We start from the raw sequence: 144,179 nt of genomic DNA, 5'->3' as shown, positions 1-144,179 counted from the left end.
TTGACAAAGAACAGTCACAGCAACAGTGTTGGCCATCTCAACACAAAGAAAGTTGGAGCTGTTTGAAAAGGGCTGCTCTAGTACATGCTCCACTAATCTATCTAAGGTGGCATCTACCTCTCCAAAGCATAGGTCTGTCTCTTCAAAACGTATGAGCCTTTCTATCCAAGCCGGAACACATGCTTGAACTCGTAATTTGCACAGCAGCTGTTTGAGCTTTCACCAAGGCTGAAAAACATTTATTGCACATCCCTAATTGTCCTTGAGAAGGTGATGGTGAACTGTCTTCTTGAGCTGCTGCAGTCCATGTGGTGTAGGTACACCCAAAGTGCTGTTAGGGAGGGAGTTCCAGGATTTTGAGCCAGCGACAGTGAAAGAAGGGTAATATAGTTCCAAGTCAGGCTTGGAGGTGAACTTCCAAGTGGTGGTGTTCCCATGTGTCTGCTGCTCTTGTTCTTCTAGAGGGAAGTGGTCATGGCATTGGAAGGTGTTGCCTAAGGACCGTTGGTGAGTTTTTGCATTGCGTCTTGTAGATGGTGCACACTGTTTGTCAGTGATGGAGGGGTTGAATGTTTGTTGATGGGGTGCCAATCAAGCTGGCTGCTTTGTCTTGGATGTTGTCAAGCTTCTTGAATGTTTTTGGGATCTATATTCTTCCAGGCAAGTGGGGAGTATTCCATCACACTCCTGATTGTGCCTTGTAGATAGTGGACAGAGTTTGGGGAGTCAGGAGGTGGGTTACACACTGCAGGATTCATAGCCTTTGACCTACTCTTATAAGCACAGTATTGATAGAAATACAAAGTTCATAAGATTGTTATGTTTTGGGACTGTCTCTTTAATGTGAGATAAAATAGAGGTATCAAAGGGCTATGTGACATGCTCTGAATTCTGCTTGACAACAAGCCTGGGTGTTTGGTTGCTGTTGTAGAGTGGCTGAGTTGCATTATTAGTGATAGAATTGAATGGCAGACACTTCTTAAGTGAAAACATTAAGTTTATTTACAACATACTCATCAGCAACTACACATGTGCTTTCAACTCCAACTCTATCTCTAAAGTGTCTGCTGAGGTAGCCCAAGCTACTCCCCTGTTGGTTACTACAGATCATGTAATCTTTCCTAACAGATATTATTCTCAAAGGTACAATACACGCTAATTAAATTCATAATTACTACATTCCTCCCACTTTAACTCAGCTATACATATATTTACAAGTCCATATTTTTCAAGACAACAAAATATTTACACTGGGTAAGGACTTTACAAGTTCAGTCTTTCAGGTGGTTTCCTGGTTTCTGTGGAATGTCGCAGCTCCACAACTTCAGATTCTTTGTCAGGAGCCTCCTTTTCCAGAGATGCCTGAACATCAGGTGCTTCAGTGGGCATTTGCTGTTCTATATCCTCAACCCTTACAAGAACATCAGACATGTCAGTCCTGAGTTGAGTATCGTCAACAGGAAACGCAGATCCAGTCATGGTCACTGGTGAAACCATATATTGGTGATCTGTCTCTCTCTTCATTAAATAGTCCACATGTTTACAGATGATTTAGCCTTCCACCTCCACATGGTAAGATAGAGATCCAGTCACCGCACTTATTTCACCGGATAACCACTTTGGTCTTTCCTCGAAGTTTTTCATGCATACCGGCTCTCCCACGGTAAATTTCCTCTTGTGACTATGCCAGTCATGTCTAGTTTTCTAGCTTTCCTGACTCCTTTCCATCTACTCCTCTAAATTTGGCATTATTAAGCTCAATCTCGCCATTAGACAGCTTTTCAGCAATAACTCTGCAGGTGTGACACCTGTTGTTATTTGAGGGGTAGTCCTGCAATGAAAAAGAAAGTGTGCTAGCATGGCTGCCAAAAAAATCACTGGTTAGCTTTTTCATGCCTGCCTTGAACATTTGAACCATCCTTTCAGCCAGCCCATTTGGGGAAGGGTGGCACTGTGCAGTTTTCACATGAGTGATGCCGTTTTGAGGCTGATAAACCATTGGAATTCAGTGCTTATAAATGCCATGCTATTATCAAAAATGACTACTTCTGGTCGCCCGTGAATGGCAAAACTTTGAAGTAGTTTCTCAATTGTAGAGTCTGACATTGTGACTTCACCTCATATATGTCTAACGATTTTGAATGGGCATTGACAATGAGCAGAAACATTGTTCCCAGGAAAGGTCCAATGTAGTCAATGTGTAACTACACCCAGGGTCTACCTGACCACTCCCATGGGTGTAATGGAGCTGTCACTGGCAACTGGTGCAGTTGTTGACATTGCCCACAATGCTTTTCTAAACTCTCAATTTCATCATCCATCCCAAGCCACCATAAGATAGCTGCGTGCTATGGCCTTCATTTGGGAAATTCCTGGATGGGCACTGTGGAGTTCAAGTAAAAGAGGCTCCCTTCCCTTTGGAGGAACTATCACTTGTGCTCCCCACAACAAGATGCCATCCTGGCTGGTTATTTCATGCATCTGTTGAAGTACGGTTTCATTTAATCAGATACGGGCTCCTGTGACCAACCATGTAGCACTTGTTCCCGTACTTGAGATAGGACTGGGCCCCGACTTGTCCAAACTCTGACATGTCGAGCATGTACCAGTGAGGAATCTAAGAAATTTAACAGTAAAACAAGTTCCTGTGGAACTGAGGCATTATCATCATTTTCTTGTAAAGGCAACCGACTAAGGGCATTGGCGTTTGCAATGTGATTGCCAGGCCTATGTACGAAAGTGTATTTGTATGCTGCCAGAATTAAAGCCCATTGTTGTATCCTTGCTGAGGCTATGGGTGGTATAGCCTTTTCCTAACCAAACAAACTTAGCCATGGTTTATTGTCTGAAACAATTGTAAAATGATGGACATGTGCGTACTGGTGAAATATCTTGACACCAAAAATGATGGACTGGCCTGCTTTATCTATCTGTGAGTATCCCTTTTCCACTGTGGTGAGCATCCTTGATACATAACCTATTGGCTGTTCCATGCCGACATCCATCCGAAGACGGAGCACTGCTCCCACTCCATAGGGAGATCCATCACATGTCAGCACCAATGCTTTCGTCTAGTCATAATGTACGAATAGTTTGGGCAAGTGCAACAATTGTTTCACCTTTATGAAAGCTTCTTACTGGAGTGCCTCCCAAAACCAATGTTGATTCTTTTTGAGTAGAAGTTTGTAGGGGGTGGGGGCAGCACTGTAGACAAATTGGATAAGAACCGCCCATAATAGTTGAACATTCCTAGAAATGTTTTGAGTTCTGAGGCATTCTTTGGTGCAGGTGCCTCTCTCATGGCTCTCACTTTCTCCTCAACAAGGTGGAGGCCCTGTGAATCTATCCGGTTACCCAAATAGATTACCTCTCTTGCTTGGGGCCCGCACTTTTTTTTTAGATGCACTCCGATTTGCAAGAAACGTTTTAAGACTTCTCCTAAGTTTGCCAAGTGCTCTCTTTCAGTGAACCCTGTCACCAATGCATCCTCTAAATAGGCTACGACTGGGGCAGTCCTAGCAATAAGTTTTCCATTGTTCTCTGAAAGATGGCACACCAAAAGGCAATCATGTATATTGGCACAACTCTTTATGGGTATTAATTGTGACAAATTCCCAGAAAACATTACTCAATTCTAGTTGTTGATAAGCATGACTGATGTCAAGCTTTGTGTATGTTGTCTCTCTTGCCAGCTTAGCATACAGGTCCTCAATTTTTGGAATGGAGTTCCTGTCCAGCTTGGTTACTTTGCTAATCATCCGTTTATAATCCCCAAAAATTTGGATACTTTGGTCGGGTTTAAGGCTGGGAACTATGGGTGCTCCCCATTCTGAGAACTGAACAGCTCATATAATGTTCAGTTTCTTGAACCTGTTCAGCTCAGTGTCAACTTTTTCTCGCAGGGCATATCGCAGTGGTCTCGCCTTCATGAAGTGAGGGGTTGCTTCAGGATCCGCATAAATCTTGGCCTGCAGGCCGTGGATTTTCCCCAATTCATCCTTGAAGATGGTGGCGTACTTTTTAAGTAGCTCTGCTAGCCTACATGCTCTCAACTGGAATATTTTAGCCCGTTCTAACTTAACCCCCTTTAACCAATTTCGCTCCATGGGCTTGGTCCTTCACCTGCTATCACCATCGCCATTTGCCGATTGGCTTTCATAATGGACAGTTACTTCGCTAATGCCTTTTACTTGAATGTTTTCACTCGTATATGTTTTTAGCTTGGCAGTCATTTGCTCTCAACTTAATTAATGTTCACCATTATTCAATATCTGAAGGTATGTTCTCCAATTATAGTAGCGGAAGGTTCCATTTTAACATGTTTGCCATTTACTTCCACTGTGACAAATATTGGTTCTGTCTTTCCAACTTTCAGATTGGTGAGTACATGTCAGAATTTGTTGTTTCAGGCTATTCTACATTGTAAATTTCATTAGGCTTCTTCTTTTGTTTACAAGCCTGCTTGAAACTTTCCCTGCTCTGCTTCATGACACGCCCATTTCTATGACAATAGTAGCATTCATTTTTTTTTAAACTGCCAACTTCTAAAAGGCTGAATATTTCCACCTCTATTAAATTATACTTTTTATTTTGCTGCTAAGTTACTTTTCTTTGTTCTTCAGCTAGCGGGGGCTGTTTCCCACTTCTCAGCACATTCTCGCTTTTTCGTGCCCTTTTGGGCTGCAGTTTCCAGCCCAATGTGGAGGACAGTGCCATTTTGTGCACCCTGTATTTCTTGTGAATCTCTTACAGCACTTTCCATGGTTAACACTATGTCCAGTGCCTTCTTGAAATGCAGATTTACTTTGGACAATAATCTTTTCTGCATAGTGTCCTCTTTCACACCACAGATTAAACAATCTCTGAGCATGTCATTCAGAGTCATATTGAGCTCACAATGTTCCATTAGCTGCTTTAAATTTGCCTAGAATCGTGCAATTGTCTCACCCGAGGCTCTATTTCGCGAATGAAAACTGAAACTCTGCATTGTGACTGAGGGCTTGGGTTGAAAGTGACACTTTATGAGGTCTACCAATTCATTGGAATTCTTCATATCTGGGGCAACTGGTGCTGTCAAACTTCAAATCAAACCATAGGTTTTGCTCCCACAAGTACTGAAGAGGATCGCTTGCCTCTTCTCTTCCCCCATAATCTTGTTCACTTGCAAAAAGAACATGAGGCATCCTATGTATTGAGACCAATCGTCTGTGGCTGGTTCAAAAATATCAATTCTCCTAAATTGTGGCATTTTGGAAGGGGGTAACTTCTTCAGTTATAACAGAGCTTGCTATTTCCAATCACTGGGTGAGGTACAGTTGCTGATTTCTTTCTAACTTGATTTCTTCAATTCAATCCTGTTTTATCCTCATGACCAGTTTGCTGTAGGGTGGCCAAGTTGTACTATTAGTAATAAAGTTGAATGGCAGACATTTCCTAAGTGGAAACATTAAGCTTATTTACAATATGCTCAGCATCAACTACACTAGTGCTTTCAACTCCAACTATATTTCTACATTGTCTGCTGAAGTAGCCCGAGCCACTGCAGATCATGCAATCCTTCCTAAGAAGCATTCTTCTTAATGGTATATTACACAGTAAATAAAACCATAATTACTACAGTTGTTACAGGGACAAAGGGGCCCAAGTCGAGAGGTTTGCTCAGATGTTGTTAGATATTCACATTTGTGGATAATGGTAAGAGAATCTATGTTGACTGTGGGTAAACCATTACTCTCCAAGTCTCACAGAGACCTGTTAGGAATGCCAGGTTTTATGAATGGTTATACTTTAAACTGTCTATTTAACTCCAAGCTAGAATGGATAGCTAATAGAGATTAGTTAATTGACATTTCTACCTGGATACAAGGCCATGGTAATTTATGTGATCACAGAAATGGGCTTTGAGAAGGCAAGAGTCCACAGCAAGCCATTATAGCATTGGATTACAGGTCCATTGGAGTCTTCAAGAATCTGAGAGAGAGAAAGAAAATTGAGACAGCCAGTCCTGCACCCGAGCCAGAGAAAATGCTGCCCCTAATGTTCACCACAAAGACCTGAGTGGGAGCTTGCACTCAGATTGAAGAGACCATGTTTATAAGGATTTAAAGGAGATTGGAATATTTGCCAAGCTTAGACTAAAGAGAAGGAATCTCCAGTGACTCTCCATTTGAGAGTCAATTCTTGGATTAGAAGTTACCTGGCTGGGAAATGGAAAAGGAAACAGGCCACCGGGGCGAAGAATAGCTTTGGACTGGTTCTAGAAGAATAACGTGTCCACTTAAGGGAACTTAGCAAGTGGAATATATTGTGGGAAAATGTGAGGTTATGCACTTTAGCAGGAAGAATAGAGAAGCTGAATAATACTTAAATTGAGAAAGACTGCTGAAAGCTGCTGCACAGGGGGATTTGGAGGTCCCCATGCATGAATCCCAAAAAGCTAGCATATAGGTTCAGCAGGTAATAGGGAAGGCAAATAGAATGTTGGCCTTTATTTCAAAGGGAATGGAGTATGAAAATAGCTAAGTCTTGCTAAAACTATACAAGGCACTAGTTGTACAATACTGAGAATATTGTGAACAGTTTTGGTCCCCTTATCTAAGGAAAGATGTAGTGGCATTGGAGGCAGTGCAGAGAAGGCTCACTCAGTTGATCCCAGGTATGGAGGGATTTTCTTATGATGAGAGGTTGTGTAGGTTGGAGTTTAGAAGAATGAGAGGTGACCTTATTGAAACATATAAGACTCTTAGGGGTGCTTAAAAGTGTCGATGGTGAGAGGTTGTTTCCCCATCTGGAAGAGTCTAAGGCCAAAGGGCATAATCTCAGAGTAAGGAGTCACCCACTTAAGACAGAGATGAGAAGGAATTTCTTCTCTCAGAGGGTGCTAAATCTGTAGAATTCTTTACCGCAGACGGCTGTAGAGGCTGGGCCATTAAATATATTCATGGTTGAGATAAACAGATTTTTAATCAGTAAGGCAATCAAGGGGTATGGGGAAAAGGCAGCAAAGTAGTTGAGGATTATCAGATCAGCCATGATCTCATTGAATGCTGGAGCAAACTCAATGGGCCAAATGGCCTACTTCTGCTCCTATGGTCTTAAGGTCTTATAGTCTATCTTCGATCGTGCTAAAAGATAAACGGGGAATTTCTTTTCTGTAATTTAGAGTATAGTTTGCCTACAAGATAGTGTTTAGTCAATGTTGCTTTTAGTTTTTTTTTAACAGTTAAAGTTTCAAAACTTGAAACTTATCATGTGATCCTTCCAGTTAGCAACTGGAAATTCAAATATCTTTTTCAAAGTTATCATTCTAATGGGTTTCATAACATTATTCATATCTTTGGCTTTCTATATCTGTTGCACCAGAACATATGATGAAAATTTCCTTGGAGTTGCTCCTGCACTGTTGCTGTAGCTTTTCCAGAAGTGTGGCAGGCACTCTGTTAATGTGTGGAAACTGGGTTTCTGCTGTACTTTTGTGAAATTGCAGAGTGGGAGCAAGTACAGATTTAAGAAAGGTACTGGAAATAGATTCCAGCAGTGTGATGCTTTCCTGAGTAGAGAGTGAAAGAATCAGTTTCACTGCTTGTATATCCTGTATTGAACAAAATGTGAATCTCATTCTTAGCAGCAAGCAACATTGTTATCTTTGCATCTCTCTAGAATGGATATTTATGCTCTTTCCGTTATCTTCTTAAGCTGAACCTAGGTAATGTTGTAATAGGAAATCTCTTTGGTTGACTGATGGTATGACAGATATATGCTGTAATAAACTGTGTGTTATAGTAGGTTCCTTACTGTGGTAAAATAACAAACTCCTCTAGAAGAAAGGGCTAAATTTTACATCGATCGGGCGGGTGCACGCCCAATCCGATCAGGCTTGAAATCACCTGATATTTCACTTGGTGGGCATGCCCAAAAGTCGGAAGCGCGCCTGCTGACAATTAAAAGGGCATTAGGCCCATTAACAGCGCAATTGTCTGCTATTTTATGTTGCCTGATGATTGAATTGGCTAGGCTGCCTTTACATTTTTCATCAAACCTCATCTAGGGGCGGGATGATGTTTCTGTTATGAAATAAAATAAAAACAAAAATCTGTGGGCAGTATTTTTATCATCTATTTTTTCAGGTGCCTGATTTTGTTATGACAGGGCAGATAGTGTGTGCCAGGTGGATCAAATCCATGAGGGAAACTTGATCACGAGGTCACAATTGTTTTGCAATTTGTATTTTATGTCGAGACTTGTGTCCTGAATTTAGAAGTAATACCACAACTTCAGATGTTTTTAGAAAACTAAATTAAACGTTTATTAACAAATGAAAAGAATTCAAGCACGTACATAGGTCTATAAATTACTACTATAAAAACTCCTAAAGCCCCTAATTAATCTGGGTTCCAGTTACATCCCCGTTAAGGCACCAGTAAAAACAAATCGATTTAAACAGACCTAGGCAAAGCCACATAATACCCTGGAGAGTTGAATTCAAAGTGAGTTTTCTCAGCTTCACTTCCTGTGGACAGCAATTTGATGTACAGGGACTGGAGGCTTTTAACGCTTGTGTTAGATCTTAGAATGCTTTCTCCTCTTACTCAAAGCCTTCTTTCCTTTATATCTGTTTTTCTTTTTTAACACAATTTCCATTGTTCTGATATGTCTTTGGAACTTTACCCCTCTTATAATACAAATCTTTTCATGGTACTAATTTTATCAGTAACCTTCGGAAAAAATACACACTGTTTGATGCAGAATCTTCTGGCTAGGTGTAACAACCTGCCATCTCTTTGAAATTCAAATGACCCTAATTTATCTATAAATTCAAATTTCCCTCATACCTCACATTCTAAAACTTCAGCCATATTTATGTATTTAGCATTTCAATTCTAGCTCCTTGTTGATGACTCAAAGCCTCCAGACCAGCTGTCTCCAATCCAATTAAATCCCACACGCACACACATACACACAGAGAAACTATCCAAACCCCACTAATGACCTAAATATACAATAAATCACAACAGTATTATGGACATTATTATATTTTCATGACAGTTGTGATGGTTGGACATTTTTTTCCTGCTTTTTAAAAATTTATTGGAACATTTTTGGGTCTGCAGCTCCCTGAGGCAGCTCCCTGCCTTCAGGGAGCTCTCTCTCAGTACTAGCCTGCACCCGCATTGATGTCCTTGCTCACCGTCTTCCCACCCAGCAGCCCTGAGCTTTACAGTGTGTGCTTCACACTGGCTGGCTGTTAATTGGCCAGCCAGCGTGAAATCATGGTGAGGGGCTGATCGCAGTCAATGGTCCATTTCCTGGTCGATCCTGAGCCTGCTGATTGTGCCTGCCTGCCTGCCGAGCTAAAATTTCTGGCCAAAATGTTAGTTATTTCCTTCAGTAGAAAAATCTTCTGGCTGATAATTGTTCTGAGACCCACTAAACAAAGTTTAATGAAGCGATATAGTATAGACATAGTTAATGAAGAAATCCATCTGACACTCACATAATAGAATTCAAATAATGGACTGAATTTTTCAGTTGGCTTGTGGGGGTGGGCCTGACGCGCTGACACATAAAATGACACGTGATGATGTCAGGCGTGCGTCCCGACGTCATCGCATGCCATTTTGATATTTTGTTGGGAGGGCCCACACCAGAGGTGACTGTGGGCCCATCACAATGTCAACGACCTATTAAGGCCATTAAGAAAGTTGTTAAACTTGTTGAGAACGCTGCCCGTCCAACCTTAAGGTTGACAGGCAGCCGAAAAACACAAGTGGCCTTTATGTTTTTTAGGAAACCTCATCCACGGGTGGGATGAGGTTTGCTGAAACTTTTATATGATAAATAAATAAGTTTTCCCAACTTCACAAACGTGTCCCAACTCATGTGACACTGTCGCATGAGGGGACATGTTTAAATAAATTTTTACATCATTTATTAAAATGTTTTATTCTCTATTCAATCTCCCTGAAGCAGCTCCATGCCTCAGGGAGATTGCTGCGTTCTTTCACGCGCATGCACGAAAGAGCGCAGGCCCTGACTCTCCCTCCTCCTCCCGCCCGCACAGGTAGTGCTGAGCACCACTGGCTGCACATTATACTGGGTGGGCCCTAATTGGCCTGCCCGTGTAAAGTGGCAACGTGCAGCTGATCATGGGTGGCAGTCGACTCCGCATCCGCCCCTGCTCCAGCCCAGCTCGCCCACCATAGGAAAAATTTTCCTCAATATATTGAACAATTTTGATCCCATGTCATGTAAAGTTTAAATTTAGCAAACTAATGGAATTGCTGGAAATTTTGACACTACAGTTGCTGTGTTACCTGAATTGACAACTGAAAAGCAAATTCACTGGGCAGAATCTTACTAGTCGTTGTGCGGGGACGGGGCCCGCTTGCCGACACATAAGATAATGCATGGTGACATCGGGGGGACCTCCCGATATCACTGCACCCGATTTAAATTTTCAGGAAGGCGGGAGCGCAGCGAAATCAGCTGTGCACCCACCGACCTGTCAATGGCCATTTAAGTAATTCAAGGACCTGCCCGTCCAACCTTAAGGAGCCCTGGTGGCAACTAGAACAAACATGAAACCTCATCCACAGGCGGGATGAGGTTTCATGTGGGCTTTAAAAAATTTCAATAAAGATTTTGTAAAGATTATGGACATGTTCCAACTCATGTGACATTGTCACATGAGGGGACATGTAAGGGAAATTTTATTTTTCTATTTTTATCCTTTTTACATGTACAGCTGATCTCCCTGAGGCAGCACTTAGCCTCAGGAAGATGAGTGCACTCTTTCGTGCGCATGTGCGAAAGAGCGCACTCTCGATTTTGGGATTCCCCTCTGCCCGCACAGGGAGAGCATAGCACTTCTGTGTGGATGTCACACTGGGCGGGCCTTAATTGGCCTGCCCATGTAAAATGGTGGGGCGCTTCCGATCAGGGGTGCCAATCGGAAGCGTGTCCGTACGCGCCTGCCCATCAACATCCCCCCCCCCGACAGTGGAAAAATTCAGCCCACTGTGTTGAAAGACTTGTGTTACAGACCTCATTCCATGGGGATAAATTTATAGAAGCAGGCAAAAGCATTTTGTGCCAAAAAGGAAGGGTATAATTCTAAGTATGATTCTGGATAATGAAGCAGGATAATTGAGCAATTGTAGTCAAAGAGCATTTGAAAAGTAGTTATAGAACCATAGAAAAGCTACAGCACAGAAAGAGGCTATTCAGCCTATCGTAGCTGCGCTGGCCAAAAAGGGGAAAGAAAAGAAACTAGCCGCTCATTTTAATCCCATATCCCTGCACCTGGTCCGTAGCCTTGCAGGTTAGAGCACTTCAGATCCAGGTCCAGGTGCCTTTTAAATGAGTTGTATGTTTCAACCTCAACCACCAGTTCAGGCAGTTAATTCCAGACATCCACCACCCTGTGGGTTAAAAGATTTTTCCTCATGTCCTCTCTATTCCTTCTACCAATCACCTTAAATCTAAATGATCATATAGTGAAAATAAGTTAAGTTTGGAACCCATGATAAACAGGGATGGACTAAAAGTTAGCATCTGTAGTGAACGGAAAGCCTAGCTGAATTGGTTGTAATATAGATCTCATTCCTTTTTTATAGATCTTCTGAATTAAATCCACATCCTTGTAATACATTCCCTCTGCTGTTCTGCTCAAAGTCTTAATTAAATTAACAGATAGCATTTAAATTCATTTCAGAAAGAGGGACCATAAAAAGTTTAGTTTGCATTTTACAGGATTAAGACTGATGTGCTGCAGAATGCAAGGTAAGTTTTTTAAAAATGGAGATCAATCAAAGGTAATAATAAAATTATGTCTATCTCATCCCTACTGTTAGGATCACATTTGTTATAAGTTATGAACTTTTCATTTAAGATTTTAAGCAATATTACTGGATGTTCACTCTACGGTATTATATTTTTAATTATAACTTGCTTAACACAAATATGTTCCTGAAGGTCTTGCAATAATAAAAAGTGTCTTTATGAAAGTTTGGGCACAATCTTGTGCCCTCCCCCATGGCGAATCAGGCGGCCTTGCCGCTTCCACAAGATTCCGTCTTTTAAATTCTGTTCATTATCTTTTTAAATAGTGTGCTTATTTTCGATTAATACCCTATATCAAAAAAGAATTGGCGTTTAAGGAGTGACTTCCATGACTGCAGAATTTCCCATGGTGCTTGACAGCCAATTAAGTGCTTTTGAACTGTAGTCAATGTTGTAATGTCAGGAGAACTGCTCTGTTTTGAATAATGCTGTGAGGTTTTTTTATGTCGACCTGAGAGAACAGATGGACATCAGTGTGATTCAAAACAGTGATGCAGTATTACATTGATGTAGCATTGAAAAGCATTTCAGTTAAATAATCCTTTTTTTTAATTTGCTCATGGGATGCGGGCATCTCTGGGTAGGTCAGCATTTATTGCCAATCCCTAATTGCCTTTTTCAGGGCATTTAAGAGTTTTATATAGGTCAGGTAAGGACATTACTGAACCAGATGGGTTTTTAGGACAATCAGCAATGGTTTTGTAGTCATCATCAGGCTTTTAATTCTAGATTTCTTTTAAAAATTTGGATTTAAATTTCACCATCTGCCATGGTGGGATTCAAACCTAGGTCCCCAGAGGATTACTTGGGTCTCTGGAATATCAACCCAGTGACAATACCACTATGCCACCCTTCTGATCATTTCTTTGCTGCTCAGTTCTAAATAATAATTATTCCTTTCCCCCGAGTATGGATCTTCAAGGTGATTCTTGCCTATGGATTACCTTTGTACATTTTGTAGCCTGAGGTGGGAAATTGACTCTGAAATGCTTGTCTCCCAAACTTTGTGTCATTGCTAAGCACTGACCCAAGGCTCAATACTGTTTCAGTTGAAATATCTTTTGGTGATATATATGGGACAGGATTTTGCCCTTGGCGGGGGTGCTCGGCGGGAGCGCTGGGGAAGCCGACCACTGCCCGTGATTGGCTCCGCTCTGCATTTCATGTGGGTGGGCCAATTAAGGCCCACCCTGCATTGATCACAAGCGGCAGCACTGAGCACTGCCTGTGCGGGAAGGGGGGGGGGGGGGGGGGGGGGGGGGGGGGCGGGCCGGGTGTGCCGTTCACGCATGAGAGCAAAAAGATTGCTTCTATCTCCCTGAGGCACGGAACTGTCTCAGGGAGCTTGAAAAGCATTTTTAAAAAATTAACAAAGACAATATAAAATTAATAAAAGATGTCCCCTCATGTCACTGTGTGACATGAGATGGGAAATGTTTTTAATTTCAAAATGAAGTTTTTATTTAATGCGTATTAGCTTTAGGATGAGGTTTCCTAAAAAATGTAAAGGCTGCTTAGCCTTCCGCCTGCCCACCAACCATTAGGTTGGACGGGCAGCATAAATTACAAGTTAATGAGATTGTTAATGGCCTTAACAGGCCTTTTAATTATCGGCGGGCGCGCAGCATGCCTGCCGAATGAAATATCGTGTGAGTGCGTGATAACGCTGGGACGCAAGCCCGATGTCATCGCGCGTCACTTTACGCTCGGGTGTGTTGGGAGTGTGTCTGCACACCGAGTGTAATATTCTGCCCAAGAAGTTCAGATTCGATGGGCTGGAATTTCCCACTGGGGATGGGAAACTGAAGTTGGAACTGTTTCTGGGTCCAGAACCTGCCTGTGGTGGGAAACAGCCACTCATTTGGATTTTGATCGGACAGCCCCTTAATTGGCATGGAGACAGGTTCTCCATCCAATAAAGGGTGGTGGATGAGATCTTGAACCAGAGGGTCACTGAGAGGCCTTCCTGGCTTGAGAAGAGCAGCAGCCCATAATGTATGGTAACTGGGAGGGCTCTTCAACATGGAAGTGCCCTCGCACAAACATTTCTAAGAACTCAATTTAAAAATTGATACAGCAGCAACAATCACAATAATTCATACTATAGGAGAAAAGGGTGCTGATTGATTGGAAAGTCAACCCTTCCTAACAGTTCCTAACAGTCCTGTGGATGTACCTACACCAAATGAACTGCAGTGGTTCAAGAAGGCGACTCAGCACCATCTTCTCGAGGGCCATTAGGGGGCAATAAATGGTGGCCTAACCAGCGATGCCCACATCCGGTGAAAGACTAAAAAAAGTTGACTCCGATTAGCCAAGGTTTTGTCATGGAGAAAGCAGCAAGGGCCTATAGGCTCCTCAGGTTCCCAGGTGATTCAAAAAAAGTGCATGGCTTGAACATATTCCCTTAGTTTGCAGATAACGGGTCCTTGTGTGTGAATGTATGGTACTCTGGGAGTCTTGCACCTTTTCAAACTCTGAAAGGATGAGTTGCTGCCTAGACAGTGACCTTGGAGACCACCTCTGAGGAACAGGGAACCCAAACCTCAGAGGATGCAATGACACATCTTTCCCCTACAATGTCCACCAGTGCTGATATATTCACCTTGATGAGCATGTGGTCGTGAATTGGTTCAGGGTCTCAAGATGGTGAGAACTCACTGAAACGCAGGGTCAGCTGATGGAGGCTATGACAGCTGATGGTTTTGACCATCATAGGACTGTTGGAGGACACCCAATTCTGAGGCCCAGACCGATGATGGACTTCTGTCATTGGGCCACATTGAATCTGCTGGAGTTGTAGTGTAGAACAGGGGAACATCTGATGGAGCTGACAGAGATTGTGTATTGCCACACATGAACAATGGAGAAATCTATCCAGACCTTGGGTTCTGCCATGTCTCAGGTGCGTGAGTGTACGACATCCTCCATGAAGAAGATGGCAACTGTCAAAGAGAGCCAGGTCCAGCAGGCCACTCAGTGCCTTCTGGGTATGCATGCAGGCCTGCATACAGAATCACAGAATCACAGTGCAGAAAAGGCCCTTCAGTCCACCGAGTGTGCGCCGCCCTGTGAGAAACACTTGACTTACCTACCTAATCCCAGGTACTTTTTAAAGGATGTGAGGCAACCCGCCTCCACCACCCTCCCAGGCAGTGCATTCAAGACTGTCACCACTCTCTGGGTAATAAAGCTTTTCCTCACAACCCCCCTAAACCTCCTGCCCCTCACCTTGAACTTATGTCCCTTTGTGACTGACCCTTTAACTAAGGGGAACAGCTGCTCCCTATCCACCCTGTCCATGCCCCTCATAATCTTATACACCTCGATCAGGTCGCCCCTCAGTCTTCTCTGCTCCAACGAAAACAACCCAAGTCTATACAACCTCTCTTCACAACTTAAATGTACCATCCCTTTTGTCTGAGCTCTATAGGCTGCAGTGGCCAAGTGAGAGGGGGATAGGGCACCTGGAGTCCTCTTCAGGTGCCCCTCCATCTCCAGTGAATGAGGAGGTGCCAGTGTACACTGGGGGGTTGGAAGATCTGCAACCTGCCACATCTGGGGGCTCCTCTCCTGGCTCTCCAAAAGTGCCCCTCAGTTTCTCTGCCAGTGACCTGACTGCCTCCAGTGGATTCAGCCACAGAGGAAGTTTCTGCACTGGTGAAGAACCCCTCAGCATGCTGGGTCCTCCAGGCCTCGAGCACCCAAAAGACGGCCTCCAAGATCATCTCAGACCATGGAACATCATATCCTGTAGCCTGCTTCCACCTCAACTGCAAATGCCAGGGCCATATTTTGTCAGAGCTCTTGAAAACACTTTAGAAAGAATGCTTAGACATATCAGGGCATCATCGGTGTTTAGACATTTGATGTTAAATGTTGATTTTTGTGTTTGGTTAAAGAGCATTGGTGCTTTTATTGATTTGTCCCTTACTTAGGCCTTATGGAACCCTTTTGGAACTCTTGGATCCCCATCTACATGTTTGAATGCTGAAGGCAGAGGCTGGTCCTCTCCAGGGAATGGAGCTACATAATCCAGAGACTGGTTGCTGCTAAGTAATTTGTTGGGTGATATTTGGGGTAATGTTTGTGATGCAGCTGGCCCTCAAGAGAATGACGCCTGCTGGAATCGGCTGAGAATGAGGTTCTCTTGAGCTTCCCTAGCTGTGTTTCCATGCCTCTGACTTCTGTTGCAGGTGGCTGATGTATCAATCTTACCTCCTCTTCCACATCCTCCTTGTCCAAGGAGAATTGTGTCTCCTCCATGTCCTCTGGATGCAAAATCTCAGCCCTCTGCTGCAGCAGGTTGTGCAAGGCGCAAGAGACAACGATGATCCATGAGACCCTTGCTGGGTTATACTGAGGAGCTCCACTGAAATGGTTAAAGCACTGGATTTGCATCTTGATCAGTCCTACTGTCTGCTTGATTGAGGCCTGTTTCAATCTGTGACCAGCTTTATTTCATTCCTTGGCCTCACTTTGAGGATCCCTGACTTGCACTGTTAGCCAGGTCTGGAGAGGTTAGCACCTGTCCCAAGGATCCACCTTTGGAGCTGAGCATGTGGCTGAAAAAAAAATGGCACCTGGGAGTTCCAAAGAACATGTACAATCATAGCTGCTTCCTGGGAATTGGGCACAGAATTGCAGAATTCACTTCCTGTAGTCAGACACTATTTGACCTATGGAATGGAATCCCTTTCTGTTGATGAATGATTCAGGCTGGCCCAATGGAGCTTTGATAGCCTCATGTGTGCAATCAATGCACATGCGGAAAGCCAGCCATGGCCCCAAATCCAACACACCTCTCAGCCTGGCTTTCCAGGTCTGTGCAGTCTTAAACAAACTCTCCAACCCTCTTAAAACAGGCATTGGTCATTTCCTGTATGCAGTGGTGTGCACTTGCCTGGGGTATTCCAGAAAAGTCTCTGGTGGATCCTTGGAATGATCTGGAATGCTGTGGTTAGTTTGAGTGGCACTGGCATCCAGTCCCATCGGATGCAGGTCATCCTGCAACATTGTGCAGAGCTTAGTGACTGTCTCCCCGGAGACAACCAGCGTTCTCTGGCACTGGGGCTTAGAGGTCTTCAGGTAATTCATTCAAGATCTGAAGACACTAGGACATGTTGTCACTTGTCTTCTGCCTCTTCCCTGCTGCTGTTCCCCATGGTGTTCTGGTGCAACCTTCCATGCTGTGGCATGCACCTCTTGCTGCTCCTGCGGCGCTGCTAATGGTGGCTCTGGGCCCTGGTGCTCCCTTCCTCTGTGCCTCCAGCACTTGGTGGGTGCAGGAGGACTGGATGGATGATTCCCATCTTTGGAGTTCAACCCTTTTACTAGCTGCTGCCCTTGGGTGGAATGTCTTGCAGTTGCCCCTCAGCTCCTCAGGTTGACTCTATTACCAAAACACTTTCTTCTCTCCCTTTTTAAACAAAGACTGCACTGCAGTGGAAGACATGTCCACTTTGGCTGCTTTTCCACTCAAAGTCAGTGATTTCGTCTCAAAACCATCATGTTTTAATGGTCAGATTTTTGACAGCACATGACCCTCGTGTGCTGCTCATTTAATTCAAAAGGCTGCATGTAATCCAAATCAGTGGCATGTAAATATGAGTTAATCAGTTTTTCAACTACCTGAAATATCTTCCTGCCACCTCCAAGTGACAATGCCACCTTGCTGCCTTCCCGCCGGGCACTTGATTTACTTCTATTTTCCCATCGTCAGGGTTCTGTCTTGAATCTTCCCATTCATTTCCATGGCCTGCTCCAGTCGCCTACGTTCCATTCCATCCAGTTATATTATAGTTACATCGTAGTTATATTATAGCAAATCCAGGGAGGCTGTGCTCCCAGAATGGAGTGTAGTTAGACGGAGGAGGTCATTTTTATCTTTACCACCTGGGCAGTAGCCCAGGGAGCAATTTGTCTGCCCTATGTGGAACCCAGCTAATTTTCATCAAATCAATGGGATGAGAATTGGATGACTTCTATAACAGACTGGCGACCCACTCTGCTTAATTACCATGTCAGTGGCGAAGGTGCAGATGACCCAAGAATCCAAATCAGATATTGGGTCTGTAATGCTATTGTCCCAATACTTCAATCCACACTCTAGATCTAGGCTCCACTCCAAGATCATAACCTTTCTGAGTTTTCCCTTTTCTGCAAAAATGAGAAAATGCACATGCGACATAGTTGCTGAGTACATAAAGTAAATTGTGAGTACATATTCTTCACAGATATTCATATCATTATTTTACAGCAAACTGGTTTGGCTTGGCTTAGTTCAGTTCTGTATTTTGGTGTTTCACCAAGGCTGCCTCAAATACAAGATTTAAACCTTACAGAATTAATTTCCCCAGTGCATTCACATTGAATTTATGCCTGTACTATTTTAATACAGTTATTAACCTGTTTATTTTAAATGGGCTAAAAACTGCATTAAAATAGGGCAAGCACAGATTTAACACAAACAGGCTACCCATTGTGCTAAAAATAGAACAGTTAAGAAATTAAATTGTCCTAAGTCTCCATAACAAATGCAATTTCATTTTGGTGCGGTTTGGATGTAAGATCGCTTATCCTGAACATCTGACCATGGAACACTGCAGTTTCAGGTCAAATGTAAGTGAAAGCCTGCAGTTTTCACCTGAATGAATACAATATTTTCTGCAGCATTCCTTAAATAGAACTGACCTTTGAAAGGGTAATACATCTGAGAATAATAATCTGTTTTTATCTTTCCATGTTGACTGTGAATGACAAGGTCCACCTGTGTCCTTCTACAAGGTACTAATACACTTGAAAAAGTGGATCAAGTTCACCTTCAAAAGTGTAACAAACGAAGAAGATAGGGGAATGTATTCAGCAGCAGAATTCCTCTGGCTTTAACGTTATGATGTAACTGCACAGTGGCGATTTCCAGTTGAGGCGACATCAAAAAAAATCAGCATCTGGGGCAGACGCATCTTTTTTTCAAACTGAAGCTGCAGCGAGTACAAGAAACATAGGTAACATATTATTCTTTTGGTACTGACTACCCATTCCTGACAGGATTTCACTCCCATATCCTCTGAAGGCTTTTGCTTAGATTCACTTACATATTTAAGGTTGGTTAGTGCAAGGCCACTTCCATCTTCCAGTTCAGTTAGTTCAATGAAGAGGGAGAAATGATATGTGAAAATAAAGGGGGTAAAGTAGCACCAACCTGGTCGTGCGAATTGAGCATATAATTAACCCCTGTACAGGAATGGGTATGCCTGAGGCACTTTCAGTATTGGAGCTCAGGTGTCAGTTAAATTAGATCAGAGACGGTCTGGAGGCATGCTGCGAATCCCCAGGCAGCTGGGAAATTTTGTTCTGCTGCATCCCCTATAGCAGCCTGATAGGTCCTATGAGGGGAGTGATTGAGGATAGGCGGTGGGCAATTGTGAGGGACTATGAAAGGAGATGGAAGAGATCAGGAGGGGATAGGGAGGAGAGGTGATCAGGAGAGGGGAGGAGGTAATCACAAGGATGCTGAGCAGGAACTAGCAATGACCTTTATGATTGCTGCGGAGCTGCCGGAAGCAGGCGTGCTCATCTCAATGCCTCATTCTCGTAAGCATTCTTTTTTCAACGTCTTCTCAATGGTGGTTTCTGGCAGTCCCTTTAAGGATCACTAGGCCTGATGTCAATTGCATTGAGGGCAGCCCAAACTGGAGAAAGGATCTGGAAGCTGACCTTAGATCCCCTTTCTGCCTTTGCAAAGGGCCTAACACCTGTTTCAGACATTGGCCCTGGACGCCAGTGCTTCAGCTGTTACATTATGGGTTGGTGCACCTCCAGTACAGAATGCTTCCTCAGGCTGCTCGCTATAACGGTTGCTTAGGTGCCTGCTTTACACCTGCAACATTAACAAATTTCTCGGCCAGAAAATGAACTTTAATCAGAGAATTCAACTAACCAAAAATAAATTGAGAAAACCCAAGTGGCTTAGCGGGAGCTGGTAAATATAGTGCACGATTCCTTCATGATGCAGTGCATCAAGGCAGCTACTAGAGACAGTGCATCTTGACCTGGTAATCATTAATGCCTGTACCACACAGGAAATTGAAGTTTCAGCACCATGGGGAGGACAGTGAAAACAATGGGGGAGGTGAATTTCCTTAGAGATTCCCCCATTTTTTCCCCTATAACATTAGTAGGTGCTCAACAGAAACACCATTCATGTTTGTATGCCAAACTTAGTGTGAGAAGGCCAGAGGAAATTCAGCTCTGGAACATGTATCATGATGTTGAATTCAGAAATACCTAAGACCAGGCTAGCTATATAACTTCAGTCAAAGTATTGGTGGAATAATTGGAGTAATTGTAGAGACATATCCAAAGGCTGTTCTGCTGGACAAAGAGGGATCTAGAGATAAAGATAGCAGCAGTGACGAAACACAACAGTAAAATACAGAGGTCCATCAGAGTTAAACTGAAAGCTATTAAAGATGCAAGTCAGCTTCAAACTGAGGAAGAGCACAGAACAGTCAATATTCTGAATGATTACTTCTTCTGAGTGCTCAGAAAGGGAGACATGACCTATATGCCCAGTGGTAACCTAAATTAAATCGATGAATTAGATAGGTAAAAGCTAATAAAACTTCTAATTGGCCAGCACATCCTGGTGGGTGGGACTTCTACTCCCAGGGTTCCTTGATCCCAGGAAGGCCTACCACTGCCCAGTTAAGTGCCCAATTGGCACTAAATTAAGCAAGCCTTCCCAAAAATGTGTGATGCAGGGGTCTTGCCAGTTCTCCCGCTGGTGGGCGAAACCCCTGTTGCCTACATTAAATACCACCCGAGGACTGTCTGTACAGACTGAGAACATGGTGACTATTTAGTTGTTAAGGATCCTTCTGGAACTGGAATGAATCTGGCAGGGTATCAAAATCAACATCCTTGCTTTCAATCTCAGGCTCCCGATTTATTTGCTCTGACTGTAAGAAACAGTTTCAAAGTATAAGAAAATTCATGAATTCCCAAATGGCAAATAGTGACTAGCTTCTAATAAAATTTAGCAGAAGTTTCTTTTAAGATGAAAGCAAAATGGTCATGTTCATTGCATTTTCCAAAATACAGGGAATTGCACAAATATTGTATCAAAAAACAATAATATTTTCTGGGGCAAAATGCCGTCAAACTTTCATAGAAAAATAAATGTGCTTTCAACATTTAGATCATTGCTGCATGCGGACCCAATACTTGTGAAGGACTGTTGATATGCCGATAGCTTAAATTACAAGCCTGTGTAACTATTTGTTTTCACATGTCACAGGTATTATAAAACCCATTTTTATATCAAAAATGACTTTATTTATAGGGCTGAAACCATCAGATAAGTACAAAGACTGAACAGCAGCAATTTTAAAAAATGACAAACAACAGCTTCTGGGATGACCAGGCATTTGCATAACTTTACCTTACAAGTTCCAAAGCCATTAAAATGAAGTCAACCTGTCAAGATATAGCCCATCAGAGACAAACTTAGAGGAGTATGAATGAACCACCTCCTGAACCATAACAGAAAAACTGTGTGTACAACTGGGTGCGGAAGAAGGCATTAGACACAATGGCCGGACTTCTGCCATCTCACCCGCAGCGGGTTTCGTGGTGGGCGGGAGCGAGGATCCAGCGGCAGGCAAAAACTCGCAAATCTACCATCATAAAAACATGTCACAATTCTCCCGGCAGTGTGTTCATGGCAGGGTGGCGTGAATGCCATTTACATTCATTAGCATGTCATGAATGGTCATTAAAACAGCTGCTCGCTGGAATTTTGCCATGCCTTCCAATCTTCCGCCACATCAGCAGGAAATTACGTCGGCCTCAAAGCCGTTTGAAAAAGGGGTGATGTGCACAAGTCAGGCCTCAGTTCGAGGGTAACTTCGAGGTGAGTGGAACATACCTGCCATAGCGCTGTGCTGATCTTGTGATGAACGCCACTCTGCTGGGGCTGTAGGGTTGGATGGCCCTCCTCTTTGCTTTCATTGTCCCGAGGAACACCACTGTGCTGTATGCACACAGGCCTCATTTTCAGAGGCTAGCATTTCAACCAGGGGTGGATGTGAGGCAAGATGTCGGATGACAAACACTATGGTGGCAACGGGGAGGGAAGGCTGTGGGATGGCAGTGAGGGGGAAGGGCAAACGCTATGGGGGCTTTTCCAGGGTCACCCTCTGACCTCTTGTTGCTGCAGGAATGAGCAGGTGTCTGCTTAGAAAGAAAGGAGGAAGACCTCCTTGCAATTAAATCAACTTAAAGCCAATGGCTCCATTGTTAAAGGGCTGCTCAGAACTCAGAGGCTACACATCACAGGTGCTATATCTCAAGAGTAACAGATAGGAATGTAGAATTTGGGAATGCAGGCAATAGCGAGGGAAACACAGCTGATTCATATATGGCATTTTATCAATGAAGGGCTGTCATCTGGTTACTAGAATCGACACTCCAAATGGGCCAAAGAGCATCTACTCATTGGTCATGAGCAATAGTTGGTCTTTAATATACCACATCAGAGATTGGAGCACAGAGCTAAGTTGGGTCATTCATCTCAATGAAACTTTAGCATCCACGCAGGGCTCAAGATGCGATGCCATCTTGGTCACTTTGGTGTGTGTGCTAGTGTCGTAGGGACAAGGTGGCATTAGCTGCCATGCAAGTAGGCAGAAAAAGCTATGGACCCTTACAGTCACCAAACGTGTCACCTTCTGAGCTTTGCTTTCTTGCCCCTTGAATCATTAATGTCTTCAATGTTTCCTTTCAGAGAGAAGGCAAAAAGCAGATATGGATCCAGGGCTCAATGCTGCCTTTGTCAGGGTCCTAATGCAACAGAGGAGGTGAAGGAGGGAGAGAAGACTCCACATGCAGCTTCAGAAAGAGGGACATGGTCAAGCGGATCCACAGCATGAACGGAAGAGTGAGGAGGAGAGACCCAGACAATGGGGGTGACTCACCAGACCTAGGGTTTATCATCCAAGAATCTCCTATTTACAAATGAGTGAGAGGTAATGGCATGCATGTCTGCACTTGTTCTGAGATCTGATACATCACACATGCCACATATCTCATGAAGACCTGATGCCAGGTGGAGTTGGAGCATATCCCCTGCCTGTGTGGCATTTTTCAGTCTGCAACACATTGATGCATAAAAGAGGTCACAGATGCCCTTTATAGGAAGGCCCGTCATTCTGTCAGCTTTGCACCGGTCAAAGATAGCCAGGCCATGAGGTTCACCAGCTTTGCCAGCATTTCAGGCTTCCCAAGAGTGCAGGGTGCAAGAGACTGTACCCATGTGGTTGTACGGGCTCCATGGCATGTCAGGAAGATATAATAATTTTCATAATGTTATTGCAACTTATTGTAGAGTAATAGTTGGGTCTGTGTCTATGTCTGTGTGTGTGTGACTTAATTGAATTAAAGGCAGTTAGCCTGAAGGCTTTGATGCATCAGAAGATAAGCCAGGCTTGAAATGTTAAGTAGGTAAACATGGGGAAGTTTTAGAATGTGAGGTGTGAAGGGAACATTTGCATTTTTAAATGAACCAGTCTAGCTTGCATTCAGAAGAGGGAAATGGGGGGTGTTGGTGTGAGGGCAGGTGAAATGTTTCACCTAGCCAGAAGTTAAGCAACAGTGTGTTTATTTTTCCCCAAGATTACTGGTACAATTGGTACTATGATAGTTTTTTTTATTATTAGTGAGGTAAAGTCCTAAGACATAGGCTAGGATCTTTAGGTCGGCAAGTGCATAAAATGATGTGGGATGATGTCAGGTGGAACTCCTGATGTCACCTCGCGTCATTTCAATTTTCAGGTCGGCGGGGAGGCAGCCGAATCAGCTATGCGCCTGCCAACCTGTCAATGGTCTATTAAGGCCATTTAAAAACTAATTGAAATAATTAATGGACCTGCTCATCTAACCTTAAGGTTGGCAGGCAGGCCAGGAGCCCTGGCGGCAAATAGAAAAAGCATGAAACCTCATCCACAGGCAGGATGAAGTTTCATGGGGGATTTTAAAATTTTAATAAAGGTTTGATTAAAAGTGATGGACATAACCCAACTCATGTGACAGTGTCACATGAGGGGACATGTCAGGGAAATTTTATTCTTCCATCTGCACCATTTTTAAATTTGGCGCCGATCTCCCTGAGGCAGCACTTAGCCTCAGGGTAAGATGAGTTCCCTCTTTTGCGCGCATGCACAAAAGAGTGCACTGTCGGCTGAGGGATTCCCCCCCAGCTTGCACAGAGAGCACCTAGCGCTTCCTGACAATGTCACACAGGGTGGGCCTTAATTAGCCAGCCCATGTAAAATGGCGGCGTGCCCCCAATTGGGGGCGCCAATCAGAGAGGTGCCAGCATGCACCCGCTCCTGAACTTCCCCCCTTCCCATAGTGAAACAATGAGAATTTGCATTCCAGGGGGAAAATATATGTAAAGGAAAGAATGCTGTGTGTAAGGGCAGGCATTCTAAAATCTAACACAAGTGTGAAAAACCTCCAGCATCTAAGCCTCAAGCTGATGTCTACCTGGACCCAAAGCTGAGAAAACCCAATTTGAATTTGACTGTCCAGGATGTGTGCTTTGCCTGGGCCTGTTTAAAATCTAAGTGTCTTACTGTTGCCTTAATGAAAGCGTAACTGGGAGTTAGATTAACTAGGGGATTTAGAAGTTATCATAGCAGTAATTTGTAGATCCATGTATGTACATAAAATCACTTCTATTAATAAAGGTTTAATTTAGTTTTGTAAGAAACCTATAAAACTCTGTGGTCTTACTCCTGAATTCAAAGCATGCATTTTGAAATATATATAAATTGTAAAACAGTTGTGGCAATTGTTTCAAGTTTCAAGTAAAGGAGCACGAGGGGAGCCAGGAGTTGAAAAGAAGCTGGGAGAGCAGAGGTGACTGAAGGAATTCGGTGAGGAGGGAATGAGGTGATCCTTTGAATACTGAGTATGGCCAGATAAGTATTTACTACTTTTATCACTTAAAGTTTTTAAGGTCTTATTTTGTGATTCATCATTTTAAGGGCTATATTCTGTAACAACAAGGAGCAGGGAAGAACAGCCCTAGAGTAATTGATATTATTTGACATTAAGTATCTTTCAAAAGGTTTAATTTAATTTAAAGGGATAAGTCATGGTAGAAGAGCTCAATAATGCCGTGGTGCGCTCCTCCTGCTCTATGTGGGAAACCGGGAACATTTCCAATGCTTGGGGCCAGCATGTGTGCGGGAGGTGTCTCCAGCTGCAGCTCCTGGAAGCCCAGGTTTCGGTGCTGGAGCGGCAGCTGGGGACACTGTGGAGCATCCACGAGGCAGAGAGTATTGTGGATAGCATGTATAGAGAGGTGGTCACACCGCAGGCTAAGAGTCCACAGGCAGGAAGGGAATGGGTGACCACCAGGCAGGGCAAGAGGACTAGGCAGGCAGTGCAGGAATCTCCTGTGGCTATTCCCCTGCAAAACAGATATACCACTTTGCATACTGTTGAGGGGAATAGCCTTTCAGGCGAAAGCAGCAATGGCCAAATTTGTTGCACCACCCTGCTGCACAGGGGAGGAGTAAAAAGTGTGGGAATGCAATAGTTATAGGGGATTCAATTGTAAGGGGAATAGATAGGCATTTCTGTGCTGCAAACGAGAATCTGGGATGGTATGTGGCCTCCCTGGTGCTAGGTCCAAGGATGTCTCAGAGCGACTACAGGATATTCTGAAGGGGCAGGGTGAACAGCCAGTGGTTGTGGTACACATTTGTACAAACGACGTAGGTAAAAACAGGGTTGAGGTCTGCAAAACAGAATATAAGGAGTTAGTAAGTAAGTTGAAAAGTACGACCTCAAAGGTAGTGATCTCAGGATTACTACCAGTGCCACGTGCCAGTCAGAATAGAAATAGCAGGATATACCGGATGAATAGCTGAAGACACAGTGTGAGGGGTAGAGTTTCAGATTCCTGGGACATTGGGACTGGTTCTGGTGGAGGAGGGACCAATACAAACTGGATGGGTTACACCTGGGCAGGACCGGGACTGATGTCCTAGGGGGAACATTTGCTGGTGTGGTTGGGGGGGTTTAAACTAAAATGGCAGGGGGATGGGAACCTATGCAAGGAATCGGAGGAGGGGGAATCAAGGGCAAGAACAAAAGACAGAAAGGGGAAGAAGAAAAATGACAGGCAGAGAAATCAAGGGCAAAACTCAAACAGGGCCTCAGTGAAAAATAATGGGAATGGTACAAATAATGTTAAAAAGACAAGCCTTAAGGCTTTGAGCCTTAATGCGAGGAGCATTCGCAATAAATTGGATGAATTAACTGTGCAAATAGATGGAAACAGGTGTGATATAGTTGGGATTACGGAGACATGGCTGCAGGGTGACAAGGGATGGGAACTGAGCACTCAGGTGTATTCAGTATTTAGGAAGGAAGACAAAAAGGAAAAGTTGTTGGAGTTGCATTACTGGTTATAGAGGAAATTAATGCAATCATGAGGAAAGATATTAGCTCTGACAATGTGGGGTCTGTGTGGGTAGAGCTGAGAAACACTAAGGGGCAAAAAATGTTAGTGGGGGTTGTATATAGAGCCCCAAACTGTGGTGGTGATGTTGGGAATGACATTAAACAGGAAATTAGAGACGCATGCAATAAAAGAACATCTTTAATTATGGGTGACTTTAATATGCATATAGATTGGACAAATCAAATTAGTAACAATACCATAGAAGAGGAATTCCTGGAATGTATACAGGATGGTTTTCTGGACCAATATGTTGAGGAACCAACTAGAAAACAGGTCATCCTAGAATGGGATTGCACGTAATGAGAAAGGAATAATTGGCAATCTAGTTGTGCGAGGTCCCTTGGAGATGAGCGACCATAATATGATAGAATTCTTCATCATGGAGAGTGACGTAGTTGATTCTGAGACTTGGGTCCTGAATCTTAATAAAGGAAACTACAATGGTACAAGGTGCGAGTTGACTACGATAAATTGGGAAACCTTACTTAAAGGGATGACGGTGGATAGACAATGGCAAACATTCAAAGAGTGCAAGGGTGAACTGCAACAATTGTTTATTCCTGTCTGGCGCAAAAGTAAAACAGGAAAGGTGGCCAAACCATGGCTCACAAGGGAAATTAGAGATAGTATTAGCTCCAAGGAAGAGGCATATAAATTGGCCAGAAAAAAACAACAGACCTGAGGATTGGGAGCAGTTGAGAATTCAGCAAAGGAGGACCAAGGGATTGATTAAGAAGGGGAAAATAGAGTACATGAGTAAGCTTGCAGGGAACATAAAAACTGACTGTAAAAGTTTCTATAGGTATGTGAAGAGAAAAAGATTGGTGTAGACAAATGTAGGTCCCTTACAGCCAGAAACAGGAATTTATAATGGGGAACGAAGAAACGGATGACCAACTAAATATGTACTTTAGTTCTGTCTTCATAAAGGAGGACACAAATAACATACCAGAAATGTTAGGGAACACAGTGTTTAGTGAGAGGGAGGAACTGAAAGAAATCAGTATTAGTAGGGAAATGGCGTTGGGGAAATTGATGGGATTGAAGGCCAATAAATCCCTGGGGCCTGATAATCTACATCCCAGAGTACTTAAGGAGGTGGCCCTAGAAATAATGGATGCATTGGTGGTCATCTTCCGAGATTCTATAGACTCTGGAACAGATCCTACAGATTGGAGAGGAGCTAATGTAACCCCACTATTTAAAAAGGGAGGGAGAGAGAAAACAGGGAATTATAGACCAGTCAGCCTGACATCGGTTGTGTGGAAAATTCTAGAATCCATTATAAAAGATTTAATAGCTGAGCACATGGAAAACAATGGCAGAATTGGACAGAGTCAGCATGGATTTACAAAAAGGAAATCATGCTTGACAAATCTACTGGAATTTTTCAAGGATGTAACTAGTAGAGTTGATGAGGGGGAGCCAGTGGATGTGATTTATTTGGACTTTCAGAAGGCTTTTGACAAAGTCGGACATAAGAGAATGGCATGTAAAATTAAAGTGCATGGGATTGGGGGTAGTGTATTGAGATGGATAGAAAACTGGTTTGCAGACAGGAAACAAAGAGTAGGAATAAACAGGTCTCTTTCCAAATGGTAGGCAGTGACTAGTGGGGTACCGCAGGGATCGGTGTGGGGACCCCAGCTATTCACAATATATATTAGTGATTTAGATGAGGGAACTAAATGTGATATCTCCAAATTTGCAGTTGACACAAAGCTGGGTGGGAGGGTGCAGAGATGCTTCAGTGTGATTTGGGCAAGCTGAGTGAGTGGGCAAATGCATGGCAGATGCAGTATAATGTGGATAAGTGTGAGGTTATCCAATTTGGTAGCAAAATCAGGAAGGCAGGTTATTATCTATATGGCTATAAATTGAGAGAGGGGAATGTGCAACGAGACCTGGGTGTCCTCGTACACCAATCGCTGAAGGTAAGCATGCAGGTGCAGCAGGCGGTAAAGAAGGCAAATGGTATGTTGGCTTTCATTGTGAGATGATTCGAGTACAGAAGCAGGGATGTCTTGCTGCAATTATACAGGGCCTTGGTGTGACCACACCTGGAATATTGTATGCAGTTTTGCTCTCTTTATCTGAGGAAGGATGTTCTTGCTATAGAGGGAGTGCAGCGAAGACTGATTCCTGGGATGGCAGGACTGACATATGAGGAGAGATTGAGTCAGTTAGGATTATATTTGCTGAGTTCAGAAGAATGAGGGGGGACCTCATAGAAACCTATAAAATTCTAACAGGACTAGACAGTATAGATGTAGGAAGGATGTTCTCGATGGTGGGGGAGTCCAGAACCAGGGGTCACAGTCTGAGGATACGGGGTAGACCATTTAGGACTGAGATGAGGAGAAATTTCTTCACCCAGAGAGTGTTGAACTGTGGAATTCGCTACCAGAGAAAGTAGTTGAGGCCAAAATATTGTGTGTTTTCAAGAAGGAGCTGGATATAGCTCTTGGGGCAAAAGGAATGAAAGGATATGGGGAGAAAGTGGGAGCAAGCTATTGAGTTGGATGATCAGCCATGATCATATTGAATGGTGGAGCAGGCTCGAAGGGCCAAATGGCCTACTCCTGCTCCTATTTTCTATGTATGTTTCTATGTATGTTTCCTTTTGGGATTTGAGCAGCTCAGCATTTACCATCAGCTGCGCCATAGCAAAGTTGGAGGCTCGTCCAAGATATACTTGAAATTCCTTGATTGGTTTGGAGCTGGTGAATCTTAAGGTTATGAGTATGAGAAGCACATTGAATTCAGGAGTTGGTTTGAGGGATTTTTACTGTGGTGAGACTGCAATATTGCTTTGGCAGTTGCTAATACTTGTCTGGGAGTTGAAATTACAACTTTGGCTGGTTTTCAAAAGGTAAATAAAATTAATGGAATTGGTAGATAAGTTAGAATTGGGACTACATGCAGTGGTAATGAAAGCAGACATAATTGAAGGTAGAGCACTTAAAGTTGCAAGTGATACCTGACCCTCGTGAGTCATTGAAGTGAGACTTCAGTTAGAAATGAAGATGCTTGAACTTGAACAAGCAAAGGAACTGAAAAAAACTTGAGAGGCAGCAGAAAAAGAAAGGTATTGAAAACGAAAATGAAAGAGAAGGAGCATTTCAAAGGGAGCAAGCAGAAAATCAGGAGGAAGAAAGGAAGCTGGAACAGGAATTCAAGGGAAGAGAGAAGGATAAAGAAAGAGAGGCAAGGGAAAGAGAGAAGGAACAAGAAAACGAATACCAGTTTAAAAGGCTGGAAGTTAAAAAAGAGATCTCAGATGCTGAGGAAAGTTCTGATGATGAAAAAACCTTTAACCTAAAACCCAGTGGGGAGATGTTTAAATTTGTACAAGCTTTTCTGAAGTTTGAGGGAAGAGATGTTGAAACATTCTTTATTTCATTTGAGAAAATAGATAAACAGATGAAATGGCCACAGGAAAGCTGCACATTGGTGTTACAATCCAGGTTGTTGGGTGGAGCACATGGCATTTATGCTTCACTGCCAGAAGAAATGTTAGTGAAATGTGGTTAAAAAAAGGCTATTTTGAGTGCATATGAGTTGGTTCCTGAGGCATACAGGCAGAAATTTAGGAATATGAGAAAACAACCTGGGCAAACTTATATTGAGTTTGAAAGAGTAAAACAAAGTAATTTTGACCAGTGGATATGGACATCAAAGATAGAGATGACATATGCAGCTCTTAGAGAGGCTATTCTTTTGGAAGAATTTAATGATTCAATTCCTTTGGTAGTGAGAACTCATGTGGAGGAACAGAGGGCTCAAATGGTAAGACAAGCAGCAGAGATCACTGATAACTATGAGTTAGCTCATAGAGCTAAATCCTTTTTTCCATCACTCTTTTAAATCAAAAAAGGATAGAAAGTGGGAAGGTGAGAAGTCGGGGAAGAGAAGGAGTAAGTGGAAATTCCCAGGAAGATTTTTCTCAGAATAAAAAGGAAGGTGCTGAGGGTAGAAGTGGCACTTGAAAATTGAGGTATTTTCATTGTCATCAAGTTGGACACATTAAGTCAGTTTGCTGGAAATTACAGAGAAAAAACTGTTGGAATTATAAGGGTGCAGAAAAGCTCTGGGAGTAAAAGTACTGTGGGTTCTGAGGTTCAGGCATAGGAAAAACCAATGGCTTGTGTACAGGTAAAACAGGAGGAATCAGTGATGGGTTAATAAGTGGAATGTATTCACAATTTACCCAAGAGAATTCTGAGGAGCAGGTTGCAGAACTGTTTAAAGATTTGTATGTGAAGGGAATGTCTTTCCATGTGCACAGGGTGGAGTAGGTAAAGATATTAAAATTTTAAGAGACACAGTGGCCAGTCAATCCGTAATGTGGGAAAGTGACATTTGTTGTTCAGAGGGAGTTCTGCAGGAACAGGTGGGGTTCATAGAGGTGATAAGCTTATTCCATTGTAGAAGGTAAATTGAAAGAGTAAGTGGAAAACAGGTGAGGCGATTGTTGGAGTAGTGAAAAAATTTCCAATTGCAGGGGTTCAATTTAAATTTTAGGTAATGATGTAGCTGGGTGCCAAATGTGGGTGATACTGATTATAATTGAGCAGCCTGTAGAAATGTTTTCAACAAAAGTGTTGCAGAGAGAGCATCCTGGATTGTTTCCAGGTTATGTGATAACAAGGTCACAGGTTGAAGCAAGAAGAACATGAAGTTCAAAGGTAGTGAGAAGGTGTTGAAGTTTAATTAGCTGGCACTGAGTTTGATAAGGTTGTTCAGGAAGCAAGACAGGAAGACAATGAAGCTGAGGTGTTTAACTCAAGACTTTTAGTGGAGTGGCAGAAAAAGGATTCACAAATAAAACATTTATATCAGACAGCTTACTCAGAAACAGAAGCAAAATGCTATTACTTTAAGGATAATGTTTTAATGAGAAAATGGAGGCCTTATCATGTTTCAACAAATGAAAGCTGGAGGGAGGTGCACCAGATTGTAATGCCATTTGGATATAGAAATGAGATTCTGAGGATAGCTCATGAAATTCCAACGGGGGGCATTTAGGGATTAGAAAAACACAGGCGAAAATACAGGAGTATTTTAATTGACCTGGATTGCATAGGGATGTAGTCAAATTTTGTAGAACATGTCACATGAGCAGTGATTAAGTCGGCACCTTTAATTCCCATTCCAGCATTTGAAGAACATTTTACTAGGGTCAGGATTCATTGTGTAGGACCCCTCCCTGAGTCTAAAAGTGGAAATAAGTACTTGCTAACAACAATGGATGTGTCTACCAGGTTTCCTGAAGCAATACCTCTGAGAAGTATTACAACAAAGAATATTGTGGAAGAGTTAATAAAATGTTTTACAAAATATGATTTACCTAAAGAAATACAATCAGATCAGGGTTCAAATTTCATGTCACAGCTGCTTAAGGAAGTAATGAACAGTTTGGGGATAAAACAGTTAAAGTCAACAGCTTATCATCTGGAGTCACAGGGGGCTTTGGAAAGATGGCATCAAACTCTAAAAACTATGATGAGGGCATATAGTCAGGATTATCCACAGGATTGAGATGGGGAATTTCCATTCTTGTTTTTTGCTATTAGGGATGCTCCTAATGCATCAATTGGTTTTAGTCCTTTGAACTAGTTTATGATCATGAGGAAATTGATTCATGAGAAATTGGTGGGTGAAAATTCAGAAATGACTCTCCTAGCTGGATGGATGGCTGCTGGGTGACAAAGGCTATCCCCTCAGAAGGTGGCTCATGACGCCTCTCCACCATCCAAGAACAGAAGCTGAGCAGTGGTACAATAGGAACTATGCCTCCACAAGGGCTGTGGTGGAAAGAGCCATCGGTCTTCTCAAGATGCGTTTCTGATGCTTGGACAGTTATATGGGGCACACTCCAGTACCCTCCAGATTGTGTGTTGCTGATAGTGGCTGTATGCTGTGCTCTCCACAATTTTGCTCTGGAAAGGGGTGATACATTGGATGAAGAAGATGCAGGCTCAGTTGCTCGAGATGCACACAATGAGTCCAGCAGTGAGTCGGAGGATGAGCATGCGCAGGAGAATGCTGAGGGGGTAGACGCTGACCTGGGCATACTCCAGGGAGGCAGGGATACCCAGGAGGCTTTAATTCAAAGAACCTTCAGCTAGCCCACCACAGATGGACCTTCAACACACACCAGGGCTATAGGCTAATACCTGAGTGCTAAATCAGCCTGGTAAATAACATTATCTAAAGCCCTTGTCAATAAAACTCAATGTCAAACAGCTCACTCATAACATCATGGGTTCCTGTTTACTTGCGGAAGTAAGGAATCACCCTGAGGCATGACAACATGTCAAACCTAATTGAGTAAACAAATGTAATTTCTTAAACCAAAAAAAAAGGTGTTGGACATCACACTAAGCCTTCACTAAACTACTCTGGGCCAACATAAAAGCGCCAGTGAGAAACCCATGGGGTGCCTAAGGTGCCTTAAATTTACGCTTACGGGTGCTACGACTGGGTGCTGTCCCCTCGCTGGCACTGGCATCTGAGACGCCTGCTCACTCTGCTGTCCTGTTGGCCTTTGTGGCCGTCCTCTGGTCCGTGGAGCCTTTGATGGCCCCACCTGGGAGGGAGCGGTCAGTTCCACAGCTGGCATCTCCCCAGTTGCTGCAGCCTGATTGGATGCCACGGTCACAGGCAGAGGGGCAGAGGAGCAGCTGCCCTCATCTGGAGCACCCTGAGAGGAGCCCACAGAGACGACAGGCAGCTGCTATGGTGACGTGAGGTTACTTTGAACCTCCCTGCTCACAGTGAATGGATGGGCACTGAGCTGGGATACTTGGTGCCCAAACCATTTCCCACACTGGCACTGACCAGCTGAGATTACTGCCGCCGTGGGGGCTAGCAGGTCTGAGTGCAACCCCAGGAAGCCCTGATTGGTCTCCTGGAGGACCTTCTCCACAAGAGTTGCCACTCTCCCCATGGAGGAAGCATAGCGCTCGGCCATGAGGCTTATTGCATCCGTGATGCTCCACATGGACTCCTCAAGTACGGGCACCATGCCACGCAGTGCCTCATGTATCTCCGCCAGATCCTCCCGCACACCCGGCTACGCTTCCAGAATTTGCTGCCTCGTGGACGACTCCAAAGGTACATCATCAGCCACCGACTGAGCCTCTGCCCGGTCCCCAGCAGTCCTCTGACTGCTGACACCCCTGGTCACTCTTTGTCTCTGCCCTCCCCTTAAGAAAACCTTGCTGACTGTCCTTGATTAATCCCTGCCTCTCCAAGTGTAGATTGATTCTGTCCCTCAGAATTGCTTCCAATAGTTTCCCCACCACTGAGGTTAGGTTGACTGGCCTGTAGTTCCTTGGTTTATCCCTTCCTCCCTTCTTGAATAACGGTACCACATTGGTTGCACCCTTCACAACCTGCCCAAGCAAAGAGGTGATCCCCTACCAAAGGAGGACCTAGAGGAGGATAAGAGCTCATCAGAGAATGAAGATCCAGAGGTCCAGAACCTCAGGAGGCTGCTGAGGGTCAGCATGAGCGTGTATGCCATGGAGGAAGGAAGATGCGGGAGACATGCCCGTGAGACGTTATTTGCTGACAGGTTCCAGGAAGAGTAAAGTTAAGTGAAGGAATATGGCCACATGTCCACTAGCCCCCAATTCCATTTTCTTTGAACACAGGGGATGTCTACCCACTTGCAGCGAGAACAAGTCCCGCATTCACACTTGCCTCATGAATCGCCAGGCCATGATCTTTGCTTTGGTCCATGGGGCCCTGTGAGTGAGCTCAGTCTGGGAACTGAGAACCCATTTAGGAACAAGAACTATGTGAGAGAAGATGTGAAGCCTTCACCGCCATCTAATGATGCAAACACTGCTGTGACTGAGATGTGGACATGCCAAGGGATCTCCTCCTCCCGTGCATGTCTTTTCTTCTGACACTACCACTGAGCAGACACAAATACTGCTGGAATATCAATGCTGATGAGATGCCCTCACTCAGTGATGTTCCTTGAGGAAGAAGGGTTAGAAATGCTTACATCACACACTTCCAATAAAGATTTAAACTCATCTCCCTGGCTTCACACAAGGGGTGCAAATACTAGTTCAACTGATGTTGGCATCACAGGAATGTGATTCTTACAGCGGGAGACTATCACTGAGTGTGAGGAAGGCTAAACCACAAAATAAGAGCATTCAAAAATATAAAATCACAACCTCTTCAGTTGGCAGGAACATTCACATAACCATCAAATGTATTAACAAAAGTGCAATTTATTTACATGTCTAGCACATCCATAGGTGACATCAACTTTTTTAACTTTCCCAACTCTAGCCTGGGTGCAGCCTTGACATCCACTTCAGAGGTGGAGGCAGCCTGCTGACTGCTATATCCTGATGTCTGGGATGACCTTGCTGGATGTCCTCTGGTGGACCGAGGCCTGGAGGGCCCCGGCCTGATAAGGTCACCTCCTCAGAGGCATAAGCGCCCTCGGCAGCCTGAGAAACTGGAGTGGATGGGGTCACAGGCAGAGAGGGCTGTGAGCAATTGCACATCCTTTGGGTGTCCTGAGAGGAGGCCCCAGGAGTGGTGTCCAGATGATGCTCATCCCCTCTGTGGGTCCCCAAGGGTCCGGCCCTGACTCCTGCAGGAGATGGTGCCCCTGGAGGGAAGTCAAGATACCTCATCCCCATGTTGCCTACACCCTGATGGACCCCACCATGGCATATAGGGCCGAACACAAGTCTGGCAAGACCTGCTGGACCAAGGTCATCATGGTGGTTGCCAGCCTCCCCATAGTGACCTCGAGGCACTCGCATGTCTGAGCCACGGCATCAGACAAAATGTAAATGGACTTCTCTAGTCTGCTGAGTGACTTATGAATTTCTGCTGATGTTCCGCTGCCTGTTGTTGCATCTCCAGCATTGATTTGGCGGCTGTTTACAATGGCTCATCACCTGGCTTGAACTGGGCGAGTGGCTGGTCTCTGGCAACCCTCTGAGTGCCGGGCATCTGGGCTGTCCCTGCCTCCAGCTGCTGTGGGAGCATGTCAGTGAGGTGTTCCCCAGAAATTGAGCCCGAGCCTAGTCTACACCTGTGCCACACTGACATGTGTCTCTCTCTGAGCTAGTGGAGGGTGTGTGAAGTTTGTGGACTCATACTGATGGTGCTGGACTGGCTCGGGGGCCTCGTGTGTGCAGAAAATAGAAAATAATATTTCAGCAGATGAGCATGAGCTAGATAAGACAGCACGTGACTCATTGCGAATGTCAGGATTTGATGGAGTGATGGAGCTGTGATCCATACTGGGTTGGTTGGAGAGGTCAATCTCTCCTTCCCCACAGGAGCAATCCCTGTCCTCCCCAGCCAGTTCGGATTCACTGAGGACGATGATGTCGGACATCCCCCCAAGGTCTGCACTCTCTTGCACCTATTGTACACTAGCTTGGCCTGTATGAAGAAGAAAGAAACGCATGTGGTGAGAAGGGATGGAGCAGAAGTTGGGTGAGATGAATGTCCCATGTGTGTGGTGAGCCCTGCCCAGAAGGGCCAGAGGATGGAGTGTGAGCAACATGATAGACAGGATGGTGGTAATGTGAAAGTCTCAATGAGAGAATGAGTGTTGATATCTGTCCCCTGCTAATGGTTGCATGAGACCCCTGAAGAGAATAGCTGTTGGAGTGCAAGATGCCATGATGAGAGTTTGATATTGAAGGGTGTTGAAAGATGACTTACCCTGGCAGAGCGGATGAGACATTTCATCATTTTCCTACACTGGGTGGCACTTCGGGCGTGGGTGTCAGCCAGGCTGACCTGCTCTGTGATGGTCTCCAAAGCTGGAGAGGTAAGGCTGCTGTATTTCCTGCAGCCAACCGTGGGATAGAACACTTGCCTGTGTGCCTGATTAAGGCCTGGTTTGTGAAGTGGGGTGATGTCTTCCTTTTCAGGCTCTCAGCCTTCCTCTTCTGGTTCCCAGACATCTCTGGTGGGCTGGAGAGAGTGAGATTATGTGTTGGACTGGCTTTTAAATATGGCGCCAGGGCCTTTGAACCCTCCAGGTCCCGCTCCCAACTTGCCAGATCATTCAGACTGGTACGCGCCTCTGCGTAGCTAATGAGGATCCAAGTGCAGGGTTAGGCGCGAGTTGCTGACATTACAGACAGCGGGCTGGGTACTGCCAAAACATCCATCATAGCATTTAGTTTCATTATGGGAAAATCCCACCCAATGAATTTGGTCAACGGACCCTCGCTGAGAAGGGAATTTTTGCAGCCGTAATCTAATTATGGCATAACCATGGACCTGGAATCAACTTGCTGTGACCATGTTTGGGCAATTAGTCAGTTTGTGAGGTAAGATCATGTGATGAACCAACAAACCCTCTTCTGTATTTTAAGACGTTGCTTTTCTCAAGATCAGTGAACAGAAGAAGAAGAGATGTAAAAGGACAATGAGTGGTCTCTCTCTTCCTCCATTTATCCTACAAGTTTGAGCCCTGCCTATTGTTTGACCAGTTATATGCCGAGGGCAGTGTCTAAAATTCAACTCAGCAGCTGCTGACTCCAGGAGAACAAATCAAGATCATCCGTCAACATCTTTAAATCATCCCATCTCAGAATTCGCAAAGCCCATCCAGACCAGTTTGAAACCACCCAAGGCATCAATCTACCAGATTTGTATCCAACTGCGTTTTCTTTTGGTCTCTTAATCTACCTTCTCCTTTGTAACTTACTTGTGTATGTGTGTGTAACTTTTGAATGCATGTGTTTGTGAGAGTTGGAAAGTTTTTTATTATTTTTTATTTAGACCAGACGTTAAGTACAATAAGTACCATTTTATTTTTAAGAACTTAGAAGGAGACCTGTTTGTGTGTCTTTAATGTCAAAGCACATAATCAGTTGAACACTCAATGAATTGACATGAGTACTCTTTTAAAAAAAAACAGTTGTGGTCAAATGAGGAATGGAAACAGAGAAGAACCATTCTACCCCTCCTCACCTGATATATAATCGGGACTATTCTTGAGTTTTGAGTTTTTGGGGTGCAGCTCATTTGAGGCTGCTGGTCAACCATTACTAATTCTCCAGCTTTTGCCAATTTCCCTGTTCAGACAAAGGTAGCATGAACCTGTCTTTATTTTTTCCGCATGTGCCTGCTGTGCATTTCCAGCATTTTCTGGTTTTATTTCAGATTTGTTACATTATATAAAAAAATTATACTTTCACAAAGATTAGGGTTTACTATTTACTGATGATGCAACATTACATGTCCTCCCCTGCCAAAGTCTCCAGCAAGTGGCAGTTCTGTGTCCCAGTGCACAAAGCAGCAGATAGTGGGTTTTATCTTGCATACATTGCTGCCTGCCATGAGAAATGGAATCTGGGTCAATGACTGTGGTAATACAGTGCACAGAGGGATGTTATACAAATGTGTTAACCTGCATGGAGAAATTAAATCCCAGATAGTTTTTTTAAAACTATTAATTAACATGGAAGTATAATTTATCTTGTGTAATTGACAACATGATAGCTTGAAATTTATAGTCACAGGCTAGAATTTTCCAGCATCACTGTAGCGGGTTCCCCTGCAGCGGGGCCGGCGAGCCATTGAAATCTCCATTCACATCAACAGCACTGGAAGATCCTGCCGGCGTGAGGGGCTGGAGAATTCCAGGCATAGAGTTAGTTATAGCATGGAAGGAGGCTATTCAGCCCATCAAGTCCAGGGCAGCACCCTGCAGAGCAATCCAGACAGTCCCACACCTCCACACGGTCCCCCATAAACTGCAAGTTTATTTCCTTCCCAAGCTCATCCAATTTCCTTTCAAAATAATTGATTTGTTTCTAGGACATTACTGCTCGCTGTGTAAAAATGTTCTTCCTCACATTCCCCCTGCATCACTTGCCCAAAATTGTAAATCTGTGTCGGCTGGTTCTTGTGCAATAAACTAATAGGAGAGGTTTTTCCTTGTTTACTTTATCTAAACCTGTCATAATCTTGTACACCTCTATCAAATCTTCCCTCAATCTCCATTGCTCCAAGGGGAATACCCCCATCCTTTCCAACCTAACTTTGTAGGGGAATTCTATGGACCCCACAAGAACGGGAAATGCAGCATGCGGGCTGACCTAATTAGGCTGGATGAGATGCAAAGATAAATGGCTGGATTTTTAGGGAGTCAGGGAGACTCTGTGGAGATGTAAAAATGGTGGCTGGGACCTGATTCCGGGATTCCTGACCCCATTTCCGGCGCCCCGAGTTTTCACCAGTGTGGGTTAAGGGAGTGGGCTGGTGCGAGTCATGAGACCGCACACTGCATTCCTGAACTGGCCGGCTCCACTGCAGGGATAGGCATGTCCTTGTCCTCTGCAATCTTTGTGGAGTCAGGCCATCTTTTAAAGTACTCATGGTTCACGGCACCTCAGTAGTGTCAGGAACCAAAGTCTGGATCAAGGAAACTTTTGAAAGGTAAACTCAAACCATCTTACTCCAAGGGGAGGTGATGGTTTAGTGGTATTGTTGCTAGGCTAGTGACGCAGGGTAATGCTCTGAGGGCCTGGGTTCAAATCCTGCCATGGCAGAGTTTGAATTCAATAAAAATTCTATTGTGAAAGCCAATCTGGTTCATTATTGTCCTTCAGCGAAGGAAATCTGCTTACCTACATATGACTCCAGACCCACATGCCATGTGGTTGACTCTGAAATGGGCTTTGTAGTGGTTTGATGTTACGTTCAAAGAATCAAACCAGATGGACCACCTAGGCACTGCATATGACAATGGCAAACTCAGCCCAGTTGATCCTGTAAAGTCCCCTTACTAACATCTGGGGGCTAGTGCCAAAATTAGGAGAGCTATCTCACAGACATAGTCATCCTCATAGAATCATATCTTACAGATAATGATCCAGGCACCACTGTCACCATCACTACCCCTGGGTATGTCCTGTCCCATGGGACACCCAACAGAGGGTCTGGAGTCCAAGCACAATCAATCCTCCTGGTGTCACAGGTGTTCTGCATCATGGAAATGAAAGACCCAATGATTGAAGGTCTAGTGGCATGTCAGGAACTCACAGAGAACAATCCATGGAATCAGTCAGACATCACAAGGCAGGTAAACCTCAGAAATTACCCTATTTCTTTGATTCTATTTATTCCAGTGCTGGCATATGTCCTCATCCAAGTTAAACAGAGGATATTAAAGCCATGCCAACTCCTCAAGATAAAGACAATCTTCGAAGGTCTCTTTTATTTCTTGTCTCCATACATTCCCAATTTCACTGAAAAATCTTCATCACTAAGGGGATTGTTGAGAAAGGATGTGCTTTTCCTGTGGCATGACAAGAACCAATACCTCTTGGAAGCACTGAAACAGTTATTATCAGAAACATTGACATTGAAATTTTATGAGAGACAACTACCCTGGAGATAGACACCTCACAGAAAGATCTGGGGCATGCATAACTATTGCACTTGCTTCAAAATCTCTGTAACACAATCCAACTATTCCAACATCGAGTGGGAAGTTTTGGCTTTAGTGTTTGAAATCATGCACTTTCAAAGCTATCTATTGGGCAAAAGATTTGTGATAGAGACTGACCACAAGCCACTGGAGATGATTTGGTGAAAACCATTGACTAGTGCATCACCAAGAATCCAACATCTCTTGATAAAGATTCAAGGTTACAACTGTGAGATTTGGCACAAGCCAGGTAACTTGTCACATTGGATACACTTAGCAAATTGCCTAACCCTGCGAAAACAGAAGGTATATTCTTAGATCTACAATTGACTTCATTGATATTGAACTTGAAGATGTTCTCCAAATTGATCTGGTACATTTTGCACAACGCAAATGGCAGCAGCTACAAGAAAAAACAACGAAAGATTCTACACAACAGAAACTGTGGAAAACCACCAACAAAGGTGGGCTGATTCAAGTCAGCAGGTCCACGAGCACAAGAGCATTTTGGCCTTGTCTGAATGAGCTAGGCATCTCCCGGGGAGTAATTTTTAAAGGCAGGCATGATCATCATACCAAAATCTTTGTGACCTGACATTCTTCAACAACTTCATCACTCACACATGGGCATATATTGGGTGAGAAGACTCTCAAGAGAGACAGGCTATTGGCCTGGTATGAACAATGACATTGAAGTCATTGTCAAGAAATGCAAGGCATATCATGAGCATATGCCAAGTCAGTACAAAGCACCATTGATTCCATAGGAAGTTCCTACCCATCCTTGGTCCAAAATCACATCCAACCCCTTTTTTGTCCATGGCACTGACTGCATTTTCATCGTCGACTACTTTACCAAGTACTCCATTATTCAACAATTGCACAATACGTCGAGCACAACTGTCATGCATATTCTAAGTGTTATTTTCAGTTTATTCAGTGTGTCTAGAGAGGTCATTACAGATAATGGTTTGCAATTTATTAGCAAGCCACTTCAGGATATGTGAGAGCAGTGAAATATCAGTTACACTACTTCTTCTCCTCATTACCCGAAATCTAACAGTCTAGCTGAACAAATGATTTACATGGAGAAATCCATAATTCTCAAATGTAGACAGACCAAGAATTTTGCTCCTCCACTGAAATTCTTCACATATACTGCTTCTCCAACAGTAAATTGTCTTTCATGGCTATGTAAGTCATATGCAGCTTTTTGGTTTCCTTGACTCTTTTCCGCCTTCCCCTCCAAATTTGGAAATATTAGGCTCAGTCTTGACCTAAGACGGCGTCTCATCAACAATTCTGCAGGTGTTGCTCCTGTCGCCATTTGGGGGGTCATTCTGTAGTGAAAAAGAAAGCATGCAAGCTTGGTCTCCAACCAATCACCTGCTAACTTCTTCATGCCCATTTTAAAAGTTTGAACTGCCCTTTCCACCAGTCCATTTGCTGATGGATGGTACAGTGCACTCTTCACATGGATGATATCGTTGAGGCTGATAAATTATTGGAACTCAGCACCCGTGAATGCAATGCTGTTATCGGATACAACTACTTCTGGTATTTGTGGATGGCGAAGCTATGGCATAGTTTCTCTATTGTAGTGCCCAACATTGGTGACTTCACCTCATAAACATCTAACCACTTGGAATGGGCACCTATAATCAGTAGCAACATGGTTCCAAGGAAGAGTCTGACGTAGTCAATTGTAACCGCACCCAGGGTCTACCAAGCCAACGCATGGGTGCAATGGAGCTGCCACTGGCAATATTTACAGCTGCTGACATTGCACACACTACTTTACCACATTTTCAATACTGTCATCCATCCCTGGCCACCATCGGTAGCTGCGCACTATGGTCTTCATTCGAGAGATCCCTGGGTGGGAACTGTGTAGTTCAACTAAAAGTGACTCCCTTCCCTTTGGAGGAACTATTACCCGTGCACCACACAATGCCATCTTGACTGCTCACCACATGTCCTCTGTTAAAGAACGGTTTCATTTCATCAGAGATTGGCTCCTGGGACCAACCATGTAACACTTGGTCTCACATTCGAGACAGGACTGGGTCCCGACTCACCCAGTCCCTGATCTGTCTGGCACATACTGGCGAGAAATCTAGAAAATTTAACATTAAAATTAGTTCCTGTGGAACTGAGATGTGTTCGTCATTCTCTTGTAAGGGCAGGAGAGTCAGAGCATCGACATTTGGGATTATGAGTGCCACACTTATACACAAACGTATGTTCATAAGCTGCCAAAATTAGAGCTCATCGTTGTATTGTTGCTGAGGCTAATGGTGGTACAGCCTTTTCCTCACTAAACAAACCCAATAGTGGTTTGTGGTTTGATACAATCATGAAATGCTGGCCATCCATGTATTGGTGAAATATTTTTACACCAAAAATGATCGACAGATCTTTCTCTACAATCTGAGAATATATTTTTTCAGCTGTGGTAAGCATCCTGTATACATAGCCTATTGGGTGCTCTGTAACATCATCCATTCTATGAGAGAGTACCACTCCCACCCCATAGGGAGACGCATCACATGTTAGCACCAAGCTCTTCGTCTGGTCAGAATGCACTAACAGATTGGATGAGTGTAACAGCTGTTTCACTTTCATGAAAGCTTCTTTTTGGGGTGCCTCCCAAGGCCACATTGGTTATTCCTTAGCAGTGAATGCAAAGGGGCCAGAGCTATAGGTAAATTAGATAAAAATAGCCCATTATAATTTATCATTCTCATAGACGTTTACAGCACAGAAAGAGACCATTCAGCCTATTGTATCTGCACCAGTCAACAAAGACCTGATTACACTAGTCCCATTTTCCAGTGCTTGGCCCGTAACCTTGGGGGCTATGGCAAGGCAAGTGAATATCTAAATACTTCTTAAATGTTACAAGAGTTACTGACTCAACCACCCCTTCAGGCAGTGAGTTCCAGACTTCCTCTGGGTAACATTAGTGGGCCAATAAATGCCTTCTATCTAATTGAAGGTATGTTCCTTGTTATCATCTTTCCTTTCACAGAGGTGGCCTTAAACAATCAGAAGTAGGTTTATTAACTCCACTGTACGGGCAAAGTGCTCCCATACTGACAACAGCAAAACTGCTGACAGGTTCGAGTTGTTCATGTTAGCACTTTTGAGATGCTCATGGTTGACAACTTCTGCTTGTTGGAACCAGCAAGTACCCAACTTCAGGCTGTCACACCTCCGCTGCTGCTGGGACAGATTTCTCCAGCTAATGTCCTGGCACCATGGTGGGTGTTGGTTGAGGTGATGGCAAGAGTATTGATGTGCTGATTTCCTGGCACTATGGTGTGTTTTGGTTGAAGGGCTGTGGTGAGCTCCTGAGACACGCAACACCTGTCCTTCCCATAGTGCCACTGTTACTTCCATGAGTTTCCATCAAAGCTGCAAAGACTGATGACTCTGAATCTTGTTGTGAGATGCCAATTGCAATGTCCCTAATGTTGGATACATGTTTTATATCAGAATGCAAAGTGTTGATACCATGCGAGATAACAGCACCTAAACTGGAAGTGGACTTCTCCATACTTTCATCAATGATGTGGCAACTCCTTGGTTGATGTTTCAATTCCTCATACAATAGCTTGTTTGTCTCAAGTAGTATTCTTTCAATGCTGGACATCTGTTGGCTGCATCTCCATCCTATTTTGCAGAACCAAAGAGGACCTTATTCACCAGGGAACTATGACTGTGCTTGAAACCACTACCTGTTTGTGTTCAATTGTACTTGGTGCTTCATTATGTGCAGACACCTTTAACTAACCCACTCAGAGTGTCATTGTGTGCTGGTTTTTGGGTGGCTAGACCATGTCTTAGTGTATTATCAGGAAAATTGTCTTCCTCTGACATATCTTCTACAAGGCTGGGTGCTAAGAAGGACCTAGAGAAAAAGGCCAAGTGTTAATATGGCACTGACTTTTATAAGATCATTCAACCTTTTTCTACATTGAATCTGGGTCCTTGAGGTAATGCTACTGGCAAGGACCCTGTTAGCCACCTACAGCCAGGTCTGCTGGTGTTTGGTCCTACATAGCTTCACAATAGTTGGAAAAAGATTCCCCCCCTCATCCTGTCCTCCTCCAATGGGACCTCTAGGGAGGCACCAGAAGATCTGGAGCAGCCTAATTCTCATTCCTGGTGGCAGAATTCTGTTCAACAACGCAGGGCTTGACTATTCTTAAAAAAGACATGTCTAAGGTTTCTGAAGACAAAAAGTTTAGACATGTCTCTTTTTAAGCAATACTCAAAACGTGATAAGAGTTCAAGGTAGGAGCCACAACCTTTAAGAGGCTCATTCCTACTTTCAATAGGCCTTGGGTAGTCCGCTCAGAATTGTGCAGAATAAATGGGTTGGGATGCCCATTTCCTGATGTTACCAGATGGGATGCCCACTAAACATAGTTAAATGTGATAAAAACAAAAAACTGTGGATGCTGGAAATCCAAAACAAAAACAGAATTACCTGGAAAAACTCAGCAGGTCTGGCAGCATCGGTGGAGAAGAAAAAAGTTGACGTTTTGAGTCCTCATGACCCTTCAACAGAACTGTTCTGTTGAAAGGTCATGAGGCCTATAAACTTTTTTCTTCTCCACCGATGCTGCCAGACCTGCTGGGTTTTTCCAGGTAATTCTGTTTTTGTTATAGTTAAATGAGACCCTGGAGTTAAAATTACCCTGACTTCACAATGGCAGGCATCTTTGGTGCTCCCCCCACCCACCGGAATCTGGCTTCTGCATAAAACTCCCGCTGTGTTTTTGTTACAGAACAGATGTAATTTTGACTTTGGATGATGGTCTAAAATGAGCAACATGAGATCAGCTGCATTTATACATTTGCCTGGATTTTAAAATAGCGAGAAATGTGTAAAAGATGGCTGATCTCACAATATCCATTTTACACAACCGCCCAAAGTTAAAATAATTGCCAAAACATCTTAACTGTCGCAAGCTTTCCAAAAATCAACCAATAACTTCACTGTAACTCACCATATTTTTTATAAACCCTATTCCATTCCTGTTACCACATTCCAACTCCATTACTGCCCATGCCCCCTCACCCCTCCCCACCAACACACACACAACGTAACTTTGGCTTATATAAATGTTTTCAGTGTCAGTGATATACTAAACTAAAACCACAAATGAAAATGCCAAGAAATCTAATTACATGTGTTTTAGGATTTTAGACAGAGAGGTTATTAGATAAGAGGCAGATGCGGAAATCGGGTCCAGTCTAAAAAAATGTCGTAACAGTCACAATAATTACACTTTAATTGACCTCAAGACCTATGCAAATTAAATTCACGCAGGGTTTGTTTGACCCAAAGCCTTGAAAGGACTGGCCAGGATTTAGCTTGGAGAGTGTGGCATGATGCATTTGTGTGCAACACATTTTTAAACAACTTTACAGGCTCTCAGGCTGCCTAAGCCTTTTGCTGCTTGGAACAGTCCATTAACTATCTATAGGTGGAGTGCAACAGGTTGCAGCCCCCCTCTTCTTCTACTTGAAGGAGCTGATGCCTAAGATCAGGCTGTACTTCAGTCCCACGGTCCTGATCCTTGGCCACCTGATGCAGAGGAAGGAGTTGGTTAAATCTGAAGATGTCCTCATGGGTCTGTTCCTCAGTGGCTTTTACCACATCCAGGTGATATACAGTCAAGGGGACTGCCCATCCTGACTGCCTGTCTCTCATCAGCAGCTATGTCTGTAACCAAATGTTCTTGCAGAGGGAGCTTGTGGTATAGTTGAGAACTTCTGTGACCAGTGGGCACTGGAGGGACTGGAATGCATAAGACCTGGCCATCAACATAATTTAGTAAACATTTTTTCCAGTTTTAATTTATTGATCAAAATTGGATCTCTTTTTTGCGTGCATTTGTTCAGTTGATTCTGATTGGTCCATTGAGGTGACTGCCACTAATCAAAACAGAAAGGACAGGCCAGGTTAACAACTAAGGATTACAACCATGCTCCACAGCCAACCACCTAGGAGCATTGCAAGAGAGACTAGCTAGTCTATATAATATGTACATGGGAACCTGCTAGGTTGTAATTTTATGATGTCCTTCTTGAGCTGCAAAATTAAGATGCATTTTCTGTATGTACTTAAATTTTTTTTATGTGAATTCCAACTTCAGTTGACCTGAAGCTTTTCTACATTTGCAGAAAACGATCTTTTGCATTCTTAATTGCAGATAAGATAACAGGAGGTACAACATGTTAATTATTTTATTCAGACCAAGGAAAATCATATTCTGAAAGGTACAGATGTATTTCACAGCCAAGGTAACATTCCTTCATATGATTATTCAATGTGACAAATTTCAGAGCTTGTTTTCTTAACATAAGCTCCAACCTGCACAGAGAGTTTATTACATCTCGCAGTTTGATTTTAGATCATTTCTTTTTGATTTGCAGTATTTGGTCTAGGATTGTCACATGCACCCAGCAGTCACAGAAAAGAGATAGACAGCATATTAGATATTTGATATCTGTCCTGGTTTATAAAATCTAGTACAAAACTGCCTTCTATTAATAACTCATTCCTAAAAATAAAAGATATGAAGACTTCAAAGTAAAATGCTAACAATAGTTCAGTTAAAAATTCCAGTAAATAATGGATATATAATAAATAGTTCAGAAACATAATCTTGGATCCATTTAGATCAGTGTTTGTGCATCTCAGTTGTAGATGTTCATCCTCAGTAAAACTGCCCAGTTCTCTATAACTGAGCAATTTTAAATTTGAAAATACTTATGGGGTACTTTATGAGGACACTACCACTTCAGCAAGTAATTATTTACGGATATGTTGGGTTACAAAAGTCTTGCAAATACCAGAAACTGTTTGTAAACCTGTCAATAAAATCTAAGACCTTGTGACTGTGCGGAAACTGAATCCTCAGAAAGATATCATCACAAGTGGTAGCACTGAAATTTACAAACTCTTTTGGTGCTTTTATTAAGATTTAAATTGAAATTAGGGTCAAAAATATGTCATGTTTGTGGTTGAGATAAGTGTATTGAGCAATTATGTGCAGTTTTGAGACACTGCAGCTTGTAGTAAGGTTTATAAATAACTGCTAGCTTTAAACCGTACATTATATTAATTAACACCAGGTCACCACATGTCATCTGCAGTGCCACTTCTGGTACTTGCCCTTTCCCTATTTTTAATCCGTAACATTTCCATAATTCTGCGAGCATAAATATCTCGCAAATTAACATGGACAACAGAATCAAAAGCTGGATTCTTGGCGAGCCTCTTCAAAGCATCATGGTTTCGAAAGGCAGCATCTTTCATCTTTAGAGTAAAGTAACAAGAGGAAAACCGGTCGTTTATAATAGCTATGGGTAGTGATAAGACCAATATGCCAGTCAAAATACATAAAAAAGCAATTAACTTCCCAATAGTAGTTTCAGGCCAGATATCCCCATAACCCACAGTGGTCATGGATGTTGTTGCCCACCACCAGGCAGAGGGGACACTAGAAAATGTTGACTCTGGGACACTGTGCTCCACAGCGTACTCTACAGTTGAGAAGATAGAAATGCCCACGGACAGGAAAAGAAGGAGTAAGCCAACCTCTTCATAACACAGAGTGACAGTCATTCCTAGAGATTTCAGACCTGTAAAATGACAAAAAATAAACAATGGTCAAACAACACCCAAAATTATACCTGTTAATTCCACATTCTGGTCCAATGAGTATCCATTTGATGTAGAATGTGGCAGGATACTACTGCTATTGACAGTTTCCTGACTGGGAGTGAGAAGTGACATGTAAGTAAATTGCTGAGCTGTGATAGTTTCTTGCTGCATGCTGTAGAAGTGTTGTAGGTATGTATCGGTGGCTAGGGATTGATGTTATTGCGTGATTTGAGTATACATTGGATATACAAAGCAAACAAACTGATATAACTTCAGGTGACAAGCAATAAGGTGTTGAAACATGATTTTCATGGGTTGTAGCAGAGATCTCTTAACAGTACTTGGTAAACAGAAACAAAAAACACCATAAACAAAAATAATATTCCACTTCTGTGGGCCATGGGCCAGTTTCAATTGGAGATACGCCTTCAGAAATGAGTTGTATATGCCTTCCAACTTAACATATTAAAATATTGAATTTTCCTTTTATTTTACATAGTGGAGGCATTTGCGTTCCCTCTGACATCTTTATGACAAGCTGCTTTTTGTGAATATTACTGCATTGTTTTTCTCTACCACCCCAAATTTTCTCTCTCAGTTAATCACATCCACCTGCATTATCTTCAGTTAGAAGGAGCCACAGACTCTGGAGATATTATTAATATTGCTTCTCATATCGGGACATGTGCTTGTCGAGTGGGAAATATCTCTCCCTTGCCCATTATCAGACTAGAATAAATTTGGAGGCAGTCAAATTAAATTCTGGGCCTATGAGTCCAATACACTGGGGTGCAAGATATTTATTTCCTCCCTGTGAGGCAGAATATTTAAATCGCCACAGATATATCTCAAAATATCACAAAAGCAAGACATTACATGATGTTATTTATCACAGTTTTTTTCAGATTTTTAGAAGAAACTCATTTTGTAAGCTGAAAATGCAGTCAAAATGATCAGAAGGCATCAATTAGTCATTGCTGTATAGCAACTGCAAATAATGCAATTATTTTCCACAGGTGTGGAAAGAATAAATCAGCCCTTATACATCTTAAGGATTTTCCATACCACAGGTATTAATATGTACACTTGGCATATATATGTAATTATCCTGTTGGCTTTCTCTTGCCACACATTGCACTCAGCTGAGCAACAGCAGAACACTGCTTAATGTGGGCAAACACGCAGCACAACCTGTGGCCAATTAAATTTTCATGTTCGAAGTGCAGGAAAGCTCGCGTAGGCATTTAAAGGTACTAAAATAAAACTATAAAGTAAACAGCTAAGCTCACTTTAATCTTGGATTTGCAGTCGGATTATGCTGTGTCTGGTATGAAGTCCAATTGATGTGTTACTTTACCAGAGATAATCTCAAATCTTCAAGCTTTAGTAAGCTCAGAGCTCAAATCCTGATCTGATTGTTAAGTTGCAGGACCACTTATGCAGCAATATATATCAGAATCTAGTTTACATTGATATAAAAGGGGCAGTTTACAATTATACTTGAGCCAAGATCTTAAATAATTCCTGTGAAAGTAATCTTAAATTTATCTTGTCTCATTAACCAGAGAAAAATAATGGCCTGGATTTTACAGTGGGTGTGGCCGGCAGCGAGACCACCTCAGCAATCTTCCTGGAGATGGCCTCCTAATTGGCTGCCTCTGAGCTTGCCATCCAATTAAGGACGTCAAGTGGGCTCCCAATGCTGCCTGCACCAATGACAGATTTGGACTCTTGGCAGCAACAACCAGGAGAGGTGGAGCCCCAACATTGCTGAGGGTGGTTGGGGGCCGATAGGGCACCTCAACATGGACGTGCCATCAGAGGCAGGGAACTAAAATAAAAATTATTAGGAGTGAAGCCATGACGTCTCATGGAGCAGAGGGAAAACCCTTCCAGGTAAATTGTTTGGGCCGTGGGTGCGTCCCTTCCTGCCTGGGGCCCTGTCTTTGGAGTAAGAAGCCTCCTGCTCCGACAGACCTCCACTGAGCTGGTGGCCTTCACATGAGTGGGGTTGGGATGCAGGGGAGGAGCAAGTCTGCTGGCTGGAAACTGCCAGTGAGCTTTCAAAATTGCCCCTAACTGGGGACTGAAACATTTTAAATGACCACCCATCTCCGTGGAGCTGGCCCCTTATCCTACTTCCAGCCTCTCCCTGGGATAAGACTCCAGTGTCGGGAATGCAATGGGGATCCATCCCAGCACATCTGCCCCCTATTTTTCCAGCCCACTCTGCCACCATAGGGCTGGGAAAATGCAGCCCAATGTATCAATACCATATTAAAAAAGAGCAGGAAGAGGAATTTAAATTGGTTCCTTGTGAACCTCTATCTCACTGACAGAGTAACACTTTTAAACTCACAAAATTATTTCTTATATATTTGGGTTTGCAAGCACTTTGGGTTTTCCCACACTTGCTATTACACCATCAGCCATGCCTGCAGCCTCTAGCATGCCTATCTGATAATGACCTGTGTTTGGGTCAACACAGAAATAGATGATGATCTATATCGCCTGCTCAAGAAAATTTACTGTCAACCTGTGCGATGGCTCCAGTGTCAGTCAAAGTCAAGGTCACCTATTGTACCTTTTTACTGCGACCTCCTGCCAGGTATAGGATTGTCCTTTGGAAAAGATGTTCTGGAGCACAAAAAGAGACAATCTTCCTTGCACTCACCTCATTCTACAACATCTCCACTTTCCCAGCCATCAAACAGGATGTTCATGTGCTGTACAGTCATCTTACTTTTCCGCACACTTTGCTTCCTGCCTCCATATTTATTTTACATGTTTTGTGCCTCCAACAGTCTTTGTAAACATACATTGGACTCATTTATAGTATTATTAAAGCCTGAAATGCTTTTCGCCCCCATTAGCAACCAACTTGATTTTGCGGCTTGAATTTTTCGCCCATGAGCGTGCGCGATCGGTGGGCCCAGGAGCGGACGGGAAATGGGCCCCGAACAGCGATCAGCCCCTGACTGGGATTTCATGCTGGCTGGCCAATTAACAGGGGCGGGAAGAGGCCGGGTGCCGATGTCACCGCGAGTGCTGATAAGCACTTCAAGTGAGCTACCTAAAGGTAGACAGACCACCACAGAATAAACAAAACAACAAAAGTGCTGCAAAAAATATCCATGCAGCAAAATCAAGCACCTGAAAGCATACCTAATAAAGAAACAGTCCCCAGGAATCTCTTTTTATTTTATTTCCCCATGGAGATCTCATCCTGCCCTGGATCGAGGTTTGAGCAAAACTGTAAAGGCTACCTGGCCGATTGGCCCATCCAACAACTGTAAAAGTGGACGGGACACAAAAAATCACTTTTGACTGCCTCCTTAATAGGCTTAATCGCCCAAGTAATTGACGGCGGGCGCGCTTCCAACCCTTGCCCAATGTCATCTCGCACTATTTTGCTGCTGGGTGGGTTGTGCCCGCACCCTCCCATGGGACATAAAATTCTGGCCTAAGAGTTCGCATCCCACAAGTAACAACTCTGGATTTCATGGGATACTGGCACCAGTACTACGACATGAAATGATTTATCTGTGGGGAAGGGCTGGGGCTAGGGTCCTAGCGTAAAAGATAGTCATAGTGTCTTTAAACTAGTTAATGAAGGGGACGGCTTAGATGGAAAAGCCAGTGTAAATAATAATTTTAAAACAGTTGAAAAGGAAGATAGGGCTGCAATAGTCAGAAATTGTAACATTAAGCACTACAGATAAAGGGAAAACAAAATGATACAAGTTAATTAAAGGAGAGAAAATTATGAAACATGTGAGTAAAATAACATTACAGCAGAAGGACAAGTTAACATGTGTGGCCCAGATAAGTGTTTGTTACACAAGTGCTCCGAGCATAAGGAACAAATTGAATGTATTTCCTGCTGCAAATGCAACATTAAAGGTAGGACATGTGGTAACCATTACTGAGACATGGCTGGCAGATAATCAGGACTGAAAATTGAATATACCAGGTTATAAGCTCTGCAGGGGAGGTACAGCATTAGTGATTAAGAATGAAATCATTTCAATGATAAATGTTGAAACAAAGTAAAGTAATCAGGCAGTGGAGAGTTTATGTGTAGAATTAAGAAATTTCTTCTTCAGTTCTCTGCCCAAAGGCAAGTCTGAGCCATTGTGCCATGACCTCCACAATGGGTAGGGGGGCAGATCCCAAATCCCACACAGCCAGAATGGGGATTGAACCCTGTTTTGTTGGCACTAATATGGTCCACACCAGCTGTCCCGCCTACTGAGCCAACTGGCTCCACATAAAGCCTGAGCTGCTGTGGCAACATGTACTTTTACATTCATGCAATGACTCATGATAGTAAAGGCTCTAATTTTCTTAATTAATAAATAGAAAATGATTTAAAACTGTTGTTGAAGCTGTGTATCGGTCCCCTATAGCAGGTGTGATGTGGAAGGATGTATTAATATAGAGATTAGACAGTAATGTAGTAAAGACAGGGTAGTTTTATTGGGAGATTTTAATTTCTATATGGATTGGGAGAAACAGCTGAGCTCATGTTAGAAAGGTAGCAAATTTCTTGACAGTGTTGAGGTTTGTTTTCTGCAACAATGGGAGGATTTTAATTCTGGAAGCGTGGTCCTACTGGTGGACCTGGAAATTGGTGGGATTCCCGAGTGAATTGGTGGGGGTAACTGACCGCAAAAATGCGGCAGCTAGCCAATAAGGGGAAGTGACCCACAGGGCCCAACCAATTGTGTGAAGGGAGTTGGAGTCAGCACGGGAATGCCAGCATCAGGTGATAGAAGTGCAGGAACTGGCGTCATTTTTAAATGACAGCCAGCCCTTCCTTCAGACTTCCAAGGTTCCAACAGTAATTGACTGAAAGCAAGAGAATGAGAGGTGCAGCTCCCAGTAGCAACCTACAGGTATAAACTGAAGGGGGTACTCAGTGAGGAATTAAATGCTCCAGAGGTCAAAATCCATCCTTCACCTCTGAGAAGCCCGAGTGACAAACTAGAAAGAGAATAGCCCCTTGGTTCAGTGGTGCCTCACTGCATGGCCTCCTCCAGACAGTTGGGAACAGCAGTATTGTTCCTGGCTGAGGGAAGAAGAGACCCTCTGGCTAACCAAGGAAGCCTGCACAAAAGTTGCAGAGGAGGTGAGCAACTGTACGATACAGCAATGAGACTGGATCCAGTGCACCGTGCCCCCTCACCTGGGCAAGGAAGAGAATCATGGGCCCTGGTGCTTCTCTTGTTTCTGGGCCCCTAACTGCTCCCTGCGCACTACTCCACTGCTCCCCCCTCCACCACCCCACCCCCCCACCGCTCCTAACCATTGACAGTTTCTGTCAAGCACCCTTGCGATGCGATTTAGGTCCAATAGAATAGAATAGTGCAACACAGAAGGAGGCTATCAGTCCATCAAGGCTGTGCAAGTCCTTTTGAAGAGAAATCCAGTCAGTCCTACCAAGTACCCCCGTCACCTGCTCTTTCCCGATAATATATTTTCTCTAAGTATTTACCCAATTTCCTTTTAAACACTAATTTGAATCTGTATCTGCCACAATATCAAGGAGGGAGTGCATTCCAAATCCTAACCACTCTTTGTGTAAAATCTTTTTCTCATGCCGCCTCTGGTTCTTCTGCCAATCAAGCTAAATGAAATTTGGGCCATCTGATTATCAATCCTTACGCTTTTGGAAACAGTTTCTCTACAAAGCCTTCACATCCTTTGGCCGCCCAGGATTGGAAACAATTGTCACAGTGGAGTTGAACTGCTTTACATAGGTTCAGCAAAACTTCTTGTCTTTTATACTCTATGCCTCTATTTATAAAACTATTGAAATCTCAGGTTTCAGCAAGATACACTTTATAGCCACGGCTTGTCAGACAATTATACACAACTTAATCATTCATGTTATGAATGAGCTACTAGCTCCTCTTCTTTGAAGCTGCCCCTATGCAATATCCAGACAGCAACATCCAAAAGACTTGACCCTCGCAAGCACCACAAACAACAATCCTATGAATGACTCTCTATGTACAAATGAGAAAATTTTGAATTAATAGTGACATATTTGATTGGCGCATGGCTCCTGATTCACTTCCAAGTTTAAAAATGGCAAAACCTTCCAGTAAATAACACCAACCAATTCACCTGCAATAATGTGCTATTTCTATCCACATAAATGGGCTTTGTTAACAGAAAAATTACACTTTGCATTGAGTGATAAATATTTTCTCATTTTAAATTGAAACTAACCACATTCACAAATGCCCAGCATGAGGTATATAATAGGAAAGCAAAGTATTGCGGATGCTGGAAATCTGAAATATAATCAGAAAATTCTGGGAATGCTCAGGCAGCACCTGTGGAGAGAGAAACAGTCAATGCTTCAGGTACACGATTTGCCCTAGTCTTGATGAAACTGACCTCTGTTTCTCTCTGCACAGATGCTGCCAGATGTGCTGAGCATTTCCAACATTTCCCGTTTCTATTTGAACAAAAATAAGCCCTTTTGGCAGCCCTCCAAAAAACAATGTGATTTCTTGTGAGCCTCTCATTTCCCTTCAGTAAGAAACCCAGCAGCAGCTGCTGGTAATCTGCTTTGGCACAAAATTAAACATGAATTTTAAAAAAAAGTTAAGGTATGAAGAAAACAGAAACAACCTACTGAGCAAAACAAAATCAATGTCACAGCAATGAGTTGATCATTTATAAACATTAGCAATTCATAAAAATATCTATTAATAAGTGCCAAGCAGTAGAGCTAACCAATATAACCTTTCTTGCCTTTTTGCTTAAGAAGCAGAGCAAGAGGGAGAAAGACCATAGGCCCCAGGTTCTGGTCACCAAGGAAGGGGGAGGGGGCCAGGGCTGAGCCAAGAGGTTGGATTTAACTAACACGGACCTTGCGTTCCTTCTCGCGATGCACAATTTGAGCTGGCCTCGGTAGAATTCACATGAAAGTAGGGGGTTGGAGGCAGGATGACTTTCAGCCTGGGTTTTTTTCCTCTCCTGGCCCAGGCCCAGTAGGTAGGATGTTGGAAAGAGAGAAGGAGGAGGAAGTGGGGGATGGGCTCCGCGTTTCCCCGTTCTGCCAACTTGATATGAGGGCGACTCCTGCAATCCATTAGTAGGCTGGTGCAGGCGTAGGAGAGCAGCAGTGCAGCCAAGAGCAGAACACATCACCCCAGGATGCACCACGTCAAAATAAATGGCCACATGAGCTCAGGCTCTCACTCCAGGACAATCAAATCTCGAGCTCTGGAACTTTGTCTGGAGTGGAGCGCCCACCATTTGCTTGTGTGCAAGCACAGTGAGGCCTGGAGTAGGCACTTGAGATGGAGAGGATTGGTGCTGCTGGTAAGGCAAAGGCAAAAGCTGTGAGTTGAGCCCAGGCCCCCTGAAGACACGGGGATGTTTTACATCGTGTGCATTCCTCGCTCCCAGGCCTTGTATGGAAGTACGCTAATTGGCAGATGTGACTAGTGGGCATACTTCAGGGATCTGTGCTGTGGTCTCAACTATTTGTAATGCTTACTAATGATTTAGATAATGCGATAGAAAGCTACATATCCAAATTTGCCAATGACAGAAAGATGGGTGTAGATAGAAATGTAAAATTAAAAGAGTTATTAATAGATTAAGTGAATAGGCAAAACTGTAGCAAATGGATTGCAGTACAGGGTATAGGCACGTGTAAGCGCATCCAATTTAGACCTAAAAAGAATTGGACAACTCGCTTTCTAAATGGTGAAAAATAGAAACAATGTAGGTCCAAACAGACTTGGGTCCATGTACATAGATCATAAAAATGTCCTGGAAAGGTAAAAGAAATAAATAAAAAAGCTAATTAAAAGTTCTATCCACAGAGCAAGAATGAAAAAAGTTTGAAGTGATGCTATCTCTATGCAAAGCTCTGGTTAGACCACAACTGGAGTACTGTGAGCAGTTCTGGGCATAACAACTTAGGAAAGACATATTGTCCTTGGAGGATGCGCAGTGTAGATTTACCAGAATGATGCCTGGAATATAAGCGTTAAATTAAAAGCTGAGATTAAACAAACCAGGGTTATATTCCCTGGAATTTAGAAGATTAAGGGTGGTTTGATCAAAGTTTTCCAGATATTAAGAGGAACTGTTAGGGTAGATGGAGAGAAGCTGTTTCTACTGATTGTGGAATCTAGGACATGGGGACATAGCCTAAAGACTAGAGCCAGATATTTCAGGAGTGAAGTTAGGAAACTCTTCACCTGCAAACAGTGGTAGATGTTTGGAACCTCTCTTCTACAAATGGTAATTGATGCTGGGTCAATTCTTAATTTAAATTCTGGGATTACTAGATTAACCAAAGATATTAAGAGATACAGGTATATGGGTTTAGGTCATAGATCACCCTTGATTTCACTGAATATCAGAACAGGCTTGAGGGGTTAAATGACCTACTCATGTTCCTATGTGCTGAATTCTATCGTCCTTGGGTGGCAGAAATGGAGGTGGAGGGACGGTAAAATAGCTCGGAGCCACATTGGGACAGTTTCCTGATGCAACCCTGGCAATAGGGAAGTTTTCCAGCGACGGGCAGGAAGCAGGTTGGGGTGCGATTCGGAGGAAAGCAGCCAATTTGCAAAATTAAGGTATATTAGAGGCCATTAAGTGAAAGGGAGGGGGTGCGGGGGGAAGTGGCCCCTGCCACATGGGGGATGCAATGTCTCTGTGGCAGCCCAGGGAGAGGGCATCAGAGCCAGAAACCCTATGGTCCAAAGAGGGGCTGCAGACAGGAAAGGCAGCCCCATGGCCCCAATCATCCTCCAGAGGGGTTTGACCTGCAATCAATCAGTGGAGCCTTCCCTTGGCTATCCTGAATTTTAAATAATTCTTACCTATCCAAGGAATCCTAACTGCTTCAGCAGTGTCCGTCTGCCCTGGTGGGACGACCAAGGCTTCAGAGCTGCTGGTCTTCTGATTGGGCTGGCAGCATCGGAAGCCCACTTGTCATCCTTAACTGGACAGCAGCTAAACGATTAGGAAGCCCCTCTGATAAAATTACCAAGCCAGTCCTGCTGCCAGCAAGTGTGGGCCCGAGACCCCAATTTGATCTTGATATCAGGGCTCCCAAATCCTGCAGTAAAATTCCACCCTGTACTCCTATGTTCTCACCCTTTGGTGAATCATAGAATGATAAAATGGTTACAACACAGAAGAAGGCCTTTTGGCCTGTCGTGTCTGTGCTGGCCCTCTGAAGAAACAATTCAGCTAATACTGATCCTCTGCCTTTTAATAATAGGCTGGAGGTGACACGAACTATTAATTAGAACCAAATCAACTCCAGGAAGTCCTCAGAGATTGGCCTCACTTGAAATCAGTGTGCATTGTACTTGTACACCAGTTTTTCTGGGCTCTGCAGAACACCTACCCTCTGTTTTGTTGATTCATATTCTGCGTGCAATATAAACCTGTGTAGGTGAGGTTGTTTTCATATTTGTTTATTTTCTGATCCCTATGGTGAAAACCCCCACTCCATCTTTCATTTGTACTGTTAATTATTTTGATGATCTTGTATGTCTGTTGAAGGCTTTTTAAGGCGGAGATGGGCTTGGAGTATCGCTAATGGAAACATGCAGAGTTGGTTCTCTCAACTGGAGCAGTTGCATCATGTTATTTTGTATTATTTTCAAGGACATTGGAAAGATGAACTAGTTAAATCCAATTAAGTCCAGTCCTAACAGCACATTGGTGTTCCTACAATGCATGGACTGCAGCGGTTCAAGAAGGCAGCACACCTCACCTTCTCAAGGGCAATTATGGACGGGCAATAAATGCTGGTCTAGCCAGCAATGCCCACATCCCATGAACGAATAAAAAAAATGTTATCAGACCACAGGAGGAGGCCATTGTGAATTTTGCTAACAATCAAAAAATGCATGAAAATAAGATTTTTCTGCCATTGATTGTGCAGAGGTTAGAACGCTTAAATGTCAAATGGCCGTACTCACCTCACATGATCTTGTGTCAACTGTTAATAGCATTCTAGGATGATAAAAGTATGTTTAGTCTAAGTGTACATTCACCATTCTGATTTGATTATGTATCCTCTTCTCTGATCAGGTAGCTGACTGATGCTGTGGAACCAACTTCATTAGGGGCAGGGTCTTCTGTTTGGTGTGCAGGGGCGGGGCCTGCACGCCGACACACAAAATGGTGCCTGACGTCACTGTGTGTTATTCCGATCTTTAGTCAGCCGGCTCCACTGCACACCCGCCAAACTGTCAAAGGCCTGTTATGGCCATTAATAAACTAATTGAAGTAATTGTCAGGGCTGTCCGTCCAACCTTAAGGCTGGCAGGCAGGTGAAGAGCCCAGGCGGCCTTCGCATTTTTCATGAAACCACATCCACGGGCGGGATGAGGTTTCAGGAAGGTTTTATGAGTTCAATAAAGATTTTCATGAAAATTCATCAACATGACCCAGCTCTGCGACACTGTCACATGAGGGGACATGTCTGAATAATTTTATTATTTATTTTTTTCCAATTTATTATGAAATTAATCTCCCTGAGGCAGCTCCGTGCCTCAGGGAGATTTCTGCGTTCTTTCGTGGCGCGCAGCAGTAAAATGGTGGTGTGCAACCGCTTGCGGGTGGCAATCGGCTCGGCGGCCATTCCTGACTGGCCCACCCGCTGGGGACAAAATTCTCCCCGAGGTTTCATTGCTTAAAATTCAATGTACCTGTGCAGCATAAGAAATAACACGTAATTAAAACTTGGCAAAACTGCGAGGCAAATCATACTAAGACAGCCTCTACTAGATCTGTTGCTTGCAAAATTTGACTCCTTAACATTCGTTTTATCGGAACTATGAATGCCACGAATTTTTTAAAAATTCTTTTATAGGATGTGGGTGTCACTGGCTAGGCCAGTATTTGTTGCCCATTCCTAAGGTGGTGAGCCGCTTTCTTGAGCTGCTGCAGCCCATGTGGTGCAGGTATACGCAGTGCCACTGATTGTTCCAGAATATTGATTCTGCGACAGTGAAGGAACAGTGATATATTTCCAAGTCAGGATGGTGTGTGATTTGGAGGGGGGCTTTCAGGTGGTGGTGCTTCCATGTATCTGCCGTCCTTTTCCTTTTGAGGTGGTGGAGGCCACAGGTTTGGAAGGTGCTGTCAAAGGACCCTTTGGTGATTTGCTGCTATGCACCTTGTATATTGTACACACTGCTGCCACTGTGCATTGGTGGTGGAGGGGGTGAATGTTTATTTGGCGGACGGGTGCTAATCAAGCGGGCTGCTTTGTCCTGGATGGTGTCACATTTCTTGAGTGTTTTTGGAGCCGCACTCATCCAGGCAAGTGGAGGGCATTCCATCACACTCCTGACTAATGCCTTGTGGATGGCAGACAGGCTTTGGCGAGTCAGGAGGTGAGTTACTCACCTCAGAATTCCCAGCCTCTGACCTGCTCTTATAGTCACAATATTCATGTGTTCTATCCAGTTCAGTTTCTGGTCAATGATAACCCCCAGTGTGTTGATAGCGGAGGATTCAGCGATGGTAATGACATTGAATGTCAAGGGAGATGGTAAGATTCTCTCATGTTGGAGATGGTCATTGCCTGGCGCTTTTGTGGCACAAATGACAGTTGCCTTTTACCCGCCCAGGCCTGAATGTTGTCCAGGCTTTGTTGCATATTGGCATGGGCTGAGGAGTTGTGAATGGTGCAGAACATTGTGCAATCATCAGTGATACACTACTGACCTAATGATGGAAGGAAGGTTATTGATGAAGCAGCTGAAGATGTTCAGGCCGAGGACACAACCCTGAGGATCTCCTGCACCAATGTCCTGGGACTGAGATAATTGGCCTCCAAAAACCACAACCATCTTCCTATCTGCTTAGGTATGATTCCAACCAGTGAAGAATTTCCCCCTGATTTCTATTGACTTCAATTTTGCTCCTTGATGCCACATTCGGCCGAATGTCTTGGTGTCAAGGGCAATCACTCTCACTTCACCTCTTGATTTCAGAGTTCTTTTGTCCATGTTTTTTATCAAGGCTGTAATGAGGTCAGAAGTTGGGTGGCCCTGGCAAAATCAGATGAAAATTGGCAGCCATGGCGCACACATGCACCTCTGGTTATCACCCCTGCCACCATTGATAAAAGTATGAGTGCATGCACAGGGAGCAGCTACAGGATGCATGCTTGGTAAATTGATCATGACGTCAATCATTGGTATAATTCTGATTTGAGTCCAGCAATTCCAGATTGGAGCTCAATGCTCTGGTCAATGCCTTCTCTTAAACATGCAAAGCTGAGCACATGTAGGAAGGACCACCAGCAACCCCCTTCAGTGCTATTTAAAAGAATCATTGTCAATTTACAGGTTAATAAGATTCATGAGAATCCGCATAGCATTCGCCAGAATGATTCCAGGAATGAGGAACTTCAGTTACGTAGAGAGATTGGAGAAGCTGGGGCTGTTCTTCTTGGAGAAGAGAAGATTGAGAAGAGATTTGATGGGGATATTCAAAATAATGATCAGTCTGGATAGAGTAGGTAGGGAGAAACTGGGCTGAGTTAGACAAGGCGCTGTATTCCTCCCACCTCCTCCCCGGCAAAAAACATGAAGGGGGAGTCAGCTAAGGGAACACTGGTTGCCCTGTAGCTATTTAACAATCTGTTGGTTGTTAATGGGCTGGAGGCAGGACTACCGGCCTTCTGGATCAGAAAGTCCTGCCTCAGAGAGCCAATCAGAGGCCAGCAACTCTCCAGAACTTTGGAACAGAGGAGGGCAGCACTGGATCAGGATTTTGGAAAGTATAAAACAAAAACAGAATTACCTGGAAAAACTCAGCAGGTCTGGCAGCATCGGCGGAGAAGAAAAGAGTTGACGTTTCGTGTCCTCATGACTCTTCAACAGAACTGATGAACTGATCTTTCTTTACAAGGAGATGGAAATATAAGCTGGTTTAGTGGTGGTGGGGGGGTGGTGGGGGGGTGGAAGAAGTGGAGGGGGTTATTAGGATAGGAGCAGATCATCAAAAGATGTCACAGACAAAAGAACAAAGGAACACAGAGGTGTTGAAGTTGGTGATGCTATCCAAACAAATGTGCTAATTAAGAATGGATTGTAGGGCACTCAAGGTATAGCTCTAGTGGGGGTGAGGGAGCATAAAAGATTTAAAAATATTGGAAATAGATGGGAAAAGAAAAATCTATATAAATTATTGGAAAAAAAGAGCAAAAGGAAGGGGGAAGAAACAGAAAGGGGTTGGGGATGGAGGAGGGAGCTCAAGACCTAAAGTTGTTGAATTCAATATTCAGTCCAGAAGGCTGTAAAGTGCCTAGTCGGAAGATGAGGTGGTCTTCCTCCAGTTTGCGTTGGGCTTCACTGGAACAATGCAGCAGTCCAAGGACAGACATGTGGGCAAGAGAGCAGGGTGGAGTATTAAAATGGCAAGTGACAGGGAGGTTTGGGTCATTCTTGCGGACAGACCGCAGGTGTTCTGCAAAGTGGTCGCCCAGTTTACGTTTGGTCTCTCCAATGTAGAGGAGACTGCATTGGGAGCAACGAATACAGTAGACTAAGTTGGGGGAAATGCAAGTGAAATGCTGCTTCACTTGAAAGGAGTGGTTGGGGCCTTAGACGGTGAGGAGAGAAGAAGTGAAGGGGTAGGTGTTACATCTTTTGTGTGGGCATGGGGAGGTGCCATAGGTGGGGGCTGAGGAGTAGGGGGTGATGGAGGAGTGGACCAAGCTGTCCCGGGGGGAACGATCCCTATGGAATGCCAATGGGGGGGTGAAGGGAAGATGAGTTTGGTGGTGGCATCGTGCTGGTGTTGGCGGAAATGACGGAAGATGATCCTTTGAATGCGGAGGCTGGTGGGGTGATAAGTGAGGACCAGGGGGACCCTATCATGTTTCTGGGAGGGAGGAGAAGGCGTGAGGGCGGATGCGCGGGAGATGGGCTGGACAAGGTTGAGGGCCCTGTCAACGACCGTGGGTGGAAAACCTCGGTTAAGGAAGAAGGAGGACATGTCAGAGGAACTGTTTTTGAAGGTAGCATCATCGGAACAGATGCGACGGAGGTGAAGGAACTGAGAGAATGAGAAAGTGTATTGGATTCTCACCGGGTGCCACACTGGCAAGCCCTGATGATGGGGTCAAGGGTGATGAGGGGGCTGGTGGCTGGGGTTTGAGATGCCATGTGGGAGGAGGGAAATCTGGCAGACTGTAAAGCATTGGGGTTGCGTTGCTGGACCCAGGGAAATCTGCAGGACTGGATGTTTGGCATGAGCTTCTTGAGCTGCCGGTTAAATCCCTGTGGCAGTGAGATGAAGCCTTTAGGTGGGCATTAATTGACAGCTCCATGACAGCATGCTCACATGTGTCTTGGCTGATGGTGATTCTTCTGAACTATTCCCAGTCACTAATGGAGTTTAGCTGGGCTGCATGTTAGCTCCAACCCTCTTCAAAATATTTTTCTCAGCACGCTCTCCAATGCATTCCATGATGGTGATCCTGCCATCAAAATCAGATATCACATGAACGGGAAGCTGCTCAATCTCAGGCACCTCCAGGCACAGACAAAGGTCTCCAAGGACATACTTTGCAATTTCCTGTTTGCTGATGACTGTGCGCTAGCTGCCAGTTCAGATCTGGACATGTAATGTAGTATGGACTTATTCTCCAATGCATGTGACAACTTTGGCCTTACGATTAGCGCAAAGAAAACTGAAGCAATGTACAAGCCTGCTCCAGGAAAGCTCCACTTTGAGCCCAATATTTCAGTCCATGATCAGAACCTGTCAGGGTTGAATAAGTTAATTTATCTCAGCAGCGCATGCTCTCAAGCTGTCTACTTTGGTGATGAGATGCATGCAGAAGTTGCCAAAGCAAGCATAGCCTTTGGCAGACTTCAAACATCAGTCTGGAAATGAAGAGGATTAAGTCTGCTTACCAAACTGCAAGTCTATAGAGCAATAGTTCTACCCAGTTTATGCAAGTGAGACTTGGATTATGTGCCAGCATAATTCCAGGAAACTTGACCACTTTCACTTGAGCGGCATCTGGAAGCTTCTGAAGATCAGATACAAGGGCAAAATACCAGACATTGTAGTGCTGACCCAAATTGGCATGCCAAGCATTCACACCATATTGAGACAGTCACAACTGGATTGGTCTGGTCAGGTAGCCAGAATGCCTGACATTCACTTACCAAAGTGAATCTCCTATGCAGAGCTTCAGTCTTGGGTTCATTCTCATGACGGTCAAAGGAAGCACTACAAGGGCACTCTTAAGACTTCATTTAGGAGTTTTCATGTTGAATTTGATTCCTGTGGGAAGCTCACTTGGGATCACTGCACCTGGCACAACCAGAAAAAAATGGTATGGCCTCCTTCGAAAGCAGGTGCATATCAAAGGGAAATAATGCAAGGAGGGGAAATCACAAGCAGGTCACTTGCCCAAAACTCAATCGTCTGTGGTATCCTGTCCAATTCGCAGTAGAACCTTCTGGATACAGATTAGCCTGGGCAGTCATTTACATATCCACTCCAAATGATGAACATGGTCATCTTTGTCTCAAAGAGTGAACAAGCTTAGTGACAAAACCATGTCCTGGTAGACATAACAGTGATGTTGCAGACGATGCTGCTCTTTTTTGGATCACAGCTTACAAAGTTCCTCCAGCCAGTCTCCTCCAATGCCAGCAAATGTGATTAAAGAGGCTCAGGGCCATGCAGTTGCACAATGGTTTGGCTCACAATAAGTCTATATTGGAATTTTGCAGCCATTAGTTAAGAGTCACCTCAGTCCCAAGAGATTCACATAACTATGTAACAGCCAATCATTTTCCAGACTCCAGCCACTGAAGAAGTACTCAGGAGCAGGCATTTAAGTTTTCGAACTTCATACCATACACTCGCACCAAAGGCAAACTCAGTAGCAAGAAGAACATGTGACAAAAAGGTACTGATTGTCAGTGTTGAATTTTTAAACTTATATTTTGTATTGCTAGAAAAAGTATGTAGGGGATTAACCCCAAAGTCACACAAATTATTCTACAACAGAAAAGCCACTAGTTTGAAGAAGTTCATGTTATAAATTTCTATTTATATAAATTATAAATTTCTATTGCACATATGTCTGAGATGTTAACTTTGTATCAATCATGGTCATTAAGTGCAATCACAAGTCTCTTTGCATTGCCTAAGGTTGGTTATCAGTTCAGTGTGGATAATTGACTTATCTAACCTGATTTTGAAGGACGTAGGCCTGATGTATCGCCCTGGGTTGCAAGTGTAGAGTCAGGCCAATTCCCTGCTCTGCAAACCTAACCCAGCAAAAAGCGCCAGAGAAGGTTGCATCTTCAGTCCCGGGGCAGGGTGGGGGCGCAAGGTGGCTGAAAATGGGAGTTGTGGTGGGCAACCCTGGAAAGAGGTCAGAGGCTGCTGGATGCGGAGGCAGGCTGGGCCAAAGTCCAGCCTCGGTCAACTAGCACTTTGTCTAGGCTATAAAAATAAACAACAAAACAAGGGCCTCCAGCCTTCACACCCTCTCACACTGCCCCCTTCCCATATACTCCCCATACCCTATCCATGCCCACTCTTGCCACTTCATGCTCTCATCACCCCTCATGGACCCTCATACCCTCCAAGCAAATATTTGCCCCCCCCCCCCCCCCACCCAACCCCATGGACCTTTATAGCTGCTATGCCAACTTGTGCCCCTCCACTCACCCTGCCATGGCCCTTTATGGTCCCTGTGCCAAATTAATGCTGACTCATGCCCCCTGCCCACCACCCTTTGCCCTTATACCTACCATGCCAACTCACTCAGTATCCACCATGGGCAGACCTGAGGATTCATGCTAAGATTAAATAAAGTTCTCAAGTGTCTAGTGATGAATTCACTATTTCAAAAAACAACACTCTCATTGATAAAAACCCATTCACTACATTTAAATCCTTTCATCCCTTATGAAAACAAGTATTTGTATTTATAGTTCCACTTCAAATGTTAATAACAACTTGCAGTTGTAAATCAAACTGTGAACTGACAGGCACCCTACTGTGATAAGGAAAGGTTGTGGAAACAGTCATGCAGCACAAAACCCTGTAAAGATAACCCTCAGGCTTATTTCAAAACAGAAAGTGAAATAGCAAGATTTTTTTTAACACTACAAGTTGCTTTAAAAAAAACTAAAGTGCAAGAGATTTAAATCCCTCGACAGCTTGACAGCTACCTTGATAGCTATCCCAACAGTTCCAATGAGTTTATGCACTTTTTGTGCACATGATTGTCTACTTTTGACAATCCAAAAGGTACTTTACCTCTCCCAAAGGGCAACCTACCTCTCCCCAAGGAGCTTGTGCACAACATCACTGGTCGCAAATGCTGGTGTGATGGGGGCCAGACCTACCTTAAAGGTGCTGAGAGCACACAGAGAGAATGAGAGAACTCTGTGGCACCTGCCCACTACATTCTGGCAGCAATGACCAGTACCGCCAAAGTGCAGACATCAGTAATGAGTCTGGGCCATCACTGTGGTCTGAAAGCTGCACAGGGCACAGGGGAGAGGCCCTGGACTGAGACACCTGCCTTTTATCTTGTGCAGAAAAGTTTCACATCTGAGTGACAAGAACACTGCTCATCAGAACAAGGAGCCAAAAGCAGGGAGACATTCTTAGGAATTTATTGACAATACTGAACAGTATGTACAAGTGATCAACACCCATGCCCAGGCTGTGCAACTACTTTTACCTAACTTTCATAAACCTGTCACTACATCTTGGTGCTCCCCAGACATTCACAGCAGAGGTGGAGGCAGCCTGCTGACTGTGACGCCCCGTCTGTGATGACTTTGGCAGGCATCCTCTGGAGGGCCGAGACTTGGAGGGCCCCAGCCTGCTTTTAGAGTCCTGCTGTGTGGTAATGGCACCCTCCTTGGCCTGTGAAGCTGGAGCTGCAGAGGTGACAGGAAGATGGTATTTGGATGGGCCGGTCACTCCCAGAGTCACCTGGGCGGACAGCCCCTGAGTGTGTACCTGCTGATCCTCCTCCTTATGGGCGCCTGATGGGCCCCAGGCTGACTCCGTGAGCAGAAGGGGTGGCTGGAGTGAGATTGAGTTTCCTGGCACCCCTTTTGTGTTGATATTATTGGAGGCCAACTATGGCATCAGCGATAGAGTTAAGCCCGCGCAGAAGTGACGTCCTGGACCAAGGTCTCCATGGCAGCTGCCATCCTGCCAGTGCTGACCTCAGTGCATTGCAATGCCGGCACTATCACCTCAGCCTTAAGACAGACGGATTCTGAGGAGTGCAGTGGACATCCCTTCCTGATGGTCCCAAGCTTGCCTTTGCAGCTCCAGCAACTGTTACATGAATATGACTTGGCCTCCAGCAATCCTCCGAGTGCCAGGGACCTGGGAAGTCCCTGCCTCCGCCTGCTGTGGATCAGAAAGTGTGATGTGCTCACCAGAATACGATCCTGGGGTTACCGTAAAGCTGGATGCCACCGAGGTGTGTGTCTCTGCACTGGTGCAGGGTGTGGGTGAGCGCTGTGACAGGACTTCAGGGAGGACGCCTCCAGATTCCTCTTCAGAGGTTTCTTTGGAGCTTGATTGGAGGCCCTGGGTCATGGAATCCATCGGTTGTTTGGCAGATGTGCCTGTAAAAGCAAGGGGACATAATTAGTGCATGGCAGTGGTCTGTGACAGAGGACACATCACTCAGAGCACGGTTGTCTGATGAACGCTGGACTGCTGGATCCTCACTTGGTAGAGCAGTGCCAACTTCACCATCAGCACAGGACCGGTCCCGGTCATCGCCGGCCAGCTGGATGGCTGTGTTTTCGAATTCTGTCAGCACTTTGATCTCTGGCAATCCTCCACCCGTCTGTGACCTTTCCCTCCTGTTGTGTGCCAGTTTGTCCTGCATGGATAGAGATGGAGAGAGTGTATCAAGATGTCTGCCGGGCCAGATGATAAGTATGCCTGGCCTGTGTGGTTGGTGAATGGCCGCATGGATGGGATGAGGTCAATGATGGTGTGTGTGAAAGAGTGAATGGTGATGTCCCTTGCACTGGCAGTGATTGAGGACCCTGTGGAAGTGTGATGGGTTTGTGAGTGTATGAGTTGGGAGTGATGAAAAGAGTGACTTACCCTGGTGGCACAGAGGAGATCATTTATCCTTTTGTGGCACTAGGTGGCTGCCCTCCTCTGCAGGGCATTTGTGCTGACCATTGCTGCCAATGCCTCCCAAGCCAGGTTGGTGACACTGCTACCAATCCTGTGGCCAGATTGGGGGCAGAGCGCATCCTGGCGGGCCTCCATGGCATCCAGCAGTTGCTCCAGGGGCCTGTCGTTGAAGCGGGGGGCTGCAGTCTTTTCTCCTTTGCTGGCCATGTCTCCCAGGCAGCGGTGGTGAGCTGGTGGCGATGAGCGCTGTACTGGTGGCTGCCTATTAAAGATGGCAGCTGGTGTGACGTAACAGTGGGGAGATGATGGGTGGGCGAATGAGAGCCCACTCACCATGGAAACGGTGTGTTTCGTGGGAGTGAATAAATAATGAGGCGGGTTCAGGATGACACGGTGTGAAATCCTGCTATTTTCATCAGCGGGTAGGACTCCGTTTTACCCACCCGCACTTAGTGTAATTCTGGGAAAATTCTGCCCTGTCAGTGGGGTCTGATTGGGTGTTGTTACCTACAGACACTAAAGACGAAGTGAAATCCCTGAAATTACAATAATAAAATAAATTATATTAAATAAAAATGATGACATATATAGTTAAATAATATTTCTTAACATATTTATAATATAATTAATATTATAGTATTACAAATAAAATAATTTATAATACATTAAAATATTATTTAATATAACAAATGTAAAATGAATCAAAAGTATCACTAAGAGCCAATTTAAATATAAAAGTGATCAACATGAGAAATTTTAATTACCTTCTGGGAGTACTGGGAAGGCATGTGTACTGAACACTTACTGAAGCAGTAATGAGGATGTAATTCTTTATCATTTCTATTGCACCTAATGACTCTGGTCACTTATTGATGTGTTTCTGATTTCTACTTATGAAAGAGAGAAGAGATAGGAGAACGGAAAAAGGGAGAAGGTAGGGCCGAGGAAAGAGAGCGGAGAGCAGAGGATGGCGGGGGAAGGAAGGTGAAAAAAGCTGACATTTTACCCAACAGTCGCTTAATTATAAATGATTTCTTAAGAAAGGAAAGATGCAAACAGAAAAAAGTTTGGTTTTTTTGGCTTTTGCTTTACAGTCACAGCCTAGACAAATGAACAGCGAAACAAAAACTTTGTCCATATTGCATGCAGGGTTTATTTAACTTGCATAGGTAAAGAAAACACTGTTGGTGAGAAATTGGACTTGGTAGCGTTCATGTTTTGGCCATTACAAGTGCCATTAGAGGTCCAAAATGCTTTCCATACCAGGCACGCACACTTCAAATGCAAAGTGCACCGCGCGCCATGTTTGTAATGGGTTTCACACTGATGTAGTTACTGTCCATGGTAAGTGTGCAGAGCAGGCAGATCATGAAGTCAACGCAGGATTGACAATAGCACGGCCACATTGGAGCTCCATAATTCAGCCGATGTCCTGTCTTGAGATCACACAGCTGAAAATGCAGCAAGAAAGAACCCTGCATCCCTCTCCCCCAGCCAGTGCTATTTGAAGGGGGTCATAAACTACTTAAATGTTGCTGCTTTATTTCCTTTGATTTTCCACAGTTGTTTCAATTTTCAAAAGTACAGGGTGTGGTTTGGCAGGTGTTGAAGTACCTTTTATTGACTTCAAGGCTTCTGCACTAATCATTTTCCTCCAGGCATTGGTGCATAAGTAGGCTTTCCCCTCGAAGTCATACATGACTTTGACAATGTGCAGAGAACATGCAGAGCAGGAAAGGTTGAGAAAAAGGTGGAGGAGGAAGAGGGGGAGGAGGGCTCCCAGCAGGGGACCATATCCACCAAGGGTGTTTGAGGAGCAATTTTCCGACCTGAACCTCAGTTATGGCCAATGTCTGAGGTGTCTGTGCCTCACTAAGGAGGTCCTCATTGAAATCTACCAACTGCTGCAGCCAAGGCTCCAGCCTGAGAGCAGGGCAACGATTGCATTGCCAGTGGCTGTGAAGGTAACCGTGGCCATGAGCTTACATGTGTAAGACTTCTTCCAGGCTGGTGCTGGTGATAATAGCAACATTTTGCAATTTGCAAGGCACTGTTGCATAAGGCAGGTCACTGAGAAGTACATTCATTCAATTCCTTCTTGCCAGAGAGAAGCAGGTGGAGCAGGCACAAGGGTTTGCATGGTTTACAGGCTTCCTTGTGGTACAGGGTGCAATTGATTTTACCCATGCTGCTTTGCAAGGGGTGGCGTGGCGGGGGTGGGGGGATGGGAAGGAGAGGGGGAGGGGTGCAGGAGTGCATATCAACTCTGTCCATGTACTGTAACTCAAACAGATTCTGCTCTCCCAGCAGCAGCTATTGTGTGACTATTAGATGTTTATCAAGCAGTTAATGCCCAGTATCCTGCCAGCAGTCACAATGCCATCACTCTGACCAGCCTGCTTGCCACCTGTATTTCAGCCATCATGGCACACCAAAGGCTGGTTACTGGGTGACAAACTCTATCCACTGATGACAAGCTTATGACTCCAGTTCACAACCTATGCACACATGCACAGCATACATACAATGGGCTGGATTTTGCCAAAATTGTCAACAGCCTGATGTCAAGGCCATTTCTGTGCCTTGGCTTCACTAGAGGTTGGAATGCAACGCGGGTCAACATCCTGCTGGAGGTGACCAATTAGTTCGACCAATTACGTATGGATGGCAGGAACGATCAGGAGGTGGAAGCTGGAAGTGGCGGGTTCCATTTAATGGCAGCCTGTCAAGCATCACAGTGGATACAGCCAGAGAATGTCAGCCCTTGAGGAACAGACTTTCAAAGCATTAACATGGCAATTTTTCAAGACCTCATAGCTTATTGACAACTCCTTGGAGACCATGCTAGAAGGGGGTCAGAGCTCCGAGGAACATATTATTTCTGGACAGTGGCAGACAGTGATCTGCCAGACAAATAACAGAAGCATAGTTGGAGATTTTCAGAGAAGTCAGCAGCCACAGTGTGGTTAGCAGGACTTAGGTCCAGTGCAGAAAGCCATCAATGACCTTCTGAGGTCTGGCAAGGTAAGTCACATGCAAAGCCAAGCTGTGAGCCAAGATGGTCTTAAAGGAACTGCACACATCTAAGAAGGAGTGCCTCAAGGCTGTCAATGTATAGATGTGTGCCCAGTGCCATCCCTCACCTGAGGGAAGGGGGCAAAGCTTTGTATACTTGGGAGAATGGTAATGTAAGCTCAGGGCTGGTGCCATGCTAGGATTATCACATCCGATTTTGGACCATGATGATCAAATGGGAGGGTTAACTGTAGCTGAGCTTTTCGCCTCCACATTGCAGAAGAAATGATCGCACAGCACCCACAAGAGGAGTCATTCAGGGGGTGCAATGGCCAAGCTGGCAATAATCATGGAGGAGGAGGCCCTTGACATTGGAAGGGTGGCTAGAGTGCAAGAAGTCAGCAATTGTGAGGTTGTTGTGTGGCAGAGAGGCAGTGAAAGTTCATTGATTGTTCCATGAATGCGCCATGAAGCAGCTTCAAACTTTGTGAAATTGTTTCCAGTAAATGCCACTTGACATGCTGACAGATTTCTGTTGAAGCAGCTGCTAAGATGAACTGATGTTTTCTCTCTTACACAGGGACAATGCTGGAGGATCAGTAGCAGCCAGCAGCTGATTGTGGAGGCCATGGATACCTCAGAGGGAGATTTGCACCTTGAGGAAGCGCCGTTGCAAGGATCAAGCATGGGTAAACATACCTCAGTTGGGCCTCAGTTGACTTTAGAATGGCTGGCTCAACATGACATGTGATCAGGTGATAGAGACAGAGGCTGCTGTGGGCAGCCCCACATGTGGGCATTGAGGACACAGGGCAACTCCAGCCATGCTCACCAGCTGGAGATGCTGAGCATTGTGGGTCATATACAAAGTGGTGCTGGTGGAGCAGCAATGGGAGATGTGTGGGCACAGTCACAGTCTCCAGAGGCAATGTAGTCTCTTACTCAGGGAATGGAGGAGTCCATTCATGATACAATTACCATAACCTCTCATGCATATGAGCAGGTGAGTGTGAAAGAGTGGACCCCTCATATGGACAGTCCAGAAGCCTGGCACCATTCCAAAGCCATTGCCATCCTAAAACCAGGAAAACCAGTTCATGATCTAAAAAGATAGCATCTTTTTGCCCTTCTATCTATGGTCACCAGGCAATCGAACGGCTGATCCTTAATCAGATAAAAACACTTTTAGAAATTTCCCTCCCAAATGAGCAAGTGGACTTCAGGAAGAAGCTGCACTGGGCAGGTCCATGCACTCACTACCAGCATTGAGGCAAGGCTGTCTTTCTAGATTTGTCATCAGCATGAAATATCATCTGGCACAAAGGTCTGCTTTTGAAGTTTTCAATCATCAATGCAACTAAACTCTTTAGCTTATCAACACCTTAACACAATGCTTCCCAAAAGTTTTCTGCTGTGACTCCATTTTAATTCACACTTGGTACAACCCCAGAGTGCAAAATGTAGGGCAAGGGGGTGGTGGTGATTTGTTGAGCAGGGTGGGGGTTCAAACAGCAGGAATACAGGCACAAAAGACAATCAAGACACCTCTCATCCTGCCGACCCTGTTGCTGTCAGCGATCGGGCCTCAGGGCTCATTGGACTAGGCCAAGCCTAAAATTGTGCACATTTAAAGGGGCCTTGCAGCAGAATTGTCAAATCTGAGTCTCTGCTCCAGAGCTGCAATTCCTGCCTCGGAGCTCATGACCCCAATTACTCGTCCTGTGAACCCACTGGAGGTTGCAACCTACAATTTGGGGACCCTTGCCTTAAGAAGCAATTGTAAGTTCCACAATTACCTTGGTGATGATACCAGTGAACAAGGGAAGTGAACAATGGTTTGCTATACGGGCTGGTGCTCACACCAGTCTTTTTCAACATCTATAAAGTGGACATGCCCTGTGCTAAACATCAGTTCATCTATGTCAATATCAATGCATGTATCAACGCTAGAGGGAACAAGAAGGTCATTCACTAGCAACCTAGACCCATTGAGTGCTACCTCCAGACCAGGCCTTTGCCCCAATCCAGAGAAGACAGTTGTGCTGGTGTTCCAGCTGAACAATAACACCACCAGGAAAGAACTGAATGCTGCCCTCTGTGGAAGCTGACTTACCCATAACTCCCTACCCAAAATACCTGGCCGTCACTCTGGACAAGTTTCTCACCTATACGCCTCAACTAATCAATAGTGGCTAAGAAGTGGAAATCAGAATGAACCTAGTCTGGAATATCATGTGGAGCACAACCAGACACTTTACACTGCAACAGTGAACCTAATCTACTCTGCTGTGGAATACTGCTGCGCCACACGTGGGTCATGGACATGTAGCTAAACATCACTATTGGAACCGTGTCAGGGATGCTTCAGTCCATTCCAACTGTGAAGCTCCCAGTTCTGCTCCATATTGCCCTGCCTGTAATTCGCCATGATGCCATCGTGCTCCAGGAGATGAAAAAAGTCATGAGCCATTTGTAAAAAATTGAAAAACCTATCAAGAAAGATTGTGCTAGCCATATTGGGAAACAGCAGCTAATATTCACACAGCTGGTATTAGCCTTTTATCCAGATGGATGGAATCATGGGATGTGTGCAACAGAAGAAACCAACAGCTTATCATTGACCCAACAGCAGAGGTCACTGGTTTTGATCTCCTTTGAAGACAATGGACAATGCTTCCCACACAGTGTATGGACAATGTGGCCACCTGTTCTATAAATGGAAGATGAGGGTTGACCCCGAAGTATGCCCATGGCCATGAGTCCAAGACCATGAAGCATATCACATTGATGTACCCACTAAGATTTGTTGTGGGAGGCAGCTCACTTCTCCACTTGACATCTCAGTAGGCCATCAGACAGATAACCAAAAGTGACATCCCAAATATTCTCCATCATATAAAAGTGGTAGTAGTGCATTTTGCAGCTAAGTAGGACCACATAATTTCAAACTCTGTGACGTTGAAATTGAAAATATTTATATTTTACATTCTTCCCCTGAGGATTATGAAATATCTACCATCACACCTCCCATGTTACATTAATTTTGTAATCCATGCACATTTCTGTATCACACTTTCATTTGACAGAGAGAAGGCTTAGATTCAAAAACAGTGACAAATCACACCTGATCCATCACAAAAATTAACACATGTAGCTAACAGGAATAAAAACTGCCAAACAATAGTATCCTTTAACTTCATCACTCAGTAAATAGCTACCATTAGGTAGGAGCATAAATTCAAAATGAAATCACTTCAAGTACATCTTGAAATTTCTTTCAGGAGTCATCTTGGTTTCTTCACTGAACTGAGCGTTTACTGCTCAAAGTAAGGTTTCCTACATAATAAAGGCATAAAAATATGCACAATTTATACAAAAATAATTAATTAATCTGCCAGCAATAGCCTTGGGCGGAAATTTTAATTTGTTTGTGCCTGTTCACATAGCTTTGCAGAGCTAGCTATTTCAAAAGCAGCTCTGATGAAGGGCCATAGGCCAAATCTTGTGCCCTTGCCCATGGTGAGTTTGGTGACAGGGGGCATTTAATCGGTGGGAGGGTGGCATGTGTGGAGCTCCAGTGAATGGCCTTCCCACCCCATCACCAATTGAGGTGCTTAAGTTGGCAATTAATACCTATTTAAGGGCCTTATCTTGCAGCCGCTACCATTAACTCAGCAGCGGGAGGGGGGGGTTTGTCATGCAGGGGGCATGACAAGCACACCTCGGTGTGTTTGCTAACAGGCTTCCAGAGGGGTCTCTTGCTCAAAGCTACACCGTGCCTGATTGAGGGGCCAAGCATTGGGAAGGGGGGGCCTATTGAAAACCACCTCTTGCCCTTGCTGCTGATCAGCCCTCATGCCCCAGCAACCGCCACCCCAAAACCCTCTCCTGTCATCACTCACCTATACCTGGGACCCTCCTCCATCTGAGGCCTTGGGTGGGTGTAGCAACGGCATCAGCCACTGCCTCTCCTGTGGTGCTGAAGAGTACAGAAGACCTACTGGCTTCTGATTGGCTGGCAGGTCTTGGTGGGCAGGACTTCCAACCTCGGGGTCCTTGATCCTGGGGGAAGCCCTGTTGCTGGCCTGTGTGTCTGAGTGGCACAAGGTACGGTGGGCGTTCTTGAAACAAGGCAACACAGACACTCTTGCCGGCTCTCCAGCCAGTGGCCTAGAGCACCATCGCCTCCATAAAATTCCGCCCACTGAACTCCGTTTCTCTCCACAGATGTTGCCTGACCTGCTGAGTGTTTCCTGTTGAGCATTTTTTGTTTTTATTTTAGGACTTGCGATTTGTTAGCTCCACTCTGCCCTTCACTGCTATATCCTAAAGGAAAATTACTGAGGAAGGCAACCCCACATGAAAATTAGTTTTAGGAGCTGTGAATGTAGCTGGGAATTATCATGCAGTGGTGTAGGCTGGAGCTTGTAAAGGCTGGGCAGAAAATGGAGAATGTTGACAACGGCCGAAGGAGACCCTGGCAGCAAGCAGTCCAATATAAAGAGTGAATCATAGGCTATTTTGCTATTTCTTGTTGAGCTACCAGCTAATCAATGACAAACCATATGACACTGTGCTAAAGTTGGTGTCTACAAGTCTATATGCCCAAAAAGGATGTATGAGATTGCAAATGAGGTACTACATAAAACTCTAGTGTGACATTACAAATAACTGATATCACAATGTACATTAGCACAAGTATCATTATGATGCTGAGGCTGAATGAAATGATTCAGACTGCTGGCACTTTCAACTCCATCTAGAAAGGAGATCTAAATCAATTTTTCTCCACAGCCTCCTCCTGGAGAGTTAAACTTCCAGGATATGAATTTTGGAAGTGAAACCAACAATATTTGGTTTCACAAAAAATAAAAATTAAATACAGTGGCTGCTGGAAATCTGAAATAAAAACAGTAAATGCTGGAAAAGCTCAGCAGGTCTGGCAGTATCTGTGGAGAGAGAAACAGAGTTAACGTTTTGAGTGCAATGTGACTTCTTCAGAACTCGAAGGTGAAACCATTATCCATTTCAGTCGCTTTACCTTATTTTAATTTTCTGTTTCATGAGGCTTGTTTCATGTAATGTCATCCAAATTTACAAAAACAGATCTATTTATACTGATCATTATTATATTTCATTTTATCTATGAGTGCTTTAATCTGAATGGTACATTATTGTTCTAGTCTTGAATAAAATTAAAGACAATGACAACCAAATATTGACAGCACTGTACTGGAAAATGATGGTAATCAGGATGGCAGGTAACATGGTTGCAGATTTTATTTATGCCGCTCAATCACTTGCTCATGCAATAATGCAGCTCAAATTTAAAGCCCTTTGCAGTTTCCAAATAATGTGCAACTCCCTGTAACAAAGAAAACTTCACTCGGAAATGATGGGCATTTATAGTGCATCATAACTGTCCCATAAGACTACTGAAATGCCAGTCTGCATGCCTGTTTTCTAGCTGACCAAAAAGCCATATTTTCAAATATGTGACTAAATATATCTGCTAAACTATGTTTTGAGAATTGTGTTAGCATCAATTGTAGTTTAGCAACTTAAAAAAAACAACAACTTGCATTTATATATCACCTTTAATATATGAAAAGGTTGCATTGTGCTTCCAGGGAGCATAATCTGACTAAAATGGATAACAATCCAAAGATCGCGATATTAGGAGGGGTGACTAAGATCTTAGTTATTTTGATAGGGTATAAGGAAGGTTTTATAAGCAGAGAGAGATACAGAGAGGCAAAGAGTTCCAAGGTGGGAGTTCCAGAGCTTAGGACATAGACAGCTGAAGGCACCCTTGTCAATGGTTGGTGAAGGGAGTGGGTGCTATATAAAAAGCTAATGCTGGAGGAGTTTACAGAGAGTGGGAGGTGCAAGGCCGTGGAGAGATTTGAATAAAAAGATGAGAATTTTAAATTTGGGATATTTGTGGACCAGGGCACAACATAGGTGAGTGAGTACAGGGGGTGGTGGGTGACACAGAAGTGGTGCAGAATAGCATATGGGCAGCAGAGTTTTCTATGAGCTCAAGTTTATGGGGGATGGACAATGGAAGCCAGTCATGAGAACATTGGAATAGCACAGTAAGATTGTTTGGCTGGTAACTTTAAGTCCACCTTTACAACCTTAAATTGTTTTTTTCTAATCATTTGTATTAAAGCTGATACTTTGGATTTATATATTTTGTGGCAGAATTCCCATTTGAGCTTACCTGTTGAGTGTCTTCCAAGCTTCAACATACGTAGTGATCTCATCAACCTCAGGATCTGGACAACTTTTCCCACATTTTCCAATTCTGTGGAGCCTCCATAAAGCTGTTCCACCAGCATAGTGATGTAAAATGGGATCACAGCAATGAGGTCTATGATATTCACCAGGCTCTTAAGGAACTTGCACTTGTTTTTCACACATAAGAATCTCAGTAGATATTCTGCAGAGAACCATGTGATGCAAATATACTCAACTGCATTCAATAAAGGGGGTTCCAGTATTGTATATTCAAGGGAAAAGAGAGCCATGTTTGCAATGGAAATGAGAACAAAGGCTACAGAAAGGATTCCAAATATTTTAGCTAGCTTTGAAGAGTTAGGTTTCTCCATCATGACCCATAGTTTTTGTCTTAGTTTTTCACAAATCACTCCAGAAAAATCTTCCTCTTCATTCTGAATTGTTTCTGTATCTTGTTTTATGTCTAAAGCTTCATTAATTTCTTTCCGTCTGTAATATTTGTCTCGGCAGCAAATGTCAATGTTAAGCTCATCTATTCCCCAGTATTCAATTTCCTGCAAAAAGGACATTGCACAAAGTTCTTCATTTACATGCAACCTTCCAGTTTTATAATAATTTATGATATATTTGAATGTCTGAGAACTTCGGTCAAAGAAATACTCATTGTCCACAAAGTTTGCATCATCACACAGCTCCAGCACAGAATCCTGTTCAGACATAGCCAGTTTTCCCAGACGCGTTTCAGGGTAGGACAACAGAGTTTCATGTGACAAAATGAATCTGCTGCCACCAACGTTTATGATAAAGACGTTTAAATGATTTTTATTCAGGTGTTCTTCACTGCAGAAAACATTGGATTCCAGGGTGAAAGCTGAGCAATTATCTTCATTCTGTTCAACTAACCAAGGAGAATAATTGGGCGACTTCATGGTACATGGTCACTGATGATGACCTGGTAAATAAATTAAAAATTATCTTTGTTAGGACACATGAACATTAATAAAATTGCCACATCCCTTTTCATTGCATTACACATTACCCATTAAGGTCTGAAAATGGATTACATGAAACGCTTAATGAAAAGCTCCTTCTGCAATGTGCAAACTTTTTTTTGGATTTTAAACTTTGTAAAACTGTAAATGTCTCCAGCACATGTGCTCATGACTGTGATATATGATTTTGAATGAATGTTTAACATTTTTCCCTAGCAGCAGTACGACAGCTTTTATGACATGTCCTTTACATAGGCTGGTGGAAAGGGTTATTGTAACTTGAGCACAAAAAAGTCTGCATCATCAACCGCGCAGACAATACAGACAGGAGGAAAGCATTCTGCAGCGCATGTTTTTTCAGTTTGACTAAACTGGTCTAATCTTTCATTGAAGTACATAGAATCAATAGGAACACAAGATGGTGTAAAATCCTTGATGGGCTCATTCAGGATGTTAAATTTAGAGTTTTAATGACCTTCTGATTCTCTTAGAAAAACTGTCCCTTGAATTCAAAATTCTACTTGGCTTCCATTAACTTGGTATATGCCACTTCATCTTAAATGTATTTGAAAATTTTCAGTAAGTGCTACTTTCCAATGCCAATGGTTCTTCCAGTAAACATGCATATTCTGGGAAAAAATTGACCTGGCATAGTCAAGTCAATCTGTGTTATTTTTCAAGATGTGTTTAGTGTATCCTTATATGGTTTATGCCTGGAGACTGAAGGTACACTCGTTACATTGGGAAAGGATGAGTCTAACCAACAAGAATAACACTAAAAAAAACTGCAAATACTGGAAACCTGAACCCAAAACAGGAACAGATAGAAATACGCAGCAGGTGCTTTATCAATGGCAGATTAAAGCATCAGTGTAACCTAGTATCCTAATCAAATATGGGGGAGGGAATGGAGATAATTAAAAGAATGGTCAAATAGATTATTTTTAAAAGTTTGCAAGAGGTGAAAACTCATTGAGATAATATCAGTACAACAATTCAAAGAATAAAAGGCAGTGAAATAGGTAACTAGGGCAGTGAAGCCAAAAGAAGTAATGAGCTAATTGTCGATGCTATAAAGCACTAACAACGCAAATACAAAACCTTCCAGGTAGGTCTGGTCAATCAGTTTTCATAGTGCTAAATTTTCTTTTACAAATGTATTATGGTGAGTCCTCAAATCATGCAAGAAATTTTAATAATATCACTGAGAAAAGGAAAACTTGCCTCTATATAATTCTTTTCATGACCACTGGGTATCTAAAGTGCTTTATAGCCAATGAAGAACTTTCAAAATGTACTCATTGTTGTTATGGCACAGCTGATAGTAAATGATGAGCTGCTCAAATCCCAAAGGGAAACTTGAAACAACTGTTTTGTAATTTGTATATTTATTTTGAGATGTGTGCCTTGAATTCAGCAGTAATAAGACCACTGAATCTTATTGGTTTTTTACAAAACTAAATTAAACATTTATTAATAGAGGAAATGATTTTAAGCACAGACATAGGTCTATAAATTATTATATGATAACTCCTAGCATCACCGATTAATCTAACTCCCAGTTACATCTCTGTTAAGGCAGCAGTAAGACACACAGGGCAGAATCTTGCCTTTGTCGGGTGGGCTTGGTGTGGGTGGGAGGGAAGCCGACTGCTGCCTGCGATTGAGGCTGGAAGGTGATCTCACACTGGCAAGCCAATCAAGGCTGCCCAGTGTGAAATGCGAATGGCAGTGCTTAGCGCTGCCTGTGCAGCCGTGTGGGCGGGGCGAGTGCAGCCTTCAAGTATGCACGCGAGTGCGTGCTTCATAATCTACTTGAGGCACAGAGCTGCTTCAGGGTGATGAAGCATTTTCAAAAAAAGATAAAGAAATAAATAATGTAATAACACATGTCCCCTCATGTGACTCTGTCAACTCTAGCATGTGCCCGCCGAATGAAATATCGCGCGACTGTGCATTGATGTCAGGACGCTCGCCCAACGTCAATCTGCATCATTTTACACACCCACCCATCAAGCTAAAAATTTTGTCCATAGATTTTAAAAGGCCCAAGTAAAGGAACACAATATCCTGAACAGTTGAATTCAAAGTGAGTATTTCTCAGTTTCGGTTCCTTGTAGACAGCAGCTTGAGGCTTAGATGCTAGAGGCTTTTCACACTGCGTTAGAACTTAAAATGTCTGCCCTTACACACAGCCTCCTCTCCTTAATACATGTTTTCCCCATTGAATACAAATTCCCATTGCTTCACTATTTCTTTGGACTTTACCTCTCCAATAATAAAATCTATCATGGTACTAATTTTACCAATAATCTTGGGGAAAAATAAACACACTGTTTTTTAACTTGTTCTGTCTGGGTGTGACATTTCACTCCCTCTTTTGAATTCAAGCTACTCTGGTTTATTTAAAAATGCAAATGTTCCCTTTATACCTCACATTCTAAAACTTCACCCATGTTTACCTATTTAGTATTTCAATCCTAGCTTCTCTTCTTACATCAAAGCCTTTAGACCAGCTGTCCTTAATTCAATTAAGTCCCACATACACACACACACAGACCCATATACACAGACTGCAACTATTACTCTACAAAAAATTCCAATAACTTTATGAAAATTATTATATCTTCCTGACATCCCCTCCTTATTAAAAATGAACTGTCATAATTTAAAAAGGTGGTTTCATTTTCTGAACCCATCTTATGTTAACTCTGATACATAATACACTATGACATTACCAGATGCATGCATTAACATAACAATACATATATAAATCCTTGATATCAACAGAAATCATTCCAGTCCAGTGTCCAGGTTAAAAATGTCCAATTTTCCCTTAATGCTTCAAACTCTTGACAATGCATCTGCAATCAGATTTTCTCATCCAGCCACATATACAATTGTAGATTAAATGGTTGCAGTAATAAGCTCCATCTGAATAGCCTTGCACTTTTGTCTCAAAGTATGTCCAGAAACTTTAAAGGATTATGGTCTGTGTAAACAATTGTTTCTGATGAATTGTTTGCAACAGAAATCTCAAAATCCTCAACCCCAAGGTCTCCTTTTTGATTGTTGAATATCTGTTGTACATACAACAGACCATATGACCTGTTGTACATACAACTTTCATGAAAAATACCCTTTTGGCTTTTCAATTCCATTTTCATCTTCTTATAACAATACGGTCCTAATGCCCGCCCATCAGCGGCCAATTTAAATTGCTTGATATAATTGGGTACTGCCAAAACTGGTGTTACAGTTAATACTGTTTTTAAACAGTCAAATGATTTGTGACAATCCTGTGTCCATTGAGACTTCTTGTTCTTTTTAAATAGTTCAGTTAATGGAGCAACCACTTGGCTAAAATTTGGTACAAATTTCCGGTAAAACCCATTCATACCCAGAAATCTCAAAACTTTGCATTTTGCTGTAGGCACTTGGAAATCCATGATAGCTTTGACTTTTGCATCTCTTGGAGCCACTTTACCATGCCCAATGGTAAGGCCTAGATGTGTAACTTGGGCTTTTGCAAATTCACTTTTAGTCAGCTTTATCACCAAATTAGCTTCTTGTAATTGACAAAACAATTATTCCAATTGCTGTAAATGCTCCTTCCACATTTAACTAAAAACTATCAAGTCATCAATATAAACAGCACAATTGCTCTGACCTGCAATGGCTTTGTTTGTCAGTCTTTGAAATGTTGCAGGTGCATTTTTTATACAAAATAGCATAACTTTAAACTGATATAATCCATGTGGTGTCACAAATGCCGATATCTCTTTTGCTCGCTCCTATAACAGTAGTTGCCAATATCCTCTTAGCAAGTCAATCTTTGTGATAAATTTTGATTGTCCCACTTTCTCAATGCAATCTTCCAACCGTGATAAAGGATATGCATCTGCTTTTGTCACTGCATTCACCTTTTGATAGTCCACTCATATTTTTTGTGTTCCATCCCATTTTGGTGCCAGCATAATAGGCAAACTCTAGTTACTGCAACTAGACTTAATGATATCATTTTGAAGCATGAATCCAATTTCTTTCTGTACTTGTGATAACTTTGCCAGATTTAATCTATAAGGATGTTGCCTTAACAAAGACAAAACTTCTATACATACATCATGTTTGGCTAAATTTGTCCTCCTCAGTTTATTCCCACAAATAGCTTTATGTGACTGCAATAGCTTCTCCAAATCATGTTGATGCTTGTCTAGAAGATAACTAATATTACATTTAAATTTTCAAGTGCCCCCTCATTATCCAATTTGATTAGAGGAAAATCAATTTCAGAATCCTGCATTTTTTCCTTTTTCTTTTTATCTACCACTACTAACATCTCCTTTTGGTCCTCTTCCCTGTCAAAGTACCTTTGAAGCATGTTTACATGACACACACTCTGCTTCTTTCTTATATCTGGAGTATTAATTAAAAAAATTATTTGACTCTGTTTCTTTTTAATCTTGTAAGGCCCACTAAATCTTCCCTTTAATGAGACACCCAGTACTGGTAACAGGACTAGCACATTTCCCCAGTAACAAAACCATGAGCTGTACCTTTGCTCTCTGCCTTCACTCTCATCATTTGCTGTGATATCTTTAAATGTTCCCCCATTGGAATTTCATGAGCTATCCCCAGAAACTCATTTCTATATCCATTTGGTATTACAATCTGATGCACTTCCCTCCAGCTTTCATTTGCTGAAACATGATAAGGCCGCAATTTTATCACTAAAATATTACCGTTAAGGTAATAGCACTCTGGAATACACTCTGCCTAAATCTCTGAGCAAGCTGTATGATATTATTATTTTATTTGCATTTCCTTTTCCTTTATGTCTACCAACTGCCTTGAGTTAAACACCTCAGCTGAATTGTCCTCTGTTCTTTCCTTTTGAACAATGTTCTCAAACACTGTGCCAGCTACCTACCCTCTGCCTTTGAACTTCCTGGTCTTCTTGTTTCAACATATGAGCTGTGATCTTGTTATCACATAATCTGTAAACAACCCAGGCTGCTTTCTCTGCAACACTTCTGTTGAAAACACTTGTATAGGCTGTTCAACTACAATAGGCACTGCACACATCTGGTGCATTTCCCTCCAGCTTTCATTTGCTGAAGCATGATAAGGCCTCTATATATTACCCAAAATAAATTGAATCCCTGCAATGGACAATTTTTCCACGACTCCAACAATCACCTCTTCTGTTTTCCACTTACATCTTAAATTTACCTTTCACAATGGAATAGGTTTAGCATCTCCATAAACCCTACTTATTATCACCTATTCCTGCAATACGCCCTCTGTACAACAAATGTCACTATCCCACAACATTAAGGATTGACCAGACCCCATGTCTCTTAAAATTTTAATATCTTTACCTACCTCACCTTGTACACATGGATAGACTTTCCCTTCACATGCAAAATCTTTAAACATTTCTGCAACCTGCTCCTCATAATTCCCTTGGGTAAATTGTGAACACATTCCCACTTCTTTAACTATTGCTATTCTTCCTGTTCTACCTGTACAAAAACCATTGGTTTTCCCTATGACTGAACCTCAGTACCCACTGTAGTTTGACTTCCAGAACTTTTCTGCACCCCAATAATCCCAACAGATTTTTGCTGCAATTTCCAACACACTTCCTAAGTCCACCTTTATTACATTAAAACACCTTAATTTTAGAATGTCACTTCAACTCTCAACACCTTTGTTTTTATTCTGAGAAAAAATTTCCAGGAATTTCCACCTACTCCTGTTCCCTGACTACCCACCTTCCTTTCACCTTCCCACTTTCCATTCTTCTCAGATTTAAAAGGGTGACAAAAAAAAGTTTAGCTCTGTGAACTAACTCATAATGATCAGTGATCTCTGCTGCTTGTCTTACCATTTTAACCCTTTGTTTCTCCACATGAGTTCCCACTATTGAAGGAATGGAATCTTTAACTTCTTCCAAAAGAATTACCTCTCTAATGGCTACATATGTCATCTCTATCGTTAAAGATCTTATCCACCGCTCAAAATTACTTTGTTTTACTCTTTAAAACTCAATATAAGTTTACACAGGCTGTTTTGTCATATCCTAAATTTCTGCCTGTATGCCTCAGGAACCAAGTCATATGCATTCAAAATAGCTTTTTTTTACCACATCATAGTTCCCTGATATTTCTTCTGACAGTGAAGTATAAACCTTATGTGTTTTACCCGCCAACCTGGATTGTAACAACAATGTCCAGTTTTCCTGTGGCCATTTCATCTTATTAGCTATCTTCTCAAGTGAAATAAAGAATGCTTCTATATCTCTTTCCTCAAACTTCAGAAGAACTTGTACAAATTTAAATATCTCCCCACTGGGTTTTAGGTTAAAGGTTTTCTCATCATCAGGACATTCCTCAGCATCTGAAGTCTCCTTTTTAAAATCCAGCTTTTTTAAACTGGTACCGTCTTCTTTCCTTCATTCTCTCTTCCATTGCTAACTTATGCCACTGGAGATCAATTTGTCGCATTTCCATTTCTTTTTGAAATAATCTCTCCGTTTTCCCTTTCTTTTCCTGCTGCCTCTAGTCAAGTTTTTTCATTACCAATTCTTTTTCCTTTTCATTTGCCTCCAATTCAAGTTTCCTCAGTTCCTTTGCTTGTTCATATTCAAGCCTCTTCCTTTCTAACTGCAGTCTCACAACCTCCAGCTGTGACTCCCTAGTGTCAGGTATCACTTCCAGCTTTAAATGCTGTGCTATCACCTCAACTATGCCTGCTTTCTGTGCCCCTACAGGTAACCTCAACAGCAACTTATCTGCCAACTCTGTTAGCATACCCTTAGATACTTTTTGTAACCCATTCAGAGTTACATCTTCTACTTCCAAAGAGGTTTTAGCTATGGATAAAGCCATTTTGCAGTCTCACCACTTTAAAATTACTTCACACCAACTCTAGAACTAAAAGTGCTTGTCATTTTCATAACCTTAAGATTCACCAGCTCCAAACCAATCATGGAGTAGGAAATATATTCTGCAAAGAGCCCCCAATTTTGTTATGGCACAACCAATGGTAAATGGTGAGCTGCTCAAACCCCAAAGGGAAACTTGAAACAATTGCCACAACTCTTTTGCAATTTGTATATTTATTTCAAGATGCGTGCCTTGAAATCAGTAGTAGAAGACCACCGAGTCTTATTGTTTTTTTTTTAACAAAACTAAATTAAACATTTATTCATTGAAGAACTTATTTTAAGCACATACATAGATCTACAACTTACTAATATGATAACTCCTATTTCCCCAGCTAAATCTAACTCCCAGTTACACCTCTGTTAAGGCCACAGTAAGACACATAGATTTTAAAAGACCCAGGCAAAGTAATATGATACCATTAACAGTCGAATTCAAAGTGAGTTTTTCTCAGTTTCAGTTCCTTCTAGACAGCAGTTTGAGGCTTAGATGCTGTAAACTTTTCACACTTGTGTTAGATCTTAAAATGCCTGCCCTTACACACCTCTCTAATAATAAAAATCTATCATACTACTAATTTTACCTGTAATCTTTGGGGAAAATAAACACACTGGCCGGGATTTTCTGACCCTGTTGTGGACGGGACCTGCCGCGGGGCGAGGCGGCGCCCCAGCCAAAGATCCACCGACTTGGGGCGGAACCAGAAGATCGCAGCAGTGGGCAGGTGCGGAAAATCCTGCCCGTTATTTCTTAACTTCTTCTGTCTAGGTGCGACATTTCACCCCCTCTTTTGAATTCAAGCTATTCTGGTTTATTTAAAAATGCAAATGTTCCCTTGACACCTCACATTTTAAAACTTCACCCATGTTTACTTATTTAGTATTTCAAACCTAGCTTCTCTTCTTGCATCAAAGACTTCAGACCAGCTGTCTTTAATTCAATTAAGTCACACACACATACGCACACACACAGCCTCATAGACACAGAACTCACTATTACTCTACTTTACAATAAATTCCAATAACATTATGAAAATTATATCTTCCTGACACTGTTGCAATACAGGAAATGAGGCAGCCAATTTGCGCACAGCTACTTCCCATAAAGAGCAATGTGATACAGATGAACATTGGAAATAGGAGCAGAAGGAGGATAGTCAGCCCCTCGAGTTTGTTCTGCCATTCAATAAGATCATGGCTGATCTGTTTGTGTTTTGAATTCCACATTCCTATCTACCTCCCGATAACTTTTGATTCCCTTGCCTAACAAGAATCTATCTACCTCTGCCTTAAAAATATTCAATGACCTCAACTCCACTGCCTTTGGAGGCAGAGAGTTCCAATGCCACACAACCCTCTGAGATAAAAAAAATTCTCCTCATCTCTGTCCTAAAAGGGCAACCCCTAATTTTAAAATAGTGCCCCCTAATTCTGAACTCACCCACAAGAGGAAATATCCTTTCCACGTCCAACTTGTCAATACCGTTCAGGATCTTATATACTTACATACGAGCATATGAATTAAGAGCAGGGGCAGGCCACTCAGCCCCTTGAGCCTGCTCTGTCATTCAATATGATCATGGCTGATCTGAATCTAAATAGAATAAAAATATTGAAATACTCTGCTTCTACCACCTTTTGAGGAAGAGAGTTCCAAAGACTCACAACCCTCTGAGAGAAAAAAAAATCTCCTTATCTTTGTCTTAAATGAGTAACCCCTTATTTTTCAACATTGACCCCTAGTTCTTGATTCTCCCACAAGAAGAATCATCCTCTCCACATCCAATCAAGTCACCCCTCACTCTTCTAAACTCCAGTGGAAACAAGTCCAGTTTGTCTAACCTTTCCTCATAAGACAACCCGTTCATTCCAGGTATCAATCTAGTAACCCACCTTTGAACTGCCTCCAATGCATTTACATCCTTCCTTAAATAAGGAGACCAAAATGGCACATTGTATTCAAGAAGTGGTCTCACCAGTGCTCTGTATAATTGAAGCATGCTCCCAATGCGGTCTCCTGTGCATTGGAGAGGCCAAATGCAGACTGGGTGACCGCTTTGCAGAACACCTTTGGTCTGTCCACAAGCATGACCTAGACCTCCCTGTCGCTTGCGATTTCAACACACCACCCTGCTCTCATGCCCACATGTCCGTCCTTGGCCTGCTGCAATGTTCCAGTGAAGCTCAACGCAAACTGGAGGAACAGCACCTCATCTTCCGACGAGGCACTTTACAGCATCCCGGGCTTAACATTGAGTTCAACAACTTCAGATCATATACTCTCCCCTCCATCCCCACTCCCTTTCCGAGCCTCCTTTTCCCAATAATTTATCATTTTTAAATATATTTTTCTTTTGCCACCTATTTTTAAATTTATTTTGATCTATCATTTTATTTCCACCTTTTAGCCCATTTCGATCCCTTCCCCCACCCCATCCCCACGAGGGCTATCTGCCACTTGTTTGTCCTGCTTTCTACCCTTAATGTCACCATTAGCACATTCTATAGTTAATATCACCACCATCAACATCCCTTTGTCCTTTTGTCTATGACATCTTTGTCAATCTCTTCTTTGTCTCCACCTATCACTAGGCCTCTATCCAGTTCTACCTGTCCCACCCCCCTTATCCAGCTTATATTTCATCTCATTTCTATAGTTCCTTAGCTCTGATGAAGAGTCATACGGACTCAAAACGTTATCTGTATTCCTCTCCGCAAGTGCTGTCAGACCTGCTGAGTTTTTCCACCTGTTTTTGTTTTTGTTTCAGATTTCTAGCATCCGCAGTATTTTGCTTTTATCCTTACTTTTATGTTCAATTCCTCTTCTAATAAAGGATAGCATTCAAATAGCCTTCTTAATTATTTGCTGTACCTGCACATTAACTTCTTGTGAATCATGCATTAGAACACCTAGATCCCTCTGTACCTCTGAATTCTGCAGCTGCTCTCCATTTAAGTAATACTCTGCTATTTTATTCTTCCTGCAAAATTGAACAACTTCACATTTTCCCACATTATACTCCATCTGCCAGATTTTTGCCAATTCACTCAATCTATCTACATCTGTCTGCAACCTCCTTATGTCCTCTTCACAACATACTTTCCTACCTTTGTGTCATCTGCAAATTTAGCTACAATGCCTTCACTCCCCTCATCTAAGTCATTGCTATCAATTGTAAAATGTTGAGGACCTATCACAGACCCCTGTGGGACTCCACTCATCACATCCCACCATTCAGAAAAAGACCCATTTATGCCTTCATGATGACACCAGATAATCCGTTTTCTGTGATGTTGATTGAGGATCAATTATTGGTCAGGACACCAGGGATAGAATTTTCGGGTCGGCGAGCGGGGGCGGGGCCCACTCGCTGATGTGTAAAATGATGTGCGGTGACGTGGGGCGGGCATCCCAATGTCATTCTGCATCATTTCAATTTTTAGTTCGGCGGTCGAGCAGCCGACTTGGCTGCGAGCCCACTGAACCGTCAAAGTCCTATTAAGACCTGTTAAAAACTGATTGAAATAATTAAATGAGCTGCCCATCCAACCTTAAGGTTGGTGGGCAGGCAAAGAGCCCAAGCGGCCTACGCATTTTTCATGGAACCTCATCCACGGGCAGGATAAGGTTTCATGAAGTGTTTAAAAATTCAATAAAAACTTTCAAAAAAATCCATTGACATGACCCAGCTCATGTGACACTGTCACATGAGGGGACACGTTTTAAAGTTTTTAATTTCTTTATTTAGATGTTTAAAACTGAGGCAAATCTCCCTGAGGCACCTGTATGCCTCAGGGAGATTTCTGCACTCTTTCGTGCGCATACATGAAAAAGCACAGGCCCAGACTTAGGGAATCCCCCCTCGCACAGGGAGCACTCAGCACTTCTAAGCGAGCATCACGCCCACGTAGAATGGCGGCGTGGCCTTGCACAACCCCCCCCCCACCCCTGAAGAGGGGAAATTTCTGCCCCAGGGTAACTACCCTGCTCTTTTTCGAAGTCGTGCTATGGAATCTTTTACATCCACCAGAGTAGGCAGATGTGTCCTTGGTTTAATCCAGAAGAGAGTACCTCTGACAATGCAGCCTTGTGACTTAGAGGTGAATTGCATTGCTGTATGCCTAATGAATCATTTTGTGGTTCATTTTAGGAAATTTTAGGCACACAGCCAATGATTGCCAAAGCGGTGCTACCTTTAAGCAACATTCCCTGCTAGGAGCACACAATGGCAGAATCATCTCAAGTATATCATCTGGGAAAACACTACAGAGGGTCAGTTTATGTTATAGGTATGGGTGAAAGTCTCAGTTACATAGTTTGCAACTTAAACTTTAAGACTTTGGATTTATCTGATCTTGAGAGCTGTCATTTTATCACTTGTATCATTGGTGTCCTTGTCACTTTCCAAAGTGTTTTTGCCTTCTGCTTGGGTTTATCTGTACAGATGGAAACAATATTAGGTTTGAACTGTGCCTACATTTTTGATATAAAGACAATAACACTATTGTAACTGACAAAGCAAAACTACATACATTCTTTACAGGGAGCACAACAAAACTAAAGGATGAAGAACATTACTGAAAAATTTGTAAGATTTTGTTGAATTGTATGTGGCATTTTTAACTGTTAACTTTATAGCCTTTGCCATGATGTGATAATGTGGGGGTTAATTTCTGCAAGGGTTCTCCACATCTTCCACCATAACTTTGGCTGAAGAGCAGCAGAAACCTTGGTGGAGCAGAGTAATCTAATGAATGCCTGATGATGTTGCTCTTGGTGCGTTCGAGAACATGGTGGAAATTTGTGAGTGGCAAGAGATGAGTCGAGGTGGATAATGATAAAGTTCAGTTGATCAGTTTCTGGGAGATTTTAGTCAATCTGGTTAAGGGAATATTTAAAGTGTTCCTTGATTGACCCAAATTCCTCAGAAACCAATCAACAAAGCCTGGCATGTTTTTCATTTGGGCGACAGTTATGTATAAGGAACAATACATATTATTCACAACCATTTTAATATCTTGCAAAATAATTACATTTAGGTTAAATATGATTTTCCAGATAGTGTGGCAGCCTCAAACAAGGAGGAAATGTTTATGTCACATTTTGGTCTGCGGAGACAGGTTATGATATTTTCCAACTTTGACAAACATTTACTAAGCAGTATTGGATTTCAGCTGTTAATTGCTTCCAATCTTTTGTTATCTATTCCAATTTCCATTCCACTGACCTTCTGAACTTCTAAATTCAACCTTGACAATCTATTAGTGTTCTGTGAAATTTTCATTGTCTTTATATCTATAAATAAAAGCAAGCTATCTTGTCGCTAATTCTTGTGAGTTGAAACAGTTTGCTTGTGTTCCCTTTTTAGAATTCCATCACTGGGGTAAGGTTTTACTTTGCTAAAATATGGGTCCATTTATTATTTTGTGGATGCTGATTGGGATTCAGAGCATCGTTATTACAAGGGCCTGAATTTTACGCTCCACCATCAGAGGGTTTGTAAAGGGGGATGAGTGTACAATTCCTCGGATGGGTTCCCATCCACCCTGACTGCTGCAATTTTTCACTGAGGCGGGAGAGGCCTCAGACTGACTGTCTGCCCTTGCCCCAACTGATGCCCTTAAATTGCCAAATATTGACCACTTAAAGGCCGTTTCCCCCCAGCCTCAATTTTTAGGCTGGCAGGAGGAGCGCCTGAGTATGTGGAAACCAAAAACGAATCAGGTTCAGTCTTTGGAAGGGAATTGAGGGATTTGTCTCCATCAGAAGCCCCCAGTTAACTTCGGCCCCTCCACTTTGAGATTCGGTAACCTAAGAACCTCCATCGCTATCCCCACCAACTCCTACTCCCATCTGGCCTCTCCCCTGACACCCCAGTCCCCTACTGTCCGTGTCCAAAAGGCCTACCCTATCCTTCCCACCCTGAGACCCCCAAAACTTACCTCTATCTGGAATCCTGGGATTTAGGCTCTGGGGACTGCATGCAGTCCCAGACCTGTCCACTGCAGTTTTTGGCTCTGCAGGGACTACAGAGCTGCCGACTGCAGAGCTACCTCCTGAGTGAGTGGTGAAAGTCCTGGCTGCAGCCACTTAATGCTCGTTGGAGCGTGGAGTCGATGCAGGGCAGACAGTGTTGACAGGGATGTGTTCCCTGCTGGCTCTACGGATAGCGGGATGGGAAACTCTGCTACCCGAAATATCTTGTCCAATGTGCCCACTGTTGCTGATGGAAGCTGATATTTTGATTGGGTGATTAATTTTTTTGTAGAGTGCTTGGCAAAATCTAGAAGTGAAAATGAACCGTTAATAGTTAGCCATAAACTGAAAAGACAGTAAAATTTGTGCTCATTTTTTTCTGCAAAAGCCATAAAAAAACAAAAATAAGTCAGCTACAATTTTTGGTTTTATCGACTCTGTTACACTATGATTAATGAGTGAGAGGACATGAAATTTCTGCAAAACTTTGGATGATGTGCTTTAACTATTTGCAGAAATAGCTTATGTTAAAAATTATGGAAAACCATTTCATTTTCCTGCATTGGGGAGACATTTATAATGGAAATGAGTCGCCCTTAGCTCTAATCATTTAAAATTTGATCACAAGCCATAATATGGTGCAGTGTGGGAGAGAATCATAGGGCATGTGTGCAAGCTTCTTATGTTATAGAATTCCCTATCCCAGTTGCATTGCCGTAAGGAGTGTTAAATAAAGGCCAATTGATTCCGCTAAGAAATTTTAAAATTGTAATGTTGTCACTGTGGTAGTTTTATGCACTTCTTAAGTGTTTAGTTCAAATTGGCATCTATTGAACGGTAGGAGCAGATGGTCCACCTACTATGATGGCTACAATTGACATATGGTCTAAGTAGCCTATAAAACGACATATTGGGCAGAATTTATCCACACAAGGAAATGGTGGTGTAGTGGTAATGTGTCATTGGACTAGAAATCCAGAGGCCCAGACTAATGCTGTTGGACTTGGGTTCAAATCCCACATAGCAACTAGTGGAATTTCAATTCAATTAATAAATCTGGAATATAAAGTTAGAGTGACCTTGACAACTATCATCTTGTAAAAACCCATCTGGCTCACTGATGCGCTTTAGGGAAGGAAATCTGCTGTCATTACCTGGTCTGGCCTACATGTGATTCTAGAACCGTGTGGTTGACTCTTAATTGCCATCTGAAATTGCATGATGGGGCACTCAGTTCAAGGGCAATTAGGGATGAGCAACAAAGGTTGGCTTTGTCAGCAATGCCCATTTTGCATGAAAGAATAAAGGAGAAAAGGATTTGCAGCAGGGAGCCCAGTAGCAGGTTGGCATTTGACGTGGGCTTGCATTAGCATCCAATTCCAGGTTTTCCAATTAGTCACAGAGTGTTTGGAAAGGCTATTCCCATGGCTCTCTGACGCTTCCCTGGAGGTCATATAAAAGGTGATGAAAACTAAAAGGGAAGCTGTCTTCCCACACCAATACCTGGATTCAGTGCCAGGAAGCATACGCTGACCCTCATCCTATTTCCTGCTCACACCCTTCCCTCACAGTCAGGCTCCTCAAATGTTATAATTCCACCTTCAACATGTTCCACTTCTCATACTCATAACTGTCTGCTTTCTCTCATTGCAGAAGAGACAACTTCAGGGAGAGGCAGAGAACCAGGGATGAGCCTGCAGTCATAGACACCCTGACAACAATTGTGGAGGACACTCTGGATATTGGCAGGGTGGTACACACGTTATGCTTCGGTGATGAAGGGATAAATGGGGTTGGCCCTGAGACCTGGTGACAGCATTAGATAATACATTGCCACTTGGCACTTAACTCTCACTCATGTTGATTTGATATCTGAGCTAACTGAGCTATTATGATATGCACTATACTGAGTGTGAACCCTTTCCACATATTGGTACTAACTCATGCCTTTTATTTCCCAGAGATCCTTCAAGGGTGTCAGAGGAGCTGCTGAGGAATCAGGACAAGGAGTCCTCAGAGGAGAGCGAGCACTGTTGAGAATGCACTGTCAAATGATAGATACACATGCTCCACTGGCACATATATGGTGGGACTGGAGAAGAGATAGCCAGATTGAAGTTTAGGTCACATGTGAACAGGAGCAGCTGCTAGAGACAGGAACAGCAGCAGAGAGCCCCCCGGAGAGCATAGGGCATTTCAAGCTCTGGTCTGCTGGACACAGATGCTGAGCATCAGGGTCACCCATGAAAAAGGAACCTGTGACAGCAATGGAAAACGTATATGCTTCTGTTAGCATTTCCAGAGGCAGTGCATACCAGAGTGCCAGCCTTGATTTTGTGCTCAAAACCTGGAGTGGGACTTGAACCCAGAACCTTGTGACTCAGGCATAAGAGTGCTACCAAATGAACCCCAGTTGACATCAATGTCCACCTCCATGGAAAGAGCAGCCACTTGCAGGAACATCAGATGCAGCAGGCTACCAAGAGTATGCTGGCCCAGAACACTGGTCTGCACACTCTGACTGCCACCTTACACAGGATGGAGCAAAGCCTCACCTTAGTGGCCCAATGCCTCTCTGACACGCAGTCAAATGCTCTCCCATTCTTAGCTAGTAGCAGGGTGTGGCTGGGCCATGGGAGTGAAAGTGGAAAAATGGCAGTGGGGCGCTTCACAAGGTTTTTTCATTTCTCATCCATTGCCTCTGCTACCCCGCTTTCCCTGTCCCACCCCTCACCATCACTATGATGGAGCTGCATACGCTACCTTCTGCCCTGTTAACTTTTTAGCTTCTGGCCAGGTGCAGGTGGGGCAGTCTTTGGCGGAGCCCAAAGCCCAGAGGATGTCGCAGTTGACAATTCACCTGTCAGAGCAGGGGAAGGAGTAGCCTGCTTTAGCTCTGCTGAAGCCACAGCGGTTGCACCACTCAGGAGTAAGAAAAAGAAGATAAGAAAGGCTAAATAGCTGTACGTGGGGATTGAATGGATGTGCATAGCAATGTTGATGGTGTTATGTTAATGTTTATTTAAATAATTGAAATAATCTTTTTTTTTAACTCCTCATTCTCCTAGCATTTACTTTGTTGCATTTCCCAGGCATTCTGGATGGTGACCTTCTGATAAAGGTTGACCAGCTTTTATGAGGAGGTAAAGCTGCCAATGTGATGATTAGCTGGTTGACTATTGGAATGATATGTTTTGGGGCAGGGAAGGATGGTTTAGGGTTTCTGATGGCACTCTCAGATGCACACAGATTATGTGAAGCATGCCTGGGTTTGTCTGTCACAGGCTTCTCTGGTAGCCAGGTATGTGACTGCAGGTATCTGGGCCATATCTGGCTTTTCCCCTGCTTGCTCCTCCTCCATTTCCTCCTCCTCTACTTCCTGCTGTTCTGCACCTTCCACTTGCTACAGCTTCACTCCTCTCTGCAGTATGAAGTAAGGAAGGATGCAATAGAGCAATACCATTCTGGAGACTTTTGATGGTGCACACTGAAGTGCATCTTGAGCAACCCAATGGCTTGTTCCATTATTATCCATGTGCCAATGTGGCACCTATGGTATGTCTCCTCTGAATGAATGGTGGGGTTTCCTACAGAAGTCAACAGTCAGGTTTTCAAAGGGTAGCCCTTGCCTACCAGGTGCCAGACGATGAGGCTATGTGGAGGAAGGAAAACCTGTGGGAGATGTCATTGCCGCAGAGTTAATGAGACATGGCAGCTCCCTGGATAACTGACGCAACCATACATGATAACCTTCTAGATGGTCACAAGCTAACTGGACATTGAGAGGGTGGACTCCCTTGTGATTGATGAAGACTCCAAGGTGATCTTGATTGCCATGTGTGCAGACATTGCCTCTCTGTACTTGTGGGAGTCCAGCCACTGCAGCAAAACCTTTGTGTCTGACTAGCCTTAACCATGGAAACATTTACATAATTGGTGGCCTTGGAAAGCAGGGTATCAGTGACCTGTGAGATGCCCTTATGGGCAGCAGATTGAGAGATTATGGAAATATCACCAGTAGACCTTCAGAAGGAGTTGAAAGGCAAAGAAATCCAGGGCTGTGTGACCTTGGTGGCCATTGGCAATGTGTGCCCACCTGGCCCTCTTAGAAGGTGGTCTTCTGCCAGGAGGCTGCAGATATCAGCAACAATCTACCACAAAAGCCTGAGCCTCCAGAGACAGGGTCACTCTGTTATCTTGCGGAATCTTACCCTCTGTCTGCAGGCTCTGTGCTGGGGTTATCACCTCCTTCAAGCTGGTGCTCTGTGTCAATCTCCTCTGAAATGTGGAGTGACTGTGGAGAAGGCAGTTGCTGTTGGTGCTGTTGCTATTGCCAGTGCTCTTGCTATTGTTGCTTCTCCTGGTGCTGCTGTAGCTATTGGTGTGGCTTTTGTTGTTCCTCCTCCGTGGTCCTTCTATCATGGCTTGGTACCTGGTTAGTTGACAGATTGTAGTCTTACCCTGGTACTTGCTTAACACTTGCTTATCGGTACTGCTTCCAAACAGATTACAGAGTAGGCATGTTGCTCCTAGGCATGGTGTTCCAACCTCTCTCTCTCTTGAGAGTCTAACACATGACTGACTGATGTCAGTTGTACATCATCATGCACTAGCATATTCCACCTGCTATCCCTTTATACTACACTCAGAGGTCCATGCTACTGCTGCGTTAGTTAGTCCCATGTTGCAAAGAAGTCTGACAGCAAGGAAGTTGAGACAAAGGTGAGTATACTCCAAGGCAGTTGAAAGCACTTCCAAAAGGTTGGGCGAAAAACCCTCAAAGTAGTGAATTGAGGCTCTCACACTAATCCTTTCACTGTGACTGGTCACATGTTTGCGATTTCACTCTTGAATGGATTTCCATTTTACTGTTCTATGAGGCTTCACTGATCCTATCAAGCTGCAGCAAGCTCAGGAAGACTTTTGTTCAGATTTTTGTTCCGGGGTTGGATGCGCAGAGATGGGAGAATTCCCAACTCTGCGAACCCAACCTTTAAAAATGGCTACCCATATATCAGATTTTTGGTCCAGTGGGGACGGGTGAGCCAGGAAGAATGGAGGAGGATGCTGGGTATGGAGGTGGGCTGGGCAGAAGGCCAGCTTCAGGGCTCCAGCTCTGTGTCCAATGTTTAAAAATAAAGATCAAAACATGAAACATCCCTCCAGCTGTCAACTCTCATCCCCCTCACCCCCCCAGATACTCCATGCACCATCCATGCCAACCCATGCCACCTTATGCCTCCCACCCATCCCATATCCTCCATACCAACCTATGCCCCTTCACCCACCCCCATGCCTTTTATAGCTACTATGTCAACCTATACCCTTCCAACCTCCCATGGCCCTTTATAGACCCAACGCCACCCAATGTTCCATACCCACCATGCTTTTCCTTTCTACCTACCATGCCAACTCACCCAGAGTCCACCACAGGCAGGTCTCAGGAGCAATGAAGAGATGAAATAAAATAAAGTTCTATAAAATAAAGTTCTGAGAATTAATTGCAGGCTTCACTATATTGAAAAAAACTCTCTCATTCATAAAAACCCATTTAATACATTTGCATTTCTTTACCTAAATAAAACCATATAACAAAATGCATTTAATTCAACACAAACCCTTATAAAAACAAGCATTGGGATTCATAGTCTTACTTCAAAGTGTCCATAATCACTTGTAGATGTCAATAAAACTGTGAAATAGCAGATACCCTACTGTGATAATGGATGGTTGTGAAATAAATCATGCAGCGCTAATCCAGCAATGGAAACCCTCAGGCTTATGTCAACAGATGGAGTGAAATAGCAAGCAACGATTTATTTTTAACACTCCAGATATTTTTTAAAGACTTAAAGGGAGGATTTTTAAGTGCATTGACAGCATTGATAGCTCACTTTGACAGGCACTTTTGACAGCTCTCCAAAAGGGTACCCTGGCTATCCAAAGATATGCACAAAGTTCAGACCTGCTCTTACCAGGTCGACTCTACACACTTCAGATTCCACACTCCTAGGCTACTAAAATTTAACTTGAGCGGTGGCAGCTGCTGATTTAAATGGCCAGCTGCCTCTGTGAAGTGTGCATATGTGAAACATGAGCCACCCCCACAATAATTGGAAGTGCAGTGTCCGATTTTTTGGGCGCATCCGCCATTTTTGCCATGACGGGGAGAGGCTCTCTATCTTGAGGAAAACCCAGGCCTATGTGCTCCATTTTTGATTTTCTTCTTTCATATGGCTTTAGGAGCTGAAGCTGTTATCAGTTTTAATGTCAAGTTCCCTAACCAGTCCAATACCCTACTGGAGAGCAAGTGTAACTCCAGGATGTCACCCTCAAACTTAAGTCAGAAGCAAAATGTTATTAGGTGCTCCAAGGTTTGGTCAGGGTTTTCTCAGTCACAGCCAGGCGAGGTTTTGAGGTGTCACTTGTATATCAGGTGGCCACATCGGCCTTCTCCAATCCATATTCTATTGAGGGTTGTCCACAGGGAGATTGGAGCCTGGTTGTTGAGATGCTGTGTTGGAAGCAAAGTGTTTATTTGGGAGGGCATTTCCAACCCAAGCTCTTCTCCAGGTTTCATTAGTATCATGGAGTTGGAGATGTTTGATTCGTGTCTAGAGGGAGTTTCGTAGAGCCATGTGGTGAGTCTTGAAGGTGTCTATTGATGGGGACGTCCAAGTTGCTGCTAATATGAGTTATTTCTCTGCGTGTTGCTGCATACCATTGAATGGTGGAAAGGGCAATATTTGAGAGGACTGGTAATCACCGAGCTGGAATTGATCTCAGAGTTCCAGAGATTATCCTCATTATTAAGTTAAGTTGTGTGTCAATGAGATTGAGGTGATGACTTGTGGTCAGTATGGATGCACAGTACTTGGCTGTCAAGAAGACCAGAACTACAGGAAAAGTACAAAGGCTGATGGGCTTTGCACCCCAGCTTGTGCCAGCGACCCTGCGGATGATGTACACTCGTATTGTGTTCTTTCGGCAGTCTTTCAGAGGTGGCGATTGTAAGGTAGGGAGCCGTCAGATGTCACTCCAAGATAGGTGGAAATCGGATTACAGAAGGAGACATTTAGGGTGTTGTGTGCCTTGCAATTTTCAAGGTGGAATGCAGAGACAATGGACTTGGTTGGGTTTGGTTGCAGTCTCCACTTGTGGAAATATTTAGCCATTTTTGACAGGTCAGCGTTTAGCGTGACTTCCATATCCTGCAAAGATTTTGTCCGAGTTGTCAAGGCAATATCGTTGGCGTAAATAGAACTGATGATGATGATATGATGGGCATGTTGCTTATGTAGATGTTAAAAAGTGTTGGTGCCAGGTCATTGCCCTGTGGGAGATTGTTGCTCAATGCTCTTTGAGTGCTCACCTTGTTTCATAGGTATACCTTCATCCCTCTGTTGCTCAAAAATATCCACAGCAGCTGGAGTCATTGGCACATGGCAGCAGCAGGGACAGTTTGAGCATCAGTCCACGTTTCCACATAGTATTGTAGGCTAAGGAAAGTCTATGGAAGCGGCTCCAGTCTTGAGCTTCTGATGAAAACCAGCCTCAATGGTTGTGGTGCTATTAAGGACTTGTTCTCAAAAAAAAAATCCACTTTTGATCAATTGTATGTAAGAATATTCTTCAGGCTGTGTGATTGTTCAGTGTATTTGACACACAATTAATACCCAGAGCTTTGCTAGAAGCAGGTTTTCCCATATTCTACCTGCAACCTCTAAAAATGTAAAACATTTTAATTCCTGTTATTGTTGTTGTTCAGTTCAGGAATATTAACTCTACTTCTTACGCTGAGTCAGGTTGCTTTTGGAAATTCAAAATAAGACACTTCATCACTGATTTATTTAATTAACAGATGGCAAAAAATAAACCACAGTTTTGAGCCAAGCAGAATACAGATGGGATCCTGGCTGCAAATTATTAGCATTAAATCTCACTAAATGCACAATGATGTACTTTTGTAAATCTGTGGTCAAAAGATTTGCATCACTGGCGTTAAAGCTTTAAACAAACAATACTGGGAAAAGATTTTCTCAGATCCATGTACTAACAACATTATAAATTTAGTGTTAAAGTATCTTTGATGTCAATTTATAGCACAATATAATCCAACTAGCAATAGCAAATTGAGGAAATCTTCCACTAAATTGCCAAGTCATAAAACAAAGAAGAAGAATAATATTTATACAGTATCTTTCATAACCTCAGGGCATTCCAATGCACTTTATACCCAATTAAATATTTTTGAAGTGTAATCACTTTTATAGAGGAGCGCAGCAGCTAAAATGCACACAGCAAAGTCCCACAAACATTAATGGGATTTTTGGCTAATTAAATTGTTGTAACAGTGGTGACTAAGAGATAAATATCAGGCAAGACTAAATTTTCCCAAGTAGTTCTGTTGAGGATTAATATCAATTGTACTCTCATTACAGTAGACAAGGCTGTGAGAAGATTGGATGGACATGTTCATTATCATAGACTAAATAAGGAAGAAATGTTTCTGGTGACAAAAAGATCGGTAACCCGAAAACACAGGTTAAAAGAAGTGAGATGAGGGATTTTTAAAATGTAGCAGTTTGTTGTTATTTGGAAATTATTGCCTGAAAGTATCAGTTAAAACAGGTTCAATAGTAACTTTCAAAAAGAAATTGGATAAATACTTGAAGGGTGCAACCATAAGTCAGTTGTAAGACAATAGCTTAGCTTGGTTGGGTTTTACATAATCACAATATTGTGGAGCTTTAGTGCATGTTCTGAATACAGTGCGACTTGCAATGGTTAAGTTAACACCTTGTATTCTGTGTGTCATTAAGAGGTTTCCAATAGTTGTTATTCCTTTGTGATGTGTATTATAAATGCAAGGATTTATAGGGCAGGATTTTTATCTTGTTGGGCGGTGGGCTGGGGGTGGGCCTGGGAGCGATCGTGAAGCCGACCACCACCCGCAATCGAGCCCCGACATCGAATTTGTACTGGCTGGCCAATTAACAGCCGGCCAGTGTGAAAGGCGCGCTGCAGCACTCAGCGCTTCTGGAATGGGGGTGGGAGGAGGGTGAGTGCAGAAGTTTGTGGGTGCACACTGGTGTGTGCAATGAAAGCTTCCTGAGGCACAGAGCTGCTTCAAGGAGCTGAAGATTTTTAAAATCAAAAATAAAGAATTTACAAATGTTACAAACATGCCGCCTCATGTGACTTTGCCACATGAGGGGACATGTTTTTAATGATGTTTCAAAATGTTCATTTTATTTTTAATTCCTGTTGCAAACCTCATCCTGGCCTTGGATGAGGTTTCACAAAAAATCCAAAGGCCGCTTGGCCTTTTTGCCTGCCTGCCAACCGTAAGATTGGATGCGCAGTGAAAAATTGCATTCAATTAATACTTTAATGGCCTTAATAGGCCCATTAATTGTTGGCGGGTGCGCTGCCAACTCCCGTATGCACCCATTGACCAAAATATCGCATGAGTGCATGATGATGTCGGGATGCTCACCTGACATCATCGCGCGTCACTTTACGCTTGAACGGATCGGGCACACGCCCACCGGCTCAGCGAAAAATTCAGCCCGTAAGAAAGTTATGTTTTAACCCATCTCTTTAACTTAAGGTAAAATGGAATAGTGAAGGGAGTTATGTGATCTGTTATGAGTTCCATCCAACAACAAGCTTGTGTGGTTTGCTTACCATGAAGACCAAGCACCCAGGCTGAGACTTGCTGCGAGCAAGGTGCAAAATGTTCACACCAGAAAATAAAGGCATGAATAGCTGGGCTGGCTGTGGACAAACTTCCTGCATTATAGTTTCTGGATAGAAATAAAGAGAAAGAGATATATAGAAGGCTCACAGAGATAAAGGTTGCAACTGGTGCGGTCAGCAGAACGGAGTAAGCTGCTGGTCCTCTGCAAACTACCAGGCAGAATGCGGGAGGGGGCCCGCTGACTTATCAAAGAGATGTATCCTGTGGCAATCTAAGGATTCTGGAAGATTTTCCCTGGTGAAGCCAGGAGGAGAAATCATTGGAGTAGACCTTACTGCTGAAAGCTGGTTCAGGAATTCTCAGAGGACTGACAGAAAGGAACTTTAATGATTGTTGGATATTACAACCCGGCGAAAGGGGGCGACATGAGCCCATTGCAAGTTAACAGTAACCTTGGACTGGGTCCTGTAAAGATGGCAATTCTGTGGAGAGAGTGCTGTAAAATATAAATGCAGTGTGGGGTTATATAAGAGTTATCTTTTCTATAGTTTAGAGGAGAAGTTGCCTACTGAGTAATGTTTAGTTGATGTTGCTTTTAGTGTGTTTGTTACAGTATAAGTTTTAAAACTTGAAATGTTGTCACACGATTCCTTTGAGTCAGTCCCTGTGAATTAAAATAAAAACAGAAAACGCTGGAAAAACTCAGCAGGTCTGACAATACCTGTGGAGAGAGAAACTGAGTTAATGTTTTAAGTCCGTATGACCCTTCTTCGGAGCTGAAGAGAGGTAGAAATGTGATGGGTTTTATGCTGTTAAAAAGAGGGGCTGAGGCAGATGGAGTAAAATAGAAGGCCAGGGATAGGTTGAAGCTCAGGAAAGATTAAATGACAAAGATGTCAGGGATACAAGACAACTGGAGTGGCAATGATAGTGTTAAAGACCAAGGCAGGTGTAAATAGTGGCATACTTTTCAGATGGCAGAATGTGTTAATAGCAGAACAAGGATCAGCACTTTTTGAAAGCAAAGGATGAGATCAAGATACAGACTGGCCTTGTGGGAGGTGGAGGGGGTGGGGGGGAGAATCAAAATGGTGGACAGAGTTCATGGTCTGAAGTTGTCGAACTCAATGTTGAATCCAGAAGACTGTAAAGTGCCTAATCAGAAGTTGAGGTGCTTTTCCTCCAGTTTGTGTTGGGCTTCACTGGACCTTCGTAGCAGGTTGAGGACAGAAATGTGAGCATGGCAGCAGGGTGGTGAATTGAAGCGGCAGGAAGGTCAGCGTCCTGCTTGCGGACCAAGCGAAGGTGTTCCACAAAGAGGTCACCCAGTCTGCACTTAGTGTTCCCAATGTAGAGGAGGCCACGTTGTGAGCAGTGAACGTAATAGACCAAATGGAAGGAGGTGCAAGTAAATCGCTGCTTCACCTGAAAGGAATGTTTGGGGCCTTGGATGGTGAGGACAGAGAAGGTGAATGGGCAGGTGTTACACCTCCTGTGATTGCATGGGAAGATGGTGATAGTAGACCAGGGTGTCACAGACAGAACCGGACAGGGGAGATGAGAGGATTTAAGTATCTTTTTAAGAGTTATCAGTCTCTTCAGGGTCATAATCATAAATTATTTAGCCTCTTCTTTTTAGCACAGTGGCTGTAGGAGTGGTGAGCAGTTCTGCCTTCTTTGGGGTGCTTTGCTTCTTCCCTAGAATGCCTGTGGTAAATTGTCATCTTTATTTATTATTTCATGGGGACTGGGCATTGCTAGCATTTGTTGTCTATCCTTAATTGCCCAGCCCAGCTTGCTAGGCCATTTCAGAGGGCAGTGAAGAGTCAACCACATTATTGTGGGTCACATGCCCACCAGGTAAGAACAGCAGATTTCCTTCCCGAAAAGGAACATTAGTGAACCATGTGGGTTTTACTATAATCACCAGGTTACCATTGCTGAGACTAGCTCTTAACTCCAGATTTTAACTTAATTTAAATTCTACCTACTACCAACATGGGATTTGAACCAATGACCCCAAAGCACTAGCCTGGGTTTCTGGATTACTAATCTAGTAATGTTACCATTACACCACCACCATTTCCCCTTGTCAGCTTCTTTCTTCAGATGTCTTTTTCTCATTCTTGCTTAACTCACTTTGAATATATGTTATCATTCTGTCGTGCTTTACTCTGGGTTCAGAAACTTAAAGTGAGACAGATTTGTGTCCCACTAAACATTTATTTTAATTCTTATGGTCCACATTATTCTGTCCAATAGTCAATAACCTTGAAAGGCCTCATTTAGATGCCACCTAAACAGGGACTATTCCCATGTAAAAGCTTTTGATAATACCAGGTTATTTTCACTTGTCTAACTTTAACCTTTATTTCACTGAATTGTCTGTAGTGTGGCTTAGAATAACAATCCCTCTTACAGATATCAAACAAGCAAAAATTAAACAGAATTGAGAGATTATCAAAACAGGTTGAGGGTCTTGTCTATAGAAAAGAGAAGGCTGAGGGATTCCCTAATAGAGGCCTTTAAAGTTATGGTGGGGTTTAAGTGAGATATAAAGAAAATATTTCTGTTTGGAGGAATTCAAAACTACGGGCTATAAGAGATAGTCACTAATACATCCAGTGAGGAATTCAAGAGAAACTTCTTTACCAGAGAATGCTTAGTATATGGAACTACTTGAAATAGTTGCATGAATAGCTTGGATGCATCTAAGTGGAGGCCAATATAATTACATGAGGGAGAAAGGAATAGAAGGTTATGCAATAGGATATATAACAATATCTGGAGCATAAATACAGCATAGACCAGTTGGGATGAGTGACCTGTTTCTGTACTGTCAACTTTATGTAAAATAAAATAATTTTCAAAAGCCAAGCCAACTTCAAATATCAGTTGCCAAACAATACTGAAGTTCTTGAGTATTCCCATTCTCAGTATGTTTCTGAAACATTCACCTGTGTTCCTATTGCCTTAAGTAACAGGCATCACTGCTATAGTATTTATAGAAATTACTACAGAGGCTCTAAGATAGCCATCATCCTGCTGGAACAATTATCAGCAACACACTATAACAATTTTTCAGTGAGAGATGTTGAAACCAAGTCTGTTGCCTTTGGGTCACTAGTGTAAAGAAGGGTTAATTGAACCTCCTTGAAGTCCCTTTACATTGTAATAATATTAACCTTCAGATGCTGTCTGTTAAAGTGAGTAAAAGCAGACTTGCTTTTTTCAGTTTTGAAAAGCAGAGACAGTTGATAACATATTCTGAAGGAGGACATATCTGCAAATACACCATTTTTTTCAGGTGGGAAAATAATTTGTTAAAACTAAAGTTACTGCACAGGCACAGAACAGGTAGGAAAGCTTTCCTTAAAGTATTTGCTCAAGCCTTGAAAGAAATGCCTGCCTGAGAAGGACCATAGAGTTAGAAGTTTAGCGAGAGAGTCAAATTAAGGACAGGACAAGCAAATCAGTGTTAAATAATAACTGTGAATTAGGTAATGCTATGAAAATGAGCAATGTCATGTTGCAAAAGGGATTAACAAGTGTGAGAACAAACACTTGTTTGGCCTAACAATTACAGCAAGATCAGAGCTGTTTTGAATTTCCCAGTGAGCTCATACCGGGGTTTTCCCAGCATAGGGTGAGCCTGAGCAGACAGCCAGTGGCAGTCTTCCAGAAGGCAGCCAATTAAGAGGCTGCTGCCAGGCCCACTGTGCAATTAAGAATGGCAGACTGGCTCTCAACTCAAGTTCTGTCGAAGGGTCATGAGGACTCGAAACGTCAACTCTTTTCTTCTCCGCCGATGCTGCCAGACCTGTTGAGTTTTTCCAGGTAATTCTGTTTTTGTTTTGGCTCTCTTGCTTTCGTCCCAACCTGAGGGAGGTGGCTGCTGCTGAGGCTGCAAGGAGAACAGGAGGCTGCCTCAATTTTGAGGTGCTCTCACAGGCAAGGTAAAGGATTTTGAGGTGCCCTTTCGGGCCCCGGTGATTGGAGTGAAACTCCTCCAGCGGTAATGTCAGACGACAGGGGTAACTGAGAGCCCCTTTTTTGGATCATGGAGCCTCTGGAAGCAATGACCCCCCCAACCCATCCCCAGAAACCAATGGGAGACCATCCCCACACAGCTGGCAGCCTCTGCACATGGCAGCGGGGCTGCACGGCCAAGGCAAAATGCCTCCGGCCCAGGGAATTGGCCCTCAATTGGGCTTTTTAATTAACTGCCCTTTCCACAGCTAGTAAAATGGTCTAGCGGTGGAAATGTATCGGGAAGTGCTGAATGGGCTGAATGTTGCAAAAGCTGCCAGAAAAAGGCTATAAAAATAGGGGAGCAGCACTGGGGTCTTTGCATTTGTCAAGGGGTGGCACTAGTCTCAGGGGATTTGCTAAAAGGGGGCTCTTGCTGGGAGAGAGTTAGGAGTTAGTAGTCGTGCTAGTCAACAGGCAAGGTTTGGGGTTGACTGCAAGAAACCCAGAGGGAAATATGGGTTTAGGGTTTGCTGCAAGGAACCCAGAGGTAACTACAGGCTAGGGATTGCCATAAGAATCCAGAAGTAAGGCTAGGGATTTGCTCTAAGAAATCCAAAGTATCAGTGTTAGAGCAGTATTAGAATTCAATAGTAGGAGTACAGATAGCTGCTCTAAGAAGAAAGTGAAAGCTGCCTTCAGAACTCTGCAGCAATAGTAGACTAGGAGGGAGAGGAAGAGAAAGAGAAAACTTTCAGCAAGCGATGGTGAAATAGATAGACTGGAAAATTAGAAGTCTTAAAGCTGCAAAGGGGTTTTGTACATATATTAGAATTACATTGACTAAGGTAGAATCATCAAGACTTCAAGGGTCAAGAGACTAGGACCTAGGTACCAAAAAGAGAAGACCCCAGAAGTCCCAGGAACCAAGAAGAGAAGACCCCAAAAGTCCTGGGATCCACGGGAAAGACAGTACATCATGCTATGCCTTGACTAGTGGAATGTTATGCGGAATCTTTGTTGTCCAATAAACCTTGACAGTTTGCATTCTAAATTTGTGATTGCCCTTTTTGCCAAAAAAGGTTATTCTCCAACAAGAATTTTTTTACGCTGGGACTCAGTATAGACAGCAATAGAGGAGATGGTGGCATAGTGGTATTGTCACTGGGCTAATCCAGAGGCCCAGCCTAATGCTCCAGGGACATGGATTCAAATCCCACCACAGCAGCTGATATTAAAAATTAGCTGAATTAAAAATTAGTCTCAGCAATGGTGACCATAAAATTATCATTGAGTGTTGTTAAAAGCCCATCCAGCTCATTAAGGCCCTTTTAGGGAAGGAAATCTGCTGTCCTTACCTGATCTACATATGGCTCCAGATCCACAGTAATGTGGCTGACACTGAAATGGGCCAGCAAGGCACTCAGGTCAAAGGCAATTAGGGGTGGGCAACAAATGCTAGAAATTTCTAGTGATGCCCACATCCCATCAGAGAATAACAAAAACCAACACTCGGGAGGTGGATGCCCAGAGTCTGTCCCTAAGGACTTGGCAGCAATGCCAAAAGAAGTCCACTGTGCTCATGCAAGTGTTCAAGGTGAATGAATGCATTGTCACCACAATGCCAAGCTGCCAAATGTGCTACTCACTTAGCAGCACTGGCTCAAGTCTCACACCTAATGTTCACCTTCACACACACCTACTGATGCTGCCAGCCTTGCACTCGTCTCAGCTAAGGCAGGCATATTATTGAAATACTGTGCAGCACAATCACTGGCATCATACTCCCTCTTGCAGGACAAGGTGACTCATAATACCAGCAAGACTCAGAAACTGGTGGTGCACCTCCACAGCCCTATCCCTTGAGATGATGGTGCCTGCATCTTGGGTTTGAAAGTAATAGAGCCCATGGCACCCACCACCACTGAGGCCATCATCCAGGATGACAGTAAGTCCCGTATGCCTTCACAACTCCTTCCTCACTCTCATCCTGAGATGTGGCCTGAAGTGGAAGCTGCAGACAGTATAACCATGGAAATCCTGCCTTTCTCCTCACTCTCCTTCTCTTACCCATTCCTCCCCTGCTTTCAGATATCCAAGAATGGCATCTGGACAGCCTCAACGTTCCAAAAGGAGGAAGGCAGCTCCACGGCATGCCTTGTACAAGCTGATCACATTAAATATGCAGCAATTTCTGCTGTGCTCCTAGCCAGGCTCTTTTTTCATTACTCTGAAACAAAGGAATTCTAACAATCATACAGGGAGATTTCAAAGTAAATTGGGTGTGAATTGGGCAGGATGTGGGCCCATCATTTCCACTGTGAGCACTACCTGCATTGGTCATTGGCAACTCACTTGGGAATTCAGACAGAAGCGGTCAGATAAAGGTAAGCTGCACCTCTTTGAAAGGGAGATGCAATTTGCCTGTGGGGCGTGCCTGGGACTCCTAAAAGCCAAGTCAACATGAGTTCTGCCAAGGCTCTTCAATTTTCCAACACCACCATGTTAATCTCCGTAAAGTAGGTCAGCAGCAGGAAGGAGGTCCTTTTTTCAGCAGATGGTTAAAGGGATCCAAAGCAAACAGTGCAGCAATAGTTATAGATGACTGAGCAGATGAGCACATGTCATTATGCTGAGCTTCAAACAGAATTGATAAGGTAAGAGTCCAATCTTCTCCTACCCTCTGCATAATTCTGCACCACCCGTAGGCCCAGCATTCACAGCCTCCTCTTCCTTGGAGATTAAAATCTGCAGTGTCTAATCGAGAAAAGGCCGTTCAATGAATTGAACTGCTTGCCGGGGAGCCTGGGCAACGTGACAGGCTCTGTGGAGGACTGAACCGCCAACTTGTGAGGAATCATCAAAAATATTGTAGTCAACCATGGAGCATTGGGCAGGTGGGGGCGGGGGCCTGTCAGCTGCCAGGTCCCAATGGCGACCCGGCGGCCAGTTTAAAAATGGCACAGGTACAGGCAGCCAGGGAAAAATGTATCTTCTGCGTTGTGAATGCTGAAGTTATGGCATCAAGTGTGGCTGGAGACATCAGGCAGGAGGGCAGGTTGGTGGGCACTTGGGCCCCCGGTTTTCAGACAATGCCTCACGGTGCCCTTGGAGGAGGTGGCCACCAGGACGGGCACTCTTGTCCCCAGAGATGGAAGGAGGAGGCCACCAGACGATCAAAAAGAGCTTGGGAGGAAGTGGCAGCGCAGGTCGGCAGCCACGATGCAGTGCAACGCATATAGTGCAGTGCCGCAAAAGGTTTAATGACCTGCTGTGCTTGGGAAGGGTTTGTACTGTGTTGGCATGGATCAGTGTGGTGAAGTGTTCAGGGCTGGCTGCACCCACGCCCCACCCCCCCCACCCCCACTACCCCCGTGGAGCTCAGGGGTGTTAGAGTCTGAGTGCCAACTGTCAATGACATTAGAGCTGGCCAAAGGGGTGAGCCCATGCTGCTTAGAGTGAGTGCCTTGCAGCTCAAGGGCCATGAATCGGATGTGCCCTGCAAGGTGTTCCTCAGGTGGGATTGGCCAGGCTGCAATGGGGCTGCAGGTAGAGAGCAGACTAACCCATGTTCTTCTGTCCTTTCAGGTGAAGATGAGCCATAACAACAGAGAGGTAATGGACAGATCATGGGTGATCTTCTGTTGTGTAATGTTTTGTTTATGTTTTTTGGTCTGGGAATGAAGACCAGAGAAGGTGATGTTAATTTTTTTGGATTGTCAAAATGAGATAAATTTTGTTTTTGTCCTAATGGCATGGGTATGCTTCACTTTTGTATTTTTTTGGTTCAAGGTACACCAATGTGTAATGCTGGACGTGAGTGGCTCGAAACTTTATTGCACAGGCACTGAGTGGACTTTGGGTTCAAATGAAAGGGTCATTTCAGACATCCAGGATGGAGGCGGCAACCCTGGCATGAGGTGGAAGCAGATTTTTGTTAGCCTAGCTGAAGGAGCTTTGGATCAAGGTGTCCCTGATATTCCTGCCTCCCTGAAGGATACAGAGGTCTGCCTCCACACCCTTAACATTCTCCTCACCGTGCTCCTCTTCTGACTCACTACTGGATTCATCCTCTGTGGCCTTTGGAGCTGCATCAAAATCCTCTTTCTCCAGGGGGTCCCCCCCCTTGCCAGTGTCAGATTGTGGGGAGCGCAGCATGCAACCACCATCAGTGATACCCGCTCTGGGGGTTATTGTAATGTAACCCCTGAACGGTCCATGCTTCGGAAGCGCACTTTCAGAAGAACCATTGTCCACTCTACCAGCGCCCTTGTGGAGGCGTGGCTCATATTATAATGCTGCTCTCCCTCTGTTCTTGGGTGGCAGAGAAAAGTCATAAGCCATCTTTTCAATGGATAGCCCTTGTCACCCAGCAGCTGCCATCCAGTGAGGCTGAAGCACTGAATAGCCTTGGCGCCTGGGAGTGTCTGAGGATGTAAGCATCATGGGAACTGCCTGGATACCTTGCACAGAGTTGTAGAATCTGCGTCTTGAGGTCACAAACCATCTCCACGTTCGTCGAGTGGAATCCCTTCCTGTTGACAAAGGCACCCGGCTGACCCGTTGGCGCCTTGACGGCCACATTGTGCAGTCGATTGCACCTTGGATGCAGGGGAGCCCAGCAATTGCTGCAAAGCCTCTGGTTCGCTCAGCCTGGCTGGCCTCATTCATACAGTAAAGAATAAACAGAGCTTCTATCACTAGCTTGACGCAACTGTCGACAGCTGATTGGGAGACTCCACAAAGATCCCCCATGGACCCCTGGAAAGAGTTGGAGGCATAAAAGTTGAGGGCCACTGTGATCTTCAGATCCACTGGCATGAGGTGTCCACCCATATTGTCGGAGGTGATCTCAGGCCCAATCATCTTACAACTGGAGGTCATGGTCTCTCTGGAGAGGTGGAGCCTCCTTCAGCATTGCACCTCAGACATATTGAGGTAGCTGCATCACTGTCTGTAAACCCTGGCAGCAGGGTAGTGGCGTCCTCTGTGACCCCTTCCACCGTGGACTACCTGCTGGCCCTGCACCCCTTTTGTCTGCGCCTCTCCTCCCACGGATCCATCCCCTGGAAGCTACATTGGGACAGGTAGCCTCCTCTCCTTTCTGCCTCTCTCTTCCTCCTCAGAGGAAGTGCCTCCAGCTGAGACCACAATCCCCATTACCAGAGTAACAGAAGGCTGTCTGACGCCGGGAAGGGTCCACACAGTCAAAATCCTCCGGGGCCCTTGGAGACACCACTGAGTCCTGAAATGAAGCCTGAAGATGCTAAGAATGAAGCTCAGAATGGAGATGAAGCTGTCAGTTCAAATAAGCAACAAGCAGCAAACTATCTCCTAAACTCCTTGCTACTCACACTGGCAATGTTGCTGACGTTTTTTATCCCGCCCTTGGATGAAGTTTTGCAAAACATGGCTGCTGCCTGCCTGTTTTGCCCATGTGACAAGCATGAAATCACATGGGCAACATAAAGTTTGCTTCAATTGAGTTTTTAATGGCACGGAAGACATGGCCCTGAAACTGAAGAAGACTGTAGCCCCCAGGCTCAGCCTCTCGAGCGATTTTTGGATGCCGTGGAGGCCTGCCAGGATGTCCTCTACCCTCGTTCTAGCCGCAGGATGGGCAGCAACAAAACTAACCCGGCTTGGGAGGCGGTGGCAGTAATGGTCAGTACCAATGCCCTGCAAAAGAGGACAGCCACCCAGTGCTGCAAGAGGATGAATGATCTCCTCCATTCCGCTCGGGTAAGTCACTCATCTCATCACTCAACTCACACACTCACAAATCCATCACACATCCACAGGGCCCGCACTCACTGCCGGTTGAAAGGACATCATCCACTGTCATTTTCCTCATCCTGTCCATGGGACCACTCAACACACACACAGGCCAGGCATACTTGTCATCTGGCCTGGCAGGCATCCTGCTTACATTTTCTCCATCTCCATACATGCAGGACAAGCTGGCACATGACAAGAGGGAGAGATCACAGACCGGTGTCGGAATGCCCAAAATCAAGATCCTAACGGACTTTGAAAATAGAGCCAACCAGCTGGCAGGCCACGATTTGGACCAGTCCTGTGATGATGGTGAGATCGTCGCTGATCTACTAAGCGAGGATCCAGCAGTGCAACATCCACCAGACAACCATATTGTGAGGGATGTGTCCTGTTTCACAGTCCCCTGCCATGCACTAATTATTTCCCCATGCTTTCGCAGGCACATCTGCCAAGCAGCCGACAGAGTCCATGACCCAGGGCCTCCAATCAAGCTCCGAAGAAATCCCTGAAGAGGCATCTGGAGGCACCCTCCCTGAAGTGCTGTCACAGCGCTCAACCATACCCTCAAAAGCTGCCTCAGATGCAGGGCTGCACTTGCCCCCTTGTCCCCACCTGACCCCCGCCACCAGTCGGACAGGGCAGCACTTAACTCGACCCACTGGCACCCCTGAAGCCTGCAAAGCAACAGGAGATCTTGGCGAGCTCTGCAGAAAGTTTCTGTGTATTCACCTCCAGTTCACCCAAAGTACAGGCCACCAAGTGCACGTCGCCTCTGTGCTGTTGTCAAACACGTTGGCATGGATAGATGATCCAGCAGGGGCACAAGAGCCTGGCAGGATGGTCTGATTATGATATACTGATGTATTACAAAGAGGTTCCCGACGACCAATGGCAGGAAACATGGCTCGCCATTGGTGGCTTGAGCGGACAATCGCGACCTGCCTTCGCACAGTCGTAAAACCGATCGCACCATATTGTCCGCCACCTATCACAGCCGCCGCTGTCGGGCATGGAGAATTCCACCCTAAGTAACCAAAATGCACCAAATTCTAAGTGATGTTGAATGAGCTGTTAGTGGGTATTAGACCTGAGAGAACCAAATGCAAATTTCAGAGGCCTAGAACCCAATTTAGCATTTTTAGACAGGTGACAAAGAGTTGAAAATCTAACACACAATTTTTATTCTTCCAATAACTAAATTTTATAAACACTTCTTGATGCTTTTCTGTATCTGCTTAATTGATTGAGATGTATGTTTTGACATTGTGACATGTGATGAATCAAGGGAATAATGTATTTTATAGATGTTTAAAGCAAACTATACCTAACTGTTGTCACCACCCTATAATCAGCAGGAAAAAATAATTGGTGTATTAAGAAACTTTGGAGCTATGGATTTCCAATCAGATCTAGTTTATGGATTCAAAATTAAATCTGCAACCCAAGCATATAATACTGAATTTCAGTGAAAATATAAAGAACAGTTAAACTCAAACATTGTTTTTAAATGTTCAAATTACTCCGAATGCTAAATTTAATGAGTTAGTCACTGCATTGTTGTGAAGGGCCTTTGTCAGCTATTTCAAAATAAATAGGTTAACTACTTTGTCCATATGCCACACATAGAAATTTTACACAAGTGTGTGAACCCAGGTGCTAAAGTTAGGACTCAAAATGATAGCCATCCTATGAGATTTGCACCATTCAATGGGCATAATTTTACTCAGAAATAGGCACAACTGGGCCCCAAGAGATTTATCGTCTCATGGAACATCAGAGCAGCAGGAGCTTATAATGGGATTCACATTTTCAAAAATGTAAAAGAAAACTCAGAACAAAGAGTGCATCAAACTATTTAGAGCATGGCTTATATCTGCGAGGCTTCTTGTGAATCTTTCACAAATGACAGGCATCATTCAACCCACTTCCGCACATCATTAAAGTGTTTACTGTACGTGTACAGATTAGGTTAATTGTTAATGTTGCAGATATTACACTGGAGCCAACAAGTCCTGGCTCTTATTAACCCAGTTCAGTGCAGGTGACTTCACATAGAACTGCGTTGATATTATAATTCTGAAAGAAACAATGGATGGAATTTTATGGCCCCTCCCACTAGCAGAATCAGGCTTTTGAATGGCTGGCTGCATCTCCGGCCCCACCCCCGCCACGATGGAGCCTTCAAATTCAGCCCAATGGTTTTACATGGACTAAGGAGGCTGCACCTGTGCCAGTGACAACATTTATGATGTTGGTTTGACTAGCAAAGTTTCCAGTTAATGTAACATGAGTATTTTCCAAAATGTGAAGCTCTCCACTTCTACTGCCACCACATTTGCTCTCTTTCTCATCCCCTCTGAATTAGAATGTGTTATTAACTACCCTACATCCAGGCAAACAACAAAGATTGTCTTGAGCTATAAAACTAAATTGACCATGAAACACTTTCCTTCACTTCTTATTTGGCTGTACAACACCACAGAATAATTGACCCAACCCTGATTTCAAAGTAATAAGACTCTGTGCAATACTGACCAAGATGCCTCAAACTAAACAAACTAAATTTCTGTTAACTATGTTAAGAAGTCAACCATTCACAGGATTCTTGTAATGAATGGCATGAGGTGATTTCATCCTCGAAAAACCATTGATCAAACATTTTGAATGATCTGTGATATGGGACACAACCCAAAGATATTGATAACAAACTGTATATTCATATAAAACAAAAATAAAAATACTTGGAAAAACTCAGCAGGTCTGGCAGCATCTGTGGAGAGGAGCACAGTTAACGTATCGAGTCCGTATGACCCTTCAACAGAACTAAGTAAAAATAGAAGAGAGGTGAAATATAAGCTGGTTTAAGGGTGGTGGGACAAGTAGAGCTGGATAGAGGGCCAGTGATAGGTGGAGATTGCCAAAAGATGTCATAGACAAAAGGACAAAGAGGTGTTGAAGGTGGTGATATTATCTAAAGGAATGTGATAATTAAGGGTAGAAAGCAGGGTAAGCAAGGTACAGATAGCCTTAATTGGGGTGGGGTGGATGAAGGAATTGAAAAAGGCTAAAATGTAGAGATAAAACAATGGATGGAAATACATTTAAAAATAATGGAAATAGGTGGGAAAAGAAAAATCTATATAAATTATTGGGAAAAAAAGGGGGGGTCGGAAAGGGGGTGGGGATGGAGGAGAGAGTTCATGATCTAAAATTGTTGAACTCAATATTCAGTCCTGAAGGCTGTAAAGTGCCTAGTCGGAAGATGATGTGCTGTTCCTCCAGTTGAGCTTCACTGGAACAATGCAGCAGGCCAAGGGCGGACATGTGGGCATGAGAACAGAGCGGAGTGTTGAAGTGGCAAGCGACAGGGAGGTCTGGGTAATGCTTGCGGACAGACCGAAGGTGTTCTGAAAAACGGTCACCCAGTCTGCGTTTGGTCTCTCCAATGTAGAGGAAACTGTATTGGGAGCAATGAATTCAGTAGACTAAATTGAGGGAAGTACAAGTGAAATGCTGCTTCACTTGAAAGGAGTGTTTGGGCCCTTGGACGGTGAGGAGAGGGAAAGTAAAGGGGCAGGTGTTGCACCATCTGCGGTTGCATGGGAAGGTGCTGTGGGAGGGGGTTGAGGTGTAGGGCGTGATGGAGGAGTGGACAAGGGTGTCACGAAGGGAACTATCCCTGCGGAATACTGCCGGGGCGGGGGGGTGGTGGGGGGGGGGGCCGGGTGAATGGAAGATGTGTTTGGTGGTGGCATCATGCTGGAGTTGGCGGAAATGGCGGAGGATGATCCTTTGAATGCGGAGGCTGGTGGGGTGTTAAGTGAAGGCAAGGGGGACCCTATCATGTTTCTGGGAGGGAGAGGAAGGTGTGAGGGCGGATGCGCGGGAGATGGGCCGGACACGGTTGAGGGCCCTGTCAACCACTGTGGGTGGAAAACCTCAATTAAGGAAGAAGGAGGACATGTCACAGGAACTGTTTTTGAAGGTAGCATCATCAGAACAGATGCGGCGGAGGCGAAGGAACTGAAAGAATGGGATGGAGTCCTTACAGGAAGCGGGGTGTGAGGAGCTGTAGTCGAGGTAGCTGTGGGAGTCAGTAGGCTTGTAATAGATATTGGTGGACAGTCTATCACCAGAAATTGAGACAGAGAGGTCAAGGAAGGGAAGGGAAGTGTCAGAGATGGACCATGTGAAAACAATGGAGGGGTGGAGATTGGAAGCAAAATTAATAAATTCTTCCAGGTGCCGATGAGAGCATGAAGCAGCACCAACGTAATCATCGATGTACCGGAGAAAGAGTTGTGGGAGGAGGGCGGAGTAGGACTGGAACGAGGAATGTTCCACATACTCCATAAAGAGACAGGCATAGCTGGGGCCCAAGCGGGTACCCATAGCCATACCTTTTATTTGGAAGAAGTGAGAGGAGTTTAAGGAGAAATTTTTCAGTGTGAGAACAAGTTCAGCCCAGAGGGAGGAGAGTAGTGGTGGATGGGGATTTTTCGGGCCTCTGTTCGAGGAAGAAGCGGAGAGCCATCAAACCATCTTGGTGGGGGGTAGAGGTGTAGAGGGATTGGACATCCATGGTGAAGAGGAGGCGGTTGGGGCCAGGGAACTGAAAGTTGTTGATATGATGTAGGGTGTCAGAGAAATCACAGATCTAGGTGGGAAGGGACTGGACAAGGGGAGAGAGAATGGAGTCAAAATAGCAAGAAATGAGTTCCATAGGGCAGGTCCAGGCTGACATGATCGGTCTGCCGGGACAGTCCTGTTTTTGGATTTTGGTCAGGAGGTAGAAGCAGGCAGTCCGAGGTTGGGAGACTATCAGGTTGGAAGCTGTGGGAGGAAGATCTCCAGTGGAGATGAGGTCAGTAACAGTTCTGGAAACAATGGCTTGATGTTCAGTGGTGGGGTCATGGTCCATGGGGGAGGTAGGAGGAAGTGTCTGCGAGTTGACGCTCAGGCTCTGTGAGTTAGAGGTCAGTGTGGCAGACAACAACAACACCACCCTTGTCAGCAGGTTTGATGGCAATATCAAGGTTGGACCTGAGAGAACGGAATGCAACAAGTTCAGAGAGAGACAGGTTAGAGTGGGTGAGAGGAACAGAGAAATTGAGACGACTAATGTCACGCGACAGTTCTCAATGAAAAGATCAAGAGAAGGTAAAAATCTAGAGGGAGGGGTCCAGGTGGAGGGAGAGTATTGGAGGTGGGTAAAAGGATCCGTTGAACGGGGAGAGGACTCCTGCCCAAAGAAGTGAGCCCGGAGACGAAGGCGGCGGAAGAAGAGTTCAGCATCATGCTGAGCCCGAAATTCATTGAGGTAAGGGCATAAGGGTACGAAACTAAGTCTTTTGCTGAGCACTGAACGTTCAGTATCGGAGAGGGGAAGGTCAGGGGGTATGGTGAATACAAGTTTGGGGCTGGGATTGGAAGACGGGATGGGGATAGAAGGACAGGCAGGGGTGGAGGGTCCTGGATGGGTGTTGGTGTTGATAAGTTGTTGGAGCTTGCGTTCCTTTGCACCTGAAAGAAAGGGACAGTTTCTTGTTGAGGCATCAGATGAGACGAAGAATAAAATGAAACTGGGGGCACGCGCAGCTTACAAAAAGGGTACGGCAGTGCTGCTGGAGGGAGTGATCGAGTGTATTCATGTGGCGGCACATTGCACTGAGTGTGGATCTCACAATGCGACGAGAACAGCAGTCTGAGGAGCGTTGTATGTCCCGGAGATACCTGTAATCCTGGGTGGGTTCGAAACATGAGGGATGGAACTTCAGTTGAAATCCATGTGGGGTAAGTTGGAGACAGAGACAGTCACTGAGGAAGGAAATATGGCTGTGAAAGCGGGTTTTAGTAAACATCTTGTCAAACACCAGGAGAGAAATGGAAAGCAATGGAAGTGAATAAGGCAAAAGAGAGATACGGAAATCCTATCAGAGAGAAGAGCAATACTTCTTCAAGGTAGGCATTCCTTGAAGTGGCAGTCAATTAAACACTAGGATAAAAGCAAAAAACTGCGGATGCTGGAAATCCAAAACACAAATAAAAATACATAAAAAATGCATATTCATATCGGTGTTTTTGGCATATCAGAGCGCAGTGTTTATTCTCTGCAGTTTGAAGAAACAGTTACCAGTATCCAAATCTACTGTGGCCTGTCCTGTGGCTGGCAAGAAAAGATCCAATAAATATATCTATCCGAGACAAGTGCTTCTTGTCAGAAGGGTACTTAAAAACACAAAATTATATACTTCATGGTACATGAAATTTAAGTTCCTTGAAGGTCAAACACGGATCCTCTGTGATGATGATCCCATCTGTTGTGCAGTGCACAAGTAATTCCCTGGGTTTACTGGTAATTCCCCGTATTGGAGATTTTCTGCCATCAGTACAATTTAAGTATTTTCTGCCAGCTTGCTGGAATGCAGTTAGCTAGCAGCAGGACTGACTGATCCCAGTTTTCCACAATCAATTTGCTTGAATAATTAGTCATAGCTGCCTACGCAGCTTTGCCCTCACGGAGAGGGAACAAGCCGAATGGGAAATAGAGAAATTCTCATCTGTGTATTGAAATGAAAAAGATCGACACATTTAAAGGTATATGTCTGAAAAAAGGAAAAGTATTCACCCCTCATCAAGTTGCATGGTGAATTTTAGATCTTTGTCAAGCAATGCCAGGAACGGCAGAGCTGGGATAGGAATACCAGGCATAACTGAAGCATGGAAGAGATTATGAACATGACAAAGCATAATACAGAGATTTACAGACTAGGAAAGAAGGTTCGATTCGGACCTGTGCAGAATTAGCTAACTCCGGGGCAGAACAGAGATTGGATACTGTAATTAGTCTCAGGATCCCTTGCTTTGAAAGGAGAAGAAAAACGTTTCAGTCAAGTTTTCCACTTCTGATCTGTTGTCTAGGGACCACTGTTGGAAAGTGTGTATTTGAAAGTAGCTATGAGTGGCATTTTCCTATTGACATTTGTAACAGGATAGAAATCAGTCTGAGTACTAAATGAGATTTCTCACTGATTTTTTTTTAGTATTTTTGACAGAACTTTCACCCTCTCTTGAAGTACTGTCAGTAGTAATTACATATATAACATTGCACATTTTAAAATATCCCTTTTGAAGAGCTGTAATCATTCATTTGCTACACCATAATTGGAACAGATGTGCTAAAGCATCATAGGGTAATGGCATCCCCTTCCTGTAAGGATAATCATAAGCAAGCCCCTGGAAAATGTCCCTTCTAACAGATGTCTAATTACCTCTTCAATTGCCAGAAACTAAGTACTATAGTTAATTCTTATACCATATATTTCAGTTTTTTTCTAGGTTTTGGCAACTTCCTTCCATCACACAACCTCCTGTACAATGTTAGTCCTCAAAACAAATTGGACCTTGAATCTAAATATTCAGTTTTTTTCAGATTTACAACTCTGTTCTTCAGCGTGTGGATATAGGCATTTAGCCAATTATCCTGTTCCTCCATTTTAACAATGGATTTTTTTTTAAAGTTTAAGAAGTTGCCAAGTCCTGCAGTTATAATGAAGCGATTTGTTTTTGAGGCTACTTTCTTGGTCTGGTCCCATAAATCTTGGAAAATACACCTTGAATAATTTAACACCTAAAGTATTCCATTGATGCAATGTCAAAACCATTTGCATTAATGGGTGGAGTTTTCCGAGCCCACGTGCACAGAAAATAAGGCGAGACGCACTTTGCGTTGGCCTGAAGGCAGGTCGCGATCTACTGTTCAACCCGCCAGTGGCGGGCCATGTTTCCTACCATCGATCGGCATGGAGCTAATTGTAATATATTAGAATATAATTAAAAGGCCATCACACCAGCCTCTCGGAACCCTGCCGAATCACCCGTCTACGTTGTTGGGAAAGACACGCGCTTGTCAGCCTTCACTTTTGGGGAGCAGAGGTGAGTGAGCAGCAGCGTTCTCCACAGCTCACCTGTTGTTTACGGGCCTCAGGGACATCAGGGGGCAACTGATGCCTGGCCCCGGAGGCGACTGCTGAGGGGATATGTCCGGGGACAAGTGCTGGCCAGCCTCGGAGGCAACTGTTGTTGGAGGGGGTGGGGAGTGGTGGGCGGGTGTCATTTGCTGCCCTGGTGCTGCATCCCGCACACAGAAATCAAGGTGGGGGCAGGGTAAGCGAGGGAAATGGTCACACATTAGGGACTCCTGTATAAACTGACCGTGCCTCTGCAACTGAGACAGATCAGGCGCAGCCACAGTGATATGATTTGGATCAGGCTCCTAGCCTGTCTGTCCATGCAAGCAATGTGGTGACACCAAGGGGCAACCAAGCACTTCGTTTGTTACCCCATCCCCCACCCTCGCCCGGCACAGGCTTCGAATCCACCACCACTTTATTGGACTGTGAAGCAGTTGGACTGCACGCGTTGTACAATCTCCTCAGCAACGCTAGCCATGTAGCAGTGTAGCAATGCTGGAGGCACTCCCAGCCCTTTGCAATCTTAGCATCCCCGTTTGGACCAGTGTCCCCATGTCACAGGTTGACAGGGCAGCCATGCAGCACACTCATCTCTGGCCATCCGAGGGGTGACCAGCACTTTCTGGGAAGTGTTAAGGGGCGGTCACACAGGGCCAGGGAAGGTGCTAAGTACAGCCATGATAACCACATCTCTCTCTCTCTTTCATGCTGCAGGAGGACCACGTCAGGATCATGGATCCTGGTGACCCAGCTATATGCCTGATGGCCTACAGCGACTGTAGAAGATGGAAGAGAGAGCGACTGAGGCGCATGGCAGGAGCAGCAACCTCATGAAAAAGGGGCTGCCACACACGCTGCCCAGGTTAGTCGGTACCTCTCAACACCCAGGGTCTATAGACGCCGCCTGCCATTCCTGCAGATGATTGAGAACCAGTGTGGCTGACGACTGCGCATGTCTAGGGACTTGGTGTCTCACATCTGCCATTTACTGCAGGACTTGGTGCCAAGAGGACATGGAGGGCATCCACTGCCAGTTGCTGTGAAAGTGGCTGCAGCGCTCAATTTCTATCTCAGCAGCTCCTTTCAGGGCTCCACAGGTGACCTCTGTGGGATTTCACAATCTTCCACGCACAAATGTATCCATGAGGTCACGGATGCCCATCTTCTCCATGGCACACCGCTTTGTGCATTTCGCCCGGGACCGGGACAGCCAGGATGCAAAGGCCATTAGATTCGTCCAGATCTTGGGATTCTCACAGGTGCAGGGTGCGTTTGACTACATTCATGTGGCACTCATGTCTCTGTCGCTACACTCAGTGGACTTCATCAACCACAAGGGCTTCCACTCACTGAATGTGCAGCTGGTGTGCGACCACCCAAAACGCATCCTGCAGGTGTTCATAGTTTCCGAGGAGAATGCATGATGCCTACATCCTGAGTCACTCGCAGATCCCTGAAGTCTTCCAGGGTCCACAGAGGCTGCAGGGTTGGCTCCTTGGGGACAAGGGCTACCTGTAGAGGCCGTGGCTAATGACACCCATTCAGCAGCCTCAGACTGCAAGCAGAGTGATGGTATAATGAGGCTAACGCAGCAGCTTGCAACTTGGTGGAGCAGACTATCAGGAGGCTGAAGAGGCGGTTCCAGTGCCTGGACCAGTCTGGTGGAGCCCTGCAATACAGTCCACAGAGGATGTCACGCATCATCGTTGTCTGCTGCACCCTTTACAACCTGGCACTGTAATGGGGAGACGAGCTGGCAGAGGATATGGAGGAGCTGCACATCTCCTCCAATAGGGAGGATGCCAATAGGGGTGAGGGTAAGGGGTCCTCAGTCATGACAATGTCGAGGATGAAGCTCTTGCGCTGGCTAGATGAGGCAGGTGCACTCAGGAGGCCCTCATAGCTGCCAGATTAGTGGAGGATGATGACAACATGCAGTAAGGTGTCCCCATAGATCCTCACATCACAGTTGTGAATGTTTGACTCCAGTCTGGATTATGGCAGCACCAATACCCTCTGTGAGAATGCTCCTGTCATGGAAATGCAACGGAGGCCCTAATAGTCACTCAATCGCAGTAAGATGATGACAAAATGCAGTGAGAACACTCCATAGCCTCTGAGAATGTCTGACTCCTCTCTGGCTGAGGGCAGCTCGTTTGTGCTCCATGATCAGGGCCATCTCAGAGATGCAGCCAAGAAACTTTAGACGCATTTGATACTGTGTCCACCTTCAGTGTCTCAGCCCTTCAGGAGCTGGTGCACAGTATCACTGGTCACAGATGCTGGTGTGATGGGGGCCAGCCCCACCTTAAAGGTGCTGAGAGCACACAGAAAGAGTGGGAGAATTCTGTGGCTCCTGCCCACAACATTCTGGCAGCAATGACCAGCACCATTGAGGTGCAGGCATCAGTAATGTTTCCAGGGAGTGTGAGGCTGGACCATCACTGTGAGTCTGAAGGCTGCACAGAGCACAGGGAAGAGGCCATGGGCTGAGACAACTGCCATTTATCTTGCACAGAAAGGTTTCACATCTGAGTGACAAGAACACTGCTCATCAGAACAAGGAGCCAATAGGCAGGGAGACATTCTTAGGAGTTTATTGGCAATAGTGAACAGTATGTACAAGTGATCAACATCTGTGTTCAACTGCACAACTACTTTGACCTAACTTTCCTAAACCTGCCGCTACATCTTGGTGCTCCCCAGACATCCAGAGGTGGAGACAGCCTGCTGCCGGTGACACCCTGTCTGTGACTTTGGCGGACGTCCTCTAGAGGCTTGATGGGCCCTGGCCTACTTTAGGAGTCCTGCTGTGTGGCAGTGGCACTCTCCTCGACCTGGGAAGCTGGAGCTGTGGAGGTCACAGGAAGAGTGGACTCAGATGGGCTGGTCACTCCCAGAGTCACCTGGGTGGTTGGCCCTGGAGTGTGCACCTGCTGATCCCCCTCCCTCTGGGTGGCCGAGGGACCCGGCTGACTTAGTGATTGGAAGGGGTAGCTGGAGTGAGATCGAGATGCCCAGCACCCCTCTTGCGAACACACAGTCGAGGCCAACTATGGCATCAGCGATGGAGTTAAGCCCATGCAGCAGTGCAGGAGGGATGTCCTGGACCAAGGTCTCCATGGCGGATGCCATCCTGCCAGTGCTGACCTCAGTGTGTTGCAATGCTGGCACTATCAGCTCAGACTGAAGATGGTCGGACACCTCCATCGTGCCTTGCAATCTGCGGTGTGCAGCGGACATCCCTTCCTGATGTTCCCGAGCTCGCCTTTGCTGCTCCAGCAACTGTGACATGACTGAGACCAGGGACTCATCATCTGACTTGGACTCAGCAACGTTCTGGCCTCCAGCAAACCTCCGAGTGCTGGGAACCTGGGAAGTCCCTGCCTCTGCCTGCTGTGGATCAGAAAGTGCGATGTGCTCACCAGATTGTGATCCCAAGGCTACTCTAAAGCTAGGTCCCACCGAGGTGCTTGTCCCTGTGCTGGCGGAGGGTGTGGGTGAGCGCTGTGACAGGACTTCAGGGAGGGGGCCTTCAGATTCATCTTCAGAGGTTTCTTTGGGGCTTGATTGGAGGCCCTGAGTCATGGACTCTGTTGGCTGTTTCCCAGATGTGCCTGCAAAAGCAAGGGGAGATAATTAGTGCATGGCAGTGGCCTGTGAAAGAGGACACATCACTCACAGTATGATTGTCTAATGGATGTTGCACTGCTGGATCCTTACTTGGTAGAGCAGCACCAACATCACAGTCAGCACAGGACTGGTCCCAGTCATCGCTGGCCAGCTGGATGGCTCTGTTTTTGAATTCTGTCAGAACTTTGATCTCCGGCATCCTTCCATCGGTCTGTGACCTTTCCCCCTTGTTGTTGCCAGCTTGTCCTGCATGGATAGAGATGGAGAAAGTGTATCAGGATGCCTACCAGACCAGGTGACAAGTATGCCTGGCCTGTGTGGGTGGTGAGTATTCCCATGGATGGGGTGAGGACAATGACGGTGTGTGTGAAAGATGTCCCTTGCACTGGCAGTGAGGGTCCTGTGGATATGTGATGAGTTTGTGAGTGTGTGAGTTGGGACTGATGCTAAGAGTGACTTACGTTGGCGAAATGGAGGAGATTATTCATCCTTTTGCGGCACTGGTGGCTGTCCTCCTCTACAGGGCCTTCGTGCTGACCGCCCCTGCCACCACCTCCCAAGCTGGGTTGGTTACTTTGCCCATCCTGTGGCCAGAGCAGGGATAGAGCACATCCAGGTGGGCCTCCACAGCATCCAGCAGTTGCTTGAGGGATCCCTCACTGAAGCAGGGGGGCTGCAGTCTTTTTTCCTTTGCTGACCATGTCTCCCGGGCAGTGGTGGTGAGCTGTTGGGTGATGACCGCTGTGCTGGCGGCTGCCTTTTAAGGTTGGCGGCCGGCATGAAGCAACAATGGGGTGATGGCAGGCGGGTAAGTGACAGTCAGTTCACCATGGAAATGGCGTGTTTCATGGGAGTTAATGTATAACGAGGCGGGCTCGAGACGATACGGCATGAAAATCCGCCATTTTTGTCAGGGGTAGGATTCCATTTTGCCCACCCACGACAGCACTTAGTGCAATTCTGGAAAAATTGTGCCCAATGTCAACACCATTGCATGAGAGATATAAATGTCTCCAAACACATGAAGTGGACAAATTACTCTCTTGTCTGCCAGTTTTTCCTACATGTTGTAGGTGGAGGATCGGGTCTGGTGTTTCATCTCTTATCAGAACATAACCATGTACAGTAACTCTCGGTTTTCTAGCTTAGATCTCAATGTATGGGTGAAGAGCTTCAAGATCCAGAAGCAATTGTGCATGTGTGCAAAAGATACCTTCAAACTTGTTCTGAAATGATTTTTCTCCAATAATTTTCCTTTGTGTATTTTGACATCTAATTTTCTCAATTCTAGTCTTCAATTCCAGACCTATGTTAACTCAAGATGGTCTCAGTATTTAATATCAAAAAACCCCAAACAATAAATGTTAAATGCAATTAGACCATTTCCCCATGCATATCACTTCTAGTATGAATGCAGAACCCAAGTTACACACACTTCACCTTAGTGTATTTTGATGTTATTGTGTCATCTAGATCAACAACAAATATTATGGTTCAGGTCTAAGTTATAACATCCAGTTTTACATGGAGTACCAGGAGTCAATGCTCGTATTTATTGCCCACAGCATAGAACTTCATGCCAGAAGAGCACATATTTAGATTACGTTAATAATTGAATATGGGGTATGTGGCAGGGGGGTCATATTTCTAGTTTAGTAATCCAGGGAGCTGGACAAATAATCCATGTCTTTCCAGAGACATGAGCTCAAATCTCATGTAGCTGTGCAATTTGAATTCAGTTAATCAAATCAGTGGTTCCTGAATTGCAGTCTGCAAACCTTTGGAGGTCCATAGAGACCCCCTGAAGGGGTCTGCAAAATAGTGTGAAAATGCTTGCAGAGTAGGGCTGGCCTTACATGTGGGTGACATGGGCAGCTGGAGGTGGGCTTCCTGTGAGCTAGGAGTGAGGGGCAGCTGCCATGTGTGCAGCACAGAGTGGACTGGTGCCTTCACCTAGGAGGGGAATGTGCCTGGAGGAGTGTTGAGAGTAGATAGAGGGAATGCAAGGGGGCTGAATTTTATCAGGTGAGTGGGGACCCTGACATCTGGGTGAAGAGCAAGTCCCAGGGCTGCACCTGCTCAGCAATTTTATCACAATTGGCTTCCTAGTTGGCCTCCTGTGTGCCTGCCATCTAATTGAAGATTATGGATGGACTTCTGATGGTGCTGAACCAATAACAGGGCCGGCAGCTCTGAAGCATCAGCTGTGCCACCAGGAGAGGTGGTTGCTGCTGAGGAATGCAGGAGACCTCAGGATCATGGGCACCTAAGTTAAAAAAAGCATCTAAAAGCTCATGGTGTCAAGGATTAGAGAGGAAACTCCTCTGAGGAGGTTGTTGGGGTTGTGTTGAGGAGCCAATCCAAACTGCTCTCTGTAATTTTACCAGCACTGCATCTCCCAGCCCACCTCCCATGGGCAGGTAAAATTTAGTCTTAGGATGAGGGGGCATAATGTAAACATTAGAACCAGACTTTTCAGCAGTGAAATTAGGAAACACTTTTTCAGGGAAAGGATGATAAATGTTCAGAACTCTCTTCGGCAAATGCCAATTGATGCTAGTTCAATTGCTAAATTTGAAACTCAGGTTTATTTTGAGCAAAGGTATTAAGGAATATGGGTCAAAGGTGAGTTATGTGGCGTTATGTCGCCGATCAACCACAATCCCACTGAATGGTGGAACTGCCTCGAGGGTCTACATGGCAGACTCATTTTCCAATGTTCCCAAGTTTTGCTGTAGCAGTACAAAGATCACTAAATCTGTAAGTAATTAAAAACACTCTTTATATGTAGCACTTTCATAAGCTTTATATAGTATTATAATTTAGATGGGGGGGGGGGGTGATGTTGCATTAGAGCTCATTCCAACAAAAAAAGAGGAAGTGTTCATAGTCACTGAATAAATCTGTAATAATAAACAGGGATTAGTAATGGTGACCATGAAACTACCAGATTATTGTAAAAACCCTGTGATTCACTAATGTCATTTAGGGAAGGAAATCTGCCATCCTTACCCAGTCCAGCCTTTAAGTGATTCCAGGCCCACAGCAACATAGTTGATTTTTAACTGCCCTCTGAAATGATCTAACAGGCCACTCAGTTCTATTCAAGAGGGCAGCTTACCACCATTTTTGCAAGTGCAATTAGCAATGTACAAAAAATGCTGGCCTTGCCAGCGATGCCCACATCCCATGAATAAATAATAATTAATGAAAAGAATAAATCTGGCAAATGGACCTTCATGTTTAAATTCCCAACTTGCGTTGCCATTATAAAATGTCCTGCATCAGGAGTGCTACATTGTAAATATTGCTCTACGGCGATTCAAGAAAAATCAAGGATGAGAAAAAAAGCAGTTCAGTTCTGAAAATCATCTGCCTAGTCAATTAATTAGCTAGGAAATGTTTTGCAGCTATATACACCAGCCTGCATACTCCATTCCTTTAATTTAGGATTAATGCCTATTCCCAACTTCTTCCAATCTAACATTAGAAACATCTTTCAGTCACTAAATTTAGGCCCTCTGGAATTCTCTTCCAAAGTCTCTTTTCTTACACCTTCCCTTCCTTCATAATCACTATTCTTTTATAACTCTTTTAAAAATCAATCTCTTTGGTCAAGCCTTCAGCGCCCCACACATTCAATTCGCATTACTTCCTGCTCAGTAGCCTTTTAGCATGCTCTGAGATGTTCTTCTTCCTAATGAATGTTATAGAAATATAAGCTGCTATCATTTAGTAACTTTTCATTTACTTCACCGCGTTGTCCTGTAATGAACAGTAAGAAGGGAAGAACTGGCTTCCCTCTATTCAACCTCCTCAGTTGGTCACAACAAAGGTTTAAATTTATTTTTCACAAGGATGCCTTTTCCAAATCAGAATGTATTTAACTATTTAAACTGTGAGCAATAAAGAGCCAAACAAGGTTTTCTTGAGTTAAAGGAAGAACAAATTTATTAACCACTAAACACGGGAGAAAAAATAATAATAACACATACACACAGATATCAGAAATAAGGGGAGTTAGAGTTCAGTAATAAAAAAGTTAAAAGAATATATGGTTAAGTGTCATTTGTTCATCCTTGGGGCGTAGATTTTGAATGCTATGGCCGATTTAGGTTAGCTGGTTTCTTGGATGCGGTCAGATGTACAAGATGGTGCAATTATTATGAGACAAAAATAAAAATACCTGGAAAAACTCAGCAGGCCTGGCAGCATCTGGGGAGAAGAACACAGTTAATGTTTCGAGTCCGTATGACTCTTCAACAGAACTAAGTAAAAATAAAAAAGAGGTGAAATATAAGCTGGTTTAAGTGGGGGGTGGGGGGAAGGCTTATATTTCAACTCTTTTCTATTTTTACTTAGTTCTGTTTAAGAGTCATACGGACTCGAAACATTAACTGTGTTCCTCTCCACAGATGCTGCCAGACCTGCTGAGTTATTCCAGGTATTTTTATTTTTGTTTTGGATTTCCAGCATCTGCAGTTTTTGCTTTTATCAATTATTACAAGATCTTGATATGCTGGTAGGTTTCTGACCATTGGCTTCTCAAACTGGGTGACACGCTTTTTATCAAAAAGAGAGTGCAGTAACTGTAGATTTAAGGAATGTAGTGACTGTAGCTTTAGGACTTATTGTACTGTGTAATATCACATGACAGTGTGAATGAATCAGCTCTTAGCATGGAGAACCTACGGAGTGGAGTTTGTGACTAGTTGTGGATCTTGATGGATGCATGTAACTGCTGCTGAAGCCCTGGAAATAAAGTTTACTGTTTCCTACGAGAAGTCTGCCTGGAAAATCAAGTCCATAACATGGAGAGAGGGAGAGAGCACAGCTGCTCAGCCTGGTTCTTCTACTGAAAGCTTTCTTGACACTCGCTGTGTCACTTGCAATATGTACAGTAGCTGTAATATAAAAGCAAAACGCTGCGGATGCTGGAAATCCAAAACAAAAACAAAAATACCTGGAAAAACTCAGCAGGTCTGGTAGCATCTGCGGAGAGGAACACAGTTAACGTTTCGAGTCCGAATGACCCTTCAACAGGATTAAGTAAAAATAGAAGAGAGGTGAAATATAAGCTGGTTTAAGGAGAGGGGGGACAAGTAGAGCTGGATAGAGGGCTAGTGACAGGTGGAGATAACCAAAAGACGTCACAGACAAAAGGACAAAGAGGTGTTGAAGGTGGTGATATTATCTAAGGAATGTGTTAGTTAAGGGTAGAAAGCAGGACAAGCAAGGTACAGATAGCCCTAGTGGGGGTGGGGTGGGTTAAAGGAACCAAAAAAGGCTAAAAGGTAGAGATAAAATAATGGATGGAAATACATTTAAAAATAATGGAAATAGGCGGGAAAAGAAAAATCTATATAAATTATTGGAAAAAAAGGGAGGGGATCAGAAAGGGGGTGGGGATGGAGGAGAGAGTTCGCGATCTAAAATTGTTGAACTCAATATTCAGTCCGCAAGGCTGTAAAGTGCCTAGTCGGAGGATGAGGTGTTGTTCCTCCAGTTTGCATTGAGCTTCACTGGAACAATGCAGCAAGCCAAGGACGGACATGAGAGCAGGGCGGAGTGGTGAAATGGCAAGCGACAGGGAGGTCTGGGTAATGCTTGCAGACAGACCGAAGGTGTTCTGCAAAGCGATCACCCAGTCTGTGTTTGATCTCTCCAATGTAGAGCAAACCGCATTGGGAGCAATGAATGCAGTAGACTAAATTGAGGGAAGAGCAAGTGAAATGCAGCTTCACTTGAAAGGAGTGTTTGGGCCCTTGAACGGTGAGGAGAGGGGAAGAAAAGGGGCAGGTGTTGCACCTACTGTGGTTGTATGGGAAGGTGCCGTGGGAGGGAGTTGAGGTGGTGGGGTTGGTGGAGGAGTGGACCAGGGTGTCCCGGAGGGAACTATCCATGTGGAATGCATCCGGGGGGGGGGGGGTAAAGGGAAGATGTGTTTAGTGGTGGCATCATGCTGGAGTTGGTGGAAATGGCGGAGGATGATCCTTTGAATGCGGAGGCTGGTGGGGTGATAAGTGAAGACAAGGGGGACCCTATCATGTTTCTGGGAGGGAGAGGAAGGTGTGAGGGCGGATGCGCGGGAGATGGGCTGGACACAGTTGAGGGCCCTGTCAACCACCATGGGTGGAAAACCTCGGTTAAGGAAGAAGGAGGACATGTCAGAGGAACTGTTTTTGAAAGTGGTATCATCAGAACAGATGTGACAGAGGTGAAGGAACTGAGAGAATGGGATGGAGTCCATACAGGAAACGGGGTGTGAGGAGCTGTAGTCGAGGTAACTGTGGGAGTCGGTAGGCTTGTAATAGATATTGGTGGACAGTCTATCACCAGAAATTGAGATAGAGCGGTCAAGGAAGGGGAGGGAAGTGTCAGAGATGGACCATGTGAAAATGATGGAGAGGTGAAGATTGGAAGCAAAATTAATAAATTTTTCCGGGTCCCGACGAGAGCACGAAGCAGCACCGAAGTAATCATCGATGTATCGGAGAAAGAGTTGTGGGAGGGGGTCGGAGTAGGACTGGAACAAGGAATATTCCACATACCCCATAAAGAGACAGGCATAGCTGGGGCCCATGTGGGTACCCATAGCCACACCTTTTATTTGGAAGAAGTGAGAGGAGTTTAATGAGAAATTGTTCAGTGTGAGAACAAGTTCAGCCAGACGGAGGAGAGTTGTGGTGGATGGGGATTGTTCGGGCCTCTGTTTGAGTAAGGAGTAGAGTGCCATCAGACCATCTTAGTGGGGGATGGAGGTGTAGAGGGATTGCATGTCCATGGTGAAGAGGAGGCTGTTGGAGCCAGGGAACTGGAAATTGTTGATATGATGTAGGGTGTCAGAGGAATCACGGATGTAGGTGGGAAGGGACTGGACAAGGGGAGAGAGAATGGAGTCAAGATAGCAAGAAATGAGTTCTGTGGGGTAGGAACAGGCTGACACGATCCATCTGCTGGGACAGTCCTGTTTGTGGATTTTGGGTAGGAAGTATAAGCGGGCCGTCCGAGGTTGGGAGACTATTAGGTTGGATGCTGTGGAAGGAAGATCTCCAGAGGAGATGAGGTCAATGACAGTCCTGGAAACAATGGCTTGATGTTCAGTGGCGAAGTCATGGTCCGGGGGAGGTAGGAGGAAGTGTCTGCAAGTTGACGCTACAGTAGCTGTAGCCTGCCCTGTTATACTTTATATATTGTGTATTTCCAAGAGGTTTTGGGTTGGCCTTGCATTTTTAAGTGGTTTGTTCTGTCTCAATTCAATTTGCAAAATTTCCAGTTGCAATGCCATATTTTCAAAAATAAAGCGGCATTACCTCTTAACAGTCCAAAAATTTAAAGCAACATGCAGGCCATTTCTTCCTGGTCACTTGCTAAGCCTCCAGCTGGTAATCAATTACATTCATTGTATACTTAATTCTCACAATAATGCCTGCATTGCGTATTTTACTTTTACCTGTTTCAATTAAGTTTGATATGCCATTTACTCCATTGTGTAAGTGATCTCACTCCTCTGGCAAACCTTTTCCTGCATCTTTTGTCTCTACTGTTCTCGCTATGTTATTCTGTTAACAAATTCATGGGATTGCAATTTATTAAAGTATCTAGATCATTTAAATAGAACAACTTCATTGCATTTGCACTTAACTTCCGTCTGTGGTTTCAAATAATAAAGGAATAAAGAAAGTTGCATTTATATGCTGCTTTCCATGACTTCAGGATAGTCCATTAAGTACTCCTGAATGTAATCATTGTTGTAATGTAGGGAATAACGTCAAAAATCATTCTGAAAGAAGGAACAAAGAACATGCATTTGTACAGTCCTCTCATGACCACAGAACATCCCAAACTGCTCCACAGCCATCAAGAACTTTCTTCAGTTTTACTTTATCATTATCTGCAATGTAATTTGCCAAGTATTAATGTGAGCCTGGGTATTGTCCAGGTCTTGCTATATGGCCATTGTGCTGCTTTGTTATGTGAAGAACTGCAAATAGGGCTGAATACTATGCAATCATCAGCAAATAGCCCCATTTCTGACATTGCAAAGAAAGGAAGGTCATTAATAAAGCAGTTGAAGATAGTTAAACCTAAGATCCTGCCCACCTGCAGTGATATCCTGGGCCTGAGATGATTGGCCGGTAAAATGCCAGTGAAGGCAGAAAATGGTTGTTAATTGGCCAATTACATCCAGTAAGTGGCTGCCTGTCTCCAGTGGCTGAATGGCCGTACTGCTGCTGCACCTGCCATTTATAATATTCTGAGGCGGCAGGAAACATCAGACTTTCCTCCCAATGCTTTCCTCCTCCATTTTACCAGGCTTTCTGCCTGCTAACACAGCTCCAGAAGGCTGGTAACAATCAGCCCAATGTTTCCACTGATCAAAAGTCTAGGGAGTCATAAATATAAAAGTGTCATGAATAAATTCAATAAGAAATTCAGGAGAAAAATTTTATTTAGAGAATTGTGAGAATGTGGAAGAAGTGACTACATAGAGTGGATGAGGTGATCATAGATGTATTTAAGTATATGAGGGAGAAAGGAATAGAAGGATATGTTAATAGGGTGGGATGAAGCATATAGAATGCAATGAGATAAAAGCAAAAAAACTGCAGATGCTGGAAATCCAAAACAAAATCAAAAATAAAAATACCTGGAAAAATTCATCAAGTCTGACAGCATCTGCGGAGAGGAATACAGTTAACGTTTCAAGTCCATATGACTCTTCAACAGAACTAAGGAAAAATAGAAGAGAGGTGAAATATAAGCTGGTTAAAGGGAGGGTGGGACAAGTAGAGCTGGATAGAGGTGATAGGTGGAGATTACCAAAAGATGTCATAGACAAAAGGACAAAGAGGTGTTGACGATGGTGATATTAGCTAAGATATGTGCTAATGCTGACATTAAGGGTAGAAAGCAGGACGAGCAAGGTACAGATAGCCCTAGTGGGGGTGGGGTGGGGGAAAAGGATCGAAATAGGCTAAAAGTTAGAGACAAAACAAAGGGTGGAAATATATTTAAAAATAATGGAAATAGGTGGGAAAAGAAAAATCTATATAAATTATTGGAAAAAAGGGGGATCGGAAAGGGGGTGGCGATGGAGGAGAGAATTCATGATTTAAAGTTGTTGAACTCAATATTCAGTCCGGAAGACTGTAAAGTGCCTAGTCGGAAGATGAGGTGCTGTTCCTCCAGTTTGAGTTGAGCTTCACTGGAGAATGGAATGAGGCTCATATGGTGCATAAACACTGAGGGAATGGACAGAATTCCTGGTTTCTGTGCTCTATTGTAATAATGGTGATTAAATGCTGCTGGTTAGCACAGTTGACAACTCCTTCCATCAGTTAACTGATGATTGTGAACAGTAGATTGATGAGGTAGGTGTTGGCTGGAGCTTTCCTGTTTTTTGTAGGTATGACATGCTTGGACAATTTTCCACTTTTTCAGATAGATGCTGGTGTTATTGGATCAGCTTTTCTAGGGACTTGGCTAGGCTTTGAGCACAGGCCTTCAGCAATGCAGCCGGGTGTTGTTAGGGCCTTAACTTTTGCTTTGCAAAGTACCGTCGGCTGTTTACTTATAAGTACAATGAATCAAATTGGCTGATAACAGGCACTATTAATTTAGAGATATTTGACAGCCAATTTACTCATAGCAAAATCCTAAAAAATAAGTTATGTTTTAATGAGGGATAAATGTTAGCCAGGGCACCAGGTGAATTCCTTGATGTTCTTCAAATAGCGTGACATTATCTTTTGTGTCAGCATAAGAGGGTTAATTAGGTTTTGTTTAATGTCTCATTCAAAATATGGCACTTTCAACATTTTAGCACTCTATCAGAATTGCATGGATGTAGCAATGTAGATTGTGTTATCAAGTACCTCCAATAGGGCTTGAACCCACAATTTTCTAACTCTTGAACTGACAGTGTGACCACTGAAGGAGTGATACTTCAAAAGCAGTCTTCCCACTTTCCTTGCCCTTCAAATAAAGGTGATACAGATGGTTAAAATTAAGACATTATGGAAGCCTCTGGGGAAAATGAATTCACATGCATTGTTCTATGTTGGTGGTTGCGTACTGGGTGCACATGAGATATAGAAGCTCCATGGTCCAAAAGAGGAATTGAATACATAGCAGCCAAATAATGGTCTGGGTGCAAGAATTGACCTCCTAACTCCTGCAAAACCAGAAAATCTGCATAATTGTTCACATTGCTGTTAAGTCAGTGGTAAAAATGATTAAGCTTTTGGCTCACTCGATGATGCCTGCTTTTGTGATTTTCTTGATATATCCGTGGACAGCAAACAGGATAACAATGCAGATACCACCAGTGCCAGCCTGAAAAGAGCTTCACACATAATAAGTGACAGCATAGTGATTTTGATGATTACTGGCATTGCTGTGTAAGTGTTTGTACCTGAAGAACTTCATTGACGAGTTGTAGTAGGTACTCATAACCTCCCTACCTAACTTCAGACTCCTTGTGTAAATTTCTTTCATCATTCCCAGGCAGCTGTGCTTAAGATGTGGATACTATGTACCAACAAACATCATGACACAACTTGTGTGCTATCTTGTATCAGAACAATCCTTTCATGCTTTTGCTGGTTTTTCTCAACCAATTGTAATATATGTGGAACACTAAATCCAATACTTATTGTATACAAAATACTCAAGGTTTTATTTGTACCAGTAAAATATGCGATGGCATACTGGCCGCTCATTTAAAACCAGGCCTGATTTCCTTCACCTCCCCCCCCCCCACTGATTTCACGAAATGTCACAAAAATATGAACAGAGTGCAAATGGCATGGCCAGTGTGTTGGTGCCTGCCAGAAAACAAGTACAGATATAAAGCACAATTATTAAAGGACTGTTAGAAATAAAGTAAAAGGAACATCTATTCAAGTCAAATTAAGCTCTCTTTACAGAACATCCAATACAAAACAGTACAATGGATGCAATAATCTGTAGCAAGGAACCAAATGCAGAGGTAGCTGATACATGACTACATAATGAACAGGAGTGGCAACTAAGTATTACAAGTTATAATATAACCAGAAAAGAAAGGGAAAGAAGGAGTAGGTTGGAGCAGCTGTACTAATTAGAGATAACATAAAGGCAGTAGGAAAAAAGGGACAGAACTATCAGAAAGATGGAAACAGAATCCATATAGATTAAGAGAATAGATAAGGGATCAATACACCACAAGGGGTATATTACGGACCACCAAATAGTGGCAAGGAAGTGGAGGAAGAAATATGAAAGCAGATATGTAAAATGAGTAAAGAACATAGGATAAGAACCATGGGAGATATTAACAACCCTCAAGTAAACTGGCAAGAAGATGTAGCAGAAGAGGTACTTAGATTGGAGATTATTAAAAAAAAAATGTGCATGACTCGTTTCTCAACCAGCATGTAAAAAGCCCAACAAGAGAAGGTGCACTGTTGGATTTAGGAATAAGAAATGAAGCAGAACAGATAAATAACTATAGGGGAACATTGAGGCTATAGCAATCACAACATGATAAAATCTAAGATAAAGTTTGGGGACATAACTAAAGGCATTTAAGATAAAAAGTGGAGAAATAATTGATAAATTAATCAACCTTAGAGAGGATTATACCCCTGCTTTGATGGATTGCATCCATACATATTAAAGTAAGATAGGGAAGAGAAAGCAGTCACAAATATAAATGTATAATACTGAAATGTGAATAGTGCAAGATGACTGGCAAACAGCTAATGTGATTTCTGTATTAAAAACGGAGATAAAACAAGTTCAAGGAACTATAGACCAATTAACTTAATATTGGTGGTAGGAAAGATAATGGAATCCTTACTCAAAAATGTAATAGGAAAAATCTAGAAACTGAAAATATCATAAAGAATGGCCAGCACAGATTTCTGAATGTATAGGTTCTGACAGGCATTGGCAAAGCCGCCCTGACTAATCTTGTTATCTGGCCTCTTCAATAGCTCTTCAGTGGGGGCTGACTGTAGTTCCAGCAGTGGTCACTGCACCCAGTGGCGCTGCTGGAATTAGAGAGTTGCCAGTCACCTGCTCCCACATAGGGCAGAGACCGTGACCTCAGTTAGCAGCCTGATGATCATGAAATGTTCCCTTATAGTTATTTATCTGTTCTGCTTCATTTCTTATTCCTAAATCCAACAGTGCACCTTCTCTTGTTGGGCTTTTTACAGGCTGGGAGAGAAATGAGTCATGCACATTTTTTTTAAAACTAATTTCCAATCTAAGTCGTGGCTTCCTGGGCTGATGGAGGTGAGCTTGATCCTGAATTTTCAGGCAGTTGGCAGGGCCATCTTTTCCATGTAAAATTCTGGCCTAAGTGTCCAAATCGGGTAGAGGAGCAGAGGGTTCTGTGGGGGGGGGGGTGGTGGGGGGGTGGTGGTGGTGCTACACAAATCACTAAAAGTAGCAATGCAGATTAATAAATCCATTTGAGACAAAATTTAAAAAAAAACACTGGTATTAATTTCTAGAATTACTAAGCAGAGAAGTTATGGTAACTTATTTAGGCTCTTGGTTAGGCCATACTGGTCTCAATCCTGATCTCAATATTATAAAAAGGATAGAGAGGCACTGCAAAGGTGCAAAAAAGATATATTAGAATTATAAAGAAAATGAAAGACTTTCACTTATTTGGGCCTTTCACAACCAAAGTGCTTTCCAGCCTATGAAGTAGTTTTGAAATATAGTCACTGTTGTAAAACCAGAAGCTAGAGGTTACACTGACCAGGAAAGATAAAACAGGATGGAGCTCTAGAAAAGAGAACACAGAGAGAAGCCTTTAACATCATGAAAAGATTTTACTGGATGAATGTCGAGAAGATGCTTTCACTTGTGAATGAGGCTAAATCTAGGGGCCTAGAAATATAACGTAGCCACTAACAAATCCAGTAAGAAATTCAAGAGAAGAGTCTTTACCCAGAGGATGGCTAGAATGTGGAACTTGCTACAACAAGGAATAATTGAGGCAACTAAAATAGATATACTTAAGGACAATCTAGACAAACACATGGGGGAGAAGGGAATAGAAGGGTATGTTGACAGGATTTGATGAAGAAGGGTGAAGTTTGTGTGGAGCATAAACACTGGCATGGACTTGTTGGGCTAATAAGTCTATTTCTGAGTGGTAAATGCTAGGTTATGCTATGCAATGGCTCTTGATTTGAAGGACTATAAGCTTGTTTCGTAGAGTTTTGAAGCAAATCTACCTTGGGTGGCAAAAAGACAAAACTTGCTCCAGAATCATGTTTGATAGCTTACTGGGAGATGGACTCTCAATCTACTTAACTTGGATTCTCCTTGCTCATATTTTCATCATCTAGTTTATGGATTATCAACTACATGTGGGTGCATGTTTAAAGTGGCAGAGTGATATGGTTGTATGTCATCAGTTAATCACTTGTGTTTACAAATTGGTCCTAATATTCCTCACAGATAACTCTGCCAGACAAAATGAATTCCAAGGAACAAGAAAACAGCAACAATGATAGGAATGGCAAATTTTTAAAAGTTCATGCATAGAGAACTACAACGTAATTGAGGGACCTATGAGGAGCTGAAACAGAGACACTGACAGCTAATCTATTTCCGTTGTATTTTAAAAGATAGGAGAATGGACTAAAATGGTACATATTGTGGAAAAAAACAGGAACAAACATGTTTTAGAAGCATTAAGAACACATATAGCCAGTCTGCACTAAAGCTTAAACTACATGTTTACTCAGCCTTTTTAAGAGGGGAGAGAGAGAGCACTGAGACCAAACACAAATGAAGTGATTCAGAAATAAAGTGACAAAGAAGGGAAAGGGTAAAATATCATAAAACAAAATATAAATATAGACTGATTGCAAGAATATATACAAGGATAGAAAAAACACAAAAAGTATTAAAGCGATGTAAAATTGGGTTGGAAGCTCTAATTAAGAGTAGCTCAGGGTAAGGAACACACAGGAGAGGTAACCATCCTAAACTAATATACAGCTGAAGAAGTCGGAGGAAGACCTACCTGGGTGTGGGGTCAGATTCTATTCTCATTGATGAAGGTGCCTGGCAGAAGCTGGCACTGCCCACGGGCTCCAGGGACACTGGGATGCTTTTGCCCCGACCCTATGGTGTCCCGGTTTGTTGTGTGCTCGCTGCCGCAGCGCTCAGATGGAGAGGCAGATGCAGCAGCTCCCAGCTCAGTTACTTTCTCCCAGATGTTTCATCCTAATCCACGTGGTCCCAGGGAAGGCAAATTATATCTGCATCTACCACCGCCCCCCACCCCACAACCACCACCGCCACCCCCCCCCCCCCCCCAACCCCGTTTAAAAGCAAGAAGTCCCTGTTTGTAACTGATATGACATACTTCCTCATTTGACCACTTCCTCCAGCTGTACAAAGTCACTTTATATCTCTTCACATGCCAGGGTCTCGGGTCCGCCCCGAACAATTCAGCGACTGCCACCTGAGAAAACTTTGGAGCAGTCTTGCGCTTTCTGCAAATGAACCTCACAGGCGCTCCCTGAAACCTAGCGAGGCTGCCTGCCGCAGGCTCCTGCTCTCTCTATTTCCCCACAGAGCAGAAATGCAGTGATCGCTCTGTAACTCAGAAAAGTTCCAGGTCCTGCAGCACAGCCTCCTGCGACGTTCAGCTATCAACACCATTCCGCCGAGAAGTGGCAACAGCGCTCAGACCCACATCCCATGGTCATCTCAGGGCGATTAAATGCTTTCAAGCCTATTTGAGGTAATGTTCACTTTTAAGCGATTCACATCACAGAGAATTGCATTTTCTAACCAGGGTGAGTACTTGTCACATATGGGAAAGATGGCACATCATAGTTGTGACAGCTGGTTTCTACAAATCCTTCAAGCAGATCGGAGGGAGCCTATGTTTTAGAGAACAAGGAATGTTTCATAGCGAGCAGGAGCCAGTTTAAAATCAAACAAAAAGATTAAAACTTCTGCTGGCCCTTTTTGTCCCAGTTCCTATCTATTCTTTACAATCTGCCGTTTTACATTTAATTTGATAATTCTTTATTTGATTATTTTGTAACGGTTTTTAACGTGCTGTATTCTCTACCAGTGAATATACTGTAAAAAAAAAAGTACTAAATTAGCTTTAAAGCAGTTCGGGAAGATTGTGAAAGGTGCCATATAAATGCAAACCTCCTTCATATTCTAAAATGTTTTCTTGCTTTTTTCCAAACTTTAAAATCCTTTCCTTATCTTTTCTCTCTATCTTCCTGCTCTCACAATCCATTTTGGATGTGGACTCTTAAGGATTGCATTGCGAGGATGAATTAAAAAAACTAGGATTATATTCCCTGGAATTTTAAAGGTTAGGAGTGATTTAATCCGAGTTTTCAAGGGGAACTGATAGGATAGACAGATAAAAGCTGGGTGGTCAATCCAGGACTGGGGACGTAGATTAGAAATCAAAACCAGGTCTTTCAGGAGCGAGGCTAGAAAACGCTTTTACACAAAAAGGATATACATTTGAAACTCTCTTCTGCACATGGCAATTGATGCCAGATTAATAGTTAATTTTAACTACGAGATTGATAGGTTTCGTTAAACAAAGATGTTAATGGATATGGGCAAAATCGAGTGCATGGAGTTAGATTATAGATGAATGCAGAACCATTTTGAGAGGCTAAATGTCCTATTCCTTTTCCAATTGGCTAGATTTTCCTACGAGCTTTGGTGCCCTGACTTCGAGGCCAAATGGAGATCCCAATTTTGCACTTACCGGCAGAGAGTCACAGTGATGTAATTTTGTGGAGGCTAATTGGTCACCTGGAAGTTCCCCTCCAAATCACTCACCATCCTGACTTGGAACTATATCACCATTCCTTCACTGTCGCTGGGCCAAAATCCTGGAACCCCCTCCCTAACAGCACTATGGGTGTGCCTACTCCAACCACATGGACTGCAGGGGGTCAAGAAGGCAGTTCACCACCACTTTCTCAAATGCATGGGCAATAAATGCTGGCCTAGCCAGCAACACTCACATTCCACGTATGAATGAAAAAATACATTCACTGACTGCTTCAAACCTGGACCATTTTCAAATGAGTGAATTCATCTGCGAAGGGTAAAGGGTTAAATGCACAATATCATTACTACCCTCGTTAGAACTATTTTTGCAAGATATTTAGAATTTTCTTCTTTTGTCTTTTTGTGCTCCATGTACTGAACCATGCCTGATAGGAATTCAATGGAAGATCTGCCCTTCATGTTTCTTGTCCCCATTTGGAATGGTCTCGTCTCCAGTTGCATCAATATACAAGTGGCAGTGGTAAGACTAATAATCCCTTTTCTGGTGAATGAGGTCATCCATTTTTGAAGTGATAAATGGCAGAACTAGGGACTGAACATTTATACCACACCAATGTCAATCTTAATTACGCCTAGCTTAAGTACAGCATTGGCCACGTTCAAAGCAGCTTTCAGATAACGCACATTAATGATAGTTTCAGGAAATTACTCCCTAATGCACCTTGGAGTGAGAGATTGTCTTCCACACTCATCAAAATGGCTATCCCTATGACCTCTCTGAGTGCTATTAAGTACCAAATCCTGAGGAATTTTGGATTGTGTTTTTGCAGTCACCCCAAATTAAGTTATGATTGATCATATTCATTATAAGTTGTTTCTTACAGTAGCAAAGTATTTCATCCCTTCAGACTGTGCTGCAGTAAAAACTGGATCCCAAAAGTGACAGGACTCTGTGTTAGACTATTCAGCCACCAAACTATCAGACATTAATAGCTTACAATGTGGGGAATTGTTGGTATGGACTGATGACTCTATCAGTCCATCAGACAGTAGAGCTTTAAATGCAGTACTGGTATATTTGTCAAAAAGGTGATAATATTTCAACTCATACCAGAGGTAAAGGGTGAAATTTTAACGTCCTGTGCTGATAGGTTTGGAGATGATGGGTCTTGTACAATGGTGCGAGCATGCATAAGAGCTTCTTCCCACTACTGGTCATAATTCTCCAGGACAGTTGAGCAGCAGGGTCAGGGCCATGCAGGTCTGTGTAGGGTGTCCAGTTGAACCTGTTAATCAGCCAAATGACCACAGCCTTCTACAGCTTTTAGCAGTTCCCAGGAATACAAAGGTTCCATGGAGTGTCAGCTACTCACATGCTCAAAGGAGGCAAGAGCTCAGAGGCATGTGAGTGGTTGGCTGAATCCAGCAGATATTGAGTTCTACTACATTTACCAAGCTGGCAGAATCAAGTCAGAGAGTCGAAGGCTGAGAGGGAATGCCGTGTGTAAGGCCAGTGTGGACGGCTGTAAGTAGAAAAAGTATCTTCCAGGTCTCCTGCACTGAGTACAAGCAACACAAGGGGGTGAGAGCCATTGCTCTGTGAAGGCTCCAAGTTAAGAGGGTGTTCTGCATTCAGAGCTTGACTCCTCCAGTGAGGAGGAGATAAGAGAGAGATGCTGCATTGGCCAGATGGAGATGGGCAGCAGCTGGCAGAGGAGCACCAGCAGCATGACACTGCAATGGGGCATAGACAAGGACAGGAGCATGGGGGCAGTAAGGCAGACAAATGTTTGATGAAGGCAATACCCAGTGCAAAGGGTGGACAGATAAAGGCTAATCATCATGGAGTTGTCAGAGCGCAAGAGTCTCAGAAGACTGTGTCTGTCAAGACAGGCAGTTGCTGACCTCTGTGACATGCTGGAGGAGGAGCTGAGGCCACTAGATGTGGTAACCCCATTGCCTGTGGCAGTGAAAATGAACCTGGGGCTCAATCTTTTCACTTTTGGCTCATTCCAGGGATCATCTTGAAACATTTATTGGGATCTCCCAGTCAGAGGGACTGAGTGCTGCATAAGCAGCTGATTGATGTTTTGTTCCAGAGGGCAGGAGAATACATCAGGTTTCGTACCAATCAGGCCAGTCAGGCTGAGAGGGCAATTGAATTCAACACTATGGCAGCAGTCCCTCAGATCCAGAGGGTTATAGGCCATACACATGTGACCAACATGCCTCCCTCAGAGCAGCCTGATACATTTATTAACAGGAAGGGGTTCTACTCGCTCAGTGTTCAAATTGTCTGTGACCACCACAAAAGGATCCTCCAGGCTTTTGCAAGACTCCCACAAAGCTGTCACAACTTGTTTAACCTGAGACAGTTGTCTCAACTGTTCACTCCACCTGAAAGCGGATGAATCCTGGGTGACAAGGAGTATTCACATAAAACATGGCTGTTCATACCAGTCCAGAACCCCAACATCAAGGCAGAGGAAGTCTACCACTATCAGCACTCTGTTTACAAGGGTGACCATCAAACAGGCAGTTAATTTATAAAAATGTGGTTCAGGTGCTCAGAATGACCTTGTGGGAACCCTGCAGCATGTTCCATCAAAGATCTCCTGTATCATGATGGTGTGCTGTGCTCTGTACAACCTCACAGAGCAGAGAGAAATTGAAATGGAGATGGAGGAACACACTGAGCCTCCACTTCCTCCGAGGTCTAGGTGCCTGCCTCCAGACAGTTACACTGCTTGCCATCATGTTGGGAAACCGGAAACTGGGATTTTCCAGAAGGCCTCTACTAATTAAACTTAACAAGGCTCTTTATGAGTCTAATTGACTTGTCTGTCTCAGGGGTGCTGGTGGCCTTGCTGAACCCTGAACCAGTCTTTTCCAAAATGGCTGACACTGGGAATTGGGTCAGGAAACACGCTGGTATTTTCAGCTGTCCTCCACTTCTGTTATTGACCTCAACAGGGACCCAAAATTCAGCCTAATGTTTAAGTTTGATGACCTATCATCGGGACAGGAAATCACTAGAGGTATACCATACCAATTTTTAAACAAATACAGGGGCATGGACAGATTGGGGGTGACTAGGTGGGTGGAGGGGGTTGGTTGGATTGGTAGAACAAAAGGGGAAGTCTTTTAAAAGGAGGGCAGGAGTGATTAATTACAAAAGGGACTATGGCAGTGCAAAAAGGGATGCTGATGGGATGAATCAAGAAACAGGATATGGTTCTAGAGGAGATGTAAATAGCAACAGCAAAATCATTACCAGTACTTACTGTCAGAAAAAATGGGACCAGTGAGTATGATCTTAAATTGTTGAACTCAATGTTGATTCCAGAAGGTAATAAAGTGTTAAAGATGATGTGCTGTTCCTCGAGCTTCTGTTGAGCTTCATTGGAGAAGTGTATGAAGTCAAAGATAGAGAAGTCAGAGTAGAAGTGGGATGGAGAATTAAAATGGCAAATGACTGGAAGTTCATTGTCATTGCTTGCAGACTGACCTTAAAAATGAAGCCAGGCCATTCATGGGTGCTGTCAAGAAGTAGTGGTACTTTGGAACCCTCTCTCCTCAAAAAGCTTTTGAGTCTAGGTCAATTGAAATTTAAAACCTGAGATGATAGATTTTTGTAATTTGAATGTATTAAGGGTTACAAAACCAAGCTAGGTACATGGAGTTACACATCAGATATGATCTAATTTGATGATGGAATAAGCTCAAGAGGCTACATAGGAACTTGAGAACATAGGAACATAGGAAATAGGAGCAGGAGAAGGCCATTCAGCTAGATAATGGTTGACCGAGTTCAATGCCATTTTCCTGCATTATCCCCATATCCCTTGATATCTTTAATAACTAGAAATCTACCCATCTCTGTCTTAATGCTGAATGCTTTCCTCCTGTTCCTGTGTTACTGTTTTTATATGCTGCTATTGAAACACAAATGATGGAATGTTTTAGGATAAGGTAAGCATTTGTCTGCGAATATTGCAAACAGTGCTTTCAAACCATTTATTACTTAAGTAGTTAAGTACCAGGTGCAGCTCAAACAGCTCACCGATGCCATCTACAGTATAAACATTAACACGTCTCTTTTCATCTTTTGTAATGTTTCATATATTTTCAAACTGCTGGACATGTCACCACTGAAGTTTCACAGTGACCCTTATGGGTAACTTCAGCAAGAGATTGGTGGAAGCACCGTAAAAACACCCATTTTCGGAAATTTCCAATTTATGTTCCACGGTTTTGCTGATCTCCCACTGATGACCATGTCTTGGACTTGGTACTTCCAGGACCTGCTTGCGCTGGAATACACATGTTTGTTTTCCAGACTGATATAGCTAATCCTTTCCTTATTCCAGAAGCAGATGCAGTTGGAGCAGCTGTTGTTTTAATAACCTGCACTTACTGAGGTCAGGAATGTTTCAAGATTGGATGTTATGTGAATAATTAATACAACATTCAGAGTGGTGTAGTGGTATTGTCACTGTGCTTGTAAACTAGATACCCAGGGTAATGTTCTGGGGACCTGAGTTCGAATCCCACCATGGCAGATCAATAATAAAAAAAAATCTGAAATTATAAGTCTAATTATGACCATGAAACAATTGTTGTAAAAACCCATATGGTTCACAAATGCCAGTTAGAGAAGAAAACCTACTGTCCTTAACTGGTCTGGCACTCCAGGCCTACAGCAATGTGGTTGACTCTTAAATGCCCTCAGCTATATAAAACTGCAACAAAGCCTATAAGGAATGGAACTAACTTAGCCACTGGAAATGACAACAGAAAACGTGGCCCTGTTAACCCTGCAAAGTCCTCTGTCCCCCTTACTGGCATCTGGGGACTAGTGCCAAAACTGGGAGAGCTGTCCCACAGAGTAGTCAACCAACAGCCTGACATATTCACAGAATCATACCTTACAGACAAAGACCCAGAAATCACCATCCCTGGATATGTCCTGTCCCACTGAAAGGACAGATTCAGCAGAGATGATGATACAATCAGGAGGGAGTTGCCTTGGGAGTCTTCAACATTGTCTCTGGATCCCAAGAAGTCCCATGGCATCGGGTCAAACATGGGCAGGGAAACATCCTGCTGATTACCATGTATTGCCCTCCCTCAGTTGATGAACGCCAATGAGGATGGCAAGGGTGCAGAATATACTCTGGGTGGGGGACTTCAATGTCCATCACCAAGAGTGGCTCAGTAGCACCACTACTGACAAAGCTGGCTGTGTGCTAAAGGACATAGCTGCTAGACTGGGTCTGCAGCAGGTGGTGAAGGAACAAACAACAGGGAAAAACACACTTGACTTCATCCTCACCAACCTACTTGCCGCAGATGCATCTGTGAGTGACAGTCTCGGTAGGAAGGCACAGTCCTTGTGGAGGCAAAGTACCGTCTTCACGTTGGAGATACTCTCCATCATGTTGTGTCGCATTACCACTGTGCTAAATGGCGTAGATATTGAACAGATCTAGCAACTCAAGAATAGGCAACCATGAGGTACTGTGGGCCATCAGCAGCAACAGAATTGTTCACAACCATAACCTGTTACCTCATGCCCGGCATATCCCCCACTCTATCATTACCACCAAGCCAGGGGATTGACCCTGGCTCAATGAAGAGTGCAGGAGGGCATGCCAGGAACAGCACCAAGCACAACAAAAAATGAGGTGTCAACCTGGTGAAGCTATAAATCAGGACTACTTGCATGATGAACAGCATAAGCAACAAGTGATAGAAAGGGCTAAGTGATTCCACAACCAACGGATCAGATCTAAGATAAAAATAAAATACTGCAGATGCTAGAAATCTGAAAGGAAAACAGAAAATACTGGAAAAATTCAGGTGGTCTAACAGCAACTGTGAAGAGGAAAACAGAGTTAACATTTCGAGTCCCTATGACTTCCTCTTCAAAGCTCTGAACAAGAGTCATACGGACTCGAAACGGTAACTCTGTTTTTCTCTTCACAGATGCTGTTAGACCTACTGAATTTTTACAGTATTTTCTATTTTTGGATTAGGTCTAAGCTCTGCAGTCCTGCCACATCCGGTTGTGAATGGTGGTGGACAATTAAATCACTGGAGGAGGCTCCACAAGTATCCCCATCTTCAATGATGGAGGAGCCCAGCTCATCAGTACAAAATATAAGGCTGAAGCATTCACAACAATCTTCAGCCAGAAGAACCAAGTGGATGATCCATCTCGGCCTCCTCCGGAGGTCCCCAGCATCATAGATGCCAGCCTTCAGCCAATTCAATTCGCCTCACGTCACATCAAAAAATGACAGGAGGCACTGGATACTGCAAATGATAATATTCTGGAAATAGTAGATCATAAGATCATAAGACATAGGAGCAGAAATTAGGCCATTCGGCCCATCGAGTCTGCTCTGCCATTCAATCATGGCTGATAAATTTCTCAACCCATTCTCCCGGCTTCTCCCCATAACCTTTGATCCCCTTACCAATCAAGAACCTATCTATCTCAGTCTTAAATACACTCAATGACCTGGCCTCCACAGCCTTCTGTGGCAATGAATTCCATAGATTCACCACTCTCTGGCTAAAGAAGTTTCTCCTCATCTCTGTTCTAAAAGGTCTTACCTTTACTCTGAGGCTGTGCCCTCGGGCCCTAGTCTCTCCTACTAATGGAAACATCTTCCCCACATCCACTCTATCCAGGCCTTTCAGTATTCTGTAAGTTTCAATCAGATCCCCCCCTCATCCTTCTAAACTCCATCGAGTATAGACCCAGAGTCCTCAAACGCTCCTCTTTTGTTAAGCCTTTCATTCCTGGGATCGTTCTTATGAACCTCCTCTGGACTCTCTCCAGCACATCCTTCCTGAGATACGGGGCCCAAAATTGCTCACATTATTCTAAATGTGAACTGACCAAAGCCTTATAAAGACTCAACAGCACATCCCTGCTTTTATATTCTAGTCCTCTCAAAATAAATGCCAATATTGTATTTGTCTTCCTAACTACTGACTCAACCTGCAAGTTAACCTTAAGAGAATCCTGGACTAGGACTCCCAAGTCCCTTTGCACTCCAGATTTCTGAAATCTCTTCCCATTTAGAAAATAGTCTATGCCTCTATTCTTCCTACCAAAGTGCATGACCTCACACTTCCCCATGTTGTATTCCATCTGCCACTTCTTTGCCCATTCTCCTAACCTGTCCAAATCCTTCTGCAGCCTCCCCGCCTCCTCAATACTACCTGTCCCTTCACCTATCTTTGTATCATCTGCAAACTTAGCCAGGATGCCCTCAGTTCCTTCATCTAGAACATTAATGTATAAAGTGAAAAGTTGTGGTCCCAACTCTGACCCCTGAGGAACTCCACTAGTCACTGGCTACCATCCTGTGAAGGACCCCCTTATCCCCGCTCTCTGCCTACTGAAGACTTGTGCTCCAGAACTTGCCACGTCCCTAGCCAAGCTGTTCCAGCA

General features: G+C 43.8%; 1 protein-coding gene across 2 annotated transcripts; it reads right to left on the bottom strand.

The window, feature by feature from the left end:
• Positions 1-46,071: 46,071 nt before the first annotated feature.
• Positions 46,072-135,493, bottom strand: kcnv1 (potassium voltage-gated channel modifier subfamily V member 1). 2 transcript variants are annotated; one of them, XM_041190642.1, is made up of 3 exons: positions 135,297-135,493; positions 75,923-76,891; positions 46,072-47,486 (listed from the first exon to the last, which is right to left on the bottom strand). In XM_041190642.1, exons 2-3 carry the CDS (start codon positions 76,866-76,868, stop codon positions 46,978-46,980), a joined length of 1,455 nt encoding a protein of 484 aa, XP_041046576.1. In that variant the 5' UTR covers positions 76,869-76,891; positions 135,297-135,493; the 3' UTR covers positions 46,072-46,977. The 2 variants fall into 2 exon arrangements, with proteins under 2 accessions (XP_041046576.1, XP_041046575.1); XM_041190641.1 differs by lacking the exon at positions 135,297-135,493 and adding an exon at positions 134,952-135,117.
• Between the last annotated feature and the right edge of the window lie 8,686 nt (positions 135,494-144,179).

Source organism: Carcharodon carcharias, chromosome 6, assembly GCF_017639515.1.
Source record: "Carcharodon carcharias isolate sCarCar2 chromosome 6, sCarCar2.pri, whole genome shotgun sequence".
Lineage (NCBI taxonomy): Eukaryota > Metazoa > Chordata > Chondrichthyes > Lamniformes > Lamnidae > Carcharodon > Carcharodon carcharias.
The sequence above is the reverse complement of the archived record's forward strand: the minus strand, read 5'-3'. Positions and strand labels throughout refer to the sequence as shown.

Coding starts and splice junctions, on each gene's coding strand:
- kcnv1 (XM_041190642.1), bottom strand. CDS start 76,868: ATGAAGTCGCCCAATTATTCTCCTTGGTTAGTTGAACAGAATGAAGAT. Junction 47,487..75,922: donor GCTTGGAAGACACTCAACAG/GTAAGCTCAAAT, acceptor GTCATTTTACAG/GTCTGAAATCTCTAGGAATG.